Source organism: Papilio machaon, chromosome 20 (assembly GCF_912999745.1).
Source record: "Papilio machaon chromosome 20, ilPapMach1.1, whole genome shotgun sequence".
Taxonomy (NCBI): domain Eukaryota; kingdom Metazoa; phylum Arthropoda; class Insecta; order Lepidoptera; family Papilionidae; genus Papilio; species Papilio machaon.
The window spans coordinates 6,955,605-7,099,783 of record NC_060005.1 but is presented as its reverse complement, the minus strand read 5'-3'; the positions used below and the strand labels follow the sequence as shown (position 1 = coordinate 7,099,783).

Sequence of the window (144,179 nt, the reverse complement as noted above, 5' to 3'; positions counted from 1 at the left end):
GAGTAGTGTATAAGTACTGAGGCATTCTGCTCACGCGCTCCGAGATTCATTATGAGGCGTGCGGTTAAACTTAGTTTACCTTCGGCGTATTATTATGAATAATAAGAAGTCGCAAGATAAATATTTTCAGAGATTTCATCATTTAAATATCATTATTTTCCATTCAATTTATTCATTATGCTTCAAAGATTTTTTTCTGTATTTGAATTAATTACACACCGTCTTTAAACTTAGAGTTTGTGATGATGATAATATTCACCAAAACTGAGTTAAAAATAACATTATTTCCAATTAAGAGGTAATCAAAGAAAATTTTAATTTTTTTTCTCATTTTGAAGTGGGCGAATGTTAACTTTAGTAGCTTGTTACATTTTACTACCAGGAAGTACTAAAAAGCTTTTTCATAGTTTGATACAAAAGTACAATGTAAAACAATGTGCCGTACAAAGAATGACTACAATTTTAATGCTACGAACCAACGAGTTTAACTGTTTGATAGCAATAGCAATGCGTTAACGTGCTACAAACATTCAAATGTGTTAAGAACGCGTAGCTAATATGCTACGCGTATTACTACGTAAGAGGCGTAGCACTTATAGCTACAGGGGGGTCTAGCACGATAATTGTGAAAATCTATTCGTAACGTCATCTACAAAATCTGAGTTGTATTTTCACAGCCTTCCTATCGGACGTAAAGTTCAACGATAAATTTCACAAAAATGTTTTATACGAGTATGTAGATGAAGTTACGAAAACGCATGTCGCAAATATTTGTGATAGACCGTCAGATCGTAAGCGTGCGTGAATCCGTTTATCATTTATCTGAAACATTAATAAATAAATCGAATCGATCGATAATTATAGAAGTATAACTGAATAAACAAGTTCCAATCTCTGATATTAAACACCAGCGGAGTTGGCTGAATAAATACAAGCTCAAATTTAGCTGCTAGCGAACGTGATTATACAAGATATTGCATTTTCATGAAACAAATAAACTGTTTTGATACTCGTTTATATATGGAATTGATTATAATCTTACTAATATTATGAATGCGAAAGTTAAGATGGACGGATGGATGGATGATGGGTTGATGATTGTTTGAAGGTATCCCCGGAATGGCTCAACGGATCTTGATGAAATTTGGTAAACATGTAGAACATAGTTTGGAAGAACATATAGGCTACTTATTATGTTTTTTTTTAATTCCTCGCGGACGGAGTAGTGGGCGACAACTAGTAATACATATTTTTTTCAACTTTGTTTTGAAAAGTAAAATAATCAATTTAAAAAAGTTATCAAACATCTCATTACGAACATAACAACGTCGACATACTTGTAATAAGCTTAGAAATAAAATGTTGTTTTTTGAAGCCTATGTGTTCTTAAATTATGGTAATTTTACACGTAAAAAGATCTATATTCAATGTAAATAGCTCGTATATTACAATTAGTCATAATAGTAGTAATATGAAATGGCAGTAAATCAAATTACATGTAAAATTACTGCAGAGACGTTATTCTTCGAGCCTTTTCTTAGAAAATTCACGAAAGAAAATTGGACAAAGAAAGCGTAATGCTATTCTTTCATCTGCTCAGCTGGAGTCTAGCGAAATATATTGAAGAGGAACGGGATAAAACAACTCTTTGAAGTGGTAAACAGGGGCGTAATGTTCCAGACATCACTTTTGCTGTCAAAAGATTTCGACAGAAATTAATTTGGAGATCCTTTAGAGGATAAATGAGGCTTTGTTCATCATCGTATGACTGGAACTTTATTGTGCGTACAACAAAGCGTATGTGTGAGTTTGATATTCCTCGGTATCTGCGTCTGGTTCATTGAGCCGAGGACGCGGAATATGCTAAGATGAAACGCGCCGCGCATTGTGGGAACCCCTTTAGAACAACTCATTGCTTTCGAGCGGATACATTTGATTTACAATATACATCTTACTAATATTATAAATGCGAATGTTTAGATGAATGGATGGATGGATGGATGTTTGTGTGTAAGTATCTCCGGGACGGCTAAACGGATTTTGAAGAAATTGGGTACAGACTTAGAACATCTGAAAGAGCACCTATTCCACTTATTATGTGTTTTAATTCCGCGCTGACGGAGTCGCGGGCGACACCTAGTATTCTATATGTTTAAATTTTTGCGATTTCACAATAAACGAAAAATAGCGCAGAAGAGTGAGTGTCACTTGTTTTCATCTAGGTAACTACATAGATGACAATTGGAACAGAGATCGATTACACTCTGGAGTAACATAAAGGCAACTAACACATTTTTTTAATTCCACGCGGCCAAAGTTGTCAGCTAGCATCTTAAACGATAGATATTACTTATTGACTATTTATATCAACAATTAGTGAGTACTTAGCTGAGTAATGTCGTGTCCTACAGGAAGAATGCAGATTATATTTTCTATGAAAAATATTACTGTTAGGCCAATTAATCAATTGAGTCTTTCTGGACCTCTATTTTGAAACAAGTCAAAAGCAAAGTGAATAGTGGAATGTAATATTTTAGTTAGTTAGTTGCTGGGATAATAATTTGGCAGCGAAACATCTTCGGCCCGGTTTCCGAATCGAAATGCAAGCGCTGTCTTGAAATTGAGAGGCGTTATTCGACCGCAGACGATCGCGGCCGCAATTTATGGCCTCGCTCGAGGACTGGCCGGCTTATGAAATACGGCCGCCGCCCCTCGCCGCCGTGTGGACCAGATTTATGGCTGGCCAACGTGAAAAATGACGCGGTGTCCGAATCGTAGAAATAACTGACGCGCTGGCGTTAAACCGATTTTGATTCCAGTTAATAGAGTTGCTGTGCTGCGGTTCGTTGTTCAGTGGCACAAGTGAAGTTCCATTTGCTTTCTCAGTTAAATATTGCTTTAATTTAATTTTTCTAAGATATGGGGACAACAGAGCAACGGGAATACCGTGGTATTCATCGCCCCCATAAACATCTGCAATACCAAAGAACCGCACATGATTGATTTTAAGTATTTAACAAGTAACACGTCGTCCTTGTAAAGCGTCAGAGTCAAAGCTTTTGAAAACATCTTCTATCTGCCTGTCATCACCAGCTTGCAGGGATCATTATTTCATTTTTTTTAGCATTTTTCCTTTAAATATAATTGAAGATATATTTAATCATAATTTATAATTAATACGAGGTTTAAAACTCCACAGAAATTCCGACAGAAAACACTATAAATAAGTCAATAAGGTATAATTTAAGCTAAATGTGTTGGCCATAAAAATGAAATGTACTCAATAGCTGTACAATTTCCCCTATTTTTAATGATGTACTTTATTTTAAATAACCGATTTAAATCGTTGGAAAATGTAAAACGTCTATTTCATGCACAAGAAAATTGTGCATTTTATAGAAACAATTTTGTTTCGTCCGGTAACAGCTGAGTAATTTCACTTTGCGGCGTTTTGTTGTTGGCTAAAAGGGTGTTTTATGTTATTTGAGGAATGTTCATTTTGTGGACGAATTTATTATAGTTGTTGTCGAATAGCATAATGATTTTATTATTGCGGTTAACATATAACGAGTTTAATTCAAAACTTATTTGATGATAAGATATGATTGCAAATTTTTGTACACAGAAAAACTGTACAAGTTATTTCAATTAAAAAATCGTGTAAATTGATCGCGTTATAAAGAACATTGTGGAGGATAAAAAGTATATTTGTAAGCGGGGTGTGCGGGTAGGGGGTGCGGGAGTTGCGGGGGCGCGGGGGAGGGGGAGCTGGTCACGTGCCTGTCGATATTCTATCGCAGCTCTCCGCAGAATTTATGTAGCCGACGGAGAGGCCTTTATGAATTATGACGGCAGGACAGCTTGAGAAGGTTGGCTTTGCAAACTTAAATTCCCGAGGTCATGTACGTGTTCTGTTTTCGATTGAGGAAATTTCCTCGTTACTTAGTCTAAGTCGAAAACAAAGTTTCTTGTTTGATAACTGGAATAAAGTTGTAACAGCAGCGACATGTCCACATATGGTGCTATTTGGTGGTAGTATAATACTTATGGTCTGGTCATAAGTCGATTGAAACATACAAGTTCTTTTTATAGTTACAAAATTAAGTAATTAACAATAGTTGGAATATTTTGGTTAAATATGAAACTAATTAGACGAGAACCTGCATGCAAAGATATTTTCTGTAAAACAAGAACCTATAAATAAATGTGTTCTTAATAAATGTTAATAAATTCCATACTGAGAGAATTTATGTAGATTTTTATGATAATTTAATATCCTCCGGCGACTATCAATGATGGTTGATTGAGAATCTAATTTGAGCCGAGTTCTTACCTTAAATCATTTTAAAAATATTTTCCTGGAATCATATTTTTATTGAAGTGGAACAAAACTTATTTAATATCCCTTAAAGTAAAATTATTTTAGGTTTAAATACAATTTAAATGTTTTGTATCGTATTTATTTTAATTTAAGTTACTCAACATTAATCATACTAATATAATAAATGCGAATAAGTTTAGATGGGTGGACGGATGGATGGACGGATGTTTGTTTAGTTGAATGTATCTTCGGAAAAGCTGAATGGATCTTGATGAAATTTGGCACAGATGTAGAACATAGTCTGGAAGAACACATAGGCTAATTGTCAAGTTTTTTTTTAATTCCGCACGGAGGGAGTCACGGGCGACAGCTAGTTCTCTATATTTTTAAGTAACATCAAATAAGCTGAGTTAAAGAAATTCTTACAAGTATAAAATAGAAACAAAAAAAATCAGCAATATTATTATTATGGGTAGATGTACCGCTTTGTTTGCATTGCATTCTGAACAATGCCGTAACGCCGCTATGTATTTGAGCTGATTTACACCAAACACCCACACGTTTAAAGCAAATTAAAGTAAACGCTGCGCTCCGGTCTCTTGCGCGCTGAGTACATTTATTTTTATGATACTTTTCGCTCAATGCAACTTTGTTCTCAGTTCCCTCGGCTGTTATAATATCACATATTTTATTGCTTAAAACTTGTTACTTTTTAACACAGCTAAAGTTGATATTTTATTTCTTTTAACCGTAAGAGAAAACTTGAATGTTTTCTTAAAAGTAATGTCGAATAGTTTTCCAGTATTGCAACAATTTTGTTAAAAAAATTCTCAGAATAAAATAAACTCTCCTTCAAAAGAAATGCCTTTAATAATAGATTAAAAACTGCTAGGGATTTTAACGATTATATTATAATATGGCCACACATTTAGATTTCTTATGTATTTCTCGATGAAGAAGTAGGAAATGAGTAGTTTGGATTACATTTCGGAATGATGTTGGATATTCAAGGAATTCTTTAAATTGTTGAAACCAGCACGTGTAATATAGTCGTTACGATCAATGAAATTCATTTTAATAGAACTTATTTATCATCATCGTCTGTACAAATAAAGGCTTGCGGCGGTTGTTTTGTTTCCCTTTAACAAACATAGAAACCCAGTAGATTGGTTTCCGTACCGTTTGGAAGCGAGGGGTAAGGTGTGTCGCGTTGTCGACTGGTCAGCGCCGCGGCGTGGCGGCGGCGTGGCGGCGGCGTGGCGGCAGCAGGGGGCGTTGTGAGCGGAACACGACAATGTTCATTGTTCGCCGCTGAAAAGGAAAGGTTGACCCGTGACGTGCTGTAATGAGGCGAACGGACAGGTGCTCTGGGCGACTTCAATTGAACGCTTTGTGTAAATAGACTCTTATTAATGATGGCTACAATAGGCCAAGGTTTTCGTACTAATTGAAGTGGCTCATATATTTAAGTACATTTCGAAGTGATTGAATAACAGAGAATAAAAAGTAAACCATTCGACTTGCAGTCCAGTTCTTGTGGATGAATAAAAAAAATAATTTCGAGAAACCATCTCATGTTTTTTTAAAACTAGGTAGCGACCTAGATAACGTTCCACATTTTAAAATTACGAATAATTAACTATATTTGTTACAAGTGTAAGACTGAATCAAAGCGGAATTATGACGAGTGAGACTTCAATATAAGTTTGACTTGCGATGCATAATGGCAGTGTCGGGAATAGCTTCAGAATACGTCCGCACTAGAGACGATGTGGGCCAACATACCTAAATACTTTTATTCATGTAAAGCGCCACTGACATAGTTCATACAATTTCATTCACCTTCATGAGTATTCATTAAACATAATGACTTAAGAACATAATTAAATGTAATATATCTCATCAGTTATTCATTATGTAAGATAATAATGATCAATGTTTTTACTGTTTTGTTACTCTGGCCGAGGGCGAGGGCGAGGGCGAGAGCGAGGCTGAGACGAGGGAGAGTCGTATACTTTAACTTGTGATCCTAGCAACACAATTTGATTTCCTTTATTCAGAGACAAAACTAAATTTCCTGTCTGAACTTTGCTCTTTGAATTTTCCCTGATTTTTCTCTTTTATACAATAATAGTTTATTTTTTTAATTTCATGCAATTTCTGGAATAAATAAATGTTGTAACAAATTTATTTTACAGTACATATAGCTAAAGGAGGTAGTTAGTCTTCACGAATCGTCTGCAATGTATTGAACAGATGAATCTCTGACATAAAAATCTATACACTATCAATTTTATCGCAGCTTCATTCTTGTATTATTTAACTAAACTAACATTATTAAAGCTGACAAAGGATAACATTTAGTGTGAATGTATGACTATGAGGGGGAGTGACGTGACGCCGTGACGGCTAGGTACACCTCAGGGCAGATAGCGACTGACGTCGGCTGACGGCGCGACTTGCGTTCCGTCTAATGTCATTAACAATGCATGACAATAAATTCCTAACGCGATCCCCAATTAGTTTCGGATGGCGGCTGGCGGATGACGATCATTTGTATTAACACAGGGAAGCTGCGCCCACCCCCCGCTCTCCCGCACCACACCGCGTACCGGAGGGAATGATTTCTCTCTAATTGCTGCCATCATATTACAGTCATAATTAAAATTCAAGAAACGCTTTGATCATTCCGCTTCTCTTCTGAGATTTGAAATGAATAGCTGTCAACTACGAGGACATGCAAAATGTAAACTTGAACATTTGTGTCGGTGTATTAAAATAATTAGAAATTCAAATCCGACAATGATCTTATTTTAAACGTTTCCGAAATGGATTTTAATTGTACATTTAATTGTAAATACGTATATATATAAAAGCAATTCTACTTAAGGAGAGTCTCTGTTTACCTCTCAGAGACTTGTCTCAGGGCGGCACTTACTTGTATTTAGTTAGTTTATTATTTTTTACTCGAATAACGATAACTACAATTGATGTCGCTCTGTGGCTGTCCAAAGAGCTACACAATGTTGAAGACAGCGCAGCAAATTGTATCAGTAGTCTTGTCCAGGTGACTCTCGCATTATTACTGACAAGGAAGGTACACTGTACAATAATACCATGCTGTGTTATTCATATCTCTAATTATTTCTAAAACAAATAGAAATTCTTAAAATAATTAGTTGTCTCTTCGTCGACGTGCAGAGGTTGTTAGCTTGTCATTAATACGGGATATCTTAATTACGTTACTTATTATATCATATGTGTGAAGAAAGTGTTACGTACTTTTGCTTGCTGCTGACTCGCGGCGAGGCTGCCGGCGGCGGCGGCGGCGGCGGCGGCGGCGGTGGCGGCTATCTGGGGCAAATCCGACCCACGGGAACAAACTTAACGGTCGGGAAAGTTCAAATTACCGTAATCCAAGACTTTAGTTTGCTTTCTTACTTTTTATTCAAAGGATGTATCGGAATATCTTAATGGAACTTCTGGTTTTAGTTTTTTGTATATAAAAACTTTTTACGTAGTGTTTACATAACTTGTAATCTTTATTATTTTAAAGGTAAAATAATAACTGAGAATATTCTAGGCTTGTAAATTCTAGTGTTGAATAGAGTCGTTTGTAAATAGATTCTAGACTGACGATAATTTTTCGGTATGTTTTCATCAATTAGTTATGTTTGTTTTCATGTACCGTTGGTCTGCGACGTTGACAGAACATCTCAAAGCGAATAGCGATTTCTATCTACGGCTTCGCCAATAATGTTAAAACGACTGAGAGTTTATTTTTGCAGTAAAGGATTTTATGAACAGTGCTCGCCATCGCTCCGTTACTCGTGTAGCGGGAAATTCTATTGAGCTGTTCGGGATGCCGGACTACATGTAATCGAATGCCCTCTCGACTTCTCCCGGGGCCCGGATTTCGAAGGGAGCAGAAACGTTGTATTCACAAAGTCCCTCCACTTTCATTTCCGTTCTTTCAAACACAATTTTGCAAACCTCTCGGCTCTTTGACGGATCAGTATATGTAAAAGCTCCCCTTTAAATATTATTTCCACTGAGTTTATATTCAAACGCTACCTTTTCACTTTTTATTTGCACCTTTGTGCCTTCGTTATCTACCGCATCAAGCAATTCTTGAATATCCCTTTATCTCGAATTGTTCTCGGAAATTTTTCATTCATGCTTTGTTAAAGCCATAATTTTTTTATAATTTATCTTATAAAAGACGTGTCTTGGAAATAGGGAGTTTTTCAGTAAACGGAATCAAATACATTTAAGACTTTCGCAACATATTATGATAAAAAAGATTTTTTTAATGCGTAAACTAAATAAGTTCATTCATACATATTATATTGACCATTATCTCTTTTTCTGATGGACATCAGTAACATGGATGTCCTGTTTGCTTGAGAACTGAATGTGGGTTTTTGTTTCGCAGTATCGGATGTTTAAAGGTTTTCAACAGTTTGGGGTTCAATTAAAAGTTTCGTGATATCGGCGTCGCGTCGGTGCGTGCTTGTGTTCCCAAAGCTTTCCACTTTTTGTTTGACTTCATGTTGATTTACTAAATTTATTTCATTATCGTCCGTTACCTTTTTGTATGATTACTTAAAGTTTGCGAGGGATAGGATGGAATCTAAACGTAATGTAAAACTCGTCAGGTAAATATTTAGTAATTTAAATTTCCAATTATCAAGTCTGATCAAGTTTTTTATGTAACGCACTAACATTTAAGTTGGTATTGAACCGACAATTTCCAGTTTAATTTATAAAGTAAAATGTTTTTGAAATAAATTAAAAGCGTTCGTCGAAATGTAACCAATTTGCTGCGTATTTGACGAATGAGTTTATTTGTAACGTATGTTTAATGAACCAGTTTATTTGAATTCATGAACTTACTTTTGGATGCGATTTAACAGATTTGAAACATAAATCATTTCTAGTGTAAAGAAATGATTAAATGTTATGAATTCATAGAATATTTCGCAATATAAATAAGATTGAATAAGCAACAAATATACAATTATGCGACAATATAGTTATAATATTAATTTAATAACATGAGTGTTATTTATATTCAGAGCACGTGATTGAAAGACAACAGTAGTACAAGTAAAACAGAACATCGAGACCTGACATACACTGTTTTGGCTCACTGGCGACGGTTAGTGTTTACATTATTCCAGTTGTATGCCTGTTACTGTACTGGCATAATGTAAGCGAGGCATAATAATAAGTAGAATACTTGACAGATAATAAGTACACAGGTTTGGTGTATTCGTAATTGTCGCGAAAAATTAGTTTTTAAGATTCCGTTCGCAACTCGAATATCATATCTAACAATGAATGATGAAATTGTTAGTACCGGAAAGATGGGCATTAAAACACAAGATATGATAGTAGAGTTGATGTTGGACCTCTAGTTAAATTAAATATAACCTTTTCGAAGTAGTAATAAGTGGTCGTATTAAAAAGATATTCATAAAAAGTACCGGACAAGCAGCGGAGTGACCTGTTAAAGTTTTAATTAAACGCTTAACTGCATTCCCACGTGATGAAGCCTCAAAATTTTAAATTGCATGACCCTTAATATTAAGCTACTTTTACACTTTTTACATTTTCCATGTTGATAAATGTTAACACCCTCACATGCCACCTCATGTGCCTGCATTTAGCTCATGTACGATATTCTAAATTAATAACTTGATTACTTTTTCTCGCATGCACTTTAAAAAAAAGTTTATTTTATTCGTGAAACTTTCGTCTTTTATATCTGTTGTAATGTTTTTACTCGTTTTATTACTTTAACTAACTTATAGGAAAGGTAGTTTGTTGGTGTAAAAGCAATGTTACAATGACATAAACGAACCATATAAACGTTTGATACTAAGCTATGTAAAGCTAATATTATGTTCGTTGTATGAAGTAGCGTCGCCTCCATTTGAAGATGATATGAATCATTTCTAAGGCAAATCACGGCTGAGCCGGAGGAACAATCTTGTAATCCCTCTAATGATTCTCCGGAGACTAGGCCCTAGGCCCGGCACTGAGTCGTCCCCCTGCGCCCGCTCCTCAACCCACTTGTAATCTCTGACAATTTACTCGCTCTAATATCCACTTTAAAATCCATACATATCTCAGTAAGATATATATACAGCTTCATGATAATCGTCTTAATTAGATCATATGAATACACTAACAAACGTTGAATAGTGATATATAATATCACATGCTTATGGATTGAGTACTATTAATTGTAGAGTTCTTTTCTATCGTATAATATGTCTTTCTTGTTTTAGTACTAATTGTATTAAAGTTAATGCGATAGTAAAATGCTTCAGAGTTTATGATTGTCAGTTATAACAAATGGACATAAAAGCATTAACAAGAAAGAATCCATCAGCTCTTAAAAGTTTCATCTGCGTAAAACTTAAGTCGTAAGTAATTCGTGTTGTATTGTAAGTGGCGGGGCGCCATCTATCGTCGAAAAAAACAAACTATAACATGTTTACGGGAGCTCGGGTCCCGGCGGTCGGTGATAACTCAAAACTTTCTGTTATTTCCTCTACGACGGTGTCGGAATCGGCACATTTGCTAAAGTGTTCGCTAAACTTTCCCCATATGAAGTCACCGGCCGCGAACTTCACTTTTTATAACTGTCCCCTCTCTGTATATCGACTGTCGCTCCGCGCCCCCTCCCCGCGCACAGCGACGACAAACTCTTTCGCCAATCTTCTCTTCGTATTTTACTTGTCCACATTTCATGTTTGACATTTCTCCAAAACACGTTATTGTTCCGTAGTGCTTCCCATTCTCTGTTTATGTTGAGTTTTGTTGTTATCCTATAAAATGAAATAAGTTGTTGCGTCAATTAATATTAAACGAGAAATAGAGAACTAATTTTAGTACTAATCTCGTTAACCAATAACTAAATACATAAGAATTTTAGTTTTTTAAAATGACCTCTTAAGTGAAATATGTGAAGAAATACGAGATTTTAACTTGTATATTCTGAATTGTTGTTTTTTTTTTATAAGTGAAGGGGGTAAACGAGCAGCGGGAACACCAAGGTGTGACGCTTGTTACTTCACACTGAAACAACCGGGCCGTGTAAACACAACACGTAACGTGGCTAATAGTGTGCAATATGTACTGTAACTAAACAACACCCATTAAAAGTGAAAGTGACTGGTAAGTTTTATCAAATGTTCTCATGTTGTTATCAAATCACAAAAAATCTATTTATCATAACCAATTTAGACATTTCTTCGGAAATATTTATTCTATAAATCAAATAATTTACTTATTTAATTAAAAGTGTTAACTATAGGTTCAAAGGAAAGTTTCACCGTAACTTTACCGGTTACTCGGTGATTTATCGTTAAGAAATCAAAGCGGCGGCGGCCGCTAGAGGTCGCTGCAAAATTTCTGCTTCTCTAACTCACAAGTTGGCAAAAGGCAATGCTAATGAAGCTCCAAGTTTATTTGTTATTATCTCCGTTGGCCGGGCGCTGGTCAGTGCTAGTGTTTGCGGTCAGTTTAAAAAGCAATCATTTAGATGGATATGTTTTCATCCTAAAAAAATACTCTGAGATAGATTCAGATTTATTAAAAAGTAAAAAAAAAAACAATTGTATAAATACGAAAAGAACAGAGGAAAATTGAGTAATTGAAAGAGAAAATACAGCAGTAAAATCAATTTACACGTTAGTAGTCATTTTTTCTAGTAAGCCAACCCTTTTTCTTTAGTGAAAGTTTCCTAAGAAAATATAAGAACAATTTACTTACAAAAACATTTTACTACACATTTGCTAAAGTGAAACAGCTCATCAAATTCACAATGAGAATGCTCTCAGAAACTAATAAGCCTTTACAGATTGTAATGCATCGCATATCGAATGGAGTCCTCAACTCGAGAGAGTTCAGTTTCAAGAACATGTATTAAAGAAACTTTGCGCTTCTGATGAACGCTCAACTATTCCTCACTGAACACTGAACACTGAACTTTACCGTCACCGCGTCGCGCTCACATGTAGCACATGATCACTACTGAATACTGAACAAGCAACAGAATTTACATATATCGATTAACTTAGTACACTTAACGCTAAACTCCGCTGTCGTATTTGTAATAATAAATATTGCTGTCTCTATTATATCAAACGGAATGAAAGGGATGCCTGTATGTAATGCAATTGTCACTGCAGTGGAGTTCTACGGTTACCCCATACCCATACGCTTCATATTGCGAACATTCAATACACACTCAAAGCAATACGTTCAAGCTGTAGTTCAGCTATGCTTACTGATTTTGAATAGATTTGATTTCATATCACGTAAGCTAGCTTTATATATATACTAGCTTTTACCCGCGACTCCGTCCGCGCGGAATAAAAAATAGAAAACGGGGTAAAAATTATCCTATGTCTGTTTCCTGGTTCTAAGCTACCTGCCCACCAATTTTCAGTCAAATCGATTCAGCCGTTCTTGAGTTATAAATAGTGTAACTAACACGACTTTCTTTTATATATATAGACTAGCTTTTTCCCGCGACTCCGTCCGCGCGGAATAAAAAAAAAATAATAGAAAACGGGGTAAAAATTATCCTATGTCCTATTCCTGGTTCTAAGCTACCTGCCCACCAATTTTCAGTCAAATCGATTCAGCCGTTCTTGAGTTATAAATGGTGTAACTAACACAACTTTCCTTTATATATATAGATATAAAGCCATCTATGAGTCGATTATTGACTGACCAGGAATATTTAAACTTCTTTATCAGTTAATATTTGTTATTCAATTAAAAGTAAAACTTACTACATTCTAATCTCATACTATTAATCTTACTAAAATTATAAACGCCAATGTTTGAATGGATGGATGAATGGATGTTTGTTTGAAGGTATCTTCGGAACGGCTCAACGGATCTCGATGAAATTTGGCATAGATGAAGATCATAATCTGGAAGAATACAAAGGTTACTTATTATTTATTTTTAATTCCGCGCAGACGGAGTCGCGGACGACAGCTAGTGTGTAATATAAAAGTGTTTATTTGCAAAATAATAATAGGTAATAATGAAGGCACACATAAATCTGTCCGTCGGATTGTTTTTCGCTGCCCAATTAAAACATGAAGTCGTATATCGCGACTCCATGTTGTAATAAAACCAAAGTTGTGGAAAATAATTTACGGCATCGTAAAGCGAACGGATTCTAATAAACAGCTGACATTTACCATGATTTATCGAATAGAGTAGCTAGCATTGAATCCAGTTCTGTTGTTTACGAAAATCGTAACTTTTTATTGTGAAAAGCCAATAAGTCAAAACTTTTTTACTTGGCCGAGGGCGCCCCCTCCTGGCGGCGGCAAGCGGCAGACTCGCGACAATTATTTGACTGAGTTCTATTTCGTATTTTCGCTTTTTTGTTCCGCATTCACCGAGATACTTTGTTTTGGCTTGCGATGTAAATTTGTTTTCTTGGCTCGTTGTGTAGACATTTAAATGATAGTAAAAGAAATGACTTGTTTTATTTTTTATCTGCTTAATACATTTCACGCGCTTTTTTTCGCGTCAATTTTTGTTTAACTCAAACAATATGTTGAAGTGAAGAAAGCTAGTGTATTACAGATATTTCTTTTTTTAGGGTGCAATCGAGCAACCGGTCACCTGGATTCGCCGAAATAGTGATGCGACTAATGTCCATAGACATCCGCAATTACATATGCGTTGCTTACCTTTAATCAATGGAAGAGGGGATGCACAGAAATAGAATATCTCCCCTTCCCATGGGTGCTCTCCTCCATCAAAACCACTACTCCTTCCCATTCTTTCCTTATAATAAAAGGGTGGAAAGGAAAAGAAAACTAAAATTAACAATCCGGCACCAGACTCATCAGACGAAACGCGTAGTTCGTTCCAGGGTTTCGTGATGACGCATTCTTGCAGCCGATGTTATTGTGGTGGCGTCTACAACTGTTAAAAATCACTTAAGCGCTTTAAAATATTTCATAACATAAATCTCATAGACGAAGACTAAGTTTGTTCGCCAGGATTATGGAAATTCTTTCATGATTAAGAACTTTTATTAGCTCCAGATATTACTAAGATTGCTTCATTTTAAAAGAAAAGATAGTTGAGTTAATTGATTTAACAGCCGAGCTCGGGTCGGGATTTTGCTGGAAATTGAATTTTGTTAATACTTTGGAACTGATTCCAATTTAACAATTAGCCAACGACCGACGACCGACGACCGGCGACTGACGACCCGCGACTGGCGGCGTGTTGGATTTACGAGAATATGAATAAGTTAGGAGCATCTGAGATCTGCGGTTTGTATGCGGATTGGTTCCATCAATTATTAGCTTCGCGGTTCGCGGCTAGAGGGTTTGTCAGATACGCCGCGGAGTCTAAGAATGAAATTAGCTTTGTTGGTAGATTTTGTCATTTTTATAAATCTCTTGTAGTTCTTGTACTATGTGAAATTTTTCAAATGGATTCAATTTTGCAATCAACTTTTGGGAGGCTTAGTCATTTTTGTTACGATGGTAATAGTCTAGAGTGATTTTATAATTTAATGACATTATAACTGGCATCTAAATTCGTTAATAATGTATAATTCCTGCGTTAAGTTTGTATCTAAACAACGTAGCGTTGTTTGACTTCTAATAACTTTTGTCATGGTTGTTAACACTTGTGACAATAACAGTTTGTTTATCCGATAACGTAGTTACTAATAGTTAATATCAATACAAATGTGTGAACATAACTTACAAGAGAACGTCGCGACAACAACTGCTGTTGGATGTGAGATGGAATTATTAATGTCAATGGTGACAACCCCGTCCCCCGACCCCATCTCCCCTGCCCCTCGTACAGCTCAAAACGTCTTACGTTCAAATTACTTACATCATTTAGCTATGACGTGTTATTGTTTGTATTCGGGTGCGAAAATTATTCCATTGGTTTACATTTGATTACTTTGTTTTCGTATAAATACGAGTATATTCCCCTTTTCTTAATTCGTTCTATTTTGGTGAAATGTCGTATATCTAAGTTTAATCGATTAATTCGTGTTTATCAACTATTATAAGGTTACGTGTAATTTGTTTACATACTAATGCTTCCGTGTTCATAACGTGCGGGTTTTTTACGAGTACTTTAGATACATCAATATGAAATCTCATCAAATCTGTAAAATGCTGGTAAGATTCACACTCATGTGTACTATCAGTATCGGCCGTGGCAGCCGGAGATTTGTGTACTGTGAGCTGTGAGCTGGAGGGGCGGGGGAGGGGAGAGTATAAATCCCGCGCGGTCCCGCCCTTAGCTTACAAGTATTTAACGTGCCGTGGTTTACTCCAATTTAGAGGGAAACTTTGTACTGCTTTATCGCTCCGTGCCATATAAATTTGTCGGTGCTCCACATTAACACGGTTAGGGATTTCGTTCGCAGTAAATACTATCAACCCCCGCCCCCCGCTCCCCGCTCCCCGCTCCCCGCTCCCCTTACGACTCCCTCCGCTCTTAACTGACACATTCAATTGTTCTCTGCAACATGTTTCAAATTAACTGACAAGGATATAAAATTGCTATGTTTTTAAAAGATTGCGTTTTTTAACCCTTTAAAAGTATATCTGTAACTGGAATGTTGTTTATGTGTACAGAGATTCTATGAAAAATATAATGTTTCAGCTCGGAAATGGAACACATTTTTGGTCTATTTCCGATGTTTCAATACGTAAAATAACAGTATAACTTTATCTGAGGACATTGAACATATTCATATTCAGTTATTTATAACATTCAAGAGATAATTTAACTAAAGGGATTCTTTTTTGCTATTGCACATTTATTTATCCTGCAAAAATATGTCAATGGTTTACCTTATACATAAAAACATACATTATTGACACCTGTTAGTGACACAATAAAATATTTGGTGACCACTAATGGGTCTTTCCCTTTAAAGTATTCAAACTTATTTATAATTGATATTTGCGGAACGTTTCCCTTGTTCTCAAATAAAATGAAAACTAAATAAAACAGTAATTAACAGTTGAAAGCAGCAAAGCGAAGCGGGATGGAAAGAAAATGAAATGAAGTAAATAACATTGGAAGCCGTATTCTGAGTAGTATGTAGCGAAATAGCAATGTGGCGATATGACTATGCAGTAAAATGGCGATGTGGCGAAGTGGCGATGTGGCTATTTAGCCGCTCACCGACACTCCGGCGGATTGTCTGCGAGTCGAGAGTTGATTAATAGCGTATCATTGTAGCTGTTGAGAACAAACAATAATTACTGTTCCGGACATGCCAATACTGCTTGTATACACCGCTTTGAAACCCGCCGCCGCTCGAAGCTCGCATAGGACACTTTTCATTTTTATACTTAAAGAAATGCTGCTTTTGTGCATTGAAATATTGTCTTTTATTTTAAGTTAGAAACAATTGCCGTATTTAAATTGTTTTGTAATAAAAATTAAGTAATCCGAAATCAAATTGCTGATTTAAAGGTTAGAATTCGTCGAGAGCGAAAAGCCTTTTCACTTAAACATTCTTAAATATTTTCTGGGAAGTTTGTTTAGCTGGAAGATGTAAAAGTACTATAGTAGATTAGTGCACGCAGAGTCCTCTTTGGTGTGATTCGATTAATTCCGACGTGCGCCCGGTGGCGCGGCGGCAGGTGTGTGTGACGGTCTTCATCTGAATTCTAACAACCACGAAGGCTCTACGTCACAATAAATTTCTTGTTGCAACTAAAGCTTAACCGTATTTTGCTCTCCTTCAGGAGTCGTGTTTTAGTCGCCTCGTAATTGTAAAATATTTATCAAACGTCATATCATTACCGTTTTATAAAAAGACCAAAAACTGATGCAAAAAAAACTTGGCAGAGATTTTTCTTGGCGAAGTTGTGTCGTCGATTTAGAGTTTTCTTATAATAATCTATGACGTGGCATTATTTAAATGCGTGCCCCGTATGCGAGCGAGGCGAGGTGGAGCCGTTGTACCACTCCGCGCACACTCGCGCCACCCCGCTACTTAACGACGCCCGGATTCTCTACAAATTAATCTTGGCAATGTCGTATTAGCTACTTAATGTGTATGAGGGAAACGCGTTTATTCATTAGCGAGTTGGCGTGCGTCCTCGTATTAGCGAGCTTATCGCTGACTTCCGTGCCGCAAATGTTGCCGTCACTTACAGGGTGTTTGTATTTTTATTAGGTTGCAAATGTCTGTAGCCGGTGTCGTAAACCGACTCAAACTTAATAACTATTAATCTGTTAGTTTAAATAGGTGCATAAGAATGAGTATGAAGAAGATTGTTGAACAGGATGGATTCGATAACACTCCACAGGGCAGAGCAATGCATTATGTATGCGGGGAGCATAAATTGGGATATTATTATCATTAATTACACGCAGCCTTTGTTTCTTGTTCCGGCGTGGAGTAGGATAGACACCCTCACCCCGCCTCGCCGCCCTGTCGCCCCGCCACACTCTCTAGCCCCTTGAGCTTCTGTAGTGGTGTGATAGTTTCAGTGTTTTTGTATATTCGGACAACTATCAAACTCAATTAAATGTTGCTTTTGATGATACATAATATAAATTTATACATTAAACCTATTAAGAATACCAAACGAATACTTCATAACGCAGTGTCCAAGCTACCAGTAGACACAATTGACGCAACGATGGTACTCATACCATCAGGTCTATTACCTCGTAGACAATAAGTGGACATTATTTTTCAAAGTGAGTTTGTTCCAGTTATCGTGGAGAGGACCCTCGGGCGATTTAAAAACTCCCTGCGTCGGGTCGTCTGACTTGACAAAGCCTAATCTAATAAAGGGTTGGCTCTCCTCTGGGGCGCGGAAGGTCGGATGACACTAAATTTATACAAAAACTGGTGCCCGAGCGGGATTCGGAACTTCTCTACTTTTCTGGAATTGTTTGTTTATTCCGTAATATGAGAAAAATTGTAGAGTAATAATAATAAAATGTTACTGATAGGATTTTAAATATCCCTAGACGTTACATAAATAAAACAGGCCCGTAGCGAGGTCTTGCAGGACTCATACGATACGCAACGTGGCGACAGTCGACCTGTATTATTGCAATCTCTGGATGTTGTTTTGTCACTCAATCAATGATTGTGAACTTGTTACATCATCAAGGTTGTTTGAGTGTTGTTAAATCAGTTCCCATTGGAGGATAGCCTCGACAGACAGTTCGTCGGATTCCTTCATTCAAACCTTATTATTTCCCGAGTCAGTGCCAGGTTCGTTCATTTTCAATTCGCACAAAAACAGTAAATCCGACTTTCCTTTAGTTTGCAGCGACTCGAGTGCCCGTCGTTAATGATTTTTTGCTGCGCAAGTACGACGGTAATGATTTTTTGCTATGGAATGTTGATGATAAAGATTTTTTGCGAGTTCGTCGACGTCGAGGTGAAGGCATCCATAGCGGTAAGTCAGTCGCAGTTCATTAATCACCGGCGGAGACGGAGGCGGAGGCGACACGCGCCATTTGTGACTCGTAGGTAATGGACTCGAGGCAGTTATAGCTATCAAGATCTACACTTATGGCTGTATATTTAATCTTTGCACTCGACAAGTGCACAAAAACGTATATAACCAAAAACATGTCGTATGAAAAGCGGACGAAATCCACGATCGTATGGAACAACAACGCTGGATATTGTTGGACATTGTTGAACATTGTTGGGCAATGTTGGACATTGTTGTTATGGAGGATAGTGGCTTATGCTTAATTGTCTAAAACGCTTATGAGGGATAATTAAGTATTCTATTGATCTCATTACCTTAGCCTCCACTTCCATTTGTGACCTTAATGAGCCTTTTGAAACGTTATTATGATAAGAAAAAACGCAGCGTCTAACACTTTGATAGATATTGATAAAATTGTAAAAACATTTTGAATCAATACCTTTTAGTCTTACATTATATCAGAGCATCACGCGTCTCGCATCACGTATAAGGTTCGGGTCACGAGGGCTTAATTGACCCGAAGACGCGTTGCGTACGACCTCAATTTTCCGAGGCCTGCGTTCCTCGGGGCCTGTACAATGCGGCCCGCCTTTTTAACATCGTCCCTTACACTCTAATTGCGCTTCATCGTTTCGAGATTGCCGCCCACTCCACTTCTCCACTCCTCCGCTCCTCTGCTCGTCCGCTCCTTCATTCCTAGCTAAGATAATTATCTTGCTTTGATAACTTACGGCCTTTATATTTATTCTAGGTATCATTTACTGTACTTAATTGTATAATTTAACACTAATCTAGGATTTATTATAGCAACTTGTTTTTGTCCTTCAGAGGAATAAATTATTTATCAAAGATTACTGGCTACGTTTCTATCATAAATAAATGTAAGAGTTTTTTTCCTCTAATGTACAATAAATTGTTTGCCAGTTTGCTACTACAAAAACATATTATCAAATTGAGTAAAGTCGAGGTGGATGTTACACCGCCATTATAACAGTAATATGTTGTGTGTGAGTTACAGATCATTTGGCACGCAGCGGTCGCAAACTGTCCTAATTGCCGCTTACAGTGCCGATAGCGCACAGAGCACAGAGTAACACTTTGATAACATTACCGCATGGGCCTGGGGGGGGGGGGAGGAGCGCGGTTGTCCCCACTATCGTCATTAGACAATATTATGATAAATCACGTGTCAAATTTATGATCACTAAATTTTAATAGGCAGTTTTCAGATGTAAATATCAATTTATTTTATTTACTATACTAATGATTACTGTTTGAAGTATTTTTTTACTCATTATGGTTGTTATAAATAAGCAAAGTCTATGAAAGGCTAATTCTTCGCGGATGAATATTCCAGGTTTGGTCTAGCGAATGTTTGTTTCTTTTGCTCAGTGGTGCATTCGTTTCATTTCCAATGGCGGTCAAAGAGTTCCCGCCGGCTTTGCTCTCGCAAGAACAATTTATTTTTGTTCCGGTCCGTTCGTTCTCCGGCACGTTCCGCTCTTATCGGTCGTTCATTCGGTCGCTCGTCCGCACCTATATCACTAATGACTTTAACGTTCGTGACGTACCTACTCTGAACGACCGATACATAGTGTATTGTTGTACTGCTGTTTGAAAATTCTGCTTGTGTTGTCCCTTGCAATATTTATTATCATATTTTCTTCTATGTAAACTGTGCTTGGTTTAAAAATTATAAATACTCCTCCGGCCGCGCAACGATAACGCGAGTAAACATTCATAATATATCAAAGTTGAAACCTACATTAATAACGAAATGATTAAAGTTTACCTCCGCATCTGCCTCCGCCTCCGCGTGCGCCGCGATACAGCTAACGTTACCCAAAAGGGCTTTATATGGAAATGCAGAGGTAATTTATTATACCAAATTACCTTCACAAAAGTATAGCAAAAAATATTTTTAACAAAGCTTAAGCGTCTCATATTTCAACGTCCGTCGGTCAGAGGGCCACCGGCGGGTAGATACGACCTGCCTCATTTGTGTATGCCTTCGGGTGTCATAGAAATGTGGGGGAGGGGTATATTAGGTAATTACGTAAAGGCGAAGACTTACGTAGCATACCTAGTTATCTCTCAAGCAACTCGCAAAAACACTCGTTTTTTGTAAAACAAACAATTCAAAATTCAGGTATACGATAAAGAACCAATGCGATGAATGAGAACAACAAAATATGTTAAAAATTTACCCCAAGAAAGTGTGAGATATAATAATTTGACGTCACCATTATGTGGTGCTCCAGCCGTTGTCTAACACTATGTTATGAAACGAACGAAACAACGGACAATCTACAATCGAATATAGCTATTACTGTAAGGACAGATAAAACTCAATTTGCTTTACATTAAAACATTATGTAAAATGTTAGCTATACCTAATTCGTTATTAATCATATTCACAAAAACTTTGATAAACCCTATGCCTATATACATAAAGCATAAAACTCTAAACACTTTAATTATATTTTATGAATATTTTCTAAAAGTGTGGTATTAATTTGGGCCGTTGTTAATTTAAAATTGAAGCAACTTCTTTACCGCTCAACGTTTTTGAAGGGCGGCTCTAATTGGCGAAGGCAAAGGGCGAAAGTTGTAAATCAATAGCTGTTTCAACAACTTCCAAACCACTTTATTGGAAATTTCAGTTTCTGATAAAATAAACTGTTGTTTTTATTTTGTTAATTAATTTACAGTTTAATTAATTGATCACTGGGATAATCAAAGACGGAGATTTTTTTGTTCTAAACCTTATTTCTAACTAATTCTAACTTATTTTAAATAAATTGATGTAATAACTTAAAAGTGTTTTTAAGACGTAACTTACAATGATAACCAACATTCCTACGACACGACAGCCATCACAAATAAATTCACGGGAAAAATAAATTGTATCACTTTCAAACTTTGAACTTTCATTGGCAATATTGCTAGTCGAAGCTTTTAAAGCACCTTAAATAAAACCTATTTATTTTCAAAAAATTACTGGCTGTCGCCTGCGAATTAAAAAAAAACTTTTTTATGTTTAACTCGAAAAGTGCATTTTATGTTTTTGAACAATTTACCAAATGTACCAATTTCGGTGGAATTAAAAATAAATATGTAACCATGTTTCGCAGAATAAAAAAAAACATCTTGATTACAGATATAACATACGCAGCCTGCTCCTGCACAACTGTGTTTCTAGGTCGTGTTAAGAATAAGAAACAGAACAAAAGATTTTTCAGTTGTGAAAATGTCATAATAACTCGAAACTTTCTGTTCTATTGTGTACAAAAACTATTTTAAGAAACACCGACCGAGCTTGATACAGATCACAGAGGTAAGAAATCAGAATGTTCTCGCGAGAAACAAACGGAAAGTTGAGACAGAAATGTTGAATTTGGAGCTTAAAGTGTTTTAATTCAAGTTTTAAATAGTAAATATGAAATAAGACTAGATTTTAAAGTAAGTGGACTAAAAGCGGCGAAGTTAAGTCAAATAAAAGAAATTTAATGTGTGAGGAGATGGAAAGCGCATGCCCGAGACGTAATCGCCCAGCTTATTGCTTAACTAGCTTTTATACTGCATTTGTTTAAAGTTTTGTTGCTCATTTTTGTTACTCGCCGGTGATTTCACGTTTTCAATGGAATTGAAAATATCAGATATCTAGTTGATGCCGAGCTTCGGGAAATTTTATTTAATGTAAACAATGGCGCGGTTGCTTGTTATGTCTTTTCAGCGAAATTAAGTCTATAAAATTAATTCCGATATCATTGTTTTATTTAAAATAGTTTTAAAACCTTTTTTTTTCGCTTCAATAAAATAATTTAAAATTTGAGTAAAAAAAAATTATACAGCCCCTGTGTATTCACACAAGTGATTGTCATCAGCTTGTTAATGTCCCCACCGAAGGGTCTATCTGAATTAAAGATGATTAATCTCTAGCTTGACTACGCACCGGCCCAGTGCAGGTTGACTTCACACATATCTTTGAATTTATTCGCAGATATGTCCAGGTTGCATCACGATTATTTTCTTCACCGTAAGAACGTCGGATTTATGTATACGTAAAATTAAAAAAAACGATCGATCCTGGATGTGTAGATGACAAGTCCTGAGCCTAACCGCTGATCCACCAACGCCCCATAAGTGACCAATCATCCCTTAATACCGTGGGCGTATAGAGCACGTCACTGTGGGAGAGATTTAAACAGCGATACAAATGTGTCTGTCCGTGATGCCCGCTGCGGAGCATGTGTAACGCGGCGTGTAATGGGACCCCTGCCTGCAGACCCCGCAACCCCCGCCCTTCCACAGCCCGATGAGCATCGTCCCGCGCAATGACAGCACTCAACATTAATCTGTTTAATAGAACGTGAGCCCACACGGTGCCTACTACACTTTATTTCAGGAAAACTGCCTCCGATTTGTCCTAACACAATCCTGAAACAAGAGACTCATTTCTTAATACGAGTAACCAGTTGTCCTTATCATTTGCCAACCACAGGCCAATATTAAAACTTAGCTAGTCTAGGTCTGGATACAGATTGATATACAATAGAATTTACTCATACCACGCGTATTAAGTGATGCATGAATTATATTGTATTACGTAAATTAAGGGAATATTTTTTTATTAAAGTAAAACATAATATTTCAAGGGATCCTAATAGTTATGGGAATAAGTTATCGGTCCGTTTGCAAATGGTCCGGTATTTAGGTTATTTCATTAACAGTACATACCCTCTCCGATAACAAGTTACGCGGCAGAATTTGGCTCCGGACTTCATGAATTTATGGGAGGCCCACCCTTGCGCAAATTAACAACAATGGAGTCACGTTCGGATTATTTTAAGGTAAATCATCTAAATTTTCTTAACGTAGGTGAACGAACCTTACAAAATTTGGGAACTACTAAAGCACACAACAGCAATAAAAAAATTAAAGTTAGAATAATTTGCATGGCTGTTTTAACTTGCTGACTTTATAACCGAGTTTCATAGTACACACTGTACGAGATAGATATTTTGATTGAAGGTTATTCATGGGTTGTGAAATAGTGTTGGCAGGAATCAGACACCTTCTATATTTAAAATCGGAGGATTTGTACACAGATTATAAGAAATAATATGAAATTGTATAATTTGTTTGTGCAACGTGAACCGAAAGATGTATTAAATTTTTGTTTATCCAATTTATTTGTAAGATTGCGGTGAATTTATTGCGAAGTCACTGAGATTTTTAATATAATTTAGTAGAGGATTAAGAAAGGTATTAATGCTCTCCGCGGCTCAGTTCTCGAGATGGAACTCAAACATGGCGGAAATCTCGAGTGGATTGGATCGACTTTGCGCTTTGTTTGTTTTTTATATCGGTATCGTTTTTATGTTTAATTAAGAAAATTAACTCTTTATCTTGTTTGTAGGATGTAGATCACACAATTCACAAGTAGATATCAATATTACGTTTATGAAGATTTTTTCTATATCTGTCGAGTTTGGATGTTGGTTACCCACTGCTCGTTTGCAGTCCGACTACCTTAATTTATTAGACGAACAGATTGCGTAAACATAGAAAATCCTTATCCACTTTTAAGTCAAAATCATTTAAAAATCATAGAAATCGAACCCACGATCAGATGTTGTCTGTGTTTAATTTAAGCTCCATGCTACGAGGTCGAATTTCCCTCACCATTGCCACCTCGGATTAAATCTGGCGAAGCGAAATGATATAAATAGCCGGAAAAAAGAATGTGTCCAGGTAGCCACGACTAAAAGTAATATATTGGGAAGTGTTTACTACAGAGGGTCGTGGCTCGCGGCTCACAGGACCAAATCAATCGGTCTGCTCGTAAACCGGAAACCTTTCGCAACAACTTGTAAAAACAATATTGCCTCTTTTCCAGATTTATATTACACCTACACGTTCCATTGCACGCGGAGTAAAAGGACTTTGGAATCGATGTGAAATAACAAAATAAAATATTGCCTCAACTGAAACAAGTTGACGTTTAAATTTTTTATTAATGCAATAACTAGAGAGTTTATTAAGGGGTTAATCTTTTCCTGTATATTTATTTGCGTGATCGAGTGAGTTATGTCCATGGCGTGGTTGCTATAACCCGAGCGGGGCCGAGACGTGGGTTTCGTGAGTGCGGCTTTGGTTGTTGCCTTCAACATTTCCAGTCGTAAAAATTCCGTCGCTTTGTAGCAATAAATTATAGTCGTATTACATCGTCAACGTGCGGCTCGTAGCACCCAACGTTAACGTTTTACAGTTCAATTATGCACTTTATTGCTAACGCTATAGGTTTCATTTCCGAGCGGGCCGTATAAATTGTAAGTAACGTGTACGTCATATTAAGTTTCCGGATCTGGTAAGAAATAAATGTTTTTCGTGTTTGTGAAATTTACAGTTCGCCATTCGTACTCGCTAACTGCTCCAATCTAAACAAACTTGCGAATTAATTACACGAATGTGAGGTGTGCTGTGTGGGGGGAGAAGGGGGAGGGAGAGGGGCGGTGACGTCACAGTCTACATTAGCGTTTGCATTTGTTCGCGACTTAGAATCACGTCCGTCGTGCTATTCAAACTTTACAGAAGCGTACATTTTCCTTTAATTAAAACTTTGCAATTCATTTAAACGTATTTCTAATTTGGAACAGGTAACATTATGATATGATAATGTAATACTTAAATAACTTAAATGATAATTGTTCTCTGTACGGATGTTTCAATGTCTACTCTATATTATGTTTTTATTTAACACTAGCTTTTCCTCCGACTCTGTCCGCGCGGAATTTAAAAAACTCAATTGGCAACTTATATGTTTTTCCAGATTATGTTCTACATCTATGCCAAATTTCAACCGGATCCGGATAGCGTTCCTGGAGATACCTTTTAATAAATGTCCTATTTTCAGCAATTACAATGTTTATTAGTAAAATTAAAAAGAATTGTTTCGGTTATCATAAAATTCATAGGTTATATAACAATGGTTTTTTTTCGAAGTACGTAGCGAAGCAGCTTAATCTTTTGTGCGACAGACTCAAGTCAAACGATGCTGGAAGACAACAAATCATGTTCAAAGCATAATGGCGAAGTATTCAAGCAAAACTAATTTTATTTAAATATATATGGCTGTCCTCGTGCGGTTTCGTCGGCATTATATTCCATTAATTTTTGTTACACAGAAAATCTTTGTTTTATCGTTTTCATAGCGTGAAACTTTCAATTGTTAATGTAAAAAATCAAATACTTCAACGAAAGCCTTCGACATTGTCTGAGAATAACTGTTACAGTGGCGACCATCTTTGCTTCAATTGCAATTGGCTTGCAGTTTTTATCCCTTTTTCGCATAAAATTTTTGTCAATTTACTCACTCCCTAAGTTTAATGTCGTGAAAATATATAGTATAAAACGTGTCATAAGTATAGGGCTTTTTCTTACACAAGAATTATTCAAAAATATGCTGTGATTGCTGAGATCCTGTGTTACAAAGAAGTGTGTTTACGCTTTATTATATTAGTTTAGATTAGAACGTTAAATGTTAGCAAGCAACAAGGCTTTTTACTATAAACTAAATGAATCAACGTTTGCCATTACTCTACACGAGCTCTTTGATAACATGACGTTCAAATATCAAAAACGGTCCCTTTCAATTACGTTCCCTGAGCTTAATTATAAAGGCAAATTCGAGGGCGGGCGGGACTTCATTAGGGCTTCAGAGGTCTGACTTAGAGACATTAAACACGATTCTGTCGCGGTGAAGCCTAATTCCTTAACCTCGGTTACTACACTTTATTTATCGCAGGCGATTACTGCTTCGGTTACGACTAATTAGTTTGTGATAGTATAAAGTGATTTAAATTCATCGAGTGCGTTAGTGAGCTTAGCCGCGACCCATTGGCTTCCTTACAGTTTGTGAATTAACGTATAATCAACAGGCCGGATTTAATCAATAGATTCTCGCCATCTGGCGGCAGCTCACAACTACTTCGGTGGTATTGCCCGCTTTATAGTCGCACACCTATCATTTTCCAATACGTTACAACTTTGTCCTACACTGCGGAGAATTATTACACTAAGCTACGTTATAATAACTTAAATTAGTGTTGCAAAACTTCATTTTATGTATGATGTTCAATAGAACGTTTCTAATGTAAATTGTATTTTTCATAAATTGATGCGTTGTACTCGTATGAAAGAAAATTACTTGAGTTAAGTTAAATCACACGATTCTTTTGTCAGCTGACTGAAATAAAACTTTATTTTAAAAGCATGTCCACAACCAGTATTGAGATTATCGTTTATTCGATGAAATACACATACATGGCGGACTTTTAGTGAAATTATAAACGTTCAGCTTTTAGTCTCTATCCCATTCATCACTAAAACCTAGCAAAGTATAAACCTTTTTTAATTGTATTTTTAACTTTAAAACTAAAGTAATGCTGTAGAAAATATCTCTCTAAAGTCATAGATAGTCGCTTATTTGCTAAATTCAAATAATACACTGCACCTTGACTACAGTCATCAATATTTAGAGAAACGGCAAGACTATTAATATTTGCTAAATACAATATGCACATAGTTCGGCAATAGACAGCACGTGTTTGACTTGGCACTACGCCTACAAACGAGACATATTTGATTTTTCAATTTTAAGAAAAGCAAAATTTGTATTTTATTTCGTGACGGCAAAGTTCCACGAATTGTAAGCTTTATTATATACTTCTGATAGCGAAAAAATGCGCTTCCATATAATTATTGTTAAATAAACTATAACAAATGCAACAATATTGTGGAGAAGCAATTACAATTTGCTCCGGGCTCTTCTACACTATGGGCGCAGAGCGACAGCGCCCGCCTCTCTTATCTTAAACGTGTAAGCGATTGTGTGATTAATGCTTAAGTAGTAAGGTTTGGATTTGCTTAAAGCGATCTGTGACATTCCATATGACGTACATAGACGACATCACACTTCACTTATACGACAAGTATTAGTGAATGTATTCCCGCAGCAACGGTTCTTATCATTGATTCACTTGCTGTTATCAAAACCTATATATTTCTCACGAAACAGACGACAGCATCTGTTTACATCGTATAATTGTACTGGGAATAATATCCTCGATACACAACTAAAGCGACAATTAGACATAATTAAGTTTCAAAATAGTTTGTTGGTGCAATCCACATACAGGGAAATGCAGGCGTTAAAATTTGTGTAATGCTAAATTCTGTAGGAGGGAGTGTCACAATGTCTCTGGTCTGATTATGTGTGTTCAGCCTGAGTAGGAAAACCTTAGTTAGTTTCCGAATCACAGATACTGAGGCCTGCCCGGGCATTGCCTGACATTGATGTCATTACGGGTGAATGACATTCAACAAATAGTTTTTCGAATGAGCGCAAAAAATATTTAAAACAAATTTTAAAACCGATACGAGCGACCAGCGTAATCCAAACACGGTCGTACAAACACAAGTGAATTATTCATGCAAAACACACAGCGCAGGCTCAATATAGAGTGGAATAAATTCCGAACACAAATTCCGAGATCGTGCGATAAAACGAGGCGTCGTTTCCAATAACGCGACTGGCGACAAATAAAGCTGAGTATTAGTTGCTCGGCGAACGTTCGGTCGGCGAACAGCGAATAGCAAGCGGCGATCAGACAGGCCTGGCTTGTGTCTTCCATCGCCTCTATATCGCACCCGACAGCCGTAACTCGCCCACCGAAAATCCATGAGAAAAGTTATCGTATAATTTTACTGCCTTTTTTGTCGAAGTCGAAGGAAACTTAACGTTCGGTCTGGAAATTTCTAAGCGTATCATATAATCTTATTTGAAATAATCGTTTTACTTCTTCCGTTATGTTTATTAATTATAAATTAGTTTGTTAATAGAGAGCGCTAGTAAAATACTTAATATTACAAACTTTTTGAGAGTTCACAAGTTAGTTAGAATTATATAGAGATATAGAAACTTTGATAAGATGTTAAATACAAGTTCAACTTTCCTAATGTGTTTAAGTTTTGTGAAAACGGTTTACTTATAAAACAAGTTGTAACAACTTAGGTTGTGATTCTGCCGCGAGTTGAAACGCAAACACGACGCGACTTTTGTAACAACGTTACCTTTCGTGTTGACTCAAGTTTTTTCTTCTTACTTGTACATAATTGCTACATTGTTAGTTGAAAATTATTTTATAATAAAATTTTGACAAAGGATTTACGCTTTTCTTTAGTAAAAAAGTTCAAGATATATTATGTATTATGTTTGGGCATATTCTGTAACAAGTTTCGTTTGATATAAAATAAGTAAAAGAAGCAAATTCCTTACTGTCGTTTATCTGTCGATATTATTTAAAACACTAAAGCAACGATAACATAATCATACTAGTACACGCTACATAATGAGATGAATGTACCGCAAAGGCTGTATACAGTTTCGGGAAACAAATTATAAACGGGAGACGCATCAAGCACCTGAATTTATGTCTGAAAATTTTTCCTTTTATTACACTTGAGAAAATATTAAGGTTGCTGAGTTCACGTAATTGCTTCATCTTAAAAAATAATTCTCATTTTTAATAAGAGCATATTAGGCGGCTGTTTTGTTCGAGGCAGCGAACAGAATTGGACAATTACGACTCAAAAGAGGTTCACAAATTATCAGCGAGGCGGCGCCGGCGTTGATGAGATCTCTATGACGATCAATTTTATTTACGGCATTATGAAGCGCAATAATTTAACGAGAAGTAAAACGTTTTTGTTTGTATGTTCGCAGCCGTTTGTTTGTGTTCGGTGCATTGTTAATTGCTCGCCTTTGTCGGGCTCGTTAGTGAAGGCGGTTTCGACTCCGCGTTCTCTTCTGCAATGTTTCTTTGATAAAACAGTTCGGCGCTCATTACCGCTTTCCAGATGGATTAAAGCTATGTTTTTCGTCCTTAACATTGCATTACACGACTTACTTTACAACATTTCAGGTCTCGAAATCTCATGAATCTTTTACCTCCCCATTCATTGTCAAACTATTCACTGTTTGCTTACAATTTAAAGCAAGTGCGAGAGATGAGTATTTAATAGAATAGAGAATGATAAAGGAAGCTTGTTAGCGCGCCGCAGAACAAAGCGGTTAACATAGAAACGCAATTTGTCACGGCCGCTATAATAGCATGCATTTTAATTACGAACTGTAAGTCAAGTCTCAAGTTGGGCCATTCCCGAGCTCCCCTTTCCCACGCTCCGGAAGCCCTGCTTCCACGCAACTCGGGAGTGATAAATAGTATTTCAGCGGCTCATACTAAATCACACCTTTATTAAAGGCACTCTATTAAGATGCTCGAAGTTGAAATATTTAAGTTTAGTGAACTATAGCCTTGGAAAGTATGCATTCAGTTAAACTTTGTCTGTGTATTAAAGACGGTATATTTTGTAGAAATTACATTGGTTCCTCGTGTAAATACATTTGGTTGTGTTTCAGCTTATATCGAAGTGCACAGCTAGAGTTAAACTAAATTACACGTAGCAATTTTAAATCCACACCTCTTCCCTCACGGATCAAATATTGCACATTTTACGGGTTCGTGTTCTGAACGTGTTGTTCTTTTAATTGAGCCACTCCTGAATATTAAACTACGTGAGAAGACCGCACAACACCGCACTCCTGTTAGCCTGGTACTGCGAGTGGTCATCGTTGGATTCAACATTTTTAAACGATCTCAACTATTATTAAAACTATTGCTTTAAAGGATTTTGATTTTTTCATGATTTAAAATTCAATAAATTTCTAAAGTCTTATCAGAAAAGATATCGTTTTAAAAGTTTTGCATTCGAAAGCATTTTGCGGTTTCTTGTCTTAGAAAACATCTTCGTTGCTGCAGAAATAAAACTAGTGAATCCCCGGCGGCTATTTGCATAGACGCGGTCCGCTTTACATTTTTAAATTGTTACATTAATGCGCCGCGAGATCCCGGAGGAACATTATCATTCGCAACGAACACTAAACCCGATAATAAGACTGCTTCGCGAGCAAGATTTAAAAGTAAACAGAGCTCCATCGAGCCGCCGATTTTACTCGGTCTTATCGAGACCGTTCATCGCAATCGCCGTTTTGCGCATTCTCTTAAATTCGCCAGTCACTAATGCGAAGATACTATAAATAATGATAAAAATAACTTAATTACGGCCACTGGCTAAGCTTAAGCTATTTGCTATTTGCACATATTTCGACAAAATTCAGTCCAAAAACGGCGAGGAAAAAGATTTCGAGTGAAATCCGGGCGCGTCCCTTTAATCCCGTTTTATAACAAGCTTTCGTTCATTTACGAACGAAGCTGAGATTTTAGGTTTCCGGCTTCTATACGTGTCTGGAATTTTTTCAATCGCTAAAATATTTTGGCATCGGCGAAACAAATAGGAAATATTTATACAATTCCTACCGAAGTTACCTTTTCTGGAAATAGCCGAGAATAAAATTGGATCTATAATTTCAATAAATACATAATGTGACAGAATTTCTTACAAAATTAAAAAATATATGAGAACTGAGAAATACTCAATATTATTTTTAGTAACATATTAAATATAAAGATTAATTCAATTCAGATTACATCTAAATATCACCGGATGCAATATTAAAGCAATAAAACAAGTCATTCCACATCCGAAGAGAATGAGGTTACTAAGAAAGTACAGAGATTTTGGTAAGCTCGAAAAGTCTTAAGTCACGATTATTAGCCATTCGCTATTTGTCCTACAAGGGATCGCAAAAAGTGATGAGGATAAAAAGAGTCGTGATAATGCCTGCATGTCCCTTGACAACCCTCTGCCCACACAATAGCAGCCCTCCATTGCTAATTGATGTTCTCTAAGACGCGCACTACGCTATTCAAACATGCTTTTTGGTTGCTTTAATAACCACTGTGTTATCATTAAGCTCTTATTAAAATTTCTTTTGTTTGAAACTTTTGAATTGTTGGTTGTTTGTTGATCCAGCATTCGATCGCGACCGCGCAGAGTTAAAAAATCTAGTAATAAATGTAGCCTATTTCACTCTGGGATAGTGTAGCTTCTCAACAGTGAAAAATTTTTCAAATCGGTTCAGTAGTTTCGAAGTTTATTTAATGCAAACAAACAAATAAAATATAAATCAAATCTTTCCTCTTTATCATATCAGATGAAGGACTCTGTTACGATTCCGTTATATTGTACGATAAGTAATGAAATAATCGTTTGCTCATTATAATTCTTATTACTAGTACTGCTCTAAACAATTATGACTTAACAAAAGAATTACATAGAACATCGCTGCATGTAAACGTACAGCGTGGAACTCTTACAATCTATAAAACTGCTATTTAAAATTTTATTCAAGCGCAGATGATGTAGTTCTTTCTGTTTAGGTATTAGTTTTCCAGCAAAAATGTCGTTCATAAAAATAAATTTCAAATCTTCATGACATATCTACATATTTAATTCCACTATGGTGCTTTAATATTTTTCTTTACATTGCAAAGTTGTTTCCTTCAGCAAAAAATATTCTAGTTATTACAAAGAATTTTTATCTAGATCCAGAGCACTCGACTATACAACTCTTCAGCTCCAAGATAAAACTAATAATAAAAAAGTATTCGGACGAAGGCATGAAAACGTCGCCGGCAAAAGATATTTAGATAACAGGCGACGTTGACGTTGTTTTATAGAATTCCCTTTTAAAGTGGAAAATTTGAGCCGCGACGAGAAGCACTCAGCGCGACGCTAATGGCATCGCTTTAAAGGAAACGAAAATAATAAATTATTGACATCGACTTTTATATCACGCCTCGAATATTATTTATTCTATCTCACGAGTGCTTGCGAATGCTTTTTGTTTCATTCAATGGACTGGAATCGAATTTTGAATGTTTGATACATTTATCGAGTTCTTTTACGTTGTAAGAAGTAACACAAAATTTAAAATATGTTGTTTATACAACTGGATCATGTGTCTTCTTATTGAACGAGTGCCAGAGTACCTACAGAGAATACCTTTGCACCCACAAGAACTAAGTAAACTTCAAAGCGAGAAGTTGCGGAAGTGAAACTGAGGCGGTCGACTTAGCAAACTACAACAAACTTTTCAAGATTCAAATCTGAAATAGTAGCGAGTCCGCTCGTGGTTTGTAACTCTACTTCAGTTAAACTAATGGTGCAAACAGAGTTGTAGCGTAACGACCGCTCCAGGTGAGGCTCGGCTAACTCAACTAACTGGCAGACATGTGTAACACGGTCGCTCGCAACAAAGGCCTCGCCTCGGATAACAAGGCAGGAGGAGCGGCCCCATTATACTGCCTTGAGACACTCCACTCTATAATGTTACCGTTCGGTTAAAAGGCAACACACTCACTTGCAACGGAAGCATTTATTTTATATAAATTTAAGTTACGTTTTAATATAGTGTAAATTTTACATAAGGGCACTGAAGGGACTGCGCATTTGGCGACGTTATACAGAGTGAACGTTTTATGAAGTGAAGAAAAAATTATGATTTTTTTTTTATTCCAAAATATCTTATGAAAACTAATATTTCTCGTATTGATAATTTTTTTTTATAAATACACAAGGAATTTCGTTAGTTTACCATATTAACAGTCCGGAAAGCAGCTGAAATTATGACAACTTGACAAGTCAAATGATTGTCATACCAAGACAAAAGCCAAACTTTCTTAGAATCTTCGCTCTCTACGCAGTCGTAGAAAACTGTTGAGCGTGTGGACTGTATGTTGGATGAATGAAAGACTGGTTTGATGATGATGACTTGTAATATGAAAGTTGGTACAAAATATATGTCAAAGATGATAAGTATGTCGACGCGCGGAGTGCTGAAGCGCAACTGAAGGGCACGGTGCGAGGGCGCACGGGGCGGCGGGTGAGGACTGAAGTGAAGTAGTACGGAACAAAAACACGTGCTAAATATCAAAAGCAAAATAGAAAAATGTACACAGCTGCAGTTCCTATCAATTTCGGCAAATAGTAATTTAAAAACTACAGCTTAATAGTTTGTAATGCTGTATTTTCCACTTTAAATAGAGTATGCGCCAGGTAATCCAACCAATGTCAAGCAATTTCGACGTTTTAAGGAATCGGACGTTACATCGGGCTTAGTTTACACTGTATATTATACCTATATTAGAAGTGCGATTTTGTTATTCATACATCTTAAACCTTTCCTTTTGTCGGCACTAAAATTAATTCAAATATTTTATTCAGTTATTCACTATTTCTTTATTAGGCTATTAAGTCATTTTAAGAATTTAATACTTTTCACAGAAGACACGTTAAACAAAAAGACGTAGGCGTCGGTGCCAAAAGGCGATCAATGTAGAGCGAGTGCCGACTGTCTACGAACAATAATCGCTCTTTGGCAAGCTTTCCCTGTCAGTTTGTGAACTGGCACTCGTGTGGGGGATGATAACATGTAGCCGAAGAATGATTGATTCAGTGCCACTCGCAGAATTTATACCACTTATTTTCACCTTGCCAATCCGATTTATTGAACAGTTATTTCGGAGATTCAACGTTCATATTTTTGAATAAGTAGTTCTAAGAAGTTACTTAAAGATATGTTTAAATACATTAAGTGGATTTCAAACACAAAGTTTAAACAAAATTACGAGAATAGAATAAACTTACAAAATATAGTTTATCTCTCAGAGAAGTGGATACAATTCAAATACTTGTTTTATAAATATAGACTCTTGTCCGATCCCAAGTAATTGAAGCCTAATTGAAGCCTATAAATTTTCTAAGGGCCGCGAGTAAATTTCAATCAGTATTTAAACATTGTAATTCCAACATTAAGGCTATAAAGATATTTGAGTTAGGTCTAAGATCAAATTCAATAAGATTATCTTTATCCTGAAAATTGGAGAAGAAATAATTGAAAGGGAGTGAGAGTGGGTAAGATACGAGTCGGGTCGGATTAGTGCTCGATTCACTCAGGAATCGATTTAATCACAAGACTCTCCAAACTAATGGCCGCCCACTTTATGTACAAATAGAAGGGATTGTAATCTGGCGTAAGATTAGAGCGGGCTCGAGAGGTTACCGACGGATGGCGCGTGACAGCGCTATGACGCTGGCCACAGACTACGAACCTATTGTTTTAATGACCGTGACAAAGTCAAACATCTATCAACATTAGTACAGTGTGGCAAATACATATGTACTTTGTCAAGATTATAACTATAGCCTAGTTATAAATCAAGCTTACATACCTACGTACGTCAATAAAGAAATGGTGACTGCAGATATTGTGAAATATATTGACTTACTCTGATAAAGTAAATAAGAAATAGAGGGACTTTAAGGGCGAGGAAAGAAATCTTTTTTACATCACATTGAATAAAATAAAGCATTAGCGTTTGGGATTCCTGTTCATCCATCTTCATTGGAGTGTGCGACGCGACGGCTGTCTCCACCCTTATAAAGTTATACTTCGCTTCATTCACTTTGTTGTATTCAATTGATTGTATCTATGATAATGAAGTACTTTACTAATGCCCTTTCTTGTTTAATCCATTATTACAACGTTGTATGGACTCATTCATGTAATAAAAAATCAAAATACTCCACAAAATTAAATAGTTTTGAACGTAAAATTCAAAAGTAATTATCATCAATGAAATAAAAATATTGTAATAGTTCGCTGACCTTACACGAAATAGCGTACCATTTTTCAAAGGTGTTCTATAATGAAAACAAGTCTTTCTTAGCAACGCGAAGTGTCACATTCTAAAAGTCGAGGGTTTTTGGTATTTGTACTCCGGCTGCAATAAAGTAAATTGCCAACATTCGCTACACGGGTTCGAGGGAAAGAGGTTCTTTATGGCACCGATAATGTTATGGGCAGGTAATGTTCTGTTTCGAATGTACAAATCGTTCGATTATTGTTTTACGATGCCTTCGCTTTACGAACATTTACTGCTTTTTTATAGCTAGGTGCTTGTTAAATTATGCTACGCCCAACGAACAAATCTTTTCCTGATTCTATTCAATTCTGCAAATAATTATTTATTACGATTTACTTTCAATTTAGTATTGTCCGTGTCCGTGAGATCGTATTGCATGAGTCGCTTAGCGACTACAATCACCGGGATTTACGTAGTCTTGTGTACGAAGGGCCTAATGGAACATTACAGATATTTAAAAAAGATTTAATGGAACAAGCGAATATCACTAGGATATCATTATTTTACAATAGTAAATGTAATAAAAGCTATTTTAAAGTACGATAAATTAATTATACTCAATGAAAAAGAAGATCAACAAAACAAAAGCAAAAAAAGGAATTTGTCGGAATCGCCAGAGACTAACACAAAAGAAAAATTGAAACAAAAACAACCCGCAAAAATTAACAAAACAAACAAAATAGACCACTTCATTATGAAAAAACCGGCAACTACATCTCCGCAAGCTCATTGCTCTAAATTTACTACACAGTAGCAACCAAGGCCCTCCTCTCACGATCTCCCATCACGGTTGGTCACCGCGGGAGACCTAGACCGCAACCCTCCATTACGCCGAAAATTGTACATATGTACATACAATGTAAGATCTTTACTTTCACCTGAAAGAATGATACTTCTCAAACATTCCCTAGAGAAAATTAAACATGATATAATAGGGCTAGCAGAAGTAAGAAGACGTGGCAATAACATTTTAGAAGACGACACCCATATATTCTGTCACACTGGTGAGACAAATGGCCTATACGGTGTTGGTTTTCTGATAAAAAAAGAACACAAAAACAACGTGGAAAGTTATAGGGGAATATCCGAAAGAGTATGTCTGTTAAATATGAAATTCGATGCAACAAAATTTTCCATTATTCAGGCCTACGCACCAACAACAGATGCGTCAGAAGAAGAAATGAATGAATTCTATGAACAACTAGAAAAAGCTCGAAACCTTTCGAGCGAAAAAATTATACTATTAGGAGATCTGAATGCAAAGATAGGTGAGCGAAAAAAAGGAGAAGAAATAATCATGGGCCCAACCTGTTATGGAAAAAATGCACTCAAAAGTAACGTAAAAAAAACAATTTCAAACAAAATTCACTCAAAAGTAACATAAAAAACAATTTCAAACAAAATGCATTCAAAAGTACCATAAAAAACAATCTCGAACAAAATACACTAAAAAGAAACAAAATAATGTCATGAAAACTTCTTTCTTTCTTTCTTCTCTCTTTCAAAAACCCTCTAAACTCTAAAGAAAGTTCTCTTCTTTCTTGTAACATGTCTATATTGTATAATTATTGTTATTTCGCAGTCGGTGTCGGCCGAAGTAAATAGGTGACATTTTATATTTGAGATGTATTAGACATACTTACGTTTATGTCCCTACTTAGGCCGAAACCGACTCCAAAATAACAATAATTATACAATATAGACATGTTACAAGAAAGAAGAGAACTTTCTTTAGAGTTTAGAGGGTTTTTGAAAGAGAGAAGAAAGAAAGAAAGAAGTTTTCATGACATTATTTTGTTTCTTTTTAGTGTATTTTGTTCGAGATTGTTTTTTATGGTACTTTTGAATGCATTTTGTTTGAAATTGTTTTTTATGTTACTTTTGAGTGAATTTTGTTTGAAATTGTTTTTTTTACGTTACTTTTGAGTGCATTTTGTTTGAAATTGTTTTTTTACGTTACTTTTGAGTGCATTTTGTTTGAAATTGTTTTTTTTTAAGTTACTTTTGAGCGCATTTTGTTTGAGCTAGTTTTTTTTGTTTTGAAGTCGGCTATTTTTTTTTCTTAAAATGTTTGTTTTATTTCTCAATTTTTAGTGAATTTGAAGTTTAATTACAAATTTCCTTAATACGTATAAGGACATAAATAAGACAAATAAAGAAAAGGACTTTCCTATTTAATATGTGTGTACTTCAATTCAAAAACTAATTTAGAATACACCAGATAACCACTTATCCTTTAAACAATGAAATAATTATCAAAATCGGTATACAAATTGAAAATTAACGAACTAATACATCGTAGCGTGCCTTTAATTTTGTCCAGCCGCGCGCCGCAGTAGCATTTTTCGAATGCGCGTAGTTTTTAATAATTTAATATCTTCCAAACTATTGATCAGAATTACATAGTTTAAAGGCTAATGTAATCTGTATTTAATACTCTAGCCATCAAACATATTTATTTGGATAAGGATTCATATCGAATATAATATAATAGCGCCGTAAGCTTACGACGCTGTTTTTCGTGTGCAATTTAATCGAAGTTTGTTCATAATAACATGGTTTTTGTGAGACATCCATAGATGATAGATATATGCCACCTGAGACTTTTATTTAGCAAATTTAAGGATCTATAATTACTCGATACATCATTTTAATGTAGGTCATATAGTTTGACCTACGTAAGCCCAGAAAGCAAATTTGTGCTATTCATTGTAACGCGATGTAGCATTTTTCGTTTCCGCGTAATTTTATTCTTACGATATCTCCTAAACTATTAGACAGAATGATATAGTTTCCATTGCAAATATAATCTACATTAAATTCTCTTGATAATGAACATATTTATTTACATAAGGGTTAATACTGAACTTGAATAATAGCGTCGGAAATAGGGCATGAATTTAATTAATGTTTCTAAAGAAAAAAATGGTTATTGTGAGAAAACTATAAAAGATAGATATATGCTATCGCGGACTTTTATTTAGCACATTTAAAGAGCTACAATTCGCCATACATCATTTTTATGTAGGTCCTATAGTTTAGCCTACGTAAGCGCTGAAAGCAAAAATGTCCCTAATTTCCGCAACAAATTTTGAAGCTATATTCAAAATCTACTAGTCTTCTAGTTATTTAAAAAAAAAAACAAAAAAATGGGACCCACCTGCAAGCACTTCCTTTCGATTAAAATAATTTTTATCAAAATCGGACCACCAGGGGCCGAGTTTCGCGGTAACACACATAAAAAAAAAAAAAATACAGTCGAATTGATAACCTCCTTCTTTTTGAAGTCGGCTAAAAAGAAACCAAAGGGGCGACAAACTAATCGAATACGCGTCTTTCCATAACCTAACTATAATAAATACAATATTCCATAAAAAAATAAAAAACCTATGGACATGGATCTCTCCAAATAAACAACATAAAAATCAAATCGACTATATATTAAGCAATAGACCAAAACTCTTTACCAATATAGAAATCTTAAATAACACCGTATTTCCAAGCGATCATAGACTTTTAAGAGGAACAATTACTCTAGAGAAACAAAAGAAAAGCAGAAAAACCTACAGTACAATACCAATAAACCTCTCGTTCGAACCAAACCAAAAAACCTACCGGTCCGCGTTGAAAGCAAAATTAAATACTACAAACTGGAAAAATATAGATAACGTAGAAAACTATTATAAAAAAATTGAAACAGCAATAACTGAAAGTCTTAATTCAATAAATACCAAAAGAGAAAAGAAAAAAATAATATCAGAAAAGACTATGAATCTTATAAATAAACGCATAACTCTACAACACAAACCTTATAAGACCAAGACAGAGAAAAAAGAACTCTCATCTCTCTATAAAACTATAGACAAACAACTCAAAAAAGATTGTGAAAACCATAGAATGGAAATTATTGAAAAGCATTTACTAAATTCTGGAAATCAAAGAAAAGCGTACAAACAACTGCAGACTGAAAAAGCCTGGATACCAACATTAAAAGGACAAAAAAGTTCGGCAAACCAGACAAGGAAAGACTTACTAAACATTGCTACAGATTTCTACAAGACACTATACGAAAAAAAACAAAACACCTACGAACAAAGAAAATATAAAGAAACCAAAGAAAGTAGGGAACAAACTATAGAAACACCCTTTAGTATCGAAGAAATAAACGAAAAAAAAAAAAAACTGAAAAACGAAAAAAGCCCAGGTCCAGACAATATACCTAACGAGGCCATAAAGCTAGGGCGACACTTACTCGTTGTTCCTCTTACAAATTTATTTAACAAAGTATTGGAAACGCAAGAAATACCTAAGAATTGGGCAAGATCACAAATAATTGTCTTGTACAAAAAAGGTGATCCATCGGATATAAACAACTACCGACCTATCAGCTTGCTCCCAACAATATACAAATTATTTGCAATGTGTTTGGAAAAAAGGCTGCAACCAATAATAGAGAAGTGCCAACCTGCAGAACAAGCAGGCTTCCGACAAGGATACTCAACCATCGACCATATCCATACATTAGAACAAATTATAGAAAAATATTGCGAATTTAATGAGCCACTATATGTTGCATACGTAGACTACACAAAAGCCTTCGACTCAATTTCACACGAAAGTATTTGGGAATCTCTAGAACAACAAAACGTACCGAACATATACATTAATATTATAAAAGATATCTATAGAAAAAGTACAAGTAGAGTAAAGCTCGATCGCTTAGGTTCAGAATTCAAGATAAGCAAAGGTGTGAAACAAGGAGACCCGTTATCACCAAGACTTTTTATAGCAGTCTTACAAAATATAATGAAAGATTTGAAATGGGATAGAAAAGGAATAAACATAGATGGAAACTACTTAAGCAACCTGAGATTCGCGGACGATATAATAATTTTTGCAAGAACATCACAAACAATAGAAGAAATGCTGAAAGAATTGAGTTTCGCTAGTGAAAACATCGGCTTACATCTAAACACCTCTAAAACAAAAATATCTACTAACAGCATAAAGAACCCCATAATAATAAACCAAACACCTATTGAATACGTAGAAGATTACGTTTACCTCGGGAAACAAATTTCACTAAAGAATACAAGGCACAAAGATGAAATCGATCGGCGAATTAATTTGACTTGGAGAAAATTTTGGGCGCATAAAGAAATTTTAAAATCCAAACTATCACTAGGACTAAAGAAAAAAGTAATGGACTCGAATATACTTCCATGCCTATTATATGGCTCCCAAACTTGGCTATTTAACCGATATACGATTTCCAAAATACGATCTTGCCAAAGAGCGATGGAGAGAAGCATCTTAGGCATTAAACTTATAGATAAACAAAACAGTCAATCTATCAGACAGAAAACAAAAATAATAGACGCAGTACACCAAGCGCAGCGCCTTAAGTGGAAATGGGCGGGACACGTGATGCGCGCAAAAGACAACAGATGGACAAAGCAAGCAACCCTATGGTCTGGCCCGGTAAAAGGCGTGAGAACGAGAGGACGACCCAAAGCCCGATGGTCAGACGACATAATAAAAGTAGCAGGAAAATCCTGGTGTAAAACGGCAACAGATAGGGAAAAATGGAGAAAAATGGAGGAGGCCTATACCCAACAGGGGTCATGACTGTTTCTTTAATTTAACTTGTTAATTTTAATTTAAACATATAATGTATGAAACTATCATGAAATAAAGGCTTATTATTATTATTAAATGTAATTCAGTAAGCAAACTTAGTATGTATTTACACGCGACACGTGCTAGTAGATGATAATAACACTAAAATTCCAAATGCAGTCCCAACTGTACACATTATAGGGAAACGTCAATCCATTGACCCACATTGTAGCCATATTTGGCACGTGCACATTATTAGCTTCGATGCACTCCGATGGAATCCGTCTCTCGGAACGCACGAATAGCTTATTAGTTTCATAACTGTCGAGCTGCCAATGACAGTTGCCAGTTCATCGTCTGCATTATCTACGTTCGAGTACACTTTCGTAAGACTCCTTACTTACCTACAAAGTCTGCATAACGAACAAAACCTTTACTGAAAGACTGGAATCTCACGTAATCACTAAACACTGAAAAATTGTTATCATTAGAGTATGTCAGGAATTCAATTACCATAGATACGTCAACAACTACGTAATAAATTAAAGATGTTATACTTTAAGAAGATATTTAGAAAAAAGATTCCTCATTAGGAAGCCGGCACTAGAAAGGTCGTCTGACATAATGAGGGATCATTAAATTAGCGAGGTCGTGAAAAATGTGGAGAGCCTCAGTACCTTAGTAGATATAGTGGCGAAAGCGAGTGCCGCACTCGATGTTTGGATCGGAGCCAAACTAAACTGGCCGGAGTGTCGCGGCCTCTCCGAGACGACACTTTGGCGCCCTTGGCTAGCGACCGCGGCGCGGCTACGGGATCGCCTTTTGTTTCCTTATCATTTTGATTTGACATAATGACCTCTAAGATATACCACTGATAACTCAAACTTAATGTTATTTGGCTACTTATATTTGTTAGAAATTGTATTTGAATTTAGCTACGATAGGGCTCTATGAATCGGTAACTGTAGCTTTTTTCTATATACTTTAATAATGATGTAATTTAGTTTTATTATTGAAAATCATTACTAATATAGTTATTGATTTATGTTTTTATTTGATGTATGAATGTAGAAGCGAGTGAGGTGTGTCAGGACCGCCCCAACTGGAGGTCCGTGGTCTCTGCTTACTTCTCCAGGTTACGTGTGTGAGTTAATGTTTTGTTGTAATGTAAATTGAATTAAAAATGTAATAAGTAGTCTATCAAAATTTCGTCCACACCTTTTCGAATTTCGTGATAACAAAAATCCATCCAAACTTTTGCATTTATAATACTAATAATAGTGAGAAGTAAGATTTTATTCCGTAATTTTGAAATGGGATTCGCGTTACGTTCGATGTAATGAAAGGGTCGACACTGAGCGCTGCGGGAGCAGGCGGGGCAATGCCACATTCCTCGCGAGCGAGTTCCGATATGCAGATTTTTTACACATATTTTTCTTTGCTTTGTGCTTTTATTTTTATTCATACAGACACATGGATTCTGTTTGAAGTTTGTAAAAAGTAAGGTAAATATTATGCTCCCAATATAATAAAAATATGAACGAATTTTTCCATTTTCTCTGTAAATATAAGGTATATATAGGCCAGTTTATTTTACTTTGCAAGCAAAGTATTAGTAGAGTTGAATTTTGATTCTGAGTTTTCGACGTATTTTGTTAAAAAATAATACAACATTTTTGATGAATCTTTCAATTAAAGCTATGTTTACGATGTTTGCATTCCTCTGTGGTATTACTGTTACTATTATTGCAACGCCTCGCGTCTCATCGCGTTTGTCGCTTGTCTGGTATACCGAGATATGTATATAAAAGTTACATATAAACTTTATTTACAGATTGGAGTATACTTGGAGTGCCGAGAGAGAATGTGAAACCCATGTGGGGGTGTGGTGCGTGTGCGATGCGCTCGGTGCCCGGCGGCGTATACCAGCAATGCCCGGCGGGCGCGCGGGCGTGAGCGGGCGGCCGCGAGCCCGCGCCGGACACAACATGTTGCTCTCTCTAGCCTGCCACTGCCTCTGCCTATTCGCCGCCGCTTCTCTAGCCAGCGGGGGTAAGTACTTTGCACAAAATGTTTGTTAATTTTTTTCTTTAATTTAGTGTAATGCAGAAAATAAACAACGTCGTTCATTTACATATAGGACATTTTACTATATTGTACTGCAATCGGTTGAGTTGCATCTCCTTATTATCTTAAAGGGATTCAGATTTCAGTTATAAAGAAATAGTGATATGTACAAACTTCAAAGTTCATTTAGTTCCTCGACTCACATGTCAGTTCCGAGAACTTACCTCATAGAGAGGCATAATTTTCCACAATATGGAAATAATATTGTAAAGTACCTATGTACATAAGCGCAAGCACGTTATATCCGAGTACATAAATCAAAACATTTCGCGTTGCTCCAGAGAACGCTCAAAATATGCAATACTTTAAAAAGGTGACTGAGACGGATCGCGTGTAAGTTTATTAAAAGTGGAAAATGTATACATTTATGTTTGCACAGGGTGAAAGGCATCTAAGTGATGAAAATACTCAAAATATACATGAGTAAAATATTTTGATTCTACGACGATATACCAATTTACTGTAGAAGTAACTTGACGATATGGCTCGACCAGTGAAATATCACGACCAAACAGAAGACAGACGTGAAGTGGAAGTAATTCCGCGTACAGTCTGACGAGTGCGCGTGTCGGAGGCCTAATTTGAGTGCACGTGTAGTAAGTTATAAGCAAATGGTGGAAAGTAAGCAACACATCTGCAATTACAGTTGTCTGTGGCCAGCAGTCGCTTCGCTATTTCGACGAAATTGCGTGATGGCACGCTCATTTGGCACCTTGTAATATAAAAAATCAACAATTGTATGTTGTCTGGTGCCATGTGCAGAGTAGATACAGATTTTCCATCCAACGGTATCTGTCTTTAAAACGGAATAAGCGCAACCACAAATATTCTCTCCGCAACCCTTTAGCACAAAACCCCCATTCATTTACAAAGAACATGCATAATACATAGCATTTCACTACGTAGAACAATTTCTCATTCAGAATCACACTCAAATATTCCCTCTAAAACCTCAGCGATACATAAGTTATTCCGTTTGAAAAATAAAACAAAGGGAGTGCAGAACGCTTTTAGTTGTGAGATAGGGAACGCTGCTCTCAGCTCCGCTCGCCGCTACTGACGATACTTTCGACTGGTTTATCTTTAATTTAGTGTTTAATTCAGTCCTCAAAATTTCTGCTGTTCGCTGTCTAATTGCCTTCTTTTGACGATCTACTAGTAAGTTCTGCGTGCTGCTGCGGCCTCAGTTCCCAAGTCGTTGAAATCATTAACCTATATACGAAACTCACCTTTAAAGATTAAATAACAGATGATTTTTTTCATTTTACGACTTACCTACTTTGATATTGATTGTTTTCTGTCATTGCTCATCAACGAGACAGTCCGAGATCCGCGTTTGTTACGTGTAAAGTCTGAAACTGCATGATCTATTTTGAGTAGACCTTTAAAGGAAGGTAGCTTATGTGTGCAGTAGTAACTTTGGCCGTCAAATAATTTAATATAAAGAAAAAATTTGCAAGATAAGTAAAAAACTTAAGTGCAACAGTGCTCGAGGCCCAAACCTTGTTTTTTAGCCGACTTCAAAACGAAGGAGGTTATCAATTCGACTGTTTTTTTTTTTACTATCTTAAGGGTTTTAATGTCTCAGAAATTTATTTTTTAAATTATAATTTCCATTTGCTAAAATTAATTACATTAAGATTTGTTCCGAGCAAAAGATTTATATGAAAGCGAATCCAGTGCAGAGCTGAAGAAGCTAAAACGAGCAAAATAAATTGATAAAAAGAAATCTTCGGATAAGAAGTACTTTGTGAAGTACCGTGAGTACAATTTGTAAATGTAAGCTTGAATTTAATTCAATATTACTTTTAGATGCCGAAACGGACTCAGAATTTGACTTGCGCTGGTCTCAGGGCTGGGGCTCGAGGCTGGGTCTCGGGCAAGATAAATAAATCTCTTTGTTAACCGGAAGCAAATATGGAATGAGAAATCCCAGCTTAATCTCGCCACTAATGTAATGAATGAAACGAAAGTATTCTCTGCTGCTTATGTGCTTTCTTTTCACGAACATAATGTTGACATGATGGTCTGATTAGATTTTGTTTACGAGTAATTTGGTTATTGTTAGAAACGCATGGCAATGTAAGTTACTATTAGTAACATTTCTTTACATTAGGTATTTGAAATAACTAAATCATTTTAATTCTTCTGCCTTTAAATTTCATAGAAACCACAAAGACATTTCGGAGTATCTTAATTTCCAATCACAATGTAGTTTTAAACACAACAAAAAGATATTTCCAGTAATACTTAATGAAGTTGAAGAAAGTCGGAGGTATGAAAATAACCGTTACTAACAAGAAAAGAGAGAACAAAAGGCACCCGGAGCGAGATTAGCTTTCTGCGTGGAAAATTATTTACTGTTCATCGGCGAGGTCTATCAAATATATCCGATAGCAAACCGCTGGGGAATAGAGATAGATAGGCTCGGGGCATTCAAGACATACGCACTAGCGGTATTCATGTTATTTAATTGTATCGCTATAATGGGATATATTCCCAAAATATTTCCAACTCTAAATCTAATATTTAATTTTTAATAAACTGATATTCGTTACTTTCTTATTGAAAGTGTATGAAGTTAATAGCTTTTACCTGGGACTCTCTCCGCGCGGAATTAAAAAAGGAAACGTGATAAAAAGAAAATCCGGTGTCTATCTCCTGGTTCTAAGCAACCTCCCCGTCAATTTTCAGCCAAATCCGTTCAGCCGTACTTGAGTTGTACGAGTAAATAGTGTAACAAACAAGTATATGTATAAATATTATTACATTTTAAATGTATATTATGTCCTGCTGTAGGTAGGAAAGAGTAAATGGTGCGGGAATCAGAGCAGACTCTCCCGAAGGAGAGGAGCGGTGACATCAAAGGGCGCGGGACGTCTTTGCGACGTATACGTGAGATTGCACGCTCATGTCTGACGGACCGTGAAATGCCGTGTGATCCTTTTGGTTTTTAGCCGACTTCAAAAAGAAGGAGGTTATCAATTCGACTGTATTTTTTTTTTTTTTTATGTGTGTTACCGCGAAACTCCGCCCCTGGTGGTCCGATTTTGATGAAAAATATTTTAATCAAAAGGAAGTGCTTGCAGGTGGGTCCCATTTTTTTGTTTTTTTTTTTAAATAACTAGAAGACTAGTAGATTTTGAATATAGCTTCAAAATTTGTTGCGAACATTAGGGACATTTTTGCTTTCAGCGCTTACGTAGGCTAAACTATAGGACCTACATAAAAATAATGTATGGCAAATTGTAGCTCTTTAAATGTGCTAAATAAAAGTCCGCGATAGCATATATCTATCTTTTATAGTTTTCTCACAATAACCATTTTTTTCTTCAAAAACATCAATTAAATTCATGCCCTATTTCCGACGCTATTATTCGAGTTCAGTATTAATCCTTATGTAAATAAACATGTTCATTATCAAGAGAATTTAATGTAGATTATATTTGCAATTGAAACTATATCATTCTGTCTAATAGTTTAGGAGATATCGTAAGAATAAAATTACGCGGAAACGAAAAATGCTACACGAAAAGCACAATTTTGCTTTCTGGGCTTACGTAGGTCAAACTATATGACTTACATAAAAATGATGTATGGAGTAATTATAGATCCTTAAATTTGCTAAATAAAAGTCTTCGGTGGCATATATCTATCATCTATGGATGTCTCACAAAAACCATGTTATTGTGAACAAACTTCGATTAAAATGCACACGAAAAACAGCGTCGTAAGCTTACGGCGCTATTATATTATATTCGATATGAATCCTTATCCAAATAAATATGTTTTATGGCTAGAGTATTAAATGTAAATTACATTAGCCTTTAAACTATGTACTTCTGATCAATAGTTTGGGAGATATTAAATAATTAAAAATTACGCGCATTCGAAAAATGCTAGTGCGGCGCGCGGCTGGACAAAATTAAAAGCACGCTACGATGTATTAGTTCGGTATTTTTCAATTTGTATACCGATTTTGATAATTATTTCATTGTTTAAAGGATAAGTGGTTATCTGCTGCATTCTAAATTAGTTTTTGAATTGAAGTACACACATATCAAATAGGAAAGTCCTTTTCTTTATTTGTCTTATTTATGTCTTTATATGTATTAAGGAAATTTGTAATTGAACTTCAAATTCACTAAAAATTGTGAAATAAAACAAAAATTTTAAGAAAAAAAAATAGCCGACTTCAAAAAAAAACAATCTCAAACAAAATGCACTCAAAAGTAACCTAAAAAAACAATTTCAAACAAAATGCATTCAAAAGTAACATAAAAAAACAATTTCAAACAAAATGCACTCAAAAGTAACCTAAAAAAACCAATTTCAAACAAAATGCACTCAAAAGTAACATAAAAAACTATTTCAAACAAAATGCACTAAAAAGAAACAAAATAATGTCATGAAAACTCTCTAAACTCTAGTAGTTAGAAGTAGGGGCTCAGTTTTCCGCAACTCCACGATAAGCGCGTATTTTGCGTTTCTCTAAACTCTAAAGAAAGTTCTCTTCTTTCTTGTAACATGTCTATATTGTATAATTATTGTTATTTTGGAGTCGGTTTCGGCCTAAGTAGGGACATAAACGTAAGTATGTCTAACACATCTCAAATATAAAATGTCACCTATTTACTTCGGCCGACACCGACTGCGAAATAACAATAATTATACAATATAGACATGTTACAAGAAAGAAGAGAACTTTCTTTAGAGTTTAGAGAAACGCAAAATACGCGCTTATCGTGGAGTTGCGGAAAACTGAGCCCCTACTTCTAACTACTAGAGTTTAGAGAGTTTTCATGACATTATTTTGTTTCTTTTTAGTGCATTTTGTTTGAAATAGTTTTTTATGTTATTGTCGGGTATTAATGGGCTGCGAGCGACCGAGGCCTTTACTGCCCAGTGAAGCGCCGCCTGCGATCATAATGGACTCACACAATTGCCCAATTTTACTTCGCCCCATAAATTGAATGAACATTATTTTTAGTTACAATTGAACCCTTCTGATGTTAAATGCTACTTAACTCATTTTAGAATAGTACGCACGCGTATTACTATATTAATATTGGAGATGTTAAATAGAGTAAAAATAATTGTATTAACTACTTGCTGTCGCAAGGGGGTCCATTCGCGCTGAACCGAAAAAAAAAACTTAGTAGCCCACTTGTTTTTCCAGACTATGTTCTATATTTGTGCCGAATTTCATCAAGATCCATTAAGCCATTCTTGAGATACCTTCAAACAAACACCCATCCATCCATCCATCTTAACATTCGCATTTATAATGTTAGTATGATTAACCTCTGTAGTTTATTTAATATAAAGTTCTGCTCACATCATCATTATGAAATTATTTAGTTTTTATTTAGAGCAAAAACCAAAAACTTGCTGTCTAAGAACACATAGTAATGTGTTTTTATGTACATCACAGAAATAAATCTTTTCGATACAAAACAGTTCTCTATTTTTTTTTTCTTCGTGTGAAACATATGTGTGTGAAAGTAAAACTTAATTTCGCGTGGTACGATTATGTTTTCAAATAACATAAGTGAGCACTTGAGTGTATTATTGTGTTAGAATCCCTCCACCCCCCGCCGCACCCCGCTATATCCCACACCCCGGCGACGTAATCGTATTCACAGTCTCCCCAAAATTCACACGTCATTAGCTTTACTACGTCACCAAAATACCGAGCAGTTATAGTTCGTGTAATAACACCGCTCATACAAATGCTGAAGTAAATGTTTAGCAAAATAAAAAGATATATTTACTGCGTATTCATTCACAGTATCATCAATTACATATTTAGAAATTTGATTCGAAATGCATATAATTTAAATCCTCAATTTAGCCTCGTGTATATCAGCTCTGAACCGATTCAAAAGTTTAACTTACATGAATTTGAACCTTTGAGCTGCGGTTCAATAACCAAATTGGCAGCTCACAGCTCATCGCGATGAACTATAACTATGTGAGCCGACGAGACGTGAGCTGCCAGGTGACTTGCAGCTCTCAACCTTATAGCAAATTATAACTATGCAGGTACAAATAGAGCTGAGCTGCTTCACACAAGATGATCTGCAGGTCATAAATTTTACTTGTGTTACTTATTTCTACCACAATTGAATTGATATATAATCGTAACTTTTGTGTAGTTAAACAATTAGCTTATCTTAGTTACAATATTTGATTAGCGTAAGCATAAATTAACCTAATAGACAACAAATTCTAAACCTTAAATCTGGAAGCATACACAAGTATTAACAGTCGATTCATTTAATGTGAAAGCTGTGAACAGAGCGGGCGAGGCGAGGCGACTTGCAGTGGTCATTGTATGTTAGATAAACCGTGCAATGACGGCTCTTAAAGTTTTATTATCAACCCTGAGCGGTTTAGATACGGTAGCGGCGCGCACGGTACCAGTAGGGCTGCACCTTGCGATATCTCCACTAATTAGTTTAGTTTCGACAAACAGCAATATCGACAAAGTTGATGCAAATGTTTACTTGGGATATTTACGTGTGCTATAAAATGTTTTAAACGACAGAAATCCCGACGTAAAAGTGTCTATAGCCTATTCCATAGAATTATAAAATTCTATTGTTAATAGAAAAGACTGTACCTTCGGATGTTCTTGCAGACGGATGAGCAACGCTACGTAGCTGTAGACTAGTTTTGTTCGATGCTTAACATTATTACATTTATTTATCGATTCCTTACTTCTGAATTTAGGAAATAAAACACTAAACTTTGAATATAATAAATTTATAAGTATCTTGGTGTCGTACAATGACTATAAGATTATCTACATAAAACAAAACTGACTTTTTATATCCCAACCGAGTAGTTTCTTTATATTATTTTCCGACCCAAAACCTCATAAAGATTCTACAAATGGTTTTCTCAAAATTGACAAACGTTACAACCCTAGCGGATTGTATATGAAATCAGTCATCTTTCCGGTCACGAAGGAAAATGAACCGAGATACTTTGAGATAGAGTTGAAATTTCCGTGTACGCAAAAACTGATAGTTTTTCGATTACTGGACGTTTGTGTTTGAGATTTTGGATTTAATAGCGGTCTGTAGTTAGTATATTGATATTGGGCCTGTTTGTTTAGGCACAATGGCGGCGCATACGGAGCGAGAGATCCCTTCTATGTTTAGAGCTCTTTGTTATTTGTAACGTAAGCAATGCCGGTTTATATCTCTTATTACATTCGCAAATCGCAGATCCGTTGATTTACAGACGCATTTTAATATTTTATTAGAGATAATATTTTATTGTGTTGCGGATGTCCATGGGCGTCGATGATCACTTCGGTGTTCGCGCCGCTCGTTTGCCCCCTTCTCTGATAAAAAAAAAATATATATACGTAGTTATTTAACTGTGACTGTTTGTTTGTTAGAGTGATTTCATAACGAACTTTAATTTATATTTGAGTCGTTACTTTGGTTAAAGTAATTGTAATACATTTTCCTATTAATCGTATAATAAGTCGTAAACCAAAAACTTGTCAAAGCGGAGAATTCTTGTTTACTTATTTATTCATACAAGTTGTAATTTTATAAATGTACTGCAGAGTGAGACGTAGCCCGACGGTGGGTAGGGGGGGTGCGGGTGGTGCAGGGGGGTGGGGAAGGGGGGGGGAGGAAGTAAATGGCGACTGCTCTGTCACTATGGACACGGGGAAATACTTTCATTAAAAGTTTTTCTATTTTATCCCGCGCACAAATTTCAGAGGTAATTCCGTTTTACCTCATAAGCTGCCGGGACTTGATGAATATTGCTCATTTTAATTTACTTTAACGCCTTTAAAGATTTTTCGAAATATTTATGGTGTTTATAATTTGAAAACTAAAAAATGTATACATTTTCTTATGGATTGAATGAATTTGTGGAGTGATATTCTTTTTTTTATTCAAATACAAGGTACATAATATTTCAAAATGTAAATGTAAGTTGCGAGTAAGTTATTTAATATGAACTTATGTGGACAGCGGAGACTTGGAGAGGGTAAAGTTATGCGCACACACGATGGCTCAAGATATGCGCCGCTGTGTACTTTGTGAGGCAACTAATGTTTGTAAGTTAGTACTGCTCTAGTGATTCACCATTTGCTATATCATTGAAGTGAAATTCTACGAAAGACATAAACCTTCAAAGTGTTCATAATCCACGACTGCTGCAATGGATGGATTGACAAAATAGAATATTTGTTTATTCTTTGAAATTATATAAGTGGTATATCTTCTAACATCGACGATGTTTTAATATGTTAAACGTTATATTATGTTTTGTGCGAATTTTCGATAACGCACGTGTTTTGCACGTGGATTCAAACAAGAATTTACGTATTTGATAAATTTGTAAAGCCGGCTCAATTGGCCGAGTGAAATCCGACGCGAGTGTAGGCAAATTAATTCAAGTCAAGTGCTACTGTCTATATGTTGGGCAAATCTATGCGAGTGGTCAAATTAGACAAGTGATTAATTTCTATTGGCGCACGGACAAACGTGTAGACACCATTGGTTAAGCACGAGCGAGCGCTTGTGATTTGTGCTGGAAAACCGATACCGCTCCGAAGTGAGCCCTTGTGAATCATGACAAGCTGCGCCAAATAAGCTCTATACACGTTGACGCTTGTTGTGCACTTGCTTGGGCGCGCAAAAGTTGACGCAAGTGTAGGCGTGCGATAGCAAGCAATGAAAATGTACTGGCTATACGTTGGTATTCGCCTTCACTTGGCAAGTCTCGGCCAACATGTATAGTGAGCATAATACAATTTGTAATTTTTTTTAACAGTGTACTGGAAAATGACACGTAAAACAATTAAAGTGATTATGCTGTTCATTGAACAAGCAATAATCTCTACATTTAATTAATTTTTCTATGTATATGAATATTTGTTTCATATAACAAGTTTGAAAATCGTTTCGATTTGAAATTTTTAAATGTTTTACCAAAAAATAGAAGTGTAGTTAGTAAAATTAGAAAAACAATTAATTGTCATTGTATATTTAATGTAAATGTGACATGAGTGTGATATACAAATAATTTCAAATGAAGTTGTCAACATCTTAGAGCCATTGTCTCGTAATCCTACCCTAAGAACGTGTAACAACAAAACAATGGCGCTTCACGGCACTCTCGTGTGTGCTTTGAATGTAAAAATCCTAAACGTTGGGGTTTTTCACGTCTTTTTATTTCTCCGAACCCACTAGGTTCTTACATCAACAAAAGAGCAGCAGGTGGTGGATGCGTTACAATAAACAATTGAATTTTATTACAATCACAACAGTGAACGTCGTGAATTCCACATTCTAAGTCAGAATTACCTATCTACCCGTTCTCTTCGATACCTGACAGTTTTCTATTAGTTAAGTTAATCAAAACCGAATTCAACCGTCGACCAAAATTCAACCAAAAATGCCCGTTTGAAACGTAATGTCATATCTGTTTTGTCAAAGATAAAGACAGGGATGACGAGTTAGATTTTACAGAGATTTTGTTCTCAGAAACTAAGTTTAAGCTTTTCTTAAAATAAATAAATGCTTCGTTACTGTAGCAATTTACATGCATCAAAAACATGTCGGTGTGTAAAACATACGTAAAGCAAACAGGTTGTATTGCGTTTGAGTGCGCAGGTCGTTGTTATGCAATTAAAAGTGACAGGATACGGACAGGAAGTAGGCAGGAACGAGACATGAAAGCTTCGCCGACAATAGCATAAAACATTTATACATGACTATCTATGCAAGCCTATCAAAGAAGAAAACATAAGAAAAAGAAGTTACTAACAGAAATTAAGATTAATGTAAGCGAGAGGTCGTCAAAAATACTTTTTTTACTGGTATTATTCCAAAAAAAATAAAATTATATTTTATTCACGTGAAACATTATAACTTTCACATGAAAAAAAAAGCACTTTAAGTGTAACTTTAAAAATAAGCTCAAAAAAGCTACCTAAAGTAGTAAACATTTTTTTTACTTTTTAATTTGCTTTATTTATCGTCTCACTTGTTAGCGTTGACATTAATCTGTAACATTATCGGATGCGGTACACTGGCCCAGTTTCTGGGATGCCTTACTGCGGTACTAACTGATTCCGTAGCCTGAGGCAGAACTTCCCTTATACTAACTTTTATTGAACTAAAAAAAATGTGCAACGGAATAAAGTACACCAGCAAATCTCATACAAATTTTGACACGTTTTTTTCGATGACGTTACGAAGGCGTTTTCCACAAATATTAGTGCTAGGCTCTCTGATAACATTTTTGTCCACTTCCAATCCTTTTACATTAACTATCTTATTAATTTACAACTATGAAACTATCATATTTGTAAAACCAAATAAAATAGGAGATAAAATAAATGGCAGTTTGCGAGGCATCGTCAAGCAATTTAATAAAAAGATGGAGTCTCCGTTCTCTTGGAATTTGTTGAGATTGCTTTCAACAGTATTATAAATAAAGACGGCTAAAGAATGTATTTCTGGAAATGTTTTCTTTTTGTTAAATTGATTACGATTATAACTACTAAATTAATTATTGTTTTGGATTTACAGATAAACGTTAATTAGTGGATATTGCGGTAAATTAGTTGTTGGAATTAATTTCAAATCATACTGTATACATTAAAATAATTAATCTAACAACTGTATATTATTTATCATTATAAGTATATTTCGATTTTTTTCCAAGTATCATCGAAACAGCTAACACTGATTGAGCCTGAAGCTAAACTACCCTATACGTTAAAGATGCGGACAACTGATACATTGGTGAAGGTTTTTAAGAGATGGTTTCGTTGCGTCGCAAACCATAACCTAACTCAAGCTTAGAGCTTAGTTGGAATTCCCTTTTTTGTCTCAAGTTAGAATTTGTTAGGTTTTATATAGTGATAGGTTGTCAATCCATACGGAGATCAAATATAGTTTGCTCGTGCGTGTGTGACGTACGTCAATAGCGGCCCGGCCGTGCTGTCAGCGCGGGAGAGTGAACGCCCTGTGGCACATTGTTAATATGCCACCGTAAACTAGTAAATATTGTTTAATTGTAATCTCACTAAATATTTATTAACACTAAATGCTCAATTTATTAATTTTTATGATTAATTAAGAATTCAAGCTAGGTAGTTGCACAAAGTTACCAAGGATAGTAATGTTGTTATTATCTCAGATAACAACTTAAATATACGTTTAATAAAGTATATCTGAGTTTTAAAGGATTAAATTAGATCACAACAATGTACAACAGTATACAGTGAGATTGTAACCTACAAATTTCTCAAAGTTTTACGGTGACACATATAACAGAAGGGCTGGGCACGTATTGATAATACGTTACAACGTCTCCCAGTAACCGTACGCACTGACGTCGTGTCGTGTTGTCGACAAGATGGATCGTTTTCGAAAGCCCTCCTTCCAGTTCAGTTCAACTCACTTTATCAATATCTTTGATATTTTAAGATCGGAAACTTAAATAATACGTCATTTGAAATATAAAGTTAAGTAACGTGTTCGTTGTGATGAAAATGAATATTACCTACGTGGTAACTAAGAAATAATCTTAATAAATTGTTAATCTTTTCAAATTCAATTTCGTTTCATTCATCTTTACATTCATACCTTAACTTATTCTCATTGATTTCTATTTTATTATGTTAAGTATCTTGACTTTTCAAATAACTTTAAAGTTGAATAAAAGTAAACAGACGTATTTCTTGATAGGACTCTAGGGTACGATGTAGAGATGCAATCCCGTAAAAGCCTTACCGGGTGTCTGACAAGAGAGCGCACGGAGCTTGTCTGTAGCCCCGCTTTCAAGAGTTTTGTACATTTATTTATTTAAAATAAGTAACGTTAAAGTTACTCCAAGTTATCTAATGTTAACATGAATAAGTTCGAAGTAAGAAGCAGAAATTTTCTTTGAAGAAAACTGTATTCAATACAGCAAACTGTAAATGAATGTACTGACTGATGAAATACCAATTAGCTTAATATGCTTGGTTAAATTATAAACTGACCATGTTAACAATCGGAAGCTTATATATAGCTTTTTAAATTACATTTATCAAGTAAGTGTTATATAGTTTATTTATATATGTAACGGTACATAACTTTTCTGGCATGCTCATCGGTTAACCGTAGTAAATAACAGTTGATTAGCGCGGGTAGGCCGTAACAAGGTGTGTAATGGCCTGCACTAGAGGTCTAATCGCAAAAGTTAAATCTTAACAGGCCTAAGTCACGGCAAGGAGCAACCTTTTAGAACTATAAATATCTCAAGATAGCCATTTACAGTTCCACCTTTTGATAAGCCGTTTTGAATGCATTTTTAAACGTGATACATGGAATACAACATTTTTTGTTTCGTTGCTGTCAACTTTTTTTTATATTTTATGTTGCCAAAAAAGCAAGCGGCCACATCAATTCACTGAAATAGTGAAGCGACCACTGCTCATAGACAACCTCAATTACAGATGCCTTGCCTTATCTTTGACGGGGGACGGGACGTCCAGGGAGAAAATATTTCCCTTTCCTATGCATCTCAGTCCTCCGTCAAATCTCTGTCCCTTCCCATTGTATTTAAAGAATTATTACAACGGAATTAGCAAATTACGTTACATAATAAAATTGTTATAAATAATAAATATTGCCTGCTCATATAAATACATAAATCTCAGGCGCGTTGTTTTGTTTGCCACTAATTAATATTTTAATAACCCTTTCATTAAAATCTTTTCTTAAAAGTATTCCCACGTGTTTTCATTATGTTCTTACATTTTAATAAAAAAAAACGTCGTCTGGCTCTCGCTTCGAAGAAAACTTTAGCATTCATTTCATTTTGCGGACAATGTTTTAATTAACTTTATGTTATTTTTTAATTATTAAGTTAATTGTGGTCAATTATATTGTAACTATTTAATTTATAACAATAAAGAATGAAAAACCATGAAAAGGTAAAAAAGTAACTTTGTAAAATGGCGTTTAATGTAAATTGATTAAAGTGGTACGACTGTACTTGATAAAATAAATGAAAAACTTATGTATCGTTCAATGCATGGAATTTTAATCCAATCAGGATATAAATGCGGGTTGGATTATATTGTTTAACCCTCGCACCGCTGCACGCCGTCACCGAGCCGCACCACCCAGGGACGTTAATGGCAATTAATTTGTAAAAGAATTATTGATACGTTCATGTAGCAATAATAAGCTTCACGGGTGCATTGGTGTACATGTTTTCTCCAAGTGTTAAAATATGATCATTAATTTGTCCTTTGGATAGTTAGTTAAAGTACAGTTAAATACAAAAGTTAATAAATAAGTACAGTTAATGTTAAACAGTTTTTACATTTAAATTATAAAGAAGTTTTAACTCATTTGACTTTCAATTAAACATGAATTAACAAGTTTATAATTTATTCGGGTGGTAAAAGTTTGCTGAAATAATAAATCTGCGAATCTTACGCAAATATGTATGAACTAAAGTTCGCCAGCGACTTCGTTAGAAAAAAAAAAAAATAGCCAGACTGTAGTTTTAAAAATTGGATTATCCTGTTCACAAATATGATTTTATTATCTATATTACATACAGACACTCCAATTTAATTAATTGCATATATTTAAATAGAGTACAATTTTATTTAATTATAAAAAAAACATCAGTTCTAACTGCTACATTTCAGCTTGTTTTATTAAAAACGTATGCACTAAAACGTGAAATATTCAAATAAATTTCAATGGATGTTTTAAAATTCAATTGGTAGGGCGAGTTTCACGGTATTTAGTTACCCTGCAGCTCGAAAGTGGGAAAAGAGGGAAGCATCTGTTGGGATGCGAGCGCCGCCTGGTGGTGAATATTTAACACGAAATCACGTGTGTACGAGCGCGATGGAGTGTGCAACATTCACGACGCAAGCGACGTAAAGCAATTTAATAAAAATCACCCTCTGAGAGCATCCTGTATCTCTACTGTAGAGGCAGGGGATGCCTTCATTCTCGTAGTCTCAATTTGCCGATGTTTTAACATGTGATCTGATTTCAAAGGAATGACGCTAGGGTGAACAGCCGACTGATTTCAAACTGTGTTTAGTTTTTAATACTGTTTTTTCTTTTTTAAATAAAACCTTGATAACGAACATTTTATAGATTTAAAATGTAATCAACATACTTTTCTCTGAATAAAACTAAAATAACTGAGTAAGTTTTTACTAGAAGTACATATATAGCATCTACAGTAGTGATATATACAGTTTGCGGCCAAGAAAATCGTCTTAAAGTCGGAAAATGTTAAAAATAAGGTAAGTGATTGTGCAGAGACCTCGGCCGCGGCCTTTGATAGTCTGAAGTGTGCTTACTTGCTCAGCCAACGACACATGATAACACTTTACATGACGAGATAATTTAGAAAATGTTTTTAAATTAAACGTCTTAGCCATCCTGTTACATAAATAAATTTAACAAAATTCAATTTATGAGGTTTCTATGTATTTTAATTGAAATACAGTAAATCGTTTCGGCGCAATTTAAATCTGTTTAATTGTAAAACAATTATTTGTTGGCACGCGACAATTGTCAATGTTAACAATAAAATCCGCTTTGTAACTTGGAATGTACATTTTGTAAAAATAACTTTGAGTGATAATAGGTTGAAAGTCTACATGACCTGTGTGATGTGCTTGAAATGTTATTCGTAGCACCACGCCTACGCAAAGCGCTACGCACTTAACATAATATCTAGACACGTTCTTCTAAATTCTTGTAAGTATTTTATATCAGTGCATAACAATAACTAACTCCACGTTTAATTTGGTCTCACAATCTCACGTTTTAACATTTTAATGATCCAAATTCAAATCAATAATTAAGCTTACCATTTGGAATTAACTTTTATTTGTTTTAACGTTGGCACGAGTGTACCACAATTAAATAATTTAAACATTACAGAACAATATGCTTCTTTGGAATTTTAATCCAATTCAGTATAAAATGCGGCAAGGGGTACCCCTTGTACCGTGACGACAATATCCAGTGCGCAGGGGGCTGTGCTCGGGGCGGGGTGCCGGGTAAGTGGCTTATACTATTAACGTGTAAGTGTGCGTGCGGCAGGGAAAACAGGATTTACAGTAAACTCCCTTTACGCTGGGAATCTGAAAATAGTATGTTTCAACAAAATAATAAAATATTTATAAAAATAGCGAGAAATGCGGTAAACAAAAATGAGTTTCTAATGTTCGTCTTCACGTTATTTTTAATCCTACGAGACGTTAACAGATACGAGATTAAACTAATGGAAACTTTTTTAAGTGGTTTATTCTAGAAACTATTAAAAAAATAGTTATCTTGCTGTAACATTACTTGATACTGAATGTTATTATTTAACCAAAAAAAAAAATATTTTGATACACGTTCGACGTATTAACAAAGTTCGAATGCCTTTGTGTTCTAACTTGTTCATCTATCTATATATATAAAAGAAAGTCGTGTTAGTTACACTATTTATAACTGAAGAACGGCTGAATGGATTTGACTGAAAATTGGTGGGCAGGTAGCTTAGAACCAGGAAACGAACATAGGAATTTTTACCCCGTTTTCTATTTTTTATTCCGCGCGGACGGAGTCGCGGTTAAAAGCTAGTAATATAATACTTTAAGCTTAGAAAACTTGTGTGGTCATAGTGCAAGAGATATTATAAACAACCACGCCTACAGCTGGTCTCCTAAATATTTAGAAGTGGACACATATATTTAGTGACGTGTCGTAAGTGACACTATACACTTTATCTTCTTACGGAACACTACACTTATTTGAGAGAACAAGTAATATTCAGTTAGCGACGGGCGAGTTTCAGGTAATAATCAATTTCTAGCTGTGTAATTACCTCTCAGTGACAACAGCGCCGACATTTTGTATGTCGCCTATAATTAACTTAACCGTTTGTATATAACATAAAGTTAGTGTTAAACCGTTTAATGACTACATAATGGTTGGACTGGTTGATTTTGTAAATTTAAGCTTTATGTAAAAAATTTAAAAATTGTCTTCTGATTCGTCTAATTATCAATAAATGTGTAATAGCTTACTTAGTAAAAAACATTGTACATTTTAATCTATATATACCCGTACGTATTAATAAAATCGGAGTAATTGTAATATGGAAAAAAATCTTATTTCGTACACATAGTTTATATGCGTTGCTGTCTGTCTGCATGTTTGTCCGCAAGGTCGCGGTTGTTCCGAGTAATCTTCGGAACGGCTGCTACGGATAACGGATAGCTGATGCATGCGAGCATATTATAATTCTTTCTTCTTCTTCTTTTGGCTTCTTTTTAAATTCAGCGCTGACGAAGTCGCGGGCCATCGCTAGTTTTAAATAAAATTATAATTCCAGATTCGTACGTTTAAACATAAAATGAGAACACAATACAAGCAGGATGCAGGAAACAGAAAGTTAGGATAAGTTGTGCAGTTTGTTTAACTTTTCATTATTAGTTTTCCGTTTTGTAGCAGCAGGAGGTGGGGGGAGGGGGAGGAAAGGGGAGCGCAGTCCGCAGCTGGAATGCAAACTTGGCAAAAGCATATAACAGGTGGAATCAATGGTTTTTCTCGCATAAAACATCACGCTTCTATATCTCTATTTTGAAAATTTTCTTTATTTGTAAACAATGTATTTTCTAGCCAATTAAAAAAATCTCATTTTTTGATTCTATAATATAGACACTTATATAGATGATTATTGTTGAGTTTGTGTTACTTTTGAATCAGAATTGTAATACTATTCATGTTTTCTCAATCAGCCTCAAGTACAACTTAAATTCATTCAAAAATCAAATTCAATGCCTCGAGAATGCTACAAACGAGTATCAATAGCGAGAACTTTTAACAAATAAAAAAAACATTAAAGTAACAGAATACGAAATGAAAAGGCGCTGTATCGCTTTGGTTCGTATAAATCTTCTTATGGTATGAAACAGGTAAGAAGCGACTGCAAAGACAGCAGCCTTCAAACGGGGCCTTTGACAAGTCATGCTTCCCTCCGGTATGTCTTTTCCCTGACCACAAAATGAGCAAAGCAAAGAGTAATTTAATTAATCAGTGAAGTTTTAACAAATGTAGTTTTACACAACGAATATGAAATCGATAATGAAGTGAACAAAACTTTTATAATTAATTATAACTATTCTAATGTCCGTAATTTCATATGTTTGACTGTTCGATCTTTTTTTTTTCGATAGTTAAATACCGCTGGAGTTTTTTTGACTACAAGTAATTACGGTCATTACTAATTACTGTAATAATATTCGTTTGTTCGTGCATTTGTTGGTGTAAATAAGTGGTGATACAAATGTGTTCGTTAACTCTCACAGTACTTAAAAATTGCATATATAATGAGAGAATAAAATAAAGAGAACATTTGCGTACATCTCCATGCGGGGATTTTTAATTTCCTTCGAGAATCGATGCATTCGAAATCCCAATTAAACGGCTGACCAACGGCGAACAGAAATGTAAAATTACGTTTGTATTTTGCGATATATATGTAGTTAATAATACATTTTATGATACCGTAAAATATATTTTTTATTCCCATCAAAGAAATTCAATATATGTGTATATACCTATATATGTACTATTATATATCATTCGATGTTATTGTTTTATTCCCATCGGTTTTACTTTTACTTTTATTATAGATGTCAAAGTTAATTCAAACAGAATATTATCTAACAACTAATAAGTTATTTCATCATTAAATAAGCCTAAATAAAGAGTTTGATTCCGTAATGAGATATATTTTAATTATTATCTGAATCAAAATTATCTATATATATAGTATATATGTATATATATATGTATATATGTATATATATATATATATATATATATATATATATATATATATATATATTTTATTGCAAACTAACATTATTACGCTCATACTTTTAGTGATAATTAATATTATAATATGAAGTAATTAGTTAATTAATATTAGATTAGATATATTTTATGGGTGCACATAGAGACGCATTATAAATGCATGAAGCTCGCGGCACAAAGCGCTGCCTTCAATATATTATCTGTGCAACTCACACACGACTCTTGTGTTAACATTATATTTTAAATTGAAACATCTCTTTATATCATTAATATAATTATTCACTGAAATGTTTGAGTACTTTTCAGCCAGTAACATATTAACTTCATAATGATTTCAAATAAGGTTAATAATAATGAAAAGGAGGAGACTTACACGTAGGAGATATTTATCTCTTTCTACATGTCCACTTCTCTGTACATTAAAGGCAGGCATCGACTTCTTTTCAAAATATTGTGTGTCTTTCGAAATGTCTGCGGGTAATGGTCGCTTCGTTATTTTAGCACAATTAAGTTAATTTTAGCTCGATTGCCACCTAAAACGAATAAATTATTTATTTAATCTACAATTTAATTACAAGTAAAGTTTTCTAAAATTCGTAACATAATATGCCCGAAGTACGGTCAAGTCTACAACCTAAGGGAAAATATATCACCAACAATTGAAGTTCAGCTAAGTGTAAACCTTATTCCAACTGAATAAGAACCATTAATGAGTAGCCCGCTCTTGAGTCGCGGGTGTTGAGCGTCGCCACTAGAGGGCGTATTCAGCAGTTACTTACAATTTCCTACGGCGACTTATTTATGTGTGAGACACGAAATAAATTCCGTGTAAGTGGTATTTGTGTGGGAAAGACATACTTTAACTGTGAACAAAGTTTTGTGAGCGACTCAATTTACAGGCTTTTTGGGCGCGAAATGAAAATGTACGACGGAATTAGAATTAATGTTTGCCGCGAAAGGGCGCGAGCGCGCACGCGAGCCACAGCCGGGAACACTACTTGTCAAAGAATATTAAGGCTTCAGCACATAATCTGTAACTCATTTTGTTTATTAATTTAAATGATTATTTGAACTAATAATTTTTAAAAAGGTTTATGATTAATATTGAATTATTTACCATTTTTTTTCATGTGTCACTAAATATTATAAGATATTATATTCATTTGGCGATGGATATTGTGTTATGATAACATTTACGTATTGTATCTTTTACATAGAATAAGACCATTGTAAAACATGTTTTATTCTGAAACGAGAATATTTTCTTCTACAAATACTTCTTCTTAAGTAAATTTATGTGGCGAGTCACGCATAAATAATGTGCCCTCGGAAATTGTAACTAACTGTGAAAGCCGCCTCGCCCTCTGTCGGCCGACTGGTACAGTTATCATGGGTTCTTTACGAACTTATCACGAGGAAATAAAGCCATTTCTGGAGAATAACATATGCGAGGATTAAGAAAAACAATCCTAGATCAAAGTAAATAAATATAAGGAGCATTCATTTTACTAATATTCTTAAATAAATACTAAATGTTTGCATATTTTTATTCTTTGTATAATATTTTAATACTTAAGGAAAGTTTTTTTTATTATAATATCAAAATGGTGCAGCGATAATGAGTCGTAATTGAATAAAACGTTGCAAGCCTCTCGCTAATCGAGCTTAGGAAAAGAATAATTTTCTTGTAACTGTCTCGAAACATTAAGTCGCGACTTTAAAATATTTTTATCTTTATTACGAACCATTTGTATGTGCAGCCACTGAAACATTCTTCGCTATAACCTCGCTATATCATTACGTTTGATGGCTCACTTTGCTTCATAATTGGTGATTGGAAAGCGGTCAGTTCGAATTCCGTATTACCATCCAATCTACGATATTGAAAATCGTCCAATTAAATACTCATTGTTTTAAATAACAATTCAATCGTTTCGTTTTATATATTGTGTAATAATTCTATATTCGTTTGTTATTTAATTATGCAATTTGCTTCAAGTAGGGAATCCCTATCTGACATATTTATTTTTAAATTTCACAACTATTGTTAGGGTCATTTCGTTATTAAATCAAGTATTTTATAACTGAACACCACCAATGCACTAATTCAAATTTTAAACATCTATAATAAAGTATATCTACATTTGTTTCAGGAGTACCAAAAAATACTGTCTCGATCATTATTTCAAGTAAACATCTAAGTTACCTCTGAATAGAGAGATAAATTTTGTCCTCGATGGCTCCTTATAATGGCCATTTACTTGCGAGGAAAATACTTTCTCAAACGGCGATTACATTTAATTTATTGACGTCGATATTGTTGCCTTTGAAAAATTATACCTGATTTTAAGTAATTAATGTTATTTTATCTCTTGTTTATAGAAACGTTCTTTCTTTCTTTCTTTGAAATAATTTTATACTGAGTTATGGACAGAATAGAATATTTACATAGGCATAAATATACGATAGATCTTTTTAAGGTTTTTACATGAACCGAGAAGTTGAATTCAGTTCACATCAATCGGCTTAAAACATAATGTTTGTGCTGGAAGCCGAGCGAGGCGAGGAAAGGTTGACAAGCGACATGTCGCTCCGGCTACAGATTAAATTTGACCGCAGCACGTTTTCATTATATAAGCGGTACGCTAACGGGGCGACAGTAATCCTTTCAATGAGCGTGTTTCATTTAAAAGCCCTTTCAATTCATTAAACGTTCGCGGAACTCGTGCACTGATAAATACATAGTCTGTATTATTCTTGATACACTGCTGTGGTTCAATCAATTATGCTTGGCTATGCATTTAATTTTTACTGTCTTTACCACTTGTTGATAGATGGCGCTGTATGTTATTAGATCGCGATGTATAGATGGACGTATGGATGTTTTTGAGAACGTATCTGCAAAACGGATCAACGGATATCGCTGAAATTTGGCAAAGATGTAGAGCAAAGTCTGAAAGAATAAACACACGAACACACACATTACAAATTATTTTTTTTAATTCCGCGTGGACGGAGTCGCGGGCGACGTCTAGTAATATAATAAATTATTTGGAATGAGGTATTCTCGGAATTTGAATACCTCATTATAATATGAAATAATTTATAATCCTCGGCAACTCAATCATAGCTCTGATGTATCTACACACAGAGGCTTACACCATTTTAATTGTTCCTGAAAATAACTGTTGCAACAAAATTAATTATTTTATGCGGGTACATTATAATATGCAATTGACGAAATACTTATTAAGCTTTAAATTTTAGTTTGAACTTGTAAAATTATAATCTAATGTTAACGTGCAAAATGTAATCAAAACATAATGAAATTTAGTTATAAATTAAATTAAATTATTACAAATAATTTTTATAACATAAAGTTAGATGCGTTTTTTAGATTGAGTTTGTGAACATGAATTATTTACCAAGAAATATGTCAGCTCCATATGTAAAACTTGTGACTATATTCCAGTAAAAAAACTATGAAAATATCTTAATCCAGTTCGCAGTGTTCATATTCCAGCAATACAAAGTTAGTGTGGGCAATGCGAATGTAATCTACAATCCTATAATGGCTCCACGTCTAATAAGATCATTCATTGGGACAACAGTCTAGCTTTAGAGGTATTAAATGTCAGTATTTATATGCAAGTGACTTAAAGTGCTATTTTTAAAACTAATTTACTGATTTTTAAAGTAGTAGACGCCAGTAACAACTAAGTCTGTTGCACGAATGGGCCGGCTCGACCGGTTTAATATGACGATCTCACAGAAAACAAGCATCAAGTGGAAGTAATTTTATTTTGTCGTCAAATGAGTTTGCACGCCGGAATAATTTGGCCAATTTTAGTCCTCTTTCCCTCGTCACTTTTTTTGGGATGGATGGGAGAGAAAGTTGATGCATAGGAAGAGTAATTATTAACTTTCTGAGCACTCCTCTGATTACTAACGGTAAGCAACGCATGTCCGGATGTCTATGGGCAGCGGTTGCTTCGCTATTACGGCGAATTCCGGTGGCCGCTTGTAACCTGGTTACTGTTACTGGTAACCAGATATTATTAATTTATTTTATAATAAGGCTAAGTACCCATTATATGAACGAATGTAATCCATACAATTTGCATTTAAAAGTATGGTATGAAACTTTACTTTCTAGGAAATGTCGAGTGGATGAACAAACACATTAGAGTGAAGTCTATATGGTGCATATTAATATGAACATTAGGTCGTGACCTACGCGAACAGGAATAACTCCGCTAGCATTAAACATTTATATAGAAAATATAAAAGCCCCCGACCTCGACCGATGAAGTTGCGACCACACAATACTTTTTTTAAATGAAAAGACATCACTGTCACATATTCTACTCACTGGGGTATTCTGTTTTGTAATGCATGTGCCCTCTAATTATAAGAACGACTACTAGTTCATATATTTATGTTAATAAAGATTAATTACTATATTTAACCAATTAAGTATATACATACCGGTTTTGTTGTACTACTAACCAATCCAGTATCACAATGCTTCAGTAAACTATGAAAAAAATATTCACCTTTAAATTGCCGGCAAAAAACGTAACATATTATGACAATTTAAATAAGCGTTGATGAGTTTGTTAAATACCAACATTACAAAATATTAAAATTCTATGATGTAAAGCTTACCTACTTTTCATCCAACCAAATATTAAAAAATTATGTTAAACAAATAGCAATCAATACAATATATTATCTGTGATGTAGTATCCTTACATTTGATAATTCCTGTCGCTGTTCTCTCACGAGGATCACGTCACATTGGCCACTCGCCAGCTTCCTATTATTTACAAACATATTTCCGAAGGCCAGTGATCAAATTATAGTTAAGTAACATAATGTACAGTTAATTACTTCTATAATTGTATTAATCCAACAATTGGCAAGCGTGCGGTTACATTATTACTATCGGTCAATAATATCTCGCATCGAATTATAATTGACATAGTATATTGTCCGATAGTAAATTGAGATTCATAATCGTTTAAATAAATACATTTTGTTGATTATAATAGGTATTTCCTAAATAAGTTTATAACTTCATAATAAAGAGTTTATCATTTAAAACTAAATGCATTAAAATATTTAATTTTATTTTAAATTCGTGAATAGACCTTTTGATGTTGAGTTAAACTTCTACCAAATTATTGTTTTAAAATATTCCCTTTGTAATAGTTTTGTAGCTATATATTTAGCAATAATTACATACATATGTATATTTCACGTGCATTATGTAATTCGTAAATAACATATTAAAATTTAATCTTTCATCTGAACATTGCAATAAACAGTAACTCTAAATGATTCGGTTTATTACAATCCGATTAACGAAATACAACAGTTTACAAATGTATGTAGCAGTTTTTATATATTTCGAGTAATTCATATATTTACTATGCACCAACAATAGTTATTAATTTTAGTAACCACTAGATTATAGTTGAAAAAATAGTTCGTTTTTGAATAGAGTATAACTTTTTATGTATCAAAAAAGCAAACCAGCTGGCAGTTTCATTTCACCCCATAGACATCTGCAAAATTATAATGTGCTGCAGACGCGTTGCCTACTATTATTGGATTGAGGAGAGGATAATTTAAAGGCGGTAATATCCTTATATTTTCCATCCTCTCTTTGACCTAATATCCTTGAAAAAATGTCTAAGACATAAGAATTTAGGTATTTTGTTTTCAAATACATTAGGTCGTAATATAAACTTCCTGCGGAGTGATGTCGCAAGGGGGTGGGGCTTGGGGTGGGGAGCATTAACATATAAACAATTTCGTCTCAGCGCCATGCGAAGGCGATCTCTATGTCCATATTCCGGGAGATGAGATAAATTAGCATGTGTCTGGTCTGCCGCACACGGTTCATAAATATTTATAAGTCAACAACTTGCGGCCTCTGCGCTGTCTACTGTGGACTATGGACTTTAGTAATAACTCAATTTTCTATATGGTTATACTATATCCGACAAAACCCCGAGAGGTAGACATCACACTGCTCTTTGATATGTTTAGATGTACGTCATAACAGGATAGAACGCGCAGTGCGAATTTTTCTCACTTCGTTTACGTCTAAGTAAGTAATTGACAAACGCGCTATGTTCCCGAATTAATTTGCGGCTATGTAACTCAATCATAATCAATCATCAGCTCATTATACGTCCCCACGGAGGGGCTCGGAACCAAGCCCAAGTCAGGGTGTCTGGGTTGTTAACCACACCGGCCCAGTGCTGTTTGTTTGACTTCAACTGCACAAATATCTTTGAATTTCTTCTCAGATTGCATCACGACGTTTCCTCTTCACCATGAGTAACTTCTTACTGTGTTATTGTGACATTTAAATTCGTTTATAAGTTGTTTAACAATGTTTTACTTTATGTAAATATAACTACTATATATAATTAAGATTGTGTTTTTGTTTATTATTATACTAATTAGGTACCGACTTTGTAGAATCATTTAATTAAAAATATATAAAACAAATATTGCGATAATATATGCGAGAATACAAGGATAATATTCAAAATTTTATTTTTAGTTTCATACTTTGGCAATTTTTAAAACTTTATTTAAGTACATTTATTTTGTACATTAAAACTTGAAAATTTGAAATGTTGAAAAAAAAATTTTAACAAACAGTGAATAAATTAGGAATTAATTTAACGTTGTATTACTTCTAATAACAAAACCCCCTGCGGAGACTTTTGTTTTACCATGAAATAAAGAATAACTGAATTTTATGCCAAATTGTTCTTTCATTGTTCTTTTTAACAAGTTGAGAAAATTGTTTTATTATTCTTGTGAGTTCTCAAAGTAAGCTTTTAAATAAACTGTCAAATACAACTGTAGGCCTTATTTAAGACTACGTGTCGTTCTTGACTGCGACCATTCGCTCGGAATTAAAAGAAAAACTTTATAAGGATCCTAGGTGTTCATCAAAGTCTGTTGAGCCGTTCCGGATATACCTTCTAATAAACATACATCCATACATCCTTATTTATTATAATTCCAGATTGTGGAATGAAGTATACAAGGTTCTGACAGTTATAATATATTCTATGATTTTCGTGTTGAAGACATTTTCACGGATTGCACCGCAATGACGGGACACGTTGGCTCCGAGAATAAAGATTAATTCAATCTGTTTCACTCGTGACGTAATAAGCTTCCGATATAATTAGAATAATGCTGGCAACATTTATCGGACTTTCGAGAATCAAATTCGATTTCCGAGAAAAAATGCATTACCTTAATTATTTACAATGGGCCTAGTACGAATATTTGTGACAATCGACTTCGTATCGTTGTAGTCAATAATGTCAAAATTAGTATTAGATTTTTAGTGTACCTTAAGCCTGATAGAAGCCCGGGGCGATTGTCACAAATAATTGTGCTAGGTCCACGGGTATGGAGAATGGGTAACACAATTTATGATTTTTTAATGAAATTATAATCTTGGAGACATAAAAAAACATAAGTACTTCATCCTATTGTCAACTTCGTTATGTTCGTAGTCGTCGTTTTAATTCCGCGCGGCCGGAGACGCGAGTGATAGCTAATTTATGTCATAATTTTGAAATTTTGCGTTAATGTCAGTACATATTAAGGTTCAATGGACGTTGAAACTATTATTGTTGGAGGTGATGCGGCAGCGACGCGTTCTGTTTCAGCGAAAATCAATCAAACCAAATCAGCGGTCGGCCGTATCAAAGGACTAATTGAATTATCCGCTAATTGAACGTCGGCTGGAAATTTTAAATGACATTAACTGGTAATTATTTATTCATTATGTTCAATAAAATTTATTAAAAGCAACTTTTTAAGAGCATATAAAACATGAACTCATACGATTGAAAAATGAGGTTAGAAAAAGAAAAATTATAGTTGGGAGAGCAATAGTTTTCAGTACTTGTATTACGCTATTTTTAGAGTCTTGTCTTTTATCTCTATATTTAAGACCATAAATACGAATGTTTAGATGGATCGATGTTTATTTGAAGGTATCTCCAGAAGGGTTCAACGGTTCTCGATGAATTTTGGCATAGAGGTAGAGCATAGTCTAGAAGAACACATAGGATACATTAAGTTTTTTTAAATTTCTCGCGGATGGAGTCGCGGGTCACACCTATATTACATTGAATAATTACAGGTATCTGTATAAACAATAAACGGAACCAGAACTACTGCAATTAAATCCAGTGATAAATGAAGCTGCATGCAGTGTAGAGCTCATTACCCAGCGGACACTGGAACAGGCAAATTAATTCATTTCAATATTTTAATACTTTAATTAATAGATAACACTGATACCATCCGTTACAAATAATTTGTACACGAAATTAATATACAACAGTGAAATACCTACTTGATTTTATAGAACGTTATATACGTGATGTTAATACATTTCTTACATAGAACCTTTTCATTTAATATTATCAAGTTTATGTATTATTTATAGGTATACTAATTATCGAACTTAGTGGCTATTGACTGATGTCCGCCTCCTGGGACCAATTTAATTCAATGCTCAAGTCTTGAATCTAGTTTGAAATTAATTAAAAATTCTTGTCAGTTGTTTTTTTTTTAATATTTTTAGGTTCCATGAAAAAGTCCTTAAAATAGGATATATGGATTACTAATTTCAGCGAAAGTAATCCACGAAAAATTTTTACAAATACGTTGAAAGCTACCACAGTGAAATATGTCAGTATATGTTAAAAGGTTCAAGATAACTACAGTTTAAAGCTAAAAAAGCATCTATGAATATCATCAAAGCCAAAATAAAAGTTGGAATATTGCACGCAGCGGATTCAATTGTAGGGAGGCGATAGCGCGGCCCAAAAACTGTTTTCAATCGTATATTTCCGTACGCGGCTATATGTGGCTGTTATATTTGATATATGCGTACAATTTTTGAAACCATTACGTTCACTATCAGCTGTAAATCGAAATGGCAAGCATAATGTATCATTTTTATATTCAATATATGCATGCGGAAGGAGGACGGGCAGCGCATCGCGTATCGTCCGCGTCCGCCGCTAATGGATTATGCGACGCGGATCGAAATGTAACGTTATTCACCATTTAAAGGAATTTACAGTTTGAAATATTCTCGCTATACCAACTTTTCAATGTTCAAAATTTAATTTCGTTTGCCATTCTAAAACGCTTTTATGTATTTTATACACGATTTATAATCTGAATTCATTGCAATGCGGTTAAACGTTTTTTACATGTTTTTTTCCATTTAATCTTACTAATAACATAAATGCGAATGTTTGGATGGATGTTTGTTACAAGGTATCTCCAGAACGGCTGCATGCATCTCGTTGAAATTTGCTAGAACATAGTTTGGTAGAACACATTTTTTTTTATTCAGAGCCGACGGAGTCGCGAGCTACAGCTACTACTTTATATCTTTGAAAAATTTATATTTAGAAAATAATCACAATTAACGAAGACAGTATACTTTAGATCGTTTCCAAAATGAATCAGTCTTCTAAACTTATTTCCAAGCGACGATACATTGATGGACCTTGGTAAAGTAGAAGACAAACATGATAAGAAAAATTATTATATAATCTTTATAAATCGAGTTAAAAGATAAAATAAAGAATAGTAAATTTGACGTGACCAAATCCGTGATCCGGTCCCGGACCATTGTTGACAGTTTCAGATGTGCATTCAAATTACAAAGTATGTTTAGTTAAGGAACTTTAAGTTCTTTATAATTACAACAAAGATTAGATTAGTAGAAGGTTGGACCCTCATCTTGCGTCATCTCGAAACATTGCGTCGGTGTGCGGATGCCATTCGGTCTCGGCAACTCGACATATACGAGACGTACCTTTGGAGATTCGGTTCGCTTCGGAGCTGCGATATTGCGACGCATCAAATGTGCTCCTATTGAAATTGGATACGAAAAGGTGGTTCCTTTGATAATGTACATCTTACATTTCCACATTTGCGTTCTTATTTAGAATTCTATAATAAATTCACAGAGTCCTAAACATTTTTTTGTTTTTAGATTCATCTCAGAGTGTATCTAAGCAATCTGTTAACGTCTGCCATACTGTTTTATTTTTTCTTCCCTTTTTTCGCTTTTAATCTTTTAAACTTGAACTGTGAAACTAAAACAATAATGTACACAGTTGTGTACTTGTCCCAAAAGCTTTTTACAAAAAAATTTTCAGTTTAGCATATGTTGAATTTTAGTAGCCTTATTAAAAGTTGGCCATCAGCCAGGAGCGCGATATCTGACGTCTGGTCCATGCGAGCTTAGAACATCGTATCGCCTCTACTGAGTTTTGACCCAATTAATTAAAAGTTGGCAAGCGACTTAATTATTTAGTTAGCTGGATGGCACCTTAATTGTTGTATATTGTACTAGTCGCCCATAATTATTATTGTCAGCATTTCGGCAGCGGTTGCCAAATATCTAAGTGATATAGCGCTATTGTGCTCGAATGTGTGGCCATAAGCGGACGTATTAGAGGTTAACATAATGCCGTAAAATAACACACCGACTCTTTAGCATCTAGTAATCAATTTTATGATATTAATTTACAGTATCAATAAAGATATAGTACTAACGATACTTACTATATTAATTGTAAGACATATTACTAATGCGTAGAAACTTTACCGATGACGTCATGATGTCACGCGTCGATGGTCAGTAGGTTGGACAAAACAGGTTACATAAATAGTTGTTGTAATTAGGTTAGTATTGTATATACTCTAAATAAAACTAAAAAAATCTTCTCGATCGAGGTTGCCAACCAGTTTTTCCTCATATGTATCAAAAAAGGGAAAAATTAGTTAAATGTTGTTATTTTTATGTATGAATATGCAATGTATGACTACTAACTGTCACAACAAAAAAAACAAGTAAAACATAACAAAAATATAATTAATTAATTTTGCGAGAAAGTAAAAAATGACAAAATGCGTATCGGCTGTGTTAACTGACGTTGTTGAGCAGACCAGCGCGGGACGTGGTCGGTGGAAGTGGAAGGGGCAGTCATCCGCAAACCTTCTGCATACGTGAGTTTATTAGAGACAGCAATCCATAGCCCCTCATGTCACGTCACGTCACGCAACTGGAGTACCGCTTTCGCTAATTGACGCGTGACGCGAACGAGTACCGCTGTGGACATTCGAGCCGATTTTATTGCGTCAGTCATTCAAGTTACGTCGGGAAAAGTACTTTAGACTTCCGACGTCATATATACGCTACTACATAAAGTCCTCAATGACTGATCTGTTTCAAAAAAGACATTATATTTCAAATTCATTCATTCAAAAATACACGCACTGTTCAGTTTAAATTACACTACTACTTAAAACATATGCAACAGAGTCAAGCATGACATATAACCTGAAACAAAGGCTGTGATCATGCAGAAATTTTAACGATAAACAGATGGACGCTGAAAAGCTGTACACACAAAGCGAATCTATCAGTGACATTGCATTTCTCTCAATCGCGCTGTGTCTCTGTTTATCGTGGGAAAGCATTGTGCGCGGCCCAGTTGCCGTCGAGTGGTAGTGAACAATTCGTTTGTGGACGCCTTTTTTCTCTTTTGAGATCGTGTCAACTTCCTAGCTTTTTGCAGGTAGATCTAACGGTGAAGTCTATGATAACGAGATTTTTTTCTGCATTGCAGTTTATATTTTGTACGATGACAAACATATCTTTGAATGAAAAGAGGATGACGTCTGCAATAAATCAGTTACTAGATAAAGCGATAAATGGATAAAAGTATTTTTAGTTCCTTATTTGACAAAACCAATTCATACAACAGAGGTTGCTTTGTACAGTATGTAATAGTAAAATGTCAATATCTTATTCTTTTTTGGAGCTTATCTGATGACAGTATAAAGGAAATTGAAAAACAAAGAAAAATTTGGTTGAATATGAAGGCAGCTGGTACCGCGTTGGCAATGTAAACGCAATTTGGCAAATTGAAGACGTCGACGTCGCCGGAACGCAGGGCGGCGGCGGTGCGGGGCAATGCGGTGCGATGCGGGGAGACGCGAGGCGACATCATTTTAATCTATCTCCGGCATGACACCGGAGTGACAGCCGCCAAGCTTATTGTGCTTTTACCAGTGCCACGATAGAAAAACTCTACGATTCTAATAAAAGTTTATTATTTGAAAATAAAATAAAGCTAACTGAACTTAAAATAGTAAGTATGCCAGATGTGATTACACTAGAAATGTTGATATTAAAGTCTTATAATTCAAGTAATATTAACCTAATCTAAATATTACCACTAAATAAAAAGAGCCAGAACTAATTTCTTCTACTTATCCTTACTTAAATCTTACTAATATTATAAATGCAAATGTTTAGATGGATGGATGTTTTTGAAGGTATCTCTGGAACGACTCAACGGATCTTGATGAAATTTAGCACAAATGTAGAACATAGTCTGGAAGAACACACAGACGACAGCTAATGTCCAATAGTTACAATTGGTTTTAAAAGTTCCGGAAGACAAACCGTAGAGTATAAAAAGTTGTATACTATCCTCTCCCACTTAAGCAGTGTCATATAAAACGTAATATTTTTATGAAATACATTTTTATGTAGTTGTTTCTTGTACATTTTGAGAGAGCGAGAATTTATGTTAATATTAGGAACACGACAAGTTACTTAAGTGAATTTACATATGTTCATGTAGAAAGACTGAAAGCTTTGCGGTCTATGTACATACTCGTATATATCTCCTATGTTATATACTAATGCTGTAAGCGAGTTTTCGACAGTCTTACACAACTTTCTGGTGCTGGAAACTAACGCAAAACAATTTTCGATTACATAAAATCTAACATAATGCGATTATTTTGTCCTACGCACATGTTAATTTGCATAATGCTTCCTACATTTTAAAAGAAAATGTATTAAGATATAATAATAATAATAGGATCTTAGTACAGGTACAGTCCCCAGTTATTGATCATTGTTACGCTAGTAACAGTGACGTTGGCTCGCTTTGTGTATCCTTTATATCTTGATGTTGATTAATTACAACAAACCCCCCGCACCCCGCGACCCGCACCCCGCACCTCCTGAGATGTCGCGACAAAATGGCTGCGACAAGTACGTCTCTCAGAGACTTCGCTGAAATATTTACGAACGGAAGTGTACCTGACTTTGACAGATAGTATAAACCGCCTAGTCTGTTTAGAGTTTGTCTGACTTCAAAGGTATTTTGGCAGCAGTTTACCAAAAAAGACTTTTCGTATGTAAGATTTCAAATTAATCTTACTCATGCTCATTACATAAATATGACTTCTTGAAAAAAACTTTTACTTAATTTAACTTAACTTTTATTTGTAATAAATAAATATAACTTAATGAAATTTTATTTTAAAACCACACAGCGAATGACAAATTGTGTAAAACATTTGACTTTATTTACATCAATCGTGATTTGACTTCAAAGCATCACCTTTAGCGGTTGAAACTAGATTTCGTCTTTATTTATCAAAGCTTGTTCAAAAGTGAAGCTGATGTTTATTTAACAAGATTTCAAAGAAGATCTTTGACAAACAAACTGCCGATCATTTAATTACATTATCTAATACCAATGACTCAAATTTAAATTAATATTTGTTTTTATCATATCCCACTTTATTATGAACTAGGAGTTGCCCGCGATTTCTTTCTTGCGGAATTAAAAAAATCAAGTAATATCTATAGCCTATGTCACAAGGGGATAGTGTAGCTTCTCAGTAGTGGAACAATTTTTCAAATAGGTTCAGTAACATCGGAGCCTATTCAATGCAAACAAACAAACAATCAAATCTTTCCTATTTATATTATTAGTAAATAACCTTATAGTCTAGTATTTTGATCATTAGTGTCAAAAATATTCAAATGCAGTGAAATATAGTTGGAAATACAGACCTTACCTTCGATACCTCAGGAGGCAAAACATCTGTCGTGAATTATCACCTTTGAACAAATACGGTACCGCCCTCTTGCGTCGCGAGCGTGTACACATAGCAAAATAGTTTGTCTTACATATTTACGTACAATGGCACTCTTAAGCTTAACAAATTGCGCACACAAAGCATCTTACTGTGTTTCACTTTGTACTTGTTTCTTGCAACAAGTTGTTTGTCAAACAAACGCCTATTCATTCTGCATCCACAAAGGATCACCTTCAATGTTCTTATAAATACATTTGAATTATTCAAGCAGTGAACCTTATTATTGAATATATTTTGTATTTTACATTTATTCAGTTTGATGACCTTTTTGTTCTAAGTCACCTTAAGAAATATAAGCTCCTGGCAAATAACAAAAACATATTACTTAGAAGTTTTTCTTATAATAAATTTTGTGAACAGAATGAATAAAATAAATCCTGACAGAAAATAGTCAATTGAATCTGATTTAAGTTAAATAAAGCCACTAGATTTTTGAACCATTTTGGCTGGAAAATGCAAGGTAGTATATCTTATAAAGAGGTCTTTACTAACTCTTTAATCTGAAAGCAACATCCAAAGGTTCATCGTGTTATCCGGTTCATTTTTTGTTTCCTTCTCATCGGCTTTCTCTTCGCTTAATGATCGATAATGCATCTCCTGCTATCACCGTTACAAATATCTTGTGTACCTATACAATATGATTGACAATAACCGAAATATTCGTGGCCGGGGGCAGATGGCGCTTAGCCTAAACCTCATTTATGAGTAACTAAGATCGAGGGCTCCCTCAAGAGCCTCGGCTTGTACTGTTACTTCAGTATTATAAGCAGATTGGGAGGTTGACGAGCTCATAGATAGCTTCGGGGGATGCTAATCGGAGTAATCGGACTCAAGGGCCTCGAGAGGACCTTGACTTAGAAACATTTATCATTCGTTTGGTTCTTGGTAAATATTGCAATAACAATTGAAAAACTAATATTTCAGGGGCGATCAATTAATTTTTTACTCAGTTTCAAACAAATAATTTTGACCGAAGAGACTCAAATCAATCATACATGTCGAATGTTTTTACTTACGACAATGTAGGTACGACCATATTAAAGCTTTAACTGCTTCAATAAAGAGCTGACGAGAGATTATTTCGTTATGAGGGGATGCATTGTGAAACGAAATACGAATAGAAATGTAAACAACGTTGTGTCCGCCTGTTTTGTTCCCTTTGTAATTGCTTTTGCTTTGTTTCTTGACGAGGAACTAATAACATACAAGTTAATTACTTAAATACTGTTTCTAATAATGTGTACGTAATATTCGATGTTTATTAGAATTACCATTTTATTTCTACGATATTTTCCTAAACATTACTTAGTATTGACTTTTATAATATTGGTTTACTTAATGGATTAGATATTCTTGTTCAATTGTTATATTACATTTATATTTTCTTTGTTCAATTGCTTATTTCGTAACATTATTTACCAAGTACACAATAAAGTTACCTTCAAATGTCAATTACATAATCCATTAGTTTGTGAAGCTTGTCTCGTGCAAAATAAGGTAATATTGGAATATAAGCTTATGTTTTTCATAAATTTCCTCGAAAACAGGCGCCTTGACCTGATTTGCATTGATTATAGAAATTTGGAGGATAACAAATTACACGTCAATCACAAGGCATACTACTCTACGTAATGAACAAAGTATGTACGCCTACCCCGCTACCCCACTACCCAGTTAACGTACCTGCACAAACACACAGAACCTCATTAAAACATGAAACGACTCGACTTCAAATGTTATAATTGAGATGTATTTTATTTATTTAGAAATCAAAGTAATTAACTTTTCCGTCAACAGTACAAACATCATATAAAACATTTAACAAATAGTTAATTAAATAGTTAAATTTAATACAAGTAAATGATGTAAATAAATATTGTGGCATGTCTTAAATTACAATTTGTTTTACGTTGTTGCAGAAATATTAAAGGCGGATTTATTTCATATATTATAAACAAAACAAAAATAACAAAGAGAGCACGGTTTATACTTCCATACGCGAAAGCTACATGTAACATAATATCTTTTGATGTTTTCTTGAACGAAGCTTCATGTTAACAATACTTAGATAATTATGTTTAATTAAGATACTTTGAGTTTCACACAATATTTTAATGAACATTGCGGTATCAGAATCTATTTTCATACTAACACATCACATCGCTTTCATTTTAATGTCTAAAATAAATGCCGAATGTGAATACACTTTCAGAACCAAATTTGTAGTTAGCTGTGTAAAATTAAACATCATAAATGTCGTAGTTTTGTTGAAAGCTTTCGTTTGATTGGCAAATAAACCTTGATACTTAATCAAATATAATAGAGCGAACGAGAACACGTGTAAAGTCGATACTGGTCGCTTGGTAATTTTTGCTTTAAAAAAAAAATAAAAGCAAAAATGACCAAAATGCTTATAGACATTTGCATTTGCACATTACCTAACTCGAATAGATGGAGGAGGGGACGCAAAGAAAAAGTACACTTCTCCTTCTAATGCGTTTTCTCTACTGCCAAATCCACCTTCTCTTTTTATCTCTTTGTTGTAAAAAAAGGAAGGGGAAATTAATAAAAAATAGGGCTTCGGTAACTTAGCTTAGAGAACATTTAAATTTAATTCATACTACAATTAATTTTGAATATAATAATGTTGGTTCATATACGTAAATTAACCTCTCGCTGTCCCGCAAGCAACCGAATGCGGGATCACAAACGAAATGTTAAGTGTGAATTTATATGGGGGCTGTGTGAGCGTGAACGCGGCCCGGGATATTAGTTGTTTTACGTCCGGCTTTTTGCAGGATTGTCCGGATTTTATATCCCATTTTGCAGGATTACACAGTCGCAGTCGCAGTTAAGGTTTTAATCCCCTTTATCTCGCGCTGCTGTCTTGTTTTCATTGTGTTTTCATAAAAAGTAACGCTGCACCCCACACTTGTCTGCAATGAAAATGATGACATCAATTTTTTTGAGGTAACAATTGTTTAAAAGTAACAACACATTTCAGATTTTCAACGTGTTATTAAAAGTAAAGTCTTCTGAAACTGCGATATTCTAGTCTTTCTTATTATTCCAAATATATTATCGTGGCTTTATTTAAATTGATAATGATATGAATAATAAGTAGACAAGCGATTGTTGTTCCTGTCTATAAAAGTACGATTTAAAAATTTAAATCTTAAAAATATTTCACGTCTCATCGTTTGAACGTTAATTACCTTTAACAAATGTCATACAAATTAATGTTTAAAATTCTAAAGTTATTGAAGTTTAATTATTTCTTTGATGAAATTCAACTTCGAGGAACAAAGTCAACGATAATTAAATTGGAATAATTAATCAATATCTAAATATAATAATTTAGTGAGCAAACAATGCGTGTTTGTGACAATGAAGTAATGATATTGTATTAATTAATAATTATAATACGTAGCACATCAATGGGTAGCTCGGCTTACTATTGTTGTCTGTGACATTATTACATGTTCACATTAAACGGTTGGGGTTGTAACCCTTTAGGATTAAAAACTAATTAATTTACAAAAACTTTAACACTTTGAAAAGCATTAAATTGACATTTTATAAATACATATTTAGTTATGAAGAGTCTATCTACTAGTATTTAACGCCTCCCACATACAATATTGTTGTCTAAATAGAATACTTCAATTAATTTAATAATGCCTTTCTAAAAATAAACTAATTATTATGTTATTTCTACTTTATTCAAAATAATTGAAAATATTCAATGGATATAAGCGACAAAAAGTATTGCAGAAATATTTTTAGTAGGAATAGGTTAATTATTATTGGTAAGGTTCGTTCAAACATGTTATGGTCTCTCTGTGTGGGGTTGATGTATATTAGAATAGAATATTTACAATAAATATATTGACAAGAAATTTAGGAAACACAAAAGCGTCACAGAGATCGAGCGAAGCGGTAGCGAAATACGTAAGCAGGTAAGCGAGTGCGTCGGGAGCGCAAAGCGGCGTGCGTCTAGTGCGAGCGCAAAAACCGGACTGGTGCGGGGAAGCGATGCGGCGGCTTGCCGGCCTGCGTATGCACATGGCTGCCTCGCATACAATAGGCGCTGACGTCGGTGGATGCGTTTCCACTGCACCTCATTACAGGTCGCCCGATACGACACAGGTAAGTGCTAGCTGACCATTTATTTATGTTATTTAGTTATGTAAGTTGTGTGTGTATGGATTTATGTTTGTGCGTGTGTGTTTATGTTTGTATGTATGATAATGTAAATTATTGATAAATGATTTATTAATGTAAATTAGTATTTTAGGTATGTAAGACCCTACACCACCCCCCTCCAGAGACCCGGCTAGGGGCGATAAAAATCCGGGAACTTAACTCGACGTCCCGAACGCGTGACATAATCTTTGTTCACCTTTGGTAAATGGTCTTGCGAGGTTGTATCATGTATGTCTCTAAGGATGTACGCTGGTTTCAGCCGATCTATGGACACGGTGACGTCTCTGCCATTAACGGTGATTTTAAAGATTTTGTCACTTCTCCAGATAACTTTATGAGGGCCCGAGTAAGCTGGTTGAAGGCTTCCTCTCACTGTGTCGTCCCTGAGGAAGACGTGCTCACATGTAGCCAATTCTCTGAAAACAAAGACTTTGTCTATACCATGACGAGCTGCAGGTACTGGACGTAGTTTTTGAGCGAATGAGCGGAGACGCGCTACGAATTCAGTAGTGTCAGTCGTTACGTTGGTGTTCGACTCAAAGAACTCTCCTGGGAGTCTGAGCGGCTCGCCGTATAGTAACTCAGCGGAGGAGGCCTGCAAATCTTCTTTGAAGGAACTGCGTATTCCAAGCAGCACCCAAGGCAAAGACTCAGTCCATCTGTCATTTGCATGGCACATGATGGCTGCCTTGAGCTGTCTATGGAACCTTTCAACCAAGCCATTACAGGCTGGGTGATACGCCGTTGTTCTTTTGTGATGAAACCCAGCAATCTGCGAAAGGTGTTGGAATAGGGCTGATTCAAATTGGCGACCTCTGTCCGTTACGATGTCTGTCGGGCATCCATAACGGGAGATCCATGTGGCGAGTAATGCTCTTGCCACCGTCTCCGCAGTGATATCTGCGATTGGTACCACTTCCGGCCATCGAGTGAATCTATCTACAGCGGTTAGGCAATAGCGGTAGCCCTCTGATGAAGGAAGTGGACCAACCAGGTCGATATGTACTTCCTTGAAGCGCGCACGTGGGAGGTTAAATGTGCCTGTTTTTGCAGACACATGCCGGCTCACTTTAGCGCGTTGGCAGGCGAGACAAGCGCGTGCCCATTCCCTGCAGTCTTTTTTCATGCCAGGCCACACAAAGCGTGCTGACACTACTTTGGCTGCGGCCTTGGGGCCGGGGTGGCTCAAGGAGTGGAGACTGTCGAAGACTTGTTTCCGATAGAAACTCGTTACAAAGGGTCTTGACACTCCTGTACTGACATCACAGTACAATAAGGAACTACAACCAGGCAATGAGAGCTTTTCGAAGCGTAATGACGAACCTTGTTCGATCAGCTTGGCTAATTCAGGGTCGGAAGCTTGACTTGCGGCTAAGGCATTGAAGTCGATAGGCATTTCTAGTTCTTCGACCCGGGATAAGGCATCAGCGACTACATTGTCTTTGCCAGATATATGCCTTATGTCTGTCGTGAACTGGGCAATGTAGTCTAAATATCGGTACTGCCTAGGCGAGCAGTTAGCTTTCCGACCCTGGAAAGCGAAACTGATCGGCTTATGGTCAGTGTAAATGATGAAATGCCTTGCCTCTAACATATGCCGGAAATATTTCACAGCCTCATATATTGCCAAAAGTTCCCTATCGTAAGGAGAGTACTTCTCTTGTGCAGGGTTCAGCTTTCGAGAGAAGAAAGCTAAAGGCTCCCATGATCCATCCTTAAGTTGCTGCAAGGCGGCGCCGATTGCTTTGTCCGACGCGTCAGTTACTAGGGCAAGCTTAGCTTTGCAGTCAGGGTGAGCTAAGAGTGCAGCGTCTGAGAGGCTAGACTTGCATTCCTCAAATGCCTGCAGAGCTGCTCCTGAAATGTCGACCGGCTGAGAACCCTTTACTGAACCAACCAAAAGAGCGTTCAGTGGAGCTTGAACTTCAGCGGCCCTGGGCAGGAATCTTCTATAGAAGTTTACCATGCCCAGGAATCGTCTGAGTTGGCGGACGTTGGTCGGTGTTGGGAATTGCTGGATAGCTTCGACCTTGGCATCCAGTGGCTTCGTCCCTTTAGCGGAGATGCTGTAACCTAAAAACGTTACCTCCTCTGCTCCGAAAATACACTTCGATGTGTTTATCAACATGCCGTAGTTCTTCAGGCGGGTGAAGATAGTGCGCAGGTGCTCCTCGTGTTGTTCTGCATCCCTGGAGAAGATGAGAAAGTCATCGAGGTAGCAGTAGCAAAAATCCAGCCCTCTCGTCATTTCATCCACAAACCTTTGGAATGTTTGTCCAGCGTTCCGAAGACCAAAGTTCATGAATGGGAATTCGAACATTCCAAAGGGTGTGGTGATGGCAGTTTTCGGAATATCCTCCGAGAAGACCGGGATTTGGTTGTATGCCTTCACGAGGTCGAGAGTGCTGAAAATGCTGCATCCTGCTATGCTGTGCGTAAAATCATGTATGTGCCTTATGGGGTACATATCAGGAATTGTACGCGCGTTGAGCATCCTATAATCCCCACAGGGGCGCCATCCGTTATCTTTTTTTGGTGCTAAGTGTAATGGGGAGGACCACGGGCTCTCCGAAGGCCTAGCTGTCCCGCTGTCCAACATTGACTGGAACTCGAGCTTGGCAATTTTGAGTTTCTCAGGGGACAAACGTCTAGGGGTACAAGAAACTGGAGGGCCTGGTGTAGTGCGGATGTGGTGCACGGTGTTATGTAATATGGCGCGGTGTGTACCTGAAGGTCGTGTGATATCTGGAAACTCTTCCAAGACCTTGTGGTACTTTGTGTTTCCAGTTGCAACTTTTACAGAGGTAATAGCATTCTTACAATCTAGTGAAGCTACAGCAGTTATAGTAGTAGTATTATCTATTAAGCGCTGATGGCGACAATCTACCATTATATTATAAAAGGTTAGAAAATCTACACCAATAATAGCTTTTTGAACATCTGCTACTACAAATCTCCATTTAAATACACGTTTAAGTCCAAAATCTAAATACAAATACACAAAACCATAAGTGTCTATTGGGGTGCCGTTAGCTGCACACAGTTGGTAGTCCGTTTTCGCTCGTCGGTCCTGCAGTGACGATCGGGGGAAGACGCAGAGGTCGCTTCCAGTATCGACCAAGAACTGCATCTTCGTCTTCCGGTCAGTGACGAACAGGCGACTAGTTGTGTAAGGGCAATCGGCAGTCGCCATTACTGACCGCCCTGCACGTTTTCCGACTTGTAGTCGCAGGGTCGCGAACAATGGTTGGCCTTATCCCCAAACTTCGCATGATACCAGCAAATGGGGTACTTCCGGTAGTTCGACTTTGACCTGGACCTGGAACGACCGCGATTGTCCTGTCTTGCGTTGGAACGGCCTTGCCTCTTCCCTTGGGTTGTAAACGACTGGAACTGCTTTCTGAGTTCGGCCACTTCCCTCACCAGATCGCTAAAGGCTGACCCTGGTATAGCTTGGCTGGTAGATGCTACCTGAGGTGTATGCGGTGCGATGTCGTGTATGCGGTCTGCTAGGTCTGACAAAACTTCCAGAGTGGCTGTAGGTTGTCCAGCGAGCACTGTTTGGGTTCCGCTTGGTAGTCGACTGATCCAAATGGTTTTAATAAAATCGTCTGGTACCTGGGGTCCGGCAAGACTGGTAAGATGGCGGAGGAATTGAGACGGCTTGCGATCACCTAACTCTTCATGCATGAGCAGTTGTTTCAGTTTCTTCTCCTTCGATGCGGTCAGTCGCTTAATGAGCTCAGATTTCAGCTTCTCATATTTCTCTGTGGCTGGAGGATTGACGATTATGTCTTTTATTTCTATCGAATACTGCTTGTCCAACTGGCCGATGACGTAATTAAATTTCGTCGCGTCGTTAATAATTCCGGATATGGCGAATTGTCCCTCGATCTGTGCAAACCATATTTCCGGTTCTTCCGGCCAAAAAGGTGGAACACGAATTCCCACTTTAAAAATGTCGGATGACGGACCTGCTTTGGAAGTGGAACCACACGCGCCTTCTCCTGCGCCCGGTTTGTTCATTGTCAAAGGGGTCACCAGTTGTGGTGTTGATGTATATTAGAATAGAATATTTACAATAAATATATTGACAAGAAATTTAGGAAACACAAAAGCGTCACAGAGATCGAGCGAAGCGGTAGCGAAATACGTAAGCAGGTAAGCGAGTGCGTCGGGAGCGCAAAGCGGCGTGCGTCTAGTGCGAGCGCAAAAACCGGACTGGTGCGGGGAAGCGATGCGGCGGCTTGCCGGCCTGCGTATGCACATGGCTGCCTCGCATACAATAGGCGCTGACGTCGGTGGATGCGTTTCCACTGCACCTCATTACAGGTCGCCCGATACGACACAGGTAAGTGCTAGCTGACCATTTATTTATGTTATTTAGTTATGTAAGTTGTGTGTGTATGGATTTATGTTTGTGCGTGTGTGTTTATGTTTGTATGTATGATAATGTAAATTATTGATAAATGATTTATTAATGTAAATTAGTATTTTAGGTATGTAAGACCCTACACTCTGTGTTATTTTTGTATTTATATGTGCTGTTAGAACATTTTGCAAAACTTAATTTTGTATTCCGCTTCAGCGTGTGTTTTTTAAGTTATACATCCATTGATAGTCGCGCGTTTTAGTATTTATTGCTTGGAGCATTGCCAGCAATGGACGTGTCAAGTGATATTAAAACCGCGAAACTCACAATTATTAAAACGATTCATCGTGTATGTAGGCTATTTCATATTAGTTCACTCGTTACATAATACCACTACCAGTAATGTAACTAACACCTAAATCAGGGAACTATTAGTAAGTTTTCAATCACAAATGCTGATATTCAGTTTCTAATTTTGTATAAAATTGCAGATTTGTATTTTACAACATTTTTTGTCTAACTGTAAATTTAATTTGACTGAACCATTGACAAACAATTTTTAAAGTGGATTCCACGAAACAATGTATCATTGCATAAAAGTTCCTAAAAGCCACTTGAAAAAATTTAATTTTTAAAATATTTTAGCCACACAACTTTGCTCTATGAATTACTGTGTAAGAGTAATGTCACACATCCAACTGAAATATCCACAAAGTTAATGGTGAAGTGATAAGTGCCCGTCACTTTTGTGTGACGTCACGGCACCGCCTTTGTACCGCTATTTATCATCACGTGACTGCTCGTGTGTGTGCGCTGTTTGTGACAGTGTCATTGACAGGGACAGGGGAGTATTGACGATACACGCAACGTACGTCCATTAATATCAACTCAGCTTAACAAAGCGGTTCACTGAAATGTGACAGCGATTATTAGCTGTATAGCTTACTACATCAAAGTGCAAAAAACATGTTATAAAATCATTACGTCATCCGATACTCTGAATTTTTGTCAAAAACTTCTTTATATTATAAGAGCAAAAGATAAAGCGGCCACTTGAATTCGCCGAAACAGCAATCGCTTCCCATAGATATCTGCAATTGTAGATACGTTGCCTACCTTTAGTTCACGGAGAAAGGGAAATTCACTTTCACCTTCCGTAATTTTCATATTATAAAAGGATGGGAAGGGACCGTGGACTAAAATTATGTCTCCGGCAGGCACACTCATTGAAACTCGGAATTGTTTCCACTTCACGTCTGTTTTCTGGGTGGTATTTCGTATCTACTTCTGTTATGTAATATCGTTTAATCCAATTAGATTCGTTATTCATTTATTTCAATATGGAACGATTCTTTTTTAAACGATTCGCTAACAGATACTGCAGTATGTCAACAAGATGTCAAACAATCGCGCTGCTCTACGTGAAATGACAGAACAATAGACGCGCGCCGCCGACAGCGATAGTTTCCAACTCACTCGCAATATCGACATTCTACACACAAGTTTTAACTTCAAATTGCATTTCTATTTTTTTATGTAAAAACATTATTATACCTTAAATAATCTGAAAAGTAATATATGGTACTGAATATTCTTGATATTGTCCCTCCCTTCATCTTGATTCAATTTTATTTAATTGGTTTTCTTGAAACAGGTGTTTCTATCATCATCAGCTCACTATGTGACCCCATTGAGGGATTCGTAACCTACTATAAGTTAGAGGTGAATTGGCCGTAGTCAACCACACAAGTCTAATGCGGGTTGGTTGACTTCACACATAACTTCGAATTTCTTCGCAGATATTGCAGGTTGCATCACGATTTTTCCTTCACCGAAAGAATATCGGATAAGGTACATATGTAAATCGGAATTCGAGGTTTTTCTATATATAGGTTTAAAATTTAAAATAAAATAATTTTTCTTAAAGTTAGAACTTAGAATTATTAAGCTGTGTGCTGATGGAATAATTATTTCTGAGCGAACGAACCAAATAAATTAAATGAGAAATAAAACAAGGCTACGGTCTAGACGCAATAAAATATCGGTGTATAGTGAAGCCGGCTCGAGAGCCATGCCTGTCTTTACTCATTCCACGCAACAGCGCTCTCTCCTTGCCCGGGCACATAAATACGTATTTCATTGCAGTTATTGCCACTTCTCTTTTGTTCTCGAGGATTAGTTATATTTATAACTTACGTAAAACAAAAGGACTTCAATAAGAACCTTTTTGTTTCGGTACAGACATTCATATTACATTTTCCTTTGATATATTCAATAGAAAATGAATTTTAAGAATTTATTCGCAATTGATTTCGTACCTGTTGATATTATATTAGATACTAGCTACTCGCGTACCTCTTCGTATTTCGGATTTAAATGAACAAAGCCTAACATAGGTATAATAAAAAAAAAATCAAAATACGTTTTTCTCATGTAAACATTAGCAGCTGTTAATTAATTTTGTAAATTAAATTGTGTAGAATAGAGCTCACCCGTAATTCCTGATACATTATGACTTATTACTAAGACCTATTTCCAGCATTTCAGGTATTCTATCGTGCCCTAGGGAACGTTTAGCTTGAATTTAGTATATCTTATGCGTGCCACTTATACATATGTCTATGTAACAGCTTCTACAATGCTTAGGTAATAAAATTATATATGAAATGTTATTAAGAACACTCGAGAGCGGCGACGTGCATCTATGAGTATATGAATAGACGTGGAACAGGCGAAAAAGGTGGGCAAGGAACGCGCAAAATGGAAATCCCTAATCTCTGTCTACCTTTATAGATTTTCTCGTGAGTTCTGCTGTTGTTTTTTATTTAAATGTTATGAATAGTAAGTAAAATTTTACTACTTCTTTGGTGTTACTTCGAGAAATTTACGAGACTTCACTTCAAATGGATTAATGTTACCTGTAATATGCATCACTTGCAATCTGTCAATTACCAGATGGAATATCAATTCAGTAATTAATTGCCGCTAAGTGGAACGATCATGGATTACACAAGTACCTTAATGTGATGCGATCGATTCAATTTGATCAAGTACACTGCTAATAATAAGATTTACCAGTCAAATTGTAATTGAATAAAAAAAAAATCAGAAAATCAGTATTAAATGTTTTTATTTTTAGTGAATATTTTTCTGAAAATCTTAAACCTCCGAGAATAAGGTTTATTTTTGTCGCTAAGCGTTCACTTTTACATACACTATTATATACACGGTCATAGCCGAGTTACGTGAATTCGCGTCAACTATACTCGTCATCGTTTATTATAACGTTAATCGTTCATTATAATCATCTACGAATTTGCTAACGTCATATCATCAAATTTTCACATTCAAGCACAAATCCATCATTCAAACTAGGAGTCAGCAGATACGAAGTTGACGTCTAGCTAAGTCAATTGTCATCCATTGCTATTGCAGCAAAATGACAGATACAATTTGGTGGTGTCAAAAAGCTCGCGTGACTGAAGGCTGACGGCAGCTGTCCTGATTCTGCACTCGTCACGTGCTTGTTTTGATATGAAAACATTGACTTTACAGTTTAATAACTTTTAATTTTTTAAATTTTTATATTGCGCCAAAAGATTCTCCAATCGTATAAACAAGCAAAAAGGTAAAATAAAAAATAAGGTCTAGCGTCTGTTAAGACTGCGGAAACACAGTGGGTGAGCCAATGCTGTACAGCAAAGGAACAGTTTGAATATTGAACCTACGATTTAGAAAGCAAGTGTAAATTTATAGTTCAATTAAATGAAAATATTTAGTTAGAATATCGTAATAATAAAGGTTTGTAATACAGGAGTTAGGTCTCATTGTAAAATGTCTAGACAACAAATTTAATTGACATTTACCCTGGAAAACGTGTCACGTGGAGCGAACAATAATTCATGTCGGAAGCGCCGCGCTGCTGAGCCGAGTCGTGTCGAGTTTGAAACGGGCATTGCAAAGGTTTCACCAAAATCAAATCTATATTTTCGCATCATGTTTAAATTTTGACTGCATTTTATATTAATAACTGTCTTACTATTGAAAAAGGTATTTTCATTTTGAAAAACCAAAAAAAGTTTTTTAAACTGAAATTGCACCAGTCGAGCGGATCATTGCAGCAGTACTGTTGCGAGATCTACTGTTAAAGGAATAACACTTTGAGAAAACATCCTAAGTATGTTACAAAAATCTGTACATAACAGTAATAACATAATATAAATTTCTAACTTTTTAAAATGTGCAATCTAGAAGAAGGAACAAATTCTTGCGGGTGATTTATGTACTCTGCGATTAGATACGGCCAACGCCGACGCCGACGTCCGCACCTGCAGCTGGAGTCGTTACGGCGTTTAATCTCACAGCGGCTGCAGCGCCGGCCGACACGGCAAAGCGCAGCGCCTGCGACAATCTTAATATATTCATACTTAATTCACATAAAACGTTTCTGTTATTTAGAAAAAGTGGTCCATACTACCATATTACTGTTTATGAACATTTACAATTAACCTGTTTTACTGTTTGTATACAAAAATCAATCGTTTAGTGAAATATTTCGTAATGTATAAAGTTTTTGCATGACTCTGCATGAAAAGCAGAATGTGACGCATATTTCTTCGCTATAAAACGTAATGACAATTGCTACACACAGGATCAGCGCGCAATGCGCTTCATTTCCCAAAATTTCAAAACAACTTTATGGAACTCCATTTAGAACTGTAAGTTAGAGTAATAAAACTGAAATTACAGTGAACTTATCCGTTGTACGATTCCGATTGGCTTTATTTTTATGCGCAGCGAATACAGTCTCTACGTGGGTTATTAATTGAAAATCGGTGGCATCTGTAATCAAACAATTTCAAAGAATAATTGAATTCTGTTTGAATCTATGCTTTGTTTAAAATTGAAAAAACGTTTTTGAATTATCCTATCGTTCAGACGTTTATTGGAAATTAACTATCGGCCTCGACTTCGTAAGCGCATGTTAAAAAAAGCGTACTATATACCCGCGTGCATCAGCGACTTTCCCGTTAAAGTCTCGTCAAAATCGGTCTAGCCGTTCCGGTAATTACCCGGAACAAGCGCGGTCTTGTTGACAGACAGACAAAAATTTTGAAGTTGGTTTTTCATTATCAGCAAAGCAAATAAGAGCGTCGGTAGCACAGTGGTTAAGCACTTGACTTGCAATCTGCAGGTTCTGCGTACGAATCCCGCCATGTACCAATGTGTTTTTCGATTCTCGATTTACATATGTACATTTATCCGACTTTCTTACGGCGAAAGAAAACATCGTGATGTAACCTGCACATATCTGAGAAGAAATTCAAAGATATGTGTGAAGTCAACCAACCCGCACTTGGCCAGCGTGGTTGACTATGGCCTAGTCCCCCTATCTTGGGGTAGGTTCCGAGCCTTTCAGTGGGGACATATAGTGAGCTGATGATGATGATGAATGCAAATACATCACGTGTACGAAATATATTTTTTTCTCGATATTATATATAGACAGTAATTTAATTAATATATACAGAAAAAAAAACAACAAAATAATACACAATGAAGACAGAATTACTTTGAATTTTCTTATTTTTAAGCTCGGACGGTTATCGTAAAAATAATAGTAAGAGGCACCTGCACGCTATCTAACCTTCCAAAAACATTTCACATTTTTTATATACAATCAAAGACATTTTGGCAGCGTGCCTTACGGCCAATAAAAACAAATTGCTTTTCATGAGTCGAATGCTCGTTCAGATAAAAATAATAACTATGCTATCATTACGTGACCGTCACGTTACGACCTGCCGCTTTAATTATCTCATACAATACGTATTTCCAGATCTATTCTACATTTAACTGTTACAACTTAGCATAGTTTACGTGGCAATATATATTATTACTAAAATAAAATTTATTTTAGTCTTCTCTCAATTAATTTTATATAGAACTTAAAATAATAAATAAATTATTTTTGACGATTTATATGTAAAGTAATATATTATGGCCGACCTTATTTCATAAAACAATTTTTTAATTTTTTTTAATAAATACTTTAGTTGAGATTGTTCAAGTTGTTTTGATTTTATTATAAGTATTCAAATCTTTGGAAAATTCTTCTTTGAAATATCAATTCGGGCGCTGGCAAGAGTTTCGCAGAGAATTGAATTAAGCAGCAGTGAGCTGGCTATGGACATTATAATGTAAATTGTTGTAAGAAATCGTCCATTACGCGTACGCTGGTGCGTTTTTTACCGTTGTTCACAAAACAGGCATCGTTGTATCGTGCGCAGTAACAATAATCGTTACAGCCCTCGACTCGTCTGCGAGCCGCGACTACCTTTTATGTTATACTTATAACACTGAAAGTTCCTTACGTATTATATCAGTCAGACAGATCAAAAACTATTATATTTTTTGTATGTATAAATTAAAATTGTAATTTATACTAAGAGTAAAATTTTTTATTGTCAATAAAGTAATATTAATTAGTTTTCTATTTCAAGTAGAAAACTAAACACGTAACACGAAATTTTAAGTTAAAAACAAAATAAATATTTTCTTCCTAAAAGTATATAAAGCCCAAAGTATTTTTATGAATCCCCAATTTTTTTTGTTTAAATTTGATATCAGAAAGTTTAATAGCTAATTCTCGGAATGTTTCCGCTTATTTTGTTCTTGTTCTAAAAATGGAAAATGTTGAAATCATAAAGATTGTGTTGATTGGAACTTATTTCCGATAAAGCTATCATTTTTCCTGGTACAAATTTTCGTACATCGAATTAGCTTATGCATATATCACTTCTTACTGATATTATAAATACGAATTTTTAGATGGATGGATGTTTGTTTGAAGGTATCTTCGGTACCCGTCAACGGATCTTAATGAAATCTGTCACTGATTTAGAACATAGTTTGGAAGAACACATAGGCTATTTATTAAGTTTGTTTTAAAGTCGCGCGAACGGAGTTGCGGGCGACAGCTAGTATGACATTTTTCCTGAGTAATTTAATCAACCATTGATTGGTGTAACTTAAATAAAAATACTACAATAACAAGAGTTTTTGTAGTTATTATGTGCACTATGTTTACTTGATTGATGTGCTCTTTGGACAATAAGCCAGTCTTTAATACTGAGATTTACAGATCACAGTGAAATCACTGCAACAGCTGTTGTTTTTTAGTTATTATAACCTTAAAAAATAGACCTTTAGACACAATATACTGTAGCACACATTCATGTCAGTTTGAAATAACATATTTGCATCGTTATCTATGAAAGAGGAAAAATGTACATAAATAATATGATTTCACTATAAGAATACAAAATGTGTTCTTATTTTTCACAAGATATTTCTGATTTATTTCTCAACATTCCCTTTACAGTGAAATACTCTGTAGATATAACTATTTTCGCTCCAGAAGAAAGTATGTAACTTTTGAAGCTGAAATATCTATATTTCAAAATTATTTGACTGTAAAATATCTAAATATATGGCGATTTAAATAGATTTCCGGTGTAAAATTTTGAACGACATTTCTTCAAGAATAGTGTGGACGGACACGATCGTTTGACCTAATGTTTTGAAGCCCTACGACATTAAGCTTTTGTTTTAGTTAACAAATTAAAAATATTAATAACGGAAACTATGTTGATGTTAGTTTTACAAAGCCTCTTACGTTTTTTGGAATTGCAATAATGTATTTCACGAGAACACGAATCGAACAGTTTTAACGTTTTACAGGCAAAATTTATCACCGTACTATTTTATCTTTTTGTGCGCTACATAATGCCGGATTTATTTGCAATCTGCAAGGAGACTGCAGACTGCGGATGCGATTCTCTGAGAATTATTGTAACAGAACTGAGAACTGTTCCAATTTGTAAATAACATTGTAACTGGAAAAGAAATATCACAATTTTATGCAAATTTTTTCCACTGAATTTTTTTCTAACGAATTAGTTTTGTGCTATATTTATTTAAGTCATCATCATCGATGACTGGTATCTTTTCCTCGGCACAGCGTGGGTACATTAATTTTTATAATGATATTGGAAAATTTAATATAAAATAATCTTTGTTGCAGAGTATTAGAGGATAGCGGTTTAAACCTGCGCTGCAAAGCGCTCGCTGTTACCAACATCCAATAATAAACCTTCCACTACTCGGGGTATCATTTTCAATTAATTTCATACTATAAACCGCTATTAATTAGCCGACTTCAAAAAGAAGGAGGTTATCAATTCGACTGTATTTTTTTTTTTTTTTATGTGTGTTACCGCGAAACTCGGCCCCTGGTGGTCCGATTTTGATAAAAATTATTTTAATCGAAAGGAAGTGCTTGCAGGTGGGTCCCATTTTTTTGTTTTTTTTTTTAAATAACTAGAAGACTAGTAGATTTTGAATATAGCTTAAAAATTTGTTGCGGAAATTAGGGACATTTTTGCTTTCAGCGCTTACGTAGGCTAAACTATAGGACCTACATAAAAATGATGTATGGCGAATTGTAGCTCTTTAAATGTGCTAAATAAAAGTCCGCGATAGCATATATCTATCTTTTATAGTTTTCTCACAATAACCATTTTTTTCTTTAGAAACATTAATTAAATTCATGCCCTATTTCCGACGCTATTATTCAAGTTCAGTATTAACCCTTATGTAAATAAATATGTTCATTATCAAGAGAATTAAATGTAGATTATATTTGCAATTGAAACTATATCATTCTGTCTAATAGTTTAGGAGATATCGTAAGAATAAAATTACGCGGAAACGAAAAATGCTACATCGCGTTACAATGAATAGCACAAATTTGCTTTCTGGGCTTACGTAGGTCAAACTATATGACCTACATTAAAATGATGTATCGAGTAATTATAGATCCTTAAATTTGCTAAATAAAAGTCTCAGGTGGCATATATCTATCATCTATGGATGTCTCACAAAAACCATGTTATTATGAACAAACTTCTATTAAATTGCACACGAAAAACAGCGTCGTAAGCTTACGGCGCTATTATATTATATTCGATATGAATCCTTATCCAAATAAATATGTTTGATGGCTAGAGTATTAAATGCAGATTACATTAGCCTTTAAACTATGTAATTCTGATCAATAGTTTGGAAGATATTAAATTATTAAAAACTACGCGCATTCGAAAAATGCTACTGCGGCGCGCGGCTGGACAAAATTAAAGGCACGCTACGATGTATTAGTTCGTTAATTTTCAATTTGTATACCGATTTTGATAATTATTTCATTGTTTAAAGGATAAGTGGTTATCTGGTGTATTCTAAATTAGTTTTTGAATTGAAGTACACACATATTAAATAGGAAAGTCCTTTTCTTTATTTGTCTTATTTATGTCCTTATACGTATTAAGGAAATTTGTAATTAAACTTCAAATTCACTAAAAATTGAGAAATAAAACAAACATTTTAAGAAAAAAAAATAGCCGACTTCAAAACAAAAAAAACTATCTCAAACAAAATGCGCTCAAAAGTAACTTAAAAAAAACAATTTCAAACAAAATGCACTCAAAAGTAACATAAAAAAACAATTTCAAACAAAATGCATTCAAAAGTACCATAAAAAACAATCTCAAACAAAATACACTAAAAAGAAACAAAATAATGTCATGAAAACTTCTTTCTTTCTTTCTTCTCTCTTTCAAAAACCCTCTAAACTCTAAAGAAAGTTCTCTTCTTTCTTGTAACATGTCTATATTGTATAATTATTGTTATTTTGGAGTCGGTTTCGGCCTAAGTAGGGACATAAACGTAAGTATGTCTCATACATCTCAAATATAAAATGTCACCTATTTACTTCGGCCGACACCGACTGCGAAATAACAATAATTATACAATATAGACATGTTACAAGAAAGAAGAGAACTTTCTTTAGAGTTTAGAGGGTTTTTGAAAGAGAGAAGAAAGAAAGAAAGAAGTTTTCATGACATTATTTTGTTTCTTTTTAGTGTATTTTGTTTGAGATTGTTTTTTATGGTACTTTTGAATGCATTTTGTTTGAAATTGTTTTTTTATGTTACTTTTGAGTGCATTTTGTTTGAAATTGTTTTTTTTAAGTTACTTTTGAGCGCATTTTGTTTGAGATAGTTTTTTTTGTTTTGAAGTCGGCTATTTTTTTTTTTTTGTATTTAGTTCACAGGTTTCATCGATATCATAAATGTTTAGGGAATTTCAGGGAATATTTAGCTGATAACGTGCAGGGTAAAATAGGTGGAGGTACTCGATGATTTCATAGAAAGCACTCACCACTTTCTTCTTTCAGTTGTGCTAAATTGATCAGAATTGGCTGCTTGATTTATACGTCTCTTTACTTTGACACTTTCGCTCTCGAGTAGTAGTCATTTATTTTGTGAATGGTATGAGTACGAGTCTATTCACAAGTTGTCTAAGCTTTAAACAAAATAGCAAGATTGATTTTAGTGTAAATTATACATAATATATTGTAACTTTCATCACACGACAATCTAAACCAGCAATTAACATAAACTGACGTGGTCTCAGTAAGCACACTTGATATCCGTACGGTCGCCTAGCAACCTATATGGAAGCTTATATGGTAAGAGCCATTAGAAGATATTTAGCTCTATATGTTCAAAAGGTTGTATGTGTGTATGTCCTTAACAAAGAGCCTTGTAACCAAAGTCAAGATAACTTCATATGAATTAGAAACAGTTCTGTACATCAATGATATATAAAGGATTCTGTCACAAAATTATACCAAGATACTGATAATTTTTTGGTGAGTTAAAATACTCTTCATTGAGAATATTCTTCCAGTTTCTTTGATTATTACAATTATTTGTGAGCATCAGCAATATCAAATTCCATATTCATTTGGAGACCGGAGTGTTATTTCTTCTTGGACCATCCTTTACGGTCTCAGGTGTAACTTGGAATCCTTTTCGCGAGGTTATTTCGCGCTCAATAGCAATCTAAATAGAGTACTGTAGTACTCGAGGACGATGCCACGACTTGATTATTTGCTTCAGTGAAATTTATTTCACGATGTTGCGATCGAGTTGTATTCGTTGTGTTACATTATAGAAGACATTTTGCAATACATAATGTCCCCTCTTTAATTATATTTATTTAAGAATCCAGATTACCTTTGTTATAACTTAATTAATAATTCTCAACTCTGTTTGTCGCCAAAGCAAAGGTGAATATGTACAGAACACTCAACATAAACTTTTTACATTAACAAACGAGATTTTTCTCGGGGCTCATGTCTGTCATTTTGTTGTATTAAGGGATTACCAGATGACCAGGGTCTTATTAGTGTAGAGCAAAATGTCGTAAGAGTCTACAAAACAAGACCTTAGCAAATGTATGTTGAGCATTTTCATAACTAATAATAGAGAACTAATAGAGAACTATCTCTAATAATTTTTTGTCCAGTAGTCTAACAGGTAATGTAACCTGACGCAGGTATAGGCCACAACGTACGCTGTATTTAATTTTAGCACATAATTGAATTGGCATGGTGCGAGGGCGCGGCTCGGGCGGCGAGCGAGCCGGAACTTTACCACTTTGTAGGCTTCAATTTCGTTAACAGTTTTTATTGTACGAATTTTGCGTTTGATGGCAGCTTTTCTGAAGTGAATGAGTTTCAAAATTAGTTCATTATTAAGCTTTATTCTCCATTTTATTTATTACTTTCGGTATAAAGTACACATATTTGATATGTTCGAAATAACTCGTGATTATTCTTTAAAGAAATTACACATCAAAAGCGTCTAAATCATTTTGATACAAATTATTTGCTCAATTTTTCTAAAAAATAAAATAAAAACGAGGAGAGCTATCTCTATATTTAGAGATAAAATTTGTACAATTCGTAAACTCTAGTAAATAGGTTAGCATTGCCGAAGTACCATAAATTCCACTTGTCGTAGTTATTTAAAAGTTATGAAAATATACCGATCGAAAGGTTCGCTGTCGAAATATTAATATAAAATATTATTAACAGAGTTCGCGAAGTCATGAAGAAGCCTTACCCTTCAGAACGAAATTAAAGGAAAATTTCATGAAATAATATTTTCGGCAAAGTTTTTTCGAAGCAGGTCAAACTGCCAACGTCTGAAATAACGTTGGACTCGATTTCAAAACGCTCCACTGAAAACAACAATCTAGCTTGATTATACTTTACTAAAATTTAAATTTAACGTCCGATAACCTTGTATTTGTATCTTTCTAACAGTTGTTTTTGTTGAGATTTATCATCAAAACATTTGCAAAAGGACTTCTATATTTATTGTTCATACCTCACGTTAAATAAGAAAAAGATTAGGTAATTATTTGAATATAAGATGAGCTCTGAGAAGACGTATTAATATTCTGAGTTGTTCAATATAAGAAGACGGTCCGGAGCATAATTAGACACTTGACCGCAACAAAGCCGTGCACCAGTTTGGTAGAAATAGCGTTTTTTTACGGCTAAAGAAGCTCCGGGATAAAACGTAATTACGTTTTTATATTTTCAATATCCACACTTTTAGGAAGATGCACGGATAAACAAATTTTCTGTTGAATATCCCCGTTAAGAATTAATAACCTATATCTTATTAGAAGTTGTTTATGATGGGCGTATTATTGCTCAACAAACAGCGGGAAATTGGATTATCGGGAGTGTATTAATAAAATAAACAGGAAGATTTGGCTTTAATACAAAAAAGAAGTACTCATGTATATTGAATATATGCGAGTATTACTTATATCATTAACCTAGTGACATACATTATAAACTAGCTTTTTCCCGCGACTCCGTCCGCGCGGAATAAAAAATAAAATAAAAAACGGGGTAAAAATTATCCTATGTCCTTTTCCTGGTTCTAAGCTACCTGCCCACCAATTTTCAGTCAAATCGATTCAGCCGTTCTTGAGTTATAAATGGTGTAACTAACACGACTTTCTTTTATATATATAGATTTTGTAGGCAATAATAATAGCAGAAAGCTAACTGAGTACCAGCAAAAGAGTTTTTTATATCACTATGATAAACTATGAGATACGTAGCCAACATACCAGAAAGTTTTCCTCCTGAGCACCACCACGTTAGCACGTATACACAATGTGTAGATAATTTTTTTACATTATTTCAGTAACATAGTCTCCGATCAGTTTACACATCAAAGCCGCAATGTACACTACTCAACCCAATTTGACGTATAATTGAATAGGCATCGCAGCGTTCCGCCCAGCGCGCCCTCTGGTGAACTTATCCGTCCACGCGGTACAATTTCGTTACTGTTTTTAACAACAGCCTTTTGTTTCTGGGTATTGGCAGAATTGTTGGTACTGTAAACGTTATTTAAACTTTAGAAAATATACTAAACTTACTAAGTTTTTATGGAGCGATATTTGTTTTATACTTTAAAGTAAATGTCATAATTGAAGCGGCTCCTACATAACCCGTTTTCTAATAAAGTTACATAATCAACTTCGACAAAGCGTCGTTGACAATATTACTTACCGTGGCTTTGTGAGATATTGGCGTCAGAAACCCTTAGATATATGTTCAGAAAATACGTAAATTTGCTGTTAAAAAAATAAAACTTGAACAAATAAACACGATGTCTGATTTAAAGGTGAATCAAAATGTCAAAAACTAGAGCAGAGTTCGTTTTACAACGTATTGTGAAGAAGAAACTTCATATAAATTCCAATCGGAAAGTTATTGGCTCGTCGTTGCGATAGAACAATAAAAGAGAACTTTTATGGGCATCAAGTGTTAATAAAAAAGGTATTTTCCAACAGAGTTGCAGCGGAGTGTTCTGCGCCGCGCGGGTCGATGTCGCGTGCGACAAAACTCGTGCTATCAGTACGAGTACCTGCACTAAATATACTGTGGGCATTGTTGTACTGATTGTATCAGTAACTAGGAGATAATAATTTTTTATAAGTACCTGATTAAAATGAACGAGTGGCAACATCATATAACGAAGAAAAAGTGAAAGAAAATAGGAAACCTCGATGATTTCATGGGATTGTAGTAGATAAATTAAATTTAAAGTTTTGTATAACTTTGAGCTCCGTCAATTTTAATTGTTATTTTTTATGCACTCAATCAAATCTTTTTCACAGCTATAAGCGAATTTAAAATAGAGTAACGAGTGAAAAATCAATTTCACGTGCCATTGGCGCGAGGTTTAATACCACGCGAGCGGACAGGTTAATTAGCTTTCGGAACGCTATGCTGCCGCTGCTGTCGTGTCGCTGGGAATTAGTTGACGTTATTATCTATACGATCCCCTCACTAACCGCCGTCCCCGCTCCTCGTGACACCCCCCGCGATCGGCACCGCTATAACCATCGTTATTTTGTTCACATTATCTATGTTGATATTTTCTTGTTGATTTATTTTGCATTAAGTTTTGATAGCTCCCGAAGAGTTAATGAAGAGTCTCCCCGAAAGAACAATAAAATTTTGACTGTGGTAGAGCCAGCAACAATATCAGTTGCACGAATGGGTCGGCTTGACAATACCACGATCGAACAGAAAACAGCCGTGAAGTGGAAGTGAAGGCCTAATTGTAGTTCTTTTTCCCTGCCCACCATTATCTTATTTGAAAAAGGCGAGAAGAGAATAAGAATAAATTTTCTTATTAGAAATTAAACTTAAAACTGGTTGAAAGTACGCATATTTTGTCTGGATAATTATAAACTTTGTTCGTCTGAACATAGAAAATATTTTTATACAAATCTAAAACAAAAACAAAGTATAATTTGATAAAATTAAATAAAAACAAAGGTGGAAAATGGATAAGCGTTGTTTTTTGAGCATCCCGGACTTGAAAGAGGACAACATAACATAATGGTTAAATGTGACAGGAGCAAAAACACTCGAGCGCCGCGTAACAGCCCTTCCCGTCTCTGAAGTTGTTACTAGCGACTTCGTTAACATATAACTGCACTTTTAGAGGTTAAACGACAAATTTAAGTACAAAGCGTGGATGCATTTATCAGAATATTTTCGATTTATTACTCACACGTTTGCTATAGAACGTGTTCCTTTACATGCACGGTAAAACTCACGTTTGTATTTTTCACTAATAAATGTTTGTAAATACAAATAAAATTTAATACTTAATCGACGACAAACGACAGCAGCTGCAATTTAAAACTCGCCAAAAATAATACAGATGACATAATCCGAATGAAATAAAGTTGCGCAGGTGTCGTCCTCTAAGTATATTTCTTGAATAATAGCCGTCAAATTCGAGACCCGTCCTATTAAAAGTTAGCAAGATTATGGGCATTAGCTTCGAGGGAATTTAACTTTTTCATAATACCTCGCATATTTTTTCGGCTATTCAGTGTTACTCTGGGGTTCGGCAATGAAAGGTCCCTTTTTGAAACGGTGATTGTGTGGAGTGGGTTTTTCCTCGTATTAACACAGTCAAATTTAAAAAGAGCTTTGATACTAAGTTGATTTGCGCAGCTGACCGTGTCTTCGCTCTCAGCTATTATATAAAGCACAAAATAGTTATATAAAATTATTTTCGTTTTTTATACTGAATTTGTTAGTTGTTTAGTGTTTCACGTGCTCAATTCTCAATTGTTAAATTTGAATAGTTACCTTAAAAATAATAGTTATTACAACATTACCTGTATATCATTCTGTACAAATAAATGTTACTGAGACCGATAAAATATAGAGTGTTCCACATGTGTGAAATTTAAACTTGATCTTAAAATGATGTCCACATTTACTTATGATCGAAGTTTCTTCAATCAAAATGTCGTCTTTGTCATTTTAATCAAAATTTCGAGTTCAAATTAAAAACGGTTTTTTTTCTTTAGTCGCTGCATGGCGGGAATATTGACGGCAGCTGTGGCCGTAGTGTTTGCGAGGTTCTGTTCGGGGCGCGATGAGGCGCGATGAAGCGAGATTTTCATTTTTCTCGTTACCTCTTTGGATGTATTCGGAAGCGAACCTCCCGCTTTTTTAATATTTGAAATGAGCTCTGCTATTCTTTGAATTTATTTAGTCCACAAGCTCGACTCCGCAAAATATCTTTTTAAAGGTTAAGAAGTGGCTGTACTTTTTCATTTGTTCCCGTACCGCGCTCCGCCGCTCCGCCGCTCCGCCGCCCCGCATCACCGCCACTCCGCCAGTCGCAAAGGATTTGTTACTGTCTGTAATCATTTATTACTTTCTTAGAATTGTTTTTGTTAAGACAAGTAGCTTTTTAAAGTCACTACTTTTTAATGTACGACTTGAATAATAAAATTCTAGTTAGTTTTTTTAGAGAGCTGCTTATTTTATTGCAGAAGAAATGGACAATTTGTTAGCAGCTGTTGCGCGATGTATATTTATATGAAAGAATGAAAGACAATGAAATGTTTCTCATAAATTTTTTATCTCCTTAGAAGGTTTTAGCGAATCCTTTTTGATAGAAAACAATGTTTTATTGTTATGTTATTGACCCTAATAAAATTTTAATATCCGTATGCTTGCTAACAACAACCCCTGTTTGCAATTGATTAAATTTTATATCTTAATAGAAGCATAAGATAGCTATAAAAGATAGTAAATTCTTTTAGCGTAAGCGTCACTTCGGTAGACTGAATTCCAGTTTTAGAAGAATTTGTAAAATTGTTATTGAATTTGAATTTCTTCCCAATCTCAAAGCAACGCTCCATAAAATATGGGATGATGTTGTAATAACGACGTATAAAATACAATATCTATGAAAATGACATTCACCCCTAAGCGAATAAAAATAAATCTGTTCGTAAATAACGCTGTTAAGGATATATATTTCTTCCTAAAATGTCGAGAATAGCAGTTGATGTTGGCAACACTTAACTACTTCGGGGTAAACGATGGGGGCGCTGCTAATAGAAAGAGAGACGGACAATCGCTACTTGGATATTTGCGCAATAAATTTGGACCCCATTAGAGTCGGGTTCAAAGATTGGGGGGTCCATTTTCATTGTAAACCGGACACTGTATCAATTAATGTAATTCAAAACCTATATTTCACTTATATACATTAGTGATTTCTGAAATTATTACAAAAATTTAAAAAAAATCAGAACTGACATCTCACTTGTGTTATTTATTTAAATAGTAAATAAGCATTAAAAACCTTTTCATCTCATCTCTACCAAAGTTGTAATACTTTCAAGATTAGCTAAAACGTTATATTTTAAAAATTATACTGTGAACTATGACCAGTTACTTAAGACTATGCAATTAGAATGTACGGAAGTTGAAACAGAACTAACAGAACAGTATAGGTTAACCTTTGATAGTTTTCGAGGAACTTGTGACTTTGAACGTGTATACTATGTCCATACCGCACACGAATCCAATACAAGTTTATTGCACAAACGCAGTGACAATTCCACAAACACGAAGCTACACGGTGAAATGTTCTACAACGAAGACTAGTTTCAAGTAATTTTAGATTTCCAATTATGTGTTCATTTTCATTCAAACTTCATAGTAACTTCTTGATATAAAGTAATACTCTTCAACCTATCTTAGGTTATGTGAAATAGGAAACAGAATGCACAATTAACGTTTTAAACAATGAAAATGTACCTGATAGCACTAGGCTGGAAAGAATTCCGCTATTAAATATAAAAATAAAAAAAAAGTTCGTAAAAAATCGTAACTGTAGAATGTAAATGTAATCTGAAAGTTATTATTTCATTATAACAGAGAACTGATTAGTATAATTCATCTTGTTAAAGGGGGAAAAAATACAGCTTTCTTTCCGAAGTTATATTGAAGAAAGTATTAACGAGTTAAGCAGTTGTGAAGCGAAAGAGCCGAGTCATCGAAATCGTTTAACTCTTGACCGAAAAAGTTTAATAAGTCGAAAGTATATGGAGGCGAACTTGAGTAATGATAGAGTTGCGGAATAAATCTTTGAAACTCTACGATTATAAGACCTTTAGTAAATTAAAGATATTAATTTAAAATCAAATACATGTCCAGACATGTGTCTCAGTTTTTTTTGTTTACTTTTAAATCATGTGATTGTGTTTACACTGTTGCAATACTTGTGTAAAAATGTTTTCATCTTTCTTATTTAACTTTATAAATGCAGAAACAACAATATGTTTGAACACAAACGTTTAGGCAGAGTTATTATCATAGAGGGAATTACAAACAGGTAATGAAAAAAGACATCGCCATCAATATAGCCAATGACGATAATTTGTAATGTTGTGTGTTTACTGTTGGGTCCAATGGGAATTCTTTTTTTGATTCTATGAACTCAATCGGTCCAATGGGAAACACCCACTTTGTTATTCATTATTTAAAGATCCCCGAACTACAAAAGTATTTTCATACCAATGTAATATTTCTTACTTTATTTTAGTCACGTTCAACCTCTTCAAAGCTGCATTAATTTAATAATAAAATACATGATTTATTTATCTGGTTATAATATTTGAATGTTTTGAGTATTGATAATAGACCCATATAAATATTTGTTTGCGATGTTGACACAACTACGTGTTGTGTATTCATGTCGTAATGAATTCATTGTCACGTAAACACGTACCTATTTACTGCTACCTACGATATCCAATAAGTTATTTACATAAATATTATTTATATTTATCTTACAACGCTCGCTGAAAAGTTTACATTTGTTAATAAATATCGCACACAAATACTTATGTATTTAATATTTTACTTTTTCAGTCGCGTATGAATTTGTATAAGGCAATTTTTTTCAATAAATGATCAATTTGGAAGGTAAACATTTTTTAGAAAACACATTAGAAAGCAATTGTTGAATATAGCGTCGCATCAAATAAATCTACTTTGTGGAGGACAGACACTTCAGTCCCGTTGTTCTTCGACCTTTATTGTGAAAGTTGGTTCGTTTCGGTTTTATTACGTGTTTATTTCGGACGCACAATAGTCTACGAATATAGCGACATAAATTTAAGTACATTTAAACTTCTCGAGCAACAAATTTGCTCTTTTTGTTCGAAACTTTTTTTTTATTTTGGGCATTGAAATGGTGATGATTATTACACCGTGGGAAAGTGTTCCAATGTTATAGCTATTATATTCTATGTAACTCAAATAAAAAACAAAAAAATGCTACAAAGCTATAATTAATATTGACATTACTGTCAACAATAGAAATGTCTTACATCACGTACAAATTAAAATTTAAAATAGTTACGTCTGTGTTCGGTCTGTGACTAATGCTTTTTAAAAGTTAAAAACAATAGACTAACGCATGTGCAAAATGTATGCTGCAAGTGTAGATTTATGATACAATTTTGTAGTGACTAGTGACAACAAGTATTGGAAAGTCAGCTCCCAAGGAGCGTTCGTCTTCAATTTGCAAATAACTCAATTTGTGTTCCATTAAGAGTTAATGGACAGGCACTTATCGCCTCATCTGAGCATCAGAGCCTCGATTAGCTAATGATTTTACGTCTGAAAGTAATGTGCTAACGACTGACGTGAGCGTTCGCAGGAAATTGCTACCCCCCTCCCCCCTTAAAGGTCATCATTCGAATTTAAGGAATCGAACGACACTCAAATACCTTTTATATTGAAATTCGCTTAAGTGATTTCTCATTTAGCAAAGTCTCTCTTGACTATCGAATTAAGTGGTAATGAAAATTTAGACGAGAAGTTAGCGCACTTTATATGCACACATTTTCAGCATAACCATACGGAAATTAGCGAATAAAACACACATAACTTACTTCTTACTAAAATGATAAATACGCGAAACTTAAGATGGATGGATAGATGTTTATTAGAAGGTATCTTTGGAACGGCTCTACGGATCTTGATGAAAGGCATAGATGTAGAACATAGCCTGAAAGAACACCCAGGCTACTTTTTTAGGTTTTTTTTTTTAATTTCGCGGGGCCGGAGTCGTGACCGACATCTAGTTACACATAAAATCAAATTACAGAAATTGTAATTGAAAGTCTAGTTTCAGTAAAATTTTAAGATTAATAACATAATTATGTTTCCCTTAATATTTTCTAGTATCGTAACCTAACAACGACACGCCTAAACTCTGTTGTCACTTTCAAGTGGAACGATCGATTAAACGGTTCGTTGTTAGCCGCTTTGTAATCAGTTGAGTGGCCATTCATTGCGCTGCGCCGCAGCCTTTGCCTACAGCCTATTGCCGCAAGTTTAGCGATATGAATTGCTATCAATAGCGCTGCAAAAAGTAATCGGGCACGTTTGCATTTACCAAACGGTCTTCTATTAAAAAAATATGTTAGGTTTGGATTTACTTCCGATTGTATTTTATTTCGACACAAAATTATGCACGATAGAGACATGGTACCTTTGAAATTGTTTATAAAACAATACTCCGATACCATTATTGGTGGACGAATTTCTTCTCGTCCTACGAAAATAAAAGAATATTGAGGGATACGAAAGCAAATCCGCCGATCAATAAACAACTATGTAAGTGGAGACACTCAAACAGATTAGAGCTGGACATGTTTCTGCGACGAGCGACCGGCGACCGCCACGAGAGGGCACTAGTGGATGCCAATGGAACCATTTGCCGGATTTATCTCACTACCCGACCCATTGTCCGTCTCCACAGAGACTTTTCTAAGTACTTCCTGCGTAATGTACGACCAAAATTATTGCCCAGAACATTTACACGAATGTATATTGGATTTTTTATGTACTTTCGTAAATGGACCTTTGCAAGGATTATATTAACTGAATTTGAAATTAAAATAGATTCACATTATATAGTCTGCCAAATTGTACTTCAAATACAAGGTTAATCTTTAAAGTTTAAATAGAAGTCGATAATTTTACTTCGACACGAATAATTCGATTAATGAAGTTTTAATTTCATTATGTTCATGTAAAAGTTGAACATTGGATACATTTAAGCTACAAGTTTCAATTACAAATTTAATTTTAAATTTTGCTACGATAAGTTAATGAAATCTAACTTGAATTTAAAAGATTTTCGGTTTATTTTTGTTCACCAGTAACTATGTATATGAAAATAAAAATAAACATTTTTGATTTTGAGTAGGACAGTTTAAAGATTTATAACGTTTTTTCAATCAGATACAATGGTCGAAGTTGAACTAAGTAGAAATGAAGAAAAAGTAGAGCGACGACAAAATTTTAAATTATAATCAAACTTATCTACAGCCTTCCGCCGCGTTCTTTCCTCGTAAATATGACATGAACATTTTGGCAATCCTTGCTGAAAATTAGAAAAACAAAGTTGATCAAATTATCGTAATAATAAATTAAATACCAATAATTTAATTTATTATTACGATTAAACATTTTCATTTGGAGATTATCCTTGTACATTATATTGCACATAGTTTTATAGTTTTTATTCTTATAAAAGTCCTTAAAACGTATCTATCATAGTCACCCTTTTAATATGACAAGTTATAATCGGGATATCTCAGTTTACGACCCGTGCTCGCGGCGGCGACCTGGATGTCATAATTTCTGACTTCCCTCGGAACTAAATCGAACTGATGTCTTAGATTATTGTCATCGTGAGCTTCCGTCGCGAAAATTTTATAAAATAATATCATTCTTTGGATTATCTTTGAAAAAAAAATAGACATAACATAATTACAAGTGTATTGAAGATGGTACGAGTATTTCACCAATAACCTTAATTTATAGTATAGTGTTTATTTATTGCAACAATTAAAGTTAATAGTCAATAGTGGGCTGTGGCCGTGGGCAGTGGGTTGCGTAGGTAGAGGGGTGTGGGCTGCGTGAGCAAAGGGACGTGGTCTGCGTGGGCAGAGGGGTGTGTGTTGAGTGGGCGAGACGTGCGCTTGCATGCCGCACATTAGCATGTTAACGGTCATACACGGCAACGCACGGGGACGTCGTATTGTGCCGCGTTTAACTTAATGGCCCATTTATATTGTAGCGTGCACTTTTATGATATGTTGCTGCGGATCATAAATATCTTATTGCGGATGTGTCAGCCCGTAATGGATTGTAAGATAGTGTACTTGTGAAGTTTTGTAAGAAAACTTTAAACAGATTATGTGTGCTCTCTTGTGCAGCAATATTTTTACTTGATGTTACTCGGCGGGGTATGCATAAAATACATGAAATATTAAATCAAGAACGTCTTACAGAAAATTAGATGTCATATCCTTTAATACGGAAATAAAAAATTAAATTATATTGAATGTAATATTTTTGTTTTACCAACAACTGGCGACGTGTACATTGTGTGACAACAATGTGTGTTGAAATTGTTAATGAATAAAATATATAAATTCATAACTCAACAGAATGGCAGAGAGCGTGCGTACATATGCTAATATATTTTTTCCGCTATATGTAAATCCAAGCGAAGTAACTCACTTTGAAATGAGACAGCTAAATGTTTATGCATGACTCGATTTAATAAAGTTTGCTTTGTGTTATATAAAAACTGAAAAGCGATGAAGAAAACGGATACTAAATACCTTATTACAATGATATACGCGCGCGCGTAAAGTCAACATTTCATTCCTACCCTCAGACCGAAGTATTCGTTAAGTTATAGTGTCAAATATAGAAAAGAGAAAACGTTAATATTCGTAAAATATTTGTGGAATTAATAAAAGCTAAATAAAAAGTTCACTTCACAAAGTTGTGCCCGCGAGTGACTTTTCATTTCTATTCAATTATTCCGTAAAAAAAACTAGCTTTATATAGATGCGCTATCTTTCCGACCCAAAGCCAATATAACAAGGCTTCATAAAAGACGAAATTGCCTTTTTCTAGCTGGAATATTTGCGGTTCTATTGAGATGAATGCAATAAAAGCTTTCGTTGAACACCTTTGATGCGCGTTGCCCGCCTCGTGCAAGACACGTGGCCAACTCGCGCCCGCCTCGTGCCTGTCGTCGTTCCCCAGCCTCGCTGCTACTAAATATTTTAAATGAAACAATGCGCAACACTAACTTACTTTGCATACACATTACTAAATTTAGAAATAACTTAATAAGGACTTGATATATAAAAAGTTTAACTTTAAACGTTTATTGTTTTTTTTAGTTTTGTTTTGTAATTGTATAGCCTCTACAACATAACTTAAAATAATTATAGTTAAATAATTTCCGTAATTCATCTCACGATAATTACAGTGAATTTCACGAAAAGCATATAACAGGAACGATATTTACAAATTAAATACAAGCAACGCCTCGGAATTAAGTCGGTAAGTCCCAACCGGTTTGTTCCAAACACTCCTCCGAACCGAACGGGAGTAATAAAATCAAAACAAACAGGAGTCCCGGCAACGGGGAGGTTTTTGTTGCAGTTCCCCGCACTCTTCCCGACTCCTCCCGACTGACACGGTAAACCCCAGGATATATTTTCTGTAGCCAGACGGTAATTGCCTACCTCGTAACTTACCAGCTGAAAATGTACATAACAACCGCTTATTTATTTCATAATATTAAACCACTGTATTAGAATTTTAGAATGTTTTTAACACACGTAATAAAATACGTATACGTAATTGTACTCGTATATTCCAATTCGGTTATACGAAGCTACGAATTCTTTTCTTTATTTTTCTTTAAATGGGTCATTATGTGGAAAACAATGATAGGGCACGTTGTCCGCATGCATTCGCTCGCCGCTCACCAGATTTCTCCGGGTCACGTTCCCTGTCCGCGGACGTAGCACGCCGGTTGTCATGCAGACGGCGCGCGGGTCACGTACCCTGTTCGCGGCCGTAGAACGCTACGTGTTCTACGTTCATCGGGCGCAAAATATTGTAGCTGGAGTAATACAGTAAAAAAAACAAATGATGTATATGTGATAGGCATGTAATAATTTTTGAAAATGTTTACCCTTCAAAGATATTAGGGGACGCGATAATCGATTTACACATTTAAACAGGTGAAAAATAGCTGAAGATGACGTCTTTATTTCATAAGAAAATTTGAGTGTTTTATAAAAACCAAGTTGGAATTCCATTTGAAAAAAATGTAGTCGTCTATTCGTAAAAAAGTGGAAAACATTTTTCGATATTCGTTTCCAATCCAAGCGACCGGTTGCCATAGTTCTGAATTAGTCGGCAGTTAAATCGACTTGAGCTTAAAAGCTTTAGTCACGACTCACGATATCACGAATTGAGCGGAGTTTGCACGTTATTTGTGAACTACGCTGGTATATTCTGCGTATTTCAGATTTTGAAATAGATATCTAACAGGTATTTACTTATTTGTGTGTACAATAAAACTATGTAAATTCTACATCAACGTTTTAACCAATTAATATAATATTTGAAGAGCTAATTCCGAGTCCAGACACTAAATTATAACAGCAAAATCCCAGTAATAGAAGTGTCAACGTGCACACAGGATGTACAAATAAACCGGTAATGTAAGCGAGCTGAGCGGCAATAGGAAACACGAAATAAGTTTATCCGTGGGCGAGCCCGGACGTCGTGGCGGTAAGATTTATTGCCGGGAGCCATTTTAAATTCTGTGACGCGGCATTTTCACGTCCGTGCCGTTTCGTGTTAGTCCGCTATTTCAATAACTGTACAACGTAAAAGAAGGTCTGACGTCGCGTGTTCGCACTCCGAGCTACGACTGTGCTACGGCTGAGCTACGGTTAAGCTACGCCTCACTTAACTGCCGGCCGTGTTCGCCACGTTATATTAGAGCTACATTGATAAATGTGCTAACTGTACAGACGGTTTGTTGTTACATTTAAATATTTGGCTACGAGCTCAATTATTATTTCCGTACATAGTAAATAATACGGCGAAATCTAATATACCCTTCGTTATTGGAGAATTCTTTAGCAAATTTTAAATTAGCACCTGCATTGAGAATTTAACTTAATTCCAGATACGTACCGTGGCTTTATTCCTGACATACAATACATAAAACATTAGCAACACTCGCCGGCTCGCTAGAGAAAAGAACGAAGCAATAAATGTTCTCATTCAATACCTTTAGCTTTTCAAATAGCCATCGAGCTTCTTAAGCTGAGCGTCATTACGGGAAGAAACCCCACTTAGTTCTCATTCTATCGAATACTTTAATATCGATTAAAGCTCAGAAGCGGAGATTCGATAAGGGCACCGGTGTGCAGCGCGCAATGGAGACTGCACAGAACAAAGAGCTCACTGCCTGTATTCACGGACGTCGTTGAATTTTTATTTTCACTTTAAGCGATGCTGTTGCAGTTCATTGCTACTTAACAAACTATAGCTCACGGTGCACGTTTCACGCTGCAAGCTTTATGCCGCGAGCTACCAACGTTCAAAATAAATTAAAATATATTTCTTGTGTGGTATAAATAAAGTTTAACTCCCATTGCTCCACTCCTCGTTAACTCGGCACTGCGGGACAACAATTACTATACATTTTTCTTGCTTGCACGAGTGGACAGAGCGGGGTCAATTCGCGACGCAGCGGACGGATTGATGGCGAGTGGACGTCTCGCCGACCTACGCCGCGCTGACTGTGGGATGTCCACCCGTGCAACCGAGAATGACATAACAATTTGCTAACAAATTTATATCTTAATTCCGCTCAAATGACAACGTCAAGTTGGATGCTACAGCGATCGCAAGGTGAGTTGGCACCGGGTTGGCGAGGAGTTAAACGGCGTTAACGTTAACGTTCGATAATGATGCTTGCATGTTTTGTGGCTATTTATGAATTGAAACGTTCATTTGTTTTTATCGGTCGCCGCTAAACGCTAGTAAATCATTAGTTTAGAAATTGCCAAACCGATAGCAAAATGAAAATTGGTAGAAGAGGAAACATTCTTTATTTAAAATGTAACTGCCATATATATTTTGATTACATAGTACGTAGTTATGGAACTCTAGTATTTACTAGAGAACTAAACACAAGATCCATTTTACTATTCAAACATAGGTAATTCATATTTTATCTTTTTTTTTCAAACTCCTGACGTATTTAATAATGGTTAATATCGATGTTGTATACACAAATAAATTGTAATCATATAAAGCGAAAGCCATAATTAAGTATCAATATAATATTACCGTTAAACAATAATAAATAACCGTGAGTGGTACACGTGCCTGTAATTTGAACCCACACATTATTACACGAACGACTCCGCAATATCTCGTGTTTCATGACAAGAATATGTCTAAATTTCACCTCTCACGTACGGCGTATCTGGAAATGGGTACTGAGTATAAATGGAACATTTCGATAAGCATTGTATTTTGAACAATACAATAACTCAATCAACTAAAGGAAATATATGAAGTACCAATGGTTTATGTTTCCTGTTTGCTATCACCAGTAAACGAGGCGATTTTACTATCAACCCTATAACCCTCATGAAGAGCCATGTTTAAAGTTATAAAGCTTGAAAACAAATCTCAGGATAGTTTTAAAAGACAAATACAAATCAATTTTCAAATCATTTTTAATTGTTACGTCGGGGTGCAAGGAAGGTTGTGGTGCTGCTGCTACACAAGACAAAGCCTCCACCCGCGCCTCCAACCCCCGCCTCATGCGCTTCCCCGCACAAAAGAACATCATCGCTGTCATTCCCATTTTCTTGGTGCCCCGCAAACTGTAACTTTGTGTGGCCACGAAACCAGCAAATTTACAAACATTTTAAATTAGCCTCATTTAAAAAAATGGTATTACTTAATGCTTGCGTTTATAAAGAAAAAAGTGCAGTTTCACGTTTTATGTACAAATTATACCATGTGTTGTAGTTAGCTATATGCAAATTAAGTTACAAAAAGTTTCATGATTTCTTGATGAAATTTTATGCTCATTATTGGAAGGTTGTAGCATGTAATTTCGTTTGGTTCTTATCATAAATTTGACTTAGCGGAATTTATATGTACATTTTTGTAGACAAAGATAAATTATAAGAACTGTCGCTCGCTTTGGGGCCCAGGTTAGCGACTGTACTCGTACATTCTCCCCTTGTCTTCAGTGTAAATGTGCGGGCAAAGGCTTCGTTTTTATTTCCGGTGCAGAGAGTAAGACCTGCGCCCGCCGGAAACAAACGGAGTGTGTCATGACACTCTAATAACGATGCTTTTGTACAGTCGAAATTTTTTTGAAATGAAAAACTTTTTCCAAATAAAAGTTCAAGATAATGGTTGCACTCATAATGCAACAAGGCAAAAAATATTCTAGCATTGTAGTTAAATTCAAATTTTACAACGTATCTAGGAGAAGAGTTGTTTAAAAATTATCAAACTCGATAATTTATAAATTAACATTGTCCTGTTCGGAGATAAATGTTCTTTAGTCATGACGATTGTTTTATTACAATTGAAATTTAGACTTGGGGTTTAAAACGCTCGTTACATAGAGATGTTACAACCAAGACAACCTTATATGAAATGATTACGTTGTCTGCAGGTGTGGGTGTGGTGCCAGGTGTTAGCGGCGGGAGCGGAGCCGCGGGCTTGACGGAGGGTCGTGAGCGGCCGTACTTCGACGACGTGTCGCCGCGTAACGTGTCCGCGGTAGTGGGCCAGTCTGCCGTGCTGCGGTGCCGCGCCAAACATATAGGCAACAGAACTGTGAGTATAAAGCTAAGTAAAGCCTAATGGTGCCTACGAGATGATGATGATTATGTCAGCGTTGTAAACTGGCGTTGTAGAGTAAGGAATAGATTGTGGTCTTGGATTAAAGTCCTAAAATAATTTTCTAGTTACAAAATTTACAAAATTATTCAAAGAAAAGAAGTTGTCAAAACTTTAATATTAAGTAAAAATGTAACTTTATGTCGTTATTAAATTGGAGAAAATAAACTGTAAAGCTGTGTATCGGCAGTGGTTGAATATTTTAGCATATTCATGCCAATAGCGTGCCGTGAGCGTGATTGAAAATTGGATATTTCGACGTCAGTCTAGATCCCGCCGCAGCTACCTGAAAATAACCAGAAAATCTAAACTTCATAAACATTTTCATAGCCTCACAGGGACTAAATTTCATAGTATTGGAATAAAATTCAAATGTAGTACGTGAGTGGCGTTGGAAGCGGCTGGGGGGCGCGGGGCGCGGGGGACGGCCAGTGTCTACATCTGTTACTTGTTATTTATTTACAAACTGGCCATTATCCCCGGCCTCGAGTCCAGTTCACATTTAGCTGTCCCCGGAGGCACCCTCGGGATAAAAACTAGGCCGTGTCGTCGGGAGAATGATATTTTGTTATAATATTATGAATAAATTAGCCGTTAACGGATACCGGCCGAGGAAAGTTGTGGAGTGTGCAAGCACACGGAATATAAAGTAAACAAGAATCCTAACATCGTTAGAAAATAGAATATTTTAGTTTAGTCGTTCTTAATAAAGATTTTTTTAAATTTTAGCAATAATTATTAATGGGCATTGATTTCTTACAAATTCAGTACCACTATTATAAGGCAATTTACAATATATGTTAATCATATTTTCCCTCCGCTACATGATAAACTCCCGTCTTAGTAGTAGTGTGTCGAGTGGGCGACAGAGGGCGCTATCAGTCCCGCACCTGCAGACCTCTCCCGCATATCATTTTTCAGTGTCGATCCTCTCATTGGCCCGATATCCCTCCTCAGCGCCGCTCCGCTGACCGCCATATTAATGGTCGCCGGATCCGCAGCCCATTCCACGAAATAAATAGCCCTCTGACATGTCTCGCGATGCATTCTAATATATTGTTTGCCAAGTATCGCTAGACAATTCATATTTTCTGTTATTCTATTCTATTCTTAGAGATGTTGTAAGAAATATCAATAACGTTGTTTTTGCGATTCGTTAATCGTGAAAAATATTAATTTAGGTATTATTGTCAAATTGCCGAAACTTGTCAATTTATCGTAAGTAAAAATAAATTCCTATTAATTTATTTATTAGGTATATTAAAATTAAAAAAAAAAATATGAATGAATTTTGTTATTCGAATATTAAAATTAAAAAACTATATTTATGAAATATGTAAGAGTTAACTTTTCTTATATGAATGAGAACATTAAATTATTCAAGTTTGTTTTCAGCAAATCCTCGACCGCGGACTGAGCCGAGCCGCCCACTCCAACGCAACCTAATTTGTGCAGCACTTGAAATTAAATAGCACCTCACATCTTCCCGAAACCTTAAGAACTTGGATTTTGATTAAAATACCACCAACAATAGACGTCGGAATTATATTTTTAATTCTAAAGCTTCGGCTGAGAAATTAGAGAATAAATTCCCTTCCCTTTGTTGGGTTTTTGTTTTTAGGCGTAATTAGAGTAAGCTCGCTCTGAGCCGGCGTAAGCTTGCACCGTAATTAAGCAAGATGGAGCGTCCGCAGCCTTTTTACAATGTTTAAAATAATAAAATTAAGTAACGCCTAAGCGAGACTTTTTTATCTAATTTTCAAAAGATAATCGAATAATTGCTTAACTTAAACTTAACAACTAACTTATAATGACAACAACTCTTTGGAATTCATGACGTTACGTTTTAAATTTCTTGTAAAATACTAAGCTCTCTGCAAGAACTCTTAGCAATTCAACATGTTTAAACAAATGACATTTGTGTGCAGGTGTCATGGATGAGGAAGCGCGATCTGCACATTCTGACGTCACACATCTTCACATACACGGGGGACGCGCGCTTCAGCGTACTGCACCCCGAACCATCCGATGACTGGGACCTTAAGGTAGACTACGTGCAGCCGCGCGACGCCGGCGTCTACGAGTGCCAGATCAACACAGAGCCCAAGATCAACATGGCCGTCGTACTCAATGTTGAAGGTACTTGTTATTACTTAGTTAAACGACACCTAAAAACATAAAACAAGCAGTTTACTCGATGCAAATTGACCACTGCTGTTACGCTAAGGTAAAAAAATGTGGCAGAACAGTACAGCTATAGTCTGAACACACTCTTACTGTCAAAACATTGCTATTCAGACACAGTTTTGTGCGTTTAGACAATAGCAGCACTGTACCGGTATGCTGGACTGACTCAGTATTCTGCTGCGTGAAACCAGTTTTAGCTACAATGAGTCATGGGTTCGAAATTTCTTTTGAATGAATAGAAAAGGAGCACGGAGAAGGATTTCTTCCGAACCGACCAACGAAAGATGTTATACCTCACTTGTCCATGTATCAACTGTCTCAAGACCGTATCATATTCTCATTTCTATTCTGTCTTTACTAACTCTTCCGGCTTTGGTTTACTGATAGCTTCCGTCATATGAGCTATTTTTATAAGGCTCCGAGGAAATGTGAGTACGTAATCTCGCATTCGTCTACCGTCATATTATAAGAAGCAGCTAATGCCGCGATACAAAGCGCCCGTCATTAGTCTAAGTCGGGACCGATTGCTGCCGACTACTGTCGGCTACTGCCGTCTACTGCTCACTACTGCTGACGCGTGCAGCGAATATATTTTGGTTAGAAATATTACTTCATAAATTATGACGAGTTTAGCTTGTCGAGGATATCCTCAGCTAGCTTACAAAGATAAAGCTTAGGCAATATAAGATGTTTGTTGGTTAATATAATTATGAAGGACAAAAACAATTTTCTGAAAGTGGTATTCAAGTTGAAAGATAAATTTACCAATTATAAGGTAAATTTCTTTTCTCTTGTCTTCTCTACAATTTTTTTTGTATCTTTATTATTTTATTAATAGTTTTTGACTCCTAACATCATTGTTTCATCGTAAACAATATCACATTAGTTAAGTTTAGTAACTGTTATCATTCGAAGTCGTAGTGTAATTAAGACATCTTTCCGCTTTCAACTTGCACTACTTGAAATATTTACGCTAAAATGAAATTGACGGTTTAAAATTTAATAAACAAGACGTGACCTCACAAAAGGCCGCCGAAATGCTCGATAAAGTGAATAATTTAACGGCATCTTAAAGGCAAATCTTGTCTCTGGAGTGAACAAGATCAGGTCTTTTAAAGTCATGACGCACATTATAATTCAAGCGACAATATCAAAGTAAATGATTCAAAGGGTGTTCAAAGAAACTTTGAACCATGAAAATTTTGATGTTTTAACTTTTATGTTATAATTAGGTGAAATGTATTGAAAGACGCAAGGAAGGATCGCAAGGTTTAAGAAGTATTATACAGAAAAGGAAGAAGCAAAACATCAATAAACTTTAATGCAGATATAGTATTTGTATATTTTATAAATAGTTTATGATTAAACTTAACAAAAAATAATTTAAGCATAAACGAGAAGTAAGTTCTTTTAGACATTGTTAGTTAATATCATTTCGAGCGAATGGCGCGCTTAAAGTTACCAAAACCAAGTGTCATATAGCTGTAGTGAGTGAGTGACGTTAGTGTTGATATTTCACTATGTCTAGTGTTGCGCCGATACACCGGCACAGTGTTGATTTTATCTCTAACAGTTCTTATGTTGATAATAAATACAACGACATATAAAAACGAGAAAAAAAATTGTCAATCTTCAGTATTACTTATACACATAATAAACATTACAAGGTATTCAAAATTTCAGTACTTACAGAAATAATCTGCGGAATCTGTGGTTTCAATTTGAAATAATAACGAAAGTTTGAAGCCCGTCCGAGAAGGATGTTCGGTAAAGTTATCACTGACTAACTCTTAGTAACTGAGTTGAATAACCGATTAAACTTTCAAGTTTCACGCAATTGCCTCATCCTTTTGTATAATTTCTTCTGCTCCGATGATTACTTATAGCTCTTCCTCATTTTAATAGATAATTGTAGCCTGCTTGCTAAACGATCATTTTCAAAGTAATAAATTTTGTATTTACGGAATGCCCACACTATACAGCACATAACTTTTGGTTAATTAACGCTAGTAAATAGTAATTACCCAGATTTACTCCCGGCTTCGTATTTTGCAGTCCGTAGCAATTACCATTAGGCTATTGACTTTTCAAAAATTTATTTACATTTTTGATTACTTTCCATTTAAGGTTCTGTTACAAAAATTAAATATAAAAATTACTTTGTTGAATTATTTCTCTATATTAGCAATTGACTACGACTGCGTCCGCGCGGAGTTAAATCAAAAATCTAGTATTAAATAGAGCCTATGTCATCCGGAGATTAGAGTAGATTCCTAACTGTGAAAGATTTTTTCAAATCGTTTCAGTATTCAATGCAAACAAACATTCGATCAAATCTTTCTTCTTTATAATTATAAATATAGAAAATCGTAGCTTTTTTTATAAGTTACCATCAACTACAGACAGCAAATTAGTACATAACATTATTCTCCTCACTTGCAGTAGCATACCACAGCAATCTGTCAGCACGCTCCATCGCCTGATGTATCCTCTCAAATTCTGTTCTGTCCCAATTATAGCGCTTGTTACGCTGAAAAATGTCCGACAAAAGCGCGATCTGCATATATTCCATACGATACCTATAAATCGTCCGGCAGCTATTGTGTCCCTTTCACAATAACATTTATACTGAAAATGTTATGGCTACGTTTTAAATTGTTGATATTTTTATTATACATCATGTTGAAATAAATCTGCTAATCTTTTAATTCTATAACTTTTACTTTATCTTCTAATACATATTAGAAGCTGATTAATCTTAAAAAAAGGTGGAAATTTAAATCATATTGTAGCTTTATTTAGCAAATAAATGTTTAAATCACATTAAGTTATTTAGTTACAGAACTATAACAAGTCTAGACACTTTCTAAACAGCCGTATCAGCTTTAATTATGTTAACTAATAGAAAAACTTTTGCTTCATCTTTATATTCAAGCTGAAATATAAACTTTAAATATAAAAATTAACTTGTTTTGTTTCGTATTTAACTGTTGTTTTTTGTTTGCACGTTTCGCTCAACGCATTAAAATGTTTTTGATTTAAGTCTGAAACAGTAGTTTAATGGGTTTGTAAAGCTTATTTACTGAATGATTAAACTGAACTAATTGTAATATAAAATAATTATTTATTTCTTAATTTTGAAATATTCTACCAACGAAGTAACACTTCTGCGCATTCAATAATGATTATTGATCTTCTTAAAAGAATTACAAATCTGTTTTTTTTTAAAGTGAAGACAAATCTTTGTATTTACACATAAGATTTGTTTGTTTATTCGATCAGGTTTATCTCATGCTGCTGTTTTTGTTAATACATTTTATGAAGAAGACACAAAAACAAATGACGATGAAATGAATTAAGACGCTGTCGTAAATCAAATTACTTCCGTCTTCTAAAATTCTGTTTGTAAGCGCGCGGCGGCAAGACGTGCGGTGTGCGGTGTGCTCCGCAGACGCCGTCAGCATGTGCTAGTTTATATTCCTCGTCTCCTCTCCTAAGCTATTGTCTTGTGAATTCCAGATGAGTCCCACACCCCCGCGAGTCCGCCTCCGGCCCGCTCCTCAGGTACTATCCATTCCTATAATATTTTGTTTATTCATTAGCCTTCACACATTTCAAGCCTGTTGATTCCCAGTTACTTTTATTTCTCTTTTTGCATTCAAATGCTCTCCAGATTTATCGCTTTATTTTTGATTCAGTAAAGTTTTACATGTTGCTCATTTCTTGATTATATATGGCGTCACGTTTAATTACACACTATAATTGTTACTGAGCGTTTCATTTAAGTTATAAATTGATTCACAGAAGAAAGATTTTGTAAGCCCAAGTACCAAAAATATCTCAACTTATTAGTTATCACACTAACAGCAACTACATAAAGGTAAATAATTAATGCTACAATTAGTAAAAGCCCATAAATATTCCGGACCACGTTTGTCCACAACGAAGCCGTACGGTCTAAATTCAATTAAACCTAAGTAAATTGACTTAATGCGGTTTATGTGAATTTAGTGAGCAATTTTGTTCACCGGAACGATTGATCGCTTCGTAAAATACGTTGATACATAATACCACGGAATTGCTAATTGTTTTTTTTTTTCTTATAATTAGAACATGACGAAAACTAACCTTAAAATTTAGAAGAAAGTTACTTTTATCAAATAGTTTTGCGTGTGTATATTATTTTGATTATTATAACGGTAATGTGCTCATTCATAGTAAAAAACGATCAGCTTGAGGCAAATCAAGTAATCGTTAATCATTAAATTGTGACATCATGGGTGCTTTATTACTTTGTAATTATCTCGATGTAATTGTTTTTATTATAAATAACATATATTGTTGTTGCAGCGGCGGCGGCGACTATCTGGGGCTCCCAGGACGTCTACGTGAAGAAAGGCAGCACCATCTCGCTGACTTGCTCCGTCAATGTCCACTCCTCTCCGCCGTCCAGTGCCTCTGTTCTATGGTGAGACACCAATAATTGTAACACAGAGACGACTGACTTGTATGTATTTATATCACGTTGATTTGATAAAAACTTAGTCTTAAAAAGACCCAAAACAATTAGTTTTTTTAAGTAACGTAATATGAATTGGTAATAAATTTTTTGGTATAATCAGCACAAGAATCCTCGATGTCCATTATTCGTAGAAAAGTAGAAAATCTATCAGTCTAAATTTGTGTGAATTAGGTACCACGGTAACTCGGTGGTGGACTTTGACTCGCCGCGCGGCGGCATCAGCCTGGAGACAGAGAAGACGGAGGGTGGCACCACCAGCAAACTGCTGGTCACCAAGGCGGCGCTAGCCGATTCCGGCAACTACACCTGCGTGCCCAATAATGCGCATCCCGCCTCAGTTTCCGTGCACGTCTTGAACGGTCAGTATTAACACCAGAACTAACAGGCTACACAAAATCAATAACGTGTTCTTCTATAGCTCTGAAGCCATTCATAGGACTTGGCTGGGTTAGGCAATTTCTTTCCCCAGGATCTGGTTATAACTATAAATTGTCACAGCGAGTAAAAATCTTCCACTTAAGTCTTAAAATCTCAATAATGGGTTAGTTCAATGAGTAATTGAGACCTTGGTTATGCAGGCGAGCACCCCGCTGCGATGCAGACGAGCAACCGCGCGGCGTCGTATCTGCTGACGTCACAGCTCAGCTGCGCATTGCTCACCTACCTCCTCTCCTCTCTCACCTGCAGATGATTGCATTGAACCCCTACTATACACGGCAGAAGCTTTTGTTTACCAGCAAAGTACTTAACAAAATCAACGATAATAAGTTCAAATTTAGCCTCTTCTAATTATTCACAACAACAAACTAACGACCGAAAAACTACAATAATGAATTATTGAAACCTTCTGATAAATCTGGAAATTTGAAAAGAGAAACAAAAGCTTCTCCAAACAGAAACTGTTTATTCCATTAATGATCTAGTCAATAAGAGTCGTAAGAAACATGTTATAATTAACAAAAAAGGACAAAATACTTGGTGATTGAGTGAAAATTAGATTTAAGATTAATTAAGAATCGATTACAAAATTGATCGAAACAGAATTTGATGTATTCGTAATAAAATGAATGTTTTGAACAACTGCTTTTTCTGAGTTACATATATGTATGTATGTAATAGGAAAGATTTTATAATATGTGCGAAAATATAGTTTAAAAAATTGATATTTCATTTTTAAAACATGAAATAGTTATTTGGAAGTTGTGAAATATTTATTTTAAATATTATTTAAAAATTGTTTACGATTGTGATAATAATTTAATGCATATATTTTATTAATAAATGTATTTTAAATAATTTAATTTATGATTTTGTGTTATTGTATTTATGGAGTTATTGTGCAAATATTGTAAATTGTCAGTTTATGTAAATACACTAACTGATACGTAATATTACACTTAAAACAAAATCAAAGCGTTGTAAATATTTTCAATTGTTGTAAATAATTAAATTTTGCGTTCATTTGATTATTATCTAGTTCTTGTTCCACCTAATTCGGTGATAAAATTGTTTTGTTTTGTTCCTAGAACAAATATTAGTGGTTAGTTAATTATAACACCTATTTTCATCAGAATCATCGTGAAATTAATTTCGACTTGCTCACGTTTTAAAAGTTAATTTAAATTTTGCTCAATTATTAGTGATACGAAAGTTATTAAAATGGTATAGTATAGGTACATTAAAATAACAAAATAATTTTGTTCTAATAATTTAAAAGCTTTGTTTCGTGCTTGAAATTCAACGAACAGACCAAAAATAAAAATACTGAAACAATATGTGTTAAGTGTCGAGAGATATACTCGTACTATGAACACTATTCTAACAGATTACTGTGTAAACAACACTAACGTAACATTAATACATTTAAGAAAAAACATTCCTCGTTATAATTTTATTCATAAAAGTGAGTCAATTTATAAATCCAAACATTTAAAATAACAAACCTTTTTTCGTAATGAAAACGTAATGTTTATTTAGGTCTTTCATTAGGGCGTAATATAAAAATGCCTTAATACAAAGCAAGCGCGCCCAATGTACGAATGTCTCGTTTTGCTCAAACACTTTGCATAAAAACACGATCAAAGTTACACGGTCTGAATTAGGGTTGCCAACAATTACGCCGCCGACGCAATTGTTCCCCGTAAACTGACGTAACTTGATGCTCTTCCACAGTAAATTGGGTTAAATGAAAGGCCCTGAGCCTTGAACGCGACAATATCTTTGACTTACATCTATCCTTCAGGGATGACACGAGATATTTATCGCTCAGACAGTTTGCGCAATTTTTTATAACATCTAGTTATCAGATTAGCAGCTCAAATGCGAGGCACAGTCGAGTCGGGAGAAAAAGTTTTGTGATTTTGAAAATTTTTACAAAAAGTCTTTCCTAACTACCAAAGTTATAAACTTGGCAATTCTATAAATGATGTAATGAAAATGTAACTTTCTGTTTCTACGTTAAATTTTTAGGTACTAAAAAGTTATCGCAAAGTATAATTGAGTTTGAAATAATTTAAATAGGTCTGATTAGAAACAGTTTTGATTATAATTCAATATTCATGTTTCTGATGAAAAAAGGCACATTAAATGTAATTTAGGTAATAACGACAAATAATATTAAAATGTTAAGAAATCTATAAATTGTTTTCAATTTAAACATTCTAATGAACACTATAAATATTATGTTGACTCTCATCTCATTTAATAATGTTTAAAAAAAATTATGGATTAATGAAAAATTTGTTTATTGTAAGACTAAAATAGTTTTTATTTCATTAAGTTTCCGAAAACTCATTTTTGTGTCAGCGTTAATAAAAATGCGTAGACTAAATAATTTTTAATCGACAAATAAACAAATTCAATTTGGCAGCTCTATTTGGCGCCTGGATATAATAAATATTAAGTTAGTAAAAGCTTATTACATTTATTATTTTATGTATCACAAGGTACATCAAAGGATCTTATTTCCATTATTTTACATTCCATTTTAAAATAACTACATAAATATTTAGATTATTTATTATTTATACGTCAGATAATGTTTGAAGAGTCTTGCTCTTGCAAAGATTTGTTACTACCAGGGTATCATAGATCACTTAGTTGTTTTTAAATGATTAACTTATTGCTAACACACGATAAACGAGAGTCAGTCGAGTTGTTTGAAGCCTTTCCATTCCTTGATATATGTAAAGTTAGATGATACCTGTTACAGTAAGTTATAGATGAATTAAACCTAGCTATGTTCCTTAAAATAATGCGTAGAATGATTGTTATAAATGTAATTTCGTCAACTTATTTGTACGAACGTACGTTTTGAATAGAACGGGTTATCGAACATTCGTTCGTTTGTCCGAAGGTTTCCATTTTGTTTTTGTATTTTGTAAATAAATGTAACACGATGGAAGGAAGTATTAATAAACATTACAAAAGTAAAATTGACTTTTATTAATTAAATATGTTTTAAACATATACTTTATGAATATGTCTTTGAGTATATGACAAAGGGTATATTTTAAATAAAAATATTAAAATTTCGCATTCAAAAATGCTGTGTATTTTTTTACAAATGACGAATTTAATTCTGTCGAGGCATGTTGATGTAATTTATGAAAAAATAAACTCGCTAAGAATTTAATTTAAAAGGTTCATGTATAAAAATATTTATATATTACGGTTTAAGATAAGCACATTTATTTGCAAAAAATCTTTTTGATGGTTTTCAAATAAGCAAGTCGTCGTTTTCGCAAACAAAATTAGAAAAGACATATTCGAAACCGAAATGCTCAAACGAAGTTATTTCGACTCTCGCGTAATCAGTTTATGTGTACAGCGAAAATGATTGCCGCTCGCAAATCCTTTTCACTTTTTGTGGCAACAGCAATCCCGACAATCATATTTATGTATGTATATAGCTTAGTACATTATCATCGAGTTAACTCTCGCTCGCTTTTACATTCGGAAAACATATTTGTTATGAGAATTATCTACATTTTTACCTACTCTTTGCTTTGGTTTGTTAATTTTATAGAACAAAACAATCATACATAGTCTCTAAGGAAGCACAAAAGTATTTATAAAAACAATGAATAGCATCGTAAGAAAGGTGCCACTTTATTTAGAAACCAGAATGGTACGAGTTTTACTTTTAAGTAGTAATTATTTTAGTAACCATAAAATAATTTACTGCTGTAGTAAGTTTGTGAAACAACTAATCCTATAATTTAAAGCTAGTACTGGACTATGATTCCTAACCAGTAGTCGGTCAGACACAAGCCATTAGGGGTATAAAAGTTTTTATTGTCCGGCCGCGCGGCACTTCATGGCCTATTTGCCGGCGCTACGCCACTGCGCTCAGATAAGTTTGACATCGTCTCTACCAGGGGACCACTAAAACTGTTTTATGTTACATCATATTGGACTTCTTCGGCATAAGAAAATATTATATAGCCTTCATGTTCACCACTACGAATTTTACTGCTGAATCTGCAAGTGATTGACAAGATTAGATATAAAAGGAGGTCTATTACCTATTCTTATATTATTTTAACTCTCAATAACAAACTTAAATGCATCGTTAACACGACTTGTAAATTTAATAAATATAATAACAACTGTAGAATGAAGCCAAAGAGGTTTATCACGATGACGTAGCGCTTACGGAGACTGTCGGTAACGCTTTGATCTCGGTGACGTCACCGGAACCGTATGTACACGGCCGCTTTTTCCATCGCTAAATGATTTAATGGTTATGAATCGCTTTACGAAGTTTCCCCTGCATTAGCGCTTCTATATGGAACTTTTACTTCGCTACAATGCCTCATTTCACAAAGAGGTAATGACTAAAGTTAAATCCTTGAAACAAAATTTATACGACGTTTAGAGACAGTAAAAGTATAGTGGAGGACGCTTATTTCCTACCCATGACACTGTCAAATAATATATCAATGAATTGTCATTTGATACATTGTGCATAAAATGTCTTAAATGACACTTGTACTATATTAGATCCAAAGTGGATAACGAATTTAATTCCTCGACTAAATTAAAGAAAAACACAAGCATAATTATTACATACAAAGTACCAGGTCATCATCAGCTCACTGTATGTCCCCACCAAGGGGCTCGGAGCCTACCCCAAGTTAGGGGTGACTAGGCCATAGTCAACCACACTGGCCAAGTGCGGGTTGGTTGACTTCACACATATCATTGAATTTCTTCTCAGATATGTGCAGGTTGCATCACAATGTTTTCCTTCACTGTAAGAAGTACGTGTAAGTAGTAAGGTAAAAGTACCAGGTACCTATTCATAAATGCGAACAAGTCTAGCGATCATCTCGAATATTAACTTAAATTCTTATATATATCTATTTAGTTCTGTGAGCGGCGGAACAAAGTGATAGTTGGCGACAGTCCAATGTCCTGCGCAATTTACTTACGGATAGACCGCAAGAGTATTCCGTGAATAGTTTATATGCGTGGCTTGGCAAGTGCTAGTGCTGTTGCCGCTGCTGCTGCGGGGAATTAGAGAGGCATTGTCATCGACATGTTAACTAACACCCGCGCTGCACTGGAGCGAAGTGGCCGTTCACGTAGCACAACTAACTACTGTAGTTACTTCAGAGTTCATTAATATGAGGTTAGTTTAACTGATATAACTGCACGACAAAATAATTTTCATGTAATATATAAATAATAGCAGATTTGATATTTTATATAAAAATATATAACATTGACTTGTAATTCTGCATCAGACTTTGAACCTTTGATGCTTCTTGTTACCCTGAAAAATAATTCAATGATCAGTAGTTTAAATATCTAGAAAAAATATACACTCAATTTTATACACAATGTAAAATTAATTTATCGAATATTTGCTCTATTTGTCTATTCTAATTGAAACCATAGCAGCGTTAAGTATACATATATATATATACATATATAATTTACTATATATTTAATGATGAAAGAAACTACATATAGTTTATATAAATAAATATCCTTTTAGCAACGTACGATGTCTCTGTGACGTGCACTTGCGGACACTTAAAACGAATTTTTATGATGATAAACTTGTTTCTTGTGTCGGCGAGGGCACCACAGTTTCATGTAATAACTTCAAGGTACCTTTTCTAATATCAATGTACATAATAAAGTACACTCTAATTTTTGTACTTTATAAATTTGGAGAATGTTTTATATACTTATAAAATTAAATGATTTGTTTGTTTGTTAGTATTTAATAAGCTACGAAGCAACACTATTCCCGGGTGCTTTAGGCTATTTTTTTATTTCGTTTTTTTCCTTAAATTCATGTGACGAAGTCGCGGACAACTGCTACTAATAAAACCTCTTAGTACGACAAAATCTACACTTAGCGAATATTTAAATACCCACTATGATTTATTAAGAGGGACGCTATTAGCTATACTTATAAATAGCTGGAGGAAATGTGGTAATAACATAATTGTACAGTAACGTTCCTTGCTAATGCACCTGAACAATCTTATTGTAATTGCCTTAAACCGTTCTCAGAATCGCAAAAAGCAGATTCAGAGCAGGTTGTTATAATTATCCTCGCAGTAATGACTTTTTAATGAGGACGAAATTCACAATTAAGCAATTGTTACGGCGCACAGACATAAGTTGCTCTGGAAATTAGTGAACATTAAATAAGATGTATTACTATTCATATACGTAATTGTGACTTGGTTTGTACAGAATCGTTGTTTTAAATCGCAAAAAAATGCTCAAAAAAGTCACATAAATTGGATGAAATCGGACATCTAAGGAATTTTTAACATTTTAGATAAGTAAAACTTTCAAGCACATTCAAGAATTTCTCAAAGCATTTTTTTGTTCAAAAATATATCGAAAATATTTAGATATACATCTTTACAAAATATTTCGCTAATGTTGACGACCAAGTTCCTCAAGAACAGTGTTAATAACATACCAAAGTGCGGCAAAAGTGAGAGATCGCTGGATGGCGTGACTGCAAGTTGTATAGCATGCATAATACCAGTTTCACACGAGGGCAGAATAGTAATGAAATGCAGTAGATCAACGCAACACGCCAGTTTTATTTGAACAGTAAGTATATGTATTACACCCAAAAAATACTATTAGACATTGTTAAGTTAAATACGTATTTTAACCCTTTGGCCGCTACTGGTTATTATCGTTGACAATGTGGTTCACCGTTAATATGAATCATGACAATGCTTTCTTTATAAGTACTTCATTATTAATTGGTAAAGATCGCTTTTCGCTAGCTTACACATAATGTTCCAATAACCAAGATTTGTCAAAAATCCGCGCCGGGCGCTAGAGTCACGGTAGAAAAGGGCTGACGTATATTTAAGCTAAAATGTATTTGACACACTAAGTTTTTAATGGTAAAGCCCTATGTGTTCAAATAATGACATTACTTCTCTGTCTACTGTCCTGTCTTGGTTTACCCATGTGTAAACTAGCATAACTTTCTTACAATGTCAAAGTTGTTGGCACAACAATTTCGTGCTTAGTAGTCAGTATTGAGGTCATTAAGTCGTCGAGCGGCTAACAGCAGTTCACAATGACAATCCCCCGGCGTCTCTCGTTGACCACAAAACTTAGCATTCCGCATAGACTAACCACAAATTTCTAGAGATGGTTCACTTTCACAGATATTCTGCAAGACTCCGAGGTAACTGAACTACTTACCACTGTAGTTGTAGAATAAGTTCACTGCAGTTTTAATAATTTCTAAGTGGTTAAAGCACTGTTTTACACATATTTTGTATGAAAAATACATTATTTATAGCACAGATATTTTTTATTACATGTTTATATCGCTTTTAGTTCCAACAATTATAAAATATATAAAGCACAAAAAAGCAAAGAGTGCGTCAAAAAACTTTAAGACCGATTTAAAGACCTAACTAGTCATTTTCGCATTTAAATGTAATTATTATTTCATAATATTACAGTCAATTAAATTTACGAAATGATTAAAATACTTTAATCCGTATTATCATATCAATTATAATTATCGTAACCATAACACGGTGAGCGTCTGAAACCCTGCGCTGTTAGCTTGTTTAATTTAAACATAATTATGGAATAATTGTTGGAATTAGTTTGATAATAATTCCACTAAATACTATGATCACGAATTATAATCGAGGAAAATTATTTTGTAATTTATAATGTTTGTTTAACTTTGTTATTAAACTAAAAATTTAACTCTCACAACAGATTTTGTTAAAGACTAAATTAACATAGATGTTAGATTTCATACGAATCCATCGATCGAAATTTGAATCATCTCGATTGAAAGGTATTAAATAAAATGTTACAAAATGAAAGAACATAATATCAGGTAAGAGAAATCAGTCATTGTTAGGTCACGTACCACTGATAAAACTTCTTTATTGTCCGTCCACGGGCGTGACGTCATCGACTTGGCCAGCACTCCGCGGGATCGCTTCATTGTTCCCCAGTGCATGAGAGGTTAAGTTTTGCAGCTCAAGCGATCGGAAACTGTTAGTTTAAGATGACAGTTTTACGTTGTAACAATCTTTAGGGGCATTTTATATTGTAATATTAGAAAGAAGAAAGATTTATTTTGATTTGGAATAAGTATTTTTGTATGTTAGTAAAGAATAACTCACAAACTATTGGCCGTGTGATATCTGAGTGACAAAGGCTATGTTTAATTATTTAAATGATATAAAAAATGTCCACGTGTAAAGCCAGGAAAATCCGTAGTTAATATTTTTGGAATTATAAAATAATACAAATCTTTTGTTTTAGATTTGGTCTTCACACAGACATTGCGGTACGTGAATTATGTTCACAAATATGTTCTTTTACGTTGGCCTGTCTAGACATATTTGTACTCTGTGGACGTGATCTGCTGAAACAATGCTCTATCGTTTAAATGCTCGCTAACCTCACTCCCGAGATATCGTAAAATTTGATAAATTAATGCAGAGTCTAGTAATTGATGCTCTATGCCTTATACCTGACTCCGTGTACACGGCAAAGATATTTACAGCAAACAATTTATTGTTAAAGAACCAAAAAGAGTTTATGCTATTTATTTTTATTAGTTATTTATTTAACTGTTCCTTAGAGTTAGAACACAATTATTATTTAATAAGGTTGAGGATATAGCCAGGTAATAGTATTCATTTTATCTGTACAATATATTCAGTAACCTTTCTCTTATTTAAAACTATTTACAGCGCTTTCTATATATTTTGCTATTCATGTTTTTAATTATTTAAAATAATTTTATGTAAATTAAAAGTAAAATATTATAAAATGTGAAGTATTATTTCTTAATAGTACTAATTTGGAGGGCGAAGACGGAAAAGGAAATAACATTACAGTAAAAGCTCTCCGAAGAGCTTTCCTAAATTACGGAAGCTATAACGCCGCTTTATGAAAGTGGATGATGCTCATTAATATTGGGTTTATGGGAGTTAATACGGAAAATGGCTCGCTGATGCCTGATTTACGTGCTTTAAATTTTCAATGAACTACCGAATGTACTGCTCATTGCTGCTGCTCTGGAATCACATATATTTACATTTAAATATAAATTCTCGATAAGGCACTGGCATTCATTTGTTTTCATATACTTTGTTAAGATTTATTAAGTACTATATGGGATACAATATTGGAAAGGTGTATTTTATTTTTTCAAATTACTTAAATAATATTTATATATAGTTTGTAGATTTTTTTTCACCATCGTATTGAATATCTGGTCAAGATAATTCTAATGTTAATGGTGTTAAATCATACAAGTATATTTAGAGTTCCGAATAATTATAAAAAGGCGTCAGCGGTGAAGTGAAAAACAGAGGGCGGTCGTTACACACGCAACCCTTGTCCAGAGATGGATATATTGCGTGACAATAATGTGTACCGCTGGCAAATTAAGCTGCGATATAAACACGACATCAGCATATTTACCAGTCTTTTAAAATGATTTTTTTTTTATTAAATTTGGATAAAGACCTTATATAGAACATGAGTGGTAATTAATCGATTAGATTTAAAACCTTTAAATAAAAAAGAAATACTTTTGAAATATTCAAGAATGTAACTAATTAAATCCAACGTTAACAAAGCTAAATAGAGCTACAAATGAGATCTATGAATTTTAAAACAGAAAGTTTAAAAGCGAAATAGTCAAACTTTCTTCGGTATCCGTACACTAGAATAAAACTAGCAAATACTAAAGATATAAGCGATAAATAATTTCAACAGCTTAAGTGCTCCTAATGGTACACTAAATATGAATAATTGACTCAAACTTAACAAGTCAATAGAAGTTTATGGGGCATGAAAAATTATAAATTACATACTGGGTCAAGGTATATTGGGGCAATTAGGTCAATATTACCTAAAGTAGGGATAAATGGACGACATAAAAAGAAATAACAATTTGTCTTCTGGAAAATAAAAAAACAATTTGCGTTTATTTTTTAGTTTTGTTGGGACTGTCATATTTTATTATTTATTTTAACGTAAAATTAGTTTGCCTCTCGCTGTCTTCACTCACGCGACACTCGCCCTTGCTATTAATTTTGTCTTATTACAGTAATATGATTCTAACAAGCCGGCGAAAGTGCTTGTTTGTGTAAAATTATAATGATTCATTAAAATGATAATGAAATTAGATATTAGTATATAAATTTAATGAAACTTGAGATAATTATAACAGAAAAATTATATTGGTACGTTAAGTTGTAAAAATAATAATAGATTTGTTTTTACTGCTATCCTTTAAATTTTAATCAAACGTATGCTATAAAGGTAACCAACTCAATTAAACTGTAATAAAAATGATAATAAACATTACTAGTAAAACAATTTCCATAAAAACGCCATTCCCTCTAACAAATAAATCTGAATTGCAATAAAATATAACGATTCAATGTTGTAGCACTACGCACATAAAATCACTTCGCCGCATCTCCTCTCCCACTCGTACATAATAGAGCCATCATAATTCCTTTACGATCACTTCAGAACAATTTATTTAATAGTACATTGATGTCTGCACTATTTACGTAATACCTATAGCCGAACCTTTCACCCAGAAATTTTAAACAGTTTTTTTTTGAAAAAAAAAAAGTAAATGATTTATGTTTCTATATTGGAAATCAACAGTTACTAAAGTCAAGATTTAAAAGATTCATTATCTTTCTAGCTGAATATGTTGTTTCAACCAGTGTTACCTTCATTAGCAGGACAAGTAATTTAAGTGCAATTGGAATTTTTAATTTAAATCGACTTAGTTCCCTAGTGTCTACGCTGTAGTCAACCACGCTCGCGTAGTCCGGATTGGTTAACTTCGCACATATCTTTGCAGATATGGGCAGGTTGCAGGTTGTTAGGTAATAAGTTACTTGGGGTGATTCGAACCCAGGATCTGTAAGATTCCAAGTCAAGTGTTTCCCCCTGAGCCATTGAAAATTCAATATAAAAAACTAGTATAGTAGAAATCTCATCGTGTGACTACCAAGAGATCACTTTTGTGATAAATGTAACAAGTATAACGACATAGTCTCTAACGATTTAGATATAAAACTTAATATTGCGTATCAAATACATAATACAGTGATCATAATTTTTTACAACCACTTAACTGTTTGAGGACAATTCTTTTATCGCAGTTTTATTTCTCGAGCACGTGTTTTACGACACTTGAAAATTATTTTCAAGATTCTTAATCTATGCTCAAATTGTTAAATGTTGAGAAAATTGTTTTTCAGTTCAATTTAAAAGTTTTTCTTTTACTTATTATATTCAAAGTACTTATCAATTGAAATTTTTATTAAAAGTTTGTTTAAGAACTTTTATGTTAGTATTATGATAAAGTATTATTCAATGTAATTTTGCAGCATTATTTTTAGGTTAAATTAAACGTAAATCGTTAACTTAGTAAATATTTGAAAGCAAGAGTACAGCAATTTTATCTTAACTTTTTAATTCCGTTACAGAGAAAGATGATAGAGATGATACAATTAGAAAATATTCAAACTAGGCTTTAATTCTGATATTAATTAATAAAAGAACAAGACAACATTTCTTAATAAATTAAGCTATTGTAAAATTTAATTTTGACATAAAATTGCTTTAGCACAATTTAAATTTAAAATTGTGAATCCCAGTAAACTTCAAATTTCACTAATGTTATAAATGCGATTGTTTGTATGTTAGGTTGTATGTTTACTACAAGATATCTACATAACGATCTCACAGAAATGGATGTAATATGGTATAGGTGTAGAACATTGTCTGGAAGAACGCATAGGCTACCTAGGATACTGGAACCGTGTACGGATGCGTTTATTTTGTTTTTTCTTCGCAACGGAAATTTGGCACAATATAGAACGTAATCTCTAACAAAGCAAGCATACTCATCTTGTTTTTTCCTAATTCCGCGTGACGAAGTCGCAGGCAAAAGCTAGTCAAACAATAAAATGATAAACATTCCTTAACAAGTTACCATAAAAGTGAATACGGCACATCAGATACGTAAAAAGGCAATCATAATTCTTTTATCACCAGTCGTAGCTATAAAAACAATGATAATAAATATTTATGAGTGGGTGAGTTAACTGCTCTATTCTTTGAGAGATTCACACCCAGAGTGACTTCGGTAATGTTTATTATTTACATCTTTTATATGATAACTAAGAAATTAAACATAAATATGCTAGCTTAATATAAAACCTTAGAAGAATTGTAAACCTTAAGTATGGGCCGGCCATATTGCCCCCAGAACGGACGGCCGATGGGGCCGCAAAGTACTGGAATGGCGGCCACATACAGGTCGACGCAGCATGGGCAGGCCTCACGGAAGATGGACCGATGATCTGGTCAAGGTTGCGGGAGTATCCTGGATACGGGTTGCACAGCACCGATCCTAGGGAGGCCAGGGAGGCCTATGCCCAGCAGTGGGCGTTACGAGGCTGAATGGATGGATGTTATCTTACTAATCTTACTAATATTATAAATGTGAATGTTTAGATGGATAGATGTTTGTTTGAACGTATCTCCAAAACGCCTCAACAGATCTGGATGAAATTTGGCATGCATATAGAACATAGCCTGGTTAAACAAATAGGCTACTATTTTTTTTATTTACGCGCGAACGGAGTCGCAGGCGACAGCTAGTTTCCTATAATACTTTAAATGTTCACTTATTTATTTATTTATTTATTTATTTATTTAGATACACCAACAGGTAAATTATAACACATGCACAATAACTAATATAACAAAAGTAAATTAAAACTGAATAATAATTTATCCAAGTTATAGGTGTACACATCATACAAGTATAATAAAGTAACAAACGAAAACACCAAAACTTTATATAAACAAAATTAGTAAGATTAGTGTGATGAAGCTAATTATGTAATAAAAGAAGAGGAACAACTAAAATCAAATCATAACATCTCGAAGATATTTTTTAAATCTAGACAACTTGTTAGAGAAGATATCAATTTGAGACGCATCATTTATGGATTGTGCGATATTTGGACTACCATGATCTTGTTTAGGATCTTCTATTACACAAGAATTATGCCATACATTGTATGTAGTCATTAATCTGTTAATTGGTGAATATAAGCCTAAGTTTGTTCGAGCTGCCTTAGTGAGAAACGGCTTAAATTTTTTATATCTAGGTAGTCTAGAAGGTACAGAGATGGACAATTTTGATAATAAGTTAGAAGCGTCGGTGTAACCATTAATCAGTTTGTACAGAAACATGGCGTCCAGATATTTTCTTCGCTGGTAAAGCGATTCCATCCCAAAGTGTTTTAAGCGGTCATCATAACTCGAAAGTTTATTACCTAAGTTACTGCTAAACGATAAATGCGCTAGAAATCTTTTTTGGACTCTCTCTAAGCGCTTGATATATGTATCGTAGTGCGGATTCCACACGACGCTGCAATACTCCAGGCGGCTGCGAACTAAGGACGAGTAAAGACTTATTTTTGTACGAGCTTTAAATTCTTTACAGTTTCGTAATACGAAGCCTAAAGTTTTAAGACATTTTTTAGTTATGTCATCGATGTGAACATTAAACTGCAACTTACTATCAAGTATTACACCTAAGTCATTAATATGGTCGGCGACATTCAGTAGCGTTCCGTTAATATTATAAGTGTGAGAAATGGAACTTTTTTTTCTCGAAAAATGGACCGACGAACATTTGTTTACATTTAAGGACATGGCGTTACTTCTACACCACTCAGATAGTTGGTCCAGATCACTCTGTAATAGCGATCTGTCTGCAAGTGAGTTTACTTCTCTGAAGAATTTTAGATCATCCGCGTACATAAGGACCCTGGAGTTGCTAAAGCACTTGGTTACGTCGTTAAAAAATAAATTGAATAATAAAGGGCCTAAATGGGAGCCTTGTGGAACGCCTGAGGACGCGGTAAACGACTTAGATTTATATCCCCCAATTACGACTACCGACGTTCTGTTTTGAAGATAAGATTTGAACCAATGCAGCATATTCCCAGATACACCAAAAGACTGAAGCTTATTCAGGAGTATATCGTGATTTACACTGTCGAAGGCCTTACTGAGGTCTGTATATATTGCATCAAAAGATTTACCAGCGTCAACACCTTCGGCAAGGTCCTCCACAAAAGATAACAAATTTGTAGAAGTGGATCTTCCTTTAAAGAAGCCATGTTGTTCAGGAGCAATTAACTGTTTTAGATGCCACGATAGTGATGGATAAATGATCTGTTCGAATACCTTTGCAAATACAGTGAGTAACGATATAGGCCTGTAATTTCCGACACAGCTAGCATCGCCACTTTTTAAGAGCGGAATAACTAAAGAACTTTTCCAAGCTGTTGGAAAAACTCCAGAGGTAAGGGACTTATTAAAAATTAAACAGAGAGGGAAAGCCAATGCACTAGCACAATTTACGAGAAAGACAGCCGGTATCCCATCGGATCCAGCTCCCTTCTTAGAATCAAGTCTTTTTAAAACTCTGTAGACATGATCTCTGGTTACGGATAGGGACGAGAAATAGTTTGAGACGGTAGGCGCACAGAATTCGTTTCTACTAGGAACGTTTATGGGAGTATTGGGGGCGTAAACTGACGAGAATTGCTTTGCGAAGAGGTCACAAATATCGGGTCCACCGGTTGCGATTCTATCCCCAGCGGTCATTAAGGCTGGAATAGTGCAACTGCCTTTTCTTTTATGTTTGAGAAATGTCCATATATATTTTGGGTTCGATGTCAAAGATGATTCTAGCTGCTGCAAGTATTTGTTGTAATTTAATTTGTAAATTTTGTTACTTCTCTCTCTAAGTAATTGGAAGGTCAGCAAGTCGCGAGGGTTACCATATTTACGAAACTTTTGTCTAAATTTAAATTTCTCTTTTAATATTTTAATTAATGGAGTGGAGAACCATATAGGATATTTATGATTACGAGGTGAACGTTTAGGCACGTGCTTAGCTATGACTAGCCTTAGATGTTTGTAGAAGACCGCAACCATCTCGTCAACATTTAGGCATTTAGACAATTCTTCTTCCCAAGGAATATTATGTAATTCGTTCGTGATTTCTACATAATTTGCCTTGTGAAAGTAATATCTAGGTTCAGAAGTTGAGAGCAGCTTATCTTGAGACTCTAGTGTTATACAAAATTCAAGGGGGGGATGCGAGGGGTCGGTGATTGAGAGAGGATCTGCGGATATATTTAGTTGAGAAATTGTGACAGTACTGAGTATAAGATCAAGAATATTATCTTTGTTGTTTAAGTAATAGTTATATTGAGAGAGCCTGTTAACAGACATAAAGTCTATCAGCGTATTATAGATAAAGCTATTAGACATTACAGGTATGACTTTACCACTATCCATCTTTTTCCAAGCTACGTTGCTAAAGTTAAAGTCACCGACGACTATTGTGTTGCTCTCATGTTTCTCAATGATGCAGTTGGTATTATTTATGAAATGTTCTAAGATATGTTTTTGAACAGGAGGGGGAATATAAATGCCGCACATGTAAAAATTCTCGATTTTACCTTTACTGTTTGGTAGCTCAATTTGTATCCAAAGATCCTCGCAATCGGACTCGTACGCACGCATTCGGACAGACGTTAGTCGCTTTGAGACTGCTATTAAAACGCCACCTCCTCCTTTTTTATTGTGGAACCCGCTACTTTCACGATCGCGTCTGTAGACAACATATCGACTATCAAACAGCTCATTGTCAGAAATACTACTGTTCAGCCATGTTTCAGTAAAAACTATAATATCAAAATCGTTACAAATAACGTTATTAAATGTATCCTGAGTTTTTGTTCTCAAACCTCTGACATTTTGATAGTAAATTGTTAACATGCCCTTAAGTAAAAATAATCAAATTTAGCGGTATTATGACAAACGATGTAGTACTTCAATATTTTTGACAAAGATAAAGTTTGATTCATCATTCTTCCGCATGTAGATCCTTCCGTCGCGGATCCAGACATATTTGTATTTAAGTTCCTTCGCTTTGCTACGTGCAGCGGCGTGCAATGATTTTAACGCAGGGGTAAGATGTTCTGCAACAAAGATGGCCTTCTTGTCTCCACCGATACCCAAGTGACTAGACTTCAGTTTGTCATCCGGATTGTTTTTATTGAATTTACTAACAGCTGCGAGAAACTCATCTCGTAGTCGTGGACTACTAAGTTTAACTAAGATGGAGCGCGGCCGAGAGGACGTATTATTCATCTTGGCTAACCTGGTGCAGTAATGTATGTTAGTGTCATTGACTGGACACTTAATCACTTTACCCAGTTGCTGCACCATGTTTACAAGATTCTCCTGCTTATGTTCCGGGACGCATTGTATTTCGATGTTTGCGGAGCGTGAGTTTTGGTCCATCTGCTCGAGCCGTGCTGAAAGTGATTGCACGGTAGATCGTAAAGAGCAATTTTCTTCCTGCATATCTCGTAATTTTGAAAGCTGCGTAGCGTGTTCCGCTTTCAACGTCTCGAGTTCATTGTTAAATGACGATATCGTGGCTTGCAGGGTCGACACGGCGTTAGTGACTTCCAAGAGCTGTGGGTTTATTTGTTGCCTGAAATAATTAAGCTCTTCGCGCATGATATCGCGTATGTCGCTAGCAGATAAAACTGACGGGTTTGACGGGTTTGGGGCGGGTCGCGACTTATTGCGCTGGGTGACGAAATTGAGCTGAGGCGAAGAAGTACGTACACGAACTGGAGTGTTTGTTTTATCCCCGCCCTTGCGGCCCTTGCTGCGGCACATATCACACGTCCACTTTGCTATAGAATCTTCGGTGAGAGCATTGTATTCTTTCTGTGACAGGTTTAGGCACAACAAATGAAACTGATCTTTACAGCATGTGCAATACATTGCAGAAGTATCTTTTAACTCGTTCAGACAAGCGGCACATTTATCTTCGGTATTCATCATATTCGTTTTGTAAATTCAAAAACGTAATGAAGCGCAAACGGTAATTTAACAAGGTCGTCAGTGCACTATTGCTAGGGTATTCTTCCGTTCTAAAGGTCGTAAGCGCCGTGTAAAACGCGTCGCTTACGCGTTTCAGTAAACAACGACGATTGACACGAATGCACTTCACACTTATTTTAAGTTATATGTAATAATTGTCAATATTAGTTTAATGCACTGATTAAGCACTATAATGTTTACTTTGCACTATAACTTATAAACAGTAGATATGTTATTTCAGTAAGAAATAATCTCAAAAACTATAGGACTGATTTCAAAATACTTTTATGACCTTAATGATATTATGCAACCATAACATTATTTGAAAATAAATTTTCACTCGAGACATGCCGGAGCTAGCCGCTGTTTTAAAGAAAATGATAAACTGGTAAAAATTACACAAAAATTAAAAATAATTTGCACAGAACACATTGTGTAAAAGTATATTTCTTTGGATTCAAATGTGTTTTTTATTCAACATTAGCTACGTTATAAATATAATTTATTACTTTCTGTAGAAATGACTTTAGGTGAGGTGATTATTTTTTTCGAAGTGTAAACGTACGAGGAGAACTTTGCAGATGGCTTTGTGTGTTTGTGTGCGCAATGCTCAGCCAAATCTCGCGGGCTCTATTCCAGCTTAGGTAAAGTCATTGACTTAAATATATAGTGTCATATGAAAGTTATAAAAGCCTTAGTAGTTTTCATACTGCATTTGGATACTGTTCTGTATATTATTTAGATTTGATTTTGATTTCTGTGTGTATTTCACATGTATAATTATAATTGCTTTTAATATTTGACCTAATATCACTATTAAATTGTTATTTATTATTTTATTTAAAGCTTCTCATTACTGTATTATTTACAGATATCACCACTGTTACAATTGTCTACCTTAATGTGGATTAGTGGTAGGAGAAAACTACATTAAGATGTCTTCTTTAACGCTCAATTAATAACTCTGAGTACTTCATAATATGCTCTCTTATAAAGTGAAACACTATCTGAATAGTTTTTTAAGTGAAGATATAATTAAATAAGTCGGTACTAATTCTTAACAAGGCCATTAGTCGTAGCTTCACTGAGTGATGAATTGTTTCGCTGATTTATGTGCTGTAAGAGAGAGCTGTGCTCGCAGCTCGCAGCTAGCAGCTCGAACATTCCTGTCTAGGTTTTGTGCCACAACCAGACAAAGGTATTGTATTTCGTAATTGTTTGTTACGACTCTATTAGAAAGTACTCCTTTCGTTCTTATGTAGATTTATAAAATATAAAATCCTTCTTGTTTTATATATGTAAAATTTAATTTGTGGTGTAAAAAGTACCTCTTTGCTTTTACGGACAGTCGACTATAATATGAACCACGACAAACATATTGAATTTTATTTAATTTGATGTTTCTAAGCACCACATAAACTTACATCATATATCAAGTCAGTTCTAAAAAGGCGAAAGGTACACGAGTACGGACGAAGCGATAAAACGTTTCAAGTGAACAATACATGAATAGTTTGAGAGCGCATAAATCAAGTGTGCCATAGATCAGTGTAAGAGGTTTGGGTAATGGCTCGTCGACATCCGCAGTGGACGCTTCTACTGCTTCCCCGCACTGCTCTATAACAGATAATTTATAACATTGCTATATGACTTTGTTTTTAAAATATACTGCGGACTTCAACATTTCAATTGTTAAACAATGAATAATATACTCGTAGTATCAAACGACTTTAAAATCTCTATAATAATAATAATAATTATAATGCCCTCTAGCAAATTTTAATAAACATACTTAAGTTGTTACGTTTTAAATACTGAGTAAATTTAAAGATACGATGATCATCGTACTTTACAACAAAATTCAAGATAATTATTCTCGTGGTTACGAAATACTCGAAGCCAAATAGCAGGAAGCGGGAACCTGACTATATTTCTGTCTAAAAGCTTATCCATGCAATTAAACGATTAAATCTTTTCAAATTAGTTGAACAACCTCAATTATCTGGCGGAGCTTTTATTAGTTTTGTATAAAATGTTCTGCAAACGATCGATCGCGCTGCAACAAGCTGGATTAATCAAGTTTCCATTCTATCAGCTTCCTCAACAATTTCCTACTGAACGAGCTAATAAAGACCCGCAAGAAACAAATAATAGACTCTAATGAAACTGTAATAACGTGAGAAATGTCGTTTAATAAGATTTTTTTATGTAACTTTATAGTAACTTTTTTATGAATATGAAAACTTGTATACCATAGACATCTATTTCAAGTAGATACCTTAAGAAGGCAAAGGAATTTAAAAAAACATCAAGTTAAAAAGAAAAAGAATTTAGATGGATGGATGGATGTTGGTTAAAAGGTATCTTCGGAACGGCTCAACGGATCTTGATGGAATATGTACAGATGTAGAACATAGTCTGGAACAACAAATAGGCTAATTATTAAGTTTTTTTTAATTCCGCGCACACGACAGCGAGTGTTAAATATTTTCGTTTTATTCTTTGTCGAACGGAAAACATAAGTAAAAAGAAATAAATACCTTAATACCAGATTTTTATTGTAATTTTAAAGAAAATGTGTTATCTATACAAAAAGGAAATTTCCGATGTGTAAATAAATCACGCTAGTGTATGTAGGTCGAGGGAAGCGATTGATATTTTTCCACGTGTCAAGCCCTTGCGCCCTTCTAGCCCATTAATCGCTCGAACGCTTGAAAGCCTTCCATTCAAACAATAAAGGAATAGTTTTCCAGTACATAAATCAAAAACATATATCAGCGCCGAGAACGGGATTACAGCCGCCTCTACAATTTACAATTTTACTCAGAAGTAATACCACACTTTTGTGTCGCATTGTTGTTATAAAAAAAGAAATTCAGGCATTAAATTTTGATTCTTTTTTTACCTTTTACAAGTAATTAATTATATAGATTTGTATGTTATTGGTTATTACTTCATCTCTTAGAGTATGCCCATCGTGAAAATTAAAGTACCGTCTACCTGTGGGTTTTTGAGATCATAGTCTCTATATATTGTCATGTCCGTAATTATCTTTAACAAAACAGAGAGAAAAATATGTTTTTAATGGAGATTTTGATCTCAGTAACCCACGGTAAGCATTTTAGTGGCTAACATGCACCATGTTAGAACAATTAATATGTTTTATGGCACTATAGGCAGCATTACTAAAAAAAATATTAAATTGTTGCATTTAAAAAAATAAAAAATGTAATCAAAATACCTTATAAGTGATGTAATAATTTTTGCCTGTATCCGCACTATGCAGACGCTTAGCGGTAGCCCTGCGTAGTTAATTTGTAAATAGCTAGAGTTTTTCGCAAATAGTGACGTCAGAGAGTGCAGAATTTCTCAGACGAGATGCCGCGGGCTGCGCTTCCGCTACGACGACGCGACGCTCTCTTCGAGAAATTTCATATTCTTTTAAAACGTCACCCGTTGAACGAATAAAGGAAAATTATTTTTGCTAAAGATGTCTTAAGAGAAATCTACACAGTCATTGTTTCTTTTGTTTATGAAGTAAGATGATATAGAAAAATTTGTATTTAAAATGTTTTGTTCTATATTACGAAATCATAAGAACAGAAGTAGAAGAACCAAAGTAGATTTAAAGAAAAAAAAGTTGAGAAACCTTCCTAATTTTAGTTTAGTCTTTCTTCCGTTTACTAATGACACCTCTATTTACTAATAAATTTCTGTAACCTGTTATTTTCTGTAACCATTGACAACTTTGATGTAAGTAAAATTAGGTATAATACGAGTACTAGTCACAAGCGTAAGTAAATCTTCTACAACTACTGCATTCGAAAGTTCCGACAAAAAATGCACACAAAAATCGTGTTATTGCATTTGTAGTCACTTGCACAAAGTGAATTCTTCAAAGTCATAATAAAGTTTCCCGCGCTTTCTGCAATGGAATGTCGCCACACTGTCGTCCGTGTGACGTTGAACAAGTATCTGTCTTGTACTGCGATTACTACAAGTATTTTGTTCTAGCAATATTAACAAAAAATAAAGAAAGAAAATAATGAAATTAATTTATTTAAAAGGCACTATAAGTAAGCAAATAATATGTAGTTAAAAGCTAAGCTTAAATAAACTACTAGTTTATAATTTTAAGACAGTTTTTTAAGCGTTTACATACAACTCTCAATTGATTACTGTGAAATAAAAATTGACTTTCACGAATTTCTGTATGAATTTTAATTTCATTGATTTATTTCAATATAAGAAGATTTTAAAGTTGAGTTCTTGAGCGTACGTACTTCTGTTTTAAAACAAAATATTTATTCAATTCAGAACCACTTGTCTTTTAAAAACTTTTTGCTCATTACAGAACTTATATTTGTTTAGGATAAAAGTTGTCATTATGTACAATACGATTGTTTTATTCTTCAAAGAACCTCTTAAAAATATTCTTTATAAAGTTGCTCTCAGACTTTAATTGAAAATATAAAAATTGGAAATTATATATATTTTTTTTCAAACGTGCAATAGTCAATAACTCTCCGAACTGGCGAACATTATATTTGGTAAGTCTTGGAAAAAAATTAACGCAAACAAATTCCAGAAATCTTATGCTAAAAACCTTACCAAATTAAAGCATTTAATATTTATTCAGAAAGTGAATATTATTCCCTCTGTTTTGAGGTTTTCCCACAAGTGGTGATCTTGTCGGTCAGGTTTTTACAAACAGACAAAAGCTGTTCTCGATTATTTTTTTGTTTTCGTGGTATACGTTGCGTTTGAGATGTCAACTCTGTGTCAGATACCGGGGTGCACGAAGCGATGAATTGAAATGTCAAATGTGTTTTGTTTTACGTTCTGTATTGTTCTTACTTGATTGTACATTTTTGGGAAATATAAAGTGTTCTTTTGTGGAAGTTTTGAAAACAAAATAAACAAAAAGATTTTGATTCATAAAGAGTGATATAATATTAGTAGAACAAGTAATAAACTGTAAGTTCACAGCTTTATCTTTAAAATTATTACGAGTACTTTATTATGATACATGATTTTTATTTCACGGTTAATAAAAAATGGTATGAAACGTTATAAGGTAATTAACTACTGCATTGAATATTAATTATATAGGAAATTAAATTCAATGTAGTAATTTTTCACAGTAGTCTGCTGTTGTAGAAATTGCAGTGACGCAATTAAAAAAATAAATTTGAAACAAGCTTTGATGGTGTAAAATTTTTCTCTTTCTTCAGTGCTCGATAACTGTAAAAAAACATTTTAATTTTTAGCAATAATTGTAATAACATTAATTAATTCCTAGGAATAACTAAAATAATATTTTAAAATAAATCCAAGTAAATGAAACACAATTGGATATTACATTTGTTGGCGCCGTTTCCGCTACAGCACAGTAGATGGCGCTGTATGTCTGTTAAATCGCGGTTGTTAAAAATTTGTCTTGCTAGTAATATACTTCCCGCGTATTGCTGATACTTTGGTATATGTTTGGTTGGTTTTCTTTGCGTTCTTGAGGTCGTTTGAGTTCTGTAGTATTCGTTCGTTCCGCTGTTGGTTGTTGAGTCGTCCAAATTCCGGACACACGTTTCGTAGGAGTGTAAACAAGTGGTCCTTCGTATGCCGAATTCTCGGACTAAGAGTATTAAGTCATATTTGGACTTTTAAGGTTTCAAGTCGGTTTTGTATGTTAACAATCTCGTGTTCGCAAACAAGTTTACAAACAATCGTGGGTTGTATAAGACTTAGCGCGTTGTCACTCGTAGATGAATAATTCGGTTTGCGTACAGTGAATTATACTCACTTTAAGCTGGTTCAGCAAGTAAACAACAGCCCATTAGTTTTATAATTTTGTTTGTTGGGTCTAATTTGAGTGCTTGTCATGGAGCAAGCTAAAAGGTTAATCAATTTGCAAGAAGACAGGATTGAACAAATCCAGAAAGCCCAAAGTAATTACCTAAAATCACCTAAGTCTCGAGTGACACCAAGTTACATAGAAACGCGACTTGAAACATTAGAAAAAATATATTGTTCATTTATTAAGGGTCATGAAGAATTATTGGGTTTGATTCTTCGTGGTCAGAGAAGTACATTAGATTATTTTAGTCAAGACAAAAGTGAACAATTAGAGGAACTTTATACCAACTATAAATCATCTTTAAAAGAAAAATTACATGAGTTGGTTAAAGAAACTACAGCAAGTGATACACTTACTCCGAGTCGAACTAGTGCTAATACAGATATTAGGCTGCCTACGATTCAAATTCCGACATTCTCGGGGAATTACACGGATTGGCCGTCATTCAGGGATTTGTTTACTTCAGTAATTCACAAAAATACAAGTTTAGACGACGTGCAGAAATTGCATTACCTGAAGTCCCTAGTAAGCGGAGAGGCTGCGCAATTATTGCGGAGCATTAATGTTACAAACGAAAATTACACTCAAGCATGGGATACACTGTTTAAAAGGTTTAATAACAAAAGATACATTGCGAATTACGTATTTAAAAGATTATTTGGACTAAAACCACTTACCCACGAATCTGGTCACTTTCTGAAACAGTTGCTGGATACTACGTCTGAGTGTCTTAGTTCTTTAAAAAACATTGGTATACAAACAGACACTTGGGACGACATAATAGTATACATTACAGTTACAAAACTAGATCCTACCAGTCACCGGTTGTGGGAGCAGCATATTTCCTCAGAAAATGACAAAATGCCGACTTTTCATCAGTTGTCACAATTTCTTGAAGTTCGATTTAAATCATTGGAAATGATAGAAGACCAAACAAAGTCACATAAGTCCAAATCTTTTCTCGCGACAGCGTCTGTATCTTCGCTCAAATGTACCTTTTGTAGTGGCGATCATTACATTTTTCAATGTAAAGATTTTGTGAGACAAGGCCTAGAACAAAGAATTGAGTTTGTAAAGTCCAATAACTTATGTTTCAATTGCTTAATTCCTAATCATTGTGCCAAAATGTGCTTGAGAAGCACAAGTTGTAATATATGTAAAAGGAAACATCACTCTTTACTACATCCGGGTAAGGGTGAATCTAGAACGGAAGAACAAGCACCTAATGAGAATATAGACAACCTTGAAAACAAAGACATTGCTACCCATTTTGTAAGTCAATCTGGTCAGGTTCTGCTAGCGACAGCACTGGTGGATGTTTCTTGGAAGAATGGTTACACACACATTTACCGTGCTCTACTTGACCAGGGGTCTCAAGCCTCATTCGTAACTGAGGACCTCGTTCAGTCAGCAGGTCTTAAAAGAGTAAAGGTCAACGGTGAGGTTTCCGGACTTAGTAACGGGAGCAAATTGCGTACCAAGTACGTAGTTGATTTGGAATTACGCTCTCGGATTGAACCACAATTCACTTTATTCGTAAGGGCCTACGTTTTAAAGAAAATAACAAATTATTTACCAACCCATAAAAGTACAGTGAGCAACTGGCCTGAACTCGAGTCAATCGCTCTAGCTGATCCCGAATTCAATGTGCCGAACAACATTGATATTTTACTGGGGGCCGAGGCTTATGCCAAAATAATTGATGACGGGTTACTGAGAAACTCAACAGGGGCTATTGCTCAAAAGACAAGGCTCGGTTGGATTTTGTCAGGAAAATTATCTGAAACACTACCTAAAATAGTTATAAATATGCATGTATGTGATTGTGATAATAAACTACTACGAAGATTTTGGGAAATAGAAAGTGATACTAATGTTTCAGAGCGAAAGCACACTAAGGAAGAAATACAATGTGAGAACATTTACAAAAATACAACAGTGAAAACAAGAGATAACAAATACAAGGTTTATCTTCCTTTTAAAGCAGGTTGTGAGAATCCTGTCGAAATGTGCGGGGAGACAAAGGAAATGGCAATATTTCGATTTTTACAGCTGGAAAGGAGGTTTAGACGTGATGACAATTTGAAACAAGAATACACTAAGGTCATTCATGAATATTTACACTTGGGTCATATGGAGCTAGCCAATACTGATACAAAACAATCAATTTACTTACCTCATCATGCCGTTATTCGAAATGATAAGGACACAACTAAAACTAGAATAGTCTTCGACGCTTCGGCAAAGGGATCAAAGGGATGTTCGTTGAATGATACCTTACTTATTGGTCCTACATTGCAAAAAGATTTGCGTACATTGATATTGCAATGGAGACAGTACGCAATCGTTTTAGCCAGCGATTTAATTAAGATGTACAGACAAATTCGCGTTACCGAAGAACATACGGATTATCAAAGAATAATCTGGCGAGATAGTCCAGATGAAGAGTTAAAATCATATAAACTACTTACTGTTACATTTGGAACGGCCGCTGCTCCTTATCTTGCAGTACGCACGCTTTTACAGACGGCCGAAGATGGAATTAATGAATTTCCGTTAGCTGCTGAAATCACAAAAACATCTTTTTACATGGATGACTTACTTACGGGTTGTTATAGTGTTGAGGAAGGTATGGAGATTTACAATGAAATGAATGCATTACTAAAAACTGGA

The 144,179-nt window shown here is 35.0% G+C and overlaps 1 protein-coding gene across 1 annotated transcript; it reads left to right on the top strand.

Annotated features, from left to right (window-relative positions):
- Positions 1-43,165: 43,165 nt before the first annotated feature.
- LOC106711470 (hemicentin-1) lies at positions 43,166-118,880 on the top strand. The gene is made up of 7 exons (XM_014503787.2): positions 43,166-43,232; positions 111,209-111,372; positions 113,364-113,574; positions 117,142-117,186; positions 117,973-118,090; positions 118,316-118,503; positions 118,723-118,880. Exons 1-7 carry the CDS (start codon positions 43,169-43,171, stop codon positions 118,833-118,835), a joined length of 903 nt encoding a protein of 300 aa, XP_014359273.1. The 5' UTR covers positions 43,166-43,168; the 3' UTR covers positions 118,836-118,880.
- Positions 118,881-144,179: the final 25,299 nt, after the last annotated feature.

What these genes read in the sequence shown, in the direction of transcription:
- LOC106711470 (XM_014503787.2), top strand. Translation starts at nt 43,169, where the DNA reads ATGTTGCTCTCTCTAGCCTGCCACTGCCTCTGCCTATTCGCCGCCGCT. An exon ending in CGTCGTACTCAATGTTGAAG is followed by an intron (nt 113,575 to 117,141) that starts GTACTTGTTATT and finishes TGTGAATTCCAG; the next exon opens with ATGAGTCCCACACCCCCGCG. An exon ending in TTCCGTGCACGTCTTGAACG is followed by an intron (nt 118,504 to 118,722) that starts GTCAGTATTAAC and finishes TTGGTTATGCAG; the next exon opens with GCGAGCACCCCGCTGCGATG.